The sequence below is a fragment of the Leptosomus discolor genome, chromosome 5 (assembly GCF_034619465.1).
Source record: "Leptosomus discolor isolate bLepDis1 chromosome 5, bLepDis1.hap2, whole genome shotgun sequence".
Classification (NCBI taxonomy): Eukaryota; Metazoa; Chordata; class Aves; order Leptosomiformes; family Leptosomidae; genus Leptosomus; species Leptosomus discolor.
The window spans coordinates 20,125,744-20,269,922 of record NC_141395.1 but is presented as its reverse complement, the minus strand read 5'-3'; the positions used below and the strand labels follow the sequence as shown (position 1 = coordinate 20,269,922).

At 38.4% G+C, this 144,179-nt stretch overlaps 1 protein-coding gene across 2 annotated transcripts; it reads left to right on the top strand.

Annotated features, from left to right (window-relative positions):
• The first annotated feature begins 42,620 nt into the window (after positions 1-42,620).
• Positions 42,621-139,854, top strand: FIGN (fidgetin, microtubule severing factor). 2 transcript variants are annotated; one of them, XM_086465740.1, is made up of 3 exons: positions 42,621-42,815; positions 99,861-99,915; positions 137,606-139,854. In XM_086465740.1, the coding sequence occupies exons 1-3, from the start codon at positions 42,621-42,623 to the stop codon at positions 139,852-139,854; spliced, it is 2,499 nt and encodes an 832-aa protein (XP_086321866.1). The 2 variants fall into 2 exon arrangements, with proteins under 2 accessions (XP_086321866.1, XP_009955086.2); XM_009956784.2 differs by lacking the exons at positions 42,621-42,815; positions 99,861-99,915 and adding an exon at positions 137,061-137,163.
• The last annotated feature ends 4,325 nt before the right edge of the window (positions 139,855-144,179 follow it).

Genomic DNA, 144,179 nt, shown 5'->3' with positions numbered 1-144,179 from the left:
TGTGGATGTTCTGTCTTACTGATTATTTGTCCCAGTTAAGAGACGGAGTCTTAAAAATAGTTCAAAAAGCTCTACAATGACAAAATACTCTGCTCCACAAGAACAAAAAAAAAACAAAGAAAAAGCCAGGATATTTACAGCATTTCAACTTGTATTTTTCCCCTCTAATCTTTATCTGGCACTTCACTATTAAAATTAAAAAAGAGGAGTCTAGAATTTTATAACTATTTAACACTTGGTTAAACACTATTTAAGTATTTGTCACCAGGCAAATGTTTCCCTATTAAGTGAAATTTATGCTAAAATGGTTCTGATTAAGCAGTAGTCATTGCCATTTACAGTTGGTAGACTAAACAGTTTCCCTGGAAGATATCTCAATTAAGTGGCTGTCCAAATGAAACGTGTCACTATTAAATGGTGTTTGCTACACTATTATACTTTAGTCTCCTGAATGATGGGATTTAAAATACAACTCACTTACTAAACAGTAAGAAATGCTTCACATATATAGCTTTCATTCTTAGAAAAGACATGAACCAATTGTATATACCACCCGGTTTAAAATAAAATTCAGGGTTTAGCATTAATCAGTAACAACTGAATATGCATGATTATTGGCAGAGCAAGTTTGTAAAATTGGCTTTGCTGAACTGGGATGAGAGACACAGAGGTGACAGTGCGCATAAAGTAAGGAGTGAGCAGTTTCATGTAAATAAGCTTTCTGTGTCCAACCTAGAATCTGCAACCATGGAAAAATTGGATTGTGCAAACCCATGAGTTCTTGCTGAATCAGTGGGCAGAGCTTCAGAGATCCATATCCTCTCTGCAGTGCCTCTTCCTCTGGGCAGAATCCTAAAATGATTATACAAGAATTCATTGCAACTCAAAATCCTCACACCTTTGCTGTAACTTTATTAGCTTTTAAAGCACCTGCGATATAGCTAAGAAACATGCTATAAGAGTTACCAGAACTTTGATAGATATAATAAGCAATTATTATGGGCCTGACATTCTAAATGGGAAAAAAGACCTCTGTCCCTTTTAAAGAAATGTAGAATACTTACCTTACAGGAGTATAACTGTGCTTCACAGTCTAATATGTGAATTTGACCTAAGCTTTTGATTCTCTCAGCAGCTACTAATGGCAGTTCAGATCAACTGGTATTAAATCACAAGTATAAAAAAGCATGGGGAAAATAGCCACCAATTGAATTTCTTAACTAGTTACTCCTGATTGACCTCACATTCTCCTGCTTGAACTGCTGTTTCTCAGGTATGCAAATCTCTCCTTGATTGTATACTTATGGATAGGCTACTTCCTAAATCCTTAGGGGAGTAAAAATCCTTTTTCACAAATGTTCAAGCTAATCAAACACTACCTTCTCCCATGTCTTATTTCTTGTTACTCTGACACAGCAAGGGAAGTTCAAGGCAACAATAATTGCCCTTATAATGCTTTTGGAACAATTCAACGCATGTAGGTCAGGCAATGAGAAGTGGACGGTTTCAGAAATGAAAAATCATACTTAATTGCTTTTTTAAAAAGGATCGAAAATTACTTTGTTAAAATCAAGTCATACTGTGCTGCTAGAAGATGTTTCCTTTCGATGACATTACTTTATTTGATAGCCTTGCGGTTCAGTCAATAAAAACTTACAAAATATAATCAGTATACGTTATGAGTAAGTGCACCAAAATACCCCCGCAAAATTACAGAATGAGATCACCCCCTTCCCAGTGACTGCTCTCTTCCATGTTGAGCAAACTATAAACAGAAAAATGTCTGTTCACTTTGCATGAGCACTGTTGCCTCTGTTTCAAAAACTGAGGGCCCTCCCCTACACAGACCTTAGGAAAATAAACATGGTGGCGTATACAAGTAATGAAATGGATTTCTAAAACACCCAAATAAATAAAATTCTCAATAGTTCTGATGGCAGGAAAATCTGAAATAACACAAGAGTGCAGATTTGATCCATTCTTTCTATTAAAAGCAAAACATTCTGCAGAGGAAGGGTAAGTCCATACAATCCTTCACCTTTGTTCTCAGTAATTGTAGAGGCAGTTGAGGCAGAATCAAGAATACAGAATTGAGTTTGCTCTAAGTTAAGGCTATGCACCTCCGATATTTACTTTTACAGTTCTTAAGTATCAATACCTGTGTCATATTAAATACCCTGGTTTGCTTGTAGTAACTCAGCTGTAAAACTACATGAAAGCAGCATATAGAATACAAGAACTACTCTGCTCCTTGTCAGGTCTATGTTTATACAATCTCACAATAATGTTTTATCTATATGCATTGAGAATCATGTCCACCATCCAGTGAAGTATTTACATGAGACAGATGGCACAATTTGAATTTTCGCATGTTTTATATTAGTATCAGGTAAAAAGACTCTCTCATACTGCCTTTCATCCAGCTTTTTCTAGATGTAGTATTACTTCGGTTTGGGTTTTTTTCGCTCTTTCCAACTGAAAATAAAAGAACTGATCTGAACCTTTACTACAAGCAAAATACTCCCCTACCTTGCTGAATCAGAGCATATTATTTATATATTGCATTTTAACCAGATACATCGGAATATAAAATAAATGACCAAATATTTTAACCCTTATTGGGGCTTCTTCTAGTAATGCTGTGCTCCTTTTCTAAGTAGCTTTGTGGCATTTGTGCACGTTTAACATTATGTCCAATTTACACAGCATGTTAACGAATGATCCTGCACTAGGCCTAGGAACTCTGTACTTCTGCAGTTAGGAAACCAAGGCTCCACTTCAGCCATGGCTCCTGTACCTATGCATAGAAGACATTAATTACACTGATTAGGCTTTTAAACCCCAGCATAACCAAATGGCGAGCAGAAGTTGCACGAGCACCTGCACGTTTAGGCACTCTGTTGTTAAGATGTGTTGTCTGTCAACAATTTATCAGTAGTAGGCATTTAACTTACACTCACTTGAGCAGAATTAAGAGTGTTTACTTTCCTCATAAGAGGGCAGTCAGATATGTACCAATTTTGTTTTAACTGTGGAGAGCTGGGAGCTGGGAGCAGAGCAGGGAAGGGATCCAGGAAGGCCTAATCAATCACTGACAGATTACAGCTAAAGCCACTTCCATACCCATTAAAGCAGGACAAATGCAGAATTGCAACTGAACAACTTCTAGTTTTAAGCCAACAGTGGGACTTCCTAGTTATTTATCAAAGTCATTGCTGGTAAGCAGCATGCCTCACTGCTCGATTGTACTTCACAGCAGACAGAGCTGACTGAAGCTTCAGCCATGAAAGAAGTGTTTATGCCCTCAGCTGTGGTGCTGTCAGCCCTCTGGAATTTACTGTAAATCACACAGCTTTTATTGCAAGATTTAGTAGCTGATCCTCTGTGGGCTCTATTCACTGCAAGCTTGTTACTATTTGGATGTTAGCCTCAGTCCATAAAGGGACTTGCTACACATCATCAAACAGCAGCGGAAAACCAAAGGTTTCATTTTTCAATTTTCTAAACCCTAAACTCCTCAACAGTCATTGAATTTCATTGCAGAAAGTGGAAGTCTACTTTATTATGGTACTCAATTTCCCCAATGGAGTTATACACTTATAACATTACTTTTATTTCCAATGACAGGATCTGGCCATCTGTCCTGGCTGTAATTTCATAACACACTCACTAGTTTTTATTTTAAGGGAATTTTTAGATATTACATTGAGCTTGTGACAAAATTGTAATGTAGATATAAAGGCCACAATAATGATAACTACATTCAGTGCTGCCTAACATCTTAACAAAGTAATTTATTTTTTTTTTCTATTCCAAGTATAGAGGCATCTGGATAAGCTTCTAACACAATTGAACTGACAAATAGGAAAAAAAAGTTTTGAAAAGCTGGAAAACACAAAAGGATAAGGACTTTCAAGAGTGGGCCTCGGCCCGGACAGCATTATTCCACAGGCAGTATGTATTTTATCAAAAATGGTGCCGTGCATCAGTTTTATCAGAGTCATTCCTACGAAGATCAAACGAGAGAATAAAGGGGAATGCTGAAACGTTTCTTTGTAATCAGCACCATTATTCCCTGCAAGGCAGAGGGACCTGACAAGGCATTTAATTGTGTTTGTCGTGCGTTTTGCAGGGGAGGCCAGGCCTCCGCCTTCCACCCTGTGCCCGGGGAAGCACAGCCCAAACCTCTTTCAGGGCCTCACCGTCGCCTCGCGGCAGAGGAGTCCAAGCACCAGGGCCGGACAGCTACATGACCCTCCGTGGTTTTTGCCCTTCACATCACTATGAATACAGGGTGGCTGCCTTTTGCTTACCACATGAGCGTCCTGCTGTCCCAGGGCAGTTTCCTCCTGGGGCCTGCGGAGCGGGTGCAAGGCCTCCCCGTCCTGTGGTGCAGTGCAGAGGGCTGCCTTCTCCTGGGTGCCGAGGTAAAGCCAGGGCGTGATAAGGGGACTGAAGGCAACTCACGTGCTGTTATTTCTCTCTGGGCTGAACAAAATAATTCAAAGATCAGCTTCTCAGGGAAGTGTTTCAGTGAGGTCCAGCTCGCCTAAAGTCAAAGTAAGTTTTGTTACTGGCTTCAGGTAAACAATGTTTCTTGCACTCCGCTCACTTTCAAAATTGCACAGTTTGTGCTTAATTTCAGCAAAGTTAAAGGGAGTTATTATTTTAACCATCGGTTAAACCTGCTCTGGTTCCTGTGTTAAGAAAAACATCACAGTGGCCTTGCTCAGAGGAATACAGCAAGAGATCTATATCTGCCCTTGCTTTCTTCAAAACTCTCTCAGAAAGACAGCTGGATTCACTTTCAGATTTAGGACCACTATTTTGATAAAGACAATAAATAGCAAAGGCAGGTATTAAAAACATCATTCTATTTTTTCCCAGCTTCGTAGTAATTTTTGCTTCATTATTACTTTGGTTTCATAAAGGAAAAATATTTGTATACCTTTTTAATCTTAATCCCAGTGAATGCGACAAAACAGAGGGTTTATTTCTGTTTGATGTATTATGTATCAGGTGATTTAAGCAGATGTTATCCTCCTTTTATAAGCAAAGATCAAGCCTCAGTGTCATTATCAGAAACCTAACAAAGGCCACAAAAAGACCTATATGGTTGTATATACTAGGTGTATGCTGTCCTCTACATACATTTAGAGATTAAGTTTTAGTCTTAAAGCAAAAATTATTTTGCCAAATATTAATTTTCTTGCATTCCAAGGCCACTATCTCTGCTTCTTCTGCAAGATCAAGAGTAGTGAAGCAGCTACTTGGCTTCTCCTTCAGCGAAATACCATGTTTTTTTAATTCTCGGCACTTCTAGCCACCTCTCCTGTTACAAGACATCCTCCCGCTGTTCTTTTTTTTTTTTTCAGGATATATTTCTTTTGTGATTGCTGAACTTTTGCAGTTAACGCAGTATTCTTTACTACCAAATTCGTTCAAGTGTTATGTTGGCGCATTTTAGTAAAAATTTCAGCCAAAGCTGCTGGCAGAAGAAAGCATGCCAGGTAAGTCAGTCCCAGGTGTGGAAATAGATGCAAGTGCATTTCCTACCTGATTGTATGCAGCTGCAGTGTTAAGGCAGAGTAAGAAATGTTCTCAGTTAGTACGTACATGGGACTCAGGATATATATACTGCTAGGTGACTACCTCTCAGATATTGTCTTTGGTGCCATGGTGTGCTGGAGCAAACTGAAGAGCTCTTTTGACCAGAGCTGTGAGTGGGCTGTTGTGGTAGAAAACTTGACCTAGAGACGCACAAGCCTCTCCATAATAGTGGCACCTCTACCTGAAATGGTAAATCCTTTTCAGGATACTCTGAAAGTATAAAATAATCTTTACTGAAGTCATTCTGTCTGTTTAATCTAAATCCTCCCCAATACAGAGAAATGATCTCTCATACGTTGCACAAGCACCAAGTTGATTTGCTTCCAACATATTTAGGTCCTGAAGCTGAGTTGTTTCACAGAGGAAGGACTCACTAACCTGCACACAAGATGCATATGGGGAGCAGCTGCACGGTCAAGAGCCTTTCTGTTTTTAAAATTAATTATATCCTCTTCAAGGATGCGAAGGGTCTTTTTTATTACTTATATTACAAAGTTAGTTTTTTCTTACACTGACCTATCTTTTCCTCCTTGCCATCCCTTCTTTTTATTTATTTTCATCCCTCTTTTACCCCTCCTGTGTTCATGAGTCTGTTTTACAGTTTTGATAACTGCTTTCTCTTTGCTACCATTTCTAGATACTACAGAGGATGTTCCATAGACCTGGTATCTCCTCTGCAGAAGGGTGGAAAGATTGGTCAGGCTGGAGAAAACAGTGAGTATGGTGCAGGAAAGCTGTTAATAACAGATTTGTCCAGTCTTTACTGCGTATTTAGGGCCACATTACCTTTTCTGTGAAGGTTATTCCTAGAAACTTGGTGATCATGTATCAATATAGCAAATTGTGACTAGGCTCCACTGGAAGGATGTGGGTGTTTAGTGCTTGCACGAGTTTGGTGGGTGAAGCATAGATCAGAGGACCATGGTGACTATCAGGTGTTCCAGTGCACAGGGGCTTGCATTGTGAAGGTGGCCACTAAGAGCCCTAGCAAATCCAGAAACACTTAAGCCAAGAAGAATAAGCAGCTTGTGATAGGCCAGTAGGAGAACTTGTCCTCTCAGTGGCACCATCCTGTTAGTACAATTCTGATTTCTTTCCAATAGTATAATGACACTGGTTTCAAAGAAAATGCTACTGATCTACAGAGAAGAAAGAATACAATCAAGTTTGTATATGGGCTGTGTGTATTATGACTTGGAAATTTTTCACATCCCAGTAATATTACTTCAAGTTCCTTTCCTTATGACCTCCATCGTATGACCATCAATTCTTTCCTCTTAAATCTAACTAGCTAATTCTCCTTACGATAATAATTACCTAATAGGTTTCTAAAAGAAATGGCTTAGTAGTTTGTTCCAAAATTGTGAAAGACACTAAATAAATGAAAATTATCGTGTCCTAAATTATCAAGCTAGGAGTCCACAATAGAAGAATAATTTACGAATGTTGAAAGAATAGCCAATTTACTTTGACAACTTATTCCAAGCAATTTGGATGCGTGGGGAGCAAGAACGGATACATAGTAATTACTGTGTATGAAATTTAGAAAAAGATTTTCTCATCATTTTTTTGTTTCTCTGAAAAAAATCACTGGCATTTTAAAGTGAGTTTTTCTTGGCAGACTCAATTTATCAGTGCTTGAAACTCACATTTCCATAGATTAGACAGACAGCTTTAACTCTTCTCAGTGTTTAGGAATTCTATGTGGGAGATCCCTTGGGATTTACTCATGCTGTAAAGCACATTGTGATCACATTTTGTGAGTTCTCTGTTCACTAAAGCCCCTCCAGCCTGTTCGCTGCTTTGCTGTGCCTTGGTCCTAAGGGATGTAAACTCAAATAAAGGGTAGTCTTGAAATATAAAGGTATTTTTAGCTTAGAGGAGAAATAAAACTGTATATGTAAGGACCAAATTCACTGTTGTTGTAAGTAGATCCACAGTCATTTAGTTCAGTGGATTTGTGCCTGCTTCTGCAAGTAGGCTCTAGATGTATAAAATAAATAATGAAAAGCATTTTAGAATAATGCTTGTATGAAACTAGATATACAGGGGGGCTCTAACTCACACTCTCTCACTTCCACGGGGTTTTATACAATTCCCATAACTATGGATTTTCTCAGTGCAACAAATGCTCTGTTTCCCAGGAGATTTACCTTTCCTAAGTACATATAGTAATAAACACTTCAACCAGTGAAGTTTCAGAAAAAGTACTCTAAACTTCACCTTATTTAACCTTTAAAATGCCAAGTATACCATCAATTCAGGTAATTTTTCCAAGTAAACCTGGACAAATACGCTAATATAAAGAAATCAGGATATTTGCCTTAGAAATGGGTACAATGCCTGATTGTAATTGAAAAGCTTAATATACATAATTAGGTACAGAATAAAGAATGTCTATGTGACTGTGTAGATAAGAGTACAAATAATGTAGAGAAGAAGGTACCATACAGCAGACCCGAATTAAGCAAAGAAATGCAATGCAAGAATCTCCTTTTCTTAAATTAAATTTTTCTGAAATCCTTCTTACTCTTATGACAGGAAAGCAGGTTACTCTTCTGGTCAGGAATATCTACACTGATCTCAATGTAATCGCTTCCGATTTCGATTTAGCCTTAGATTTCTTCTTTCTTGGCTTCAGGGCAATAATCATTAGTCTTATAACAATTAAAATGACATTTTTTAGAAATATGAAGTGGTTGATGTCCTTTTTGTGTGCTATATGTGATTACATTTTGATCCTTCTGGAAGAGGACGGCTGTGCAGCAGCGAGGAAGCTACCACCTCTGTCCTGTCCTGGCTGCGGCAGGGGGCAGGGGATTTCCTGGCAGAGGAGCGGATGTACCTCCCTGGAGGGCAGCTGGCTTTTCCTGGGGAAAGAGACTTTTCTAATGAGGGGATAAGCTGGGAGGAAAACCCAGCAAGCAGGATTTGATCAACAGGGGAGACTGCTGAGTGAACATCCGAGCAGTCCTTGGAGACTGACAAAAAGGAGACCTTTCCTGCCCAAAGGGGGACTCTGTACAGAGTTTGCGGCTGAAAAGTTCCTGTCCTGAGCCCAAGCCTGGAGGAGAGGCCGCATGTCACAAGGCTATGGCATACACATGATGATACTCCCTCTGTGGGGAGGAGGTTGCTTTTAGTCTCTCTTAGCCAGCAAGGTTGACTCTTGGCCTTCTCATATCCTAGGCTGCGGAACCCGCCCCTTCCAGGGGTCTTGTCATCCTCCTGGTGCTTTTTGGGGTGTTGACTTCAGTAACGATCTGAGGCAAGTCTGCCTCAAAACTCTGCCTCAAGTTGATTCAAGGTCTCATCACAGAGGGTAGCAAAGGTGTTCACTGTGTTGTGAGTGCAGAGTTGATCAAATTCTTCAGGTGTGAGTAAACTACTTCCTGGTTATCAAGTGTTTGTAAAATGACTTTCATTTGTAAATTGGAAGGATTTTTCAACCAGCTTATACAACTATTTTGTATTGATCTGCCATAAACCCCTTGGTTCAGCTGTGAACTATTCTCTGTGACCATAAACTGTCTCTAAATCTGTTAGCACGGCATGATAGCTTATTTAATTCATGTTAGGAGTTTTCCTTTCTATTTTTCTTAAAATGTGAGAATGAATTGGTCTGTGTCCAGATTCTTGTGCATACAGGTGCTGGCCCAATAAATGTCCTTTAATCATTCAGCCAACTATTATCAGACTTCTTCACATTTACGTGTGTTTTAAGATCCTTTGACACTGGGCTTACATTTGCTTAAATGAAGATGTGGCCACAGGCACCTGTGCACATACCATAAAGAAAAGGAGGCACAAAGTTTAAATCAAACACCTGAAAATTTGCATGCGCTTTGCTGAATTGAGCTTTCCCAGATTTGACCAGATTTTGACTCTGTGTAAGTGCAAAAGCATGTTCACATGGCTGCCATGAGGCCAGTTTGCCTATTGCACCACTGGTGAATGGCATTTGCTTTAGCATTTCATATCAGTAAAATTGGCAAGCTATTTGCAATCAATGCTAAGCAATCTGACACAGCTTTTAATTGAGCAGCCTACTAGCTGCAGTATAGAAAAAAAGATTTTTAGATTTATTCTTGTAATGATACTCCCTGTATTTCCCTATCGTGTTATTTTATCCTCTCCGATATAATAATTACTTGTGACTATGTAAAGACTTTTGTCCAAAGTCAGTGGGAATGCACCACAGAGGACATAAGTGAAAAAGTCAATACAATATCAATGGATGAGATATAGACAGTATATCCACCCTGAATGCTCAGAATGTTCTGTAAATAAATAAATGTAATTTAATAAATTTGCTTACAAAAACCAGAACAGTAGTACTTTTTCCAGAAACATGGTTTTGAATGTTATTTTCAATCCATGGCTTTCTGTATTCTTTAACAGTTGCTGACATGTCTTGAGACCTACCAAGTACAGTATGTCTCTCTTCTTTCTCCTCCTTAGTCAGTCTCAGGTCATTACTTCTCTGGAGTAGAATCGCTTAATCCATCAGCTCTCAAGTTGGGCCCTATGTTGCAGTCCCATGAGTACCAACCAGTGACTACTCTTGCAGGTCCAGGCATGGGCCCTCCTTTATCCTTTGAAGCCTGAACAGTAGCCCTCATTAAAATGGCCCCCAAGCAACTTTTCAGCACACCAAAGTAAAAAGCAGGGGGTCTACACCCACATCCACATTTCCCTGTTTATCCACAGTATTCCCTGTTTATGCTGACAGTTCAGTCAGCATCACCTTGTTCTTCACATTTGAGCCAGGATGAACAACTCACTTTGCTTTACAAGCTGTTCTGACTGCTTCTGAATTTTCCAGGCTGACAGCTTTTTCTACTTCACCCCAAAACCTTTTCCTGTCTGTAGGACAGGATCTTTTAACAGATCAGTGTTTTCTGATCTTCCTCTTCTCAGGCTTAGAGACATAAGGAGTCCCTCTTTCTATCTATAAACCCCACGCCAGTGTTTTGAGGGATGTTCCTTATCTGGGCCATTCTTTCATCTTTCCTGCCCAGTTCTTTAACAACCCTTTGCAGCTTCCTTTGATTGAACTCAGTTCATTCAGGTAAAGCAGAAATAGAAAACTGAACAGGAAAAAGCCACATTTAATATTCGTAGGAGGTTACAAGTATATTGTTCTAATTTGTCACCCATTTCCTTCAAAAGTGGACAACTTGCTACTTGTTGATGCAACAGGCATGTGCTTATTTGCTTTATACTCTGTTTCAGATATGTTGTCATACATCATGCATAAAACAGTGATAATCCAGGCATACTTATTATGTGTTTTGATTACATGAGGCCCCAAGTTCAGCAGGAAAGCTGTACCTATTCCTCAGAAATGTACACTCTAAAGGTATGGATACACAGATGCGCACATGCAGAGCAGGATGCTGGGATAGTTCAGGACTATCAATTGAATAGCTGGTTATTGTCAAGATATCAGGAAACTGTATGAAATTCACCAAAAAAAAAGAAAATTGTATCAAGTCTTAAACATAATACAAAAAAGTAGTAAAAATGTGCATATACAAATTAGGAATTATAAGATGCTCCTTCTAGCTTGATTTTGCACTGTTGCTGTCATGTAAGTCTATTTATGTATACTGCTGATGCTAATCTTCTTTCCCTTTTGTATAAACTGCTAATGTTGCCATTTTCAAACACATTTGACTGCCTCCTTTGCCTGGTCCATGCTTCTTCATAGTGTTTGGTTGGCACCCATGAAGCAGCTGTACCTTGAAGGTTAAGAAATCCCTATGTATAGCTCAATTCACATATTCCCACTGCTGACCCAGTACCACGCTGCATGAGAGTCTGTGGCATGGCCACAACATTGCTGTACTCTGTCTCTCTTTGAAAGCTGAGTAACTTCCATTGCAGAACTAGCTGGGGTGATTTGTACCGTTACAGGTGGTACTACTAAGACTACTGCTGAGGCCAGCTCATACTTGGTCTTGGGAATTACGAAGCCAGGATAAGGTTTTGTGTGACTGGGCACAGCAGACTCCATGAAAGAATGTTGACCTAGAGAAGGCACAGTGTCACCTCTGGCCCTTGCGTGAATGGAAGAAGGCTCCAAGCAAACAGGACTGCAGCTGGCAGAGGTGTCCATGCTCGCATTGGAGGTATTTGTCCGCTTTAGACTAAGTGGATTTTTGGTAGTACTAAGTATTAATATATTGCTCAAAATGCTAAGTCTTAATGTGTGTGAGACAGCCTGTTTCAAATGGCTTGAAAGTTACAAGTTGGGGTTTTTTTTTGACGCTTTCTTGAAAGGAAAGTGGAGGAGGTGATTTAAAAATAAAATCTCCTTTAATTTACTTTGATTACTAGACTTGGACTGTCACGCTGACTTCACTGTGATAGTTTCTCTTTCCTTTTTCCCCGTTACAATAGCTTGGCAACTGCAGTGAAATGAACCTAAAGTGACAGCTTGAGACAAGGAGGAAAACTAATATACACTGTGGAGCGTGGGGACCGGCCAAGCGGGTGACGTCACTCAGAGGGGCACCAGCTGAGTGTCAGAGCTGTCACGATTCATTCCCCACATATCAAATCTGTTCTGCTTTTGTGTGGAGCAGGAGCTTGTTACCTTAGGTACTCGAATCAAATATCCCTTTCATTTGCTTGTATTTACTCAAGTGTGTTTTGAGGAGACTGAAACTAACTATGTCTGTAGCCACCAGTCATCAACTAGGTTGTGTGTGTGGACTGTGTGACCCAGCAATATGAGTGGCTGTCAAATGTTTGATCTTCTAATATGCATTTTTTTTGCCTCTTCTGAACTGCTAGTCTGTGAACGTCCACTCTACTTGTCATCTGAAATAAGGGTACAAAGCCTGTGCCGTGTATACAACAGTCTTTGGTAGTCAGCCACTTCTTCAGGCCATTGTCTTTTCAGCCTGACTGAAGCTTCCTGCTACCACGCACACAAGCAGGAGAAACCCTGCTTCTTTCTTTTTTCTCTTCTGCCTATTTTCCTCTTTTGTTGAGTTCACAGAGAACTCAGTGTCAGATGAGTGATAACATGTAGTGAAACGCTGTTAAATATATGGGATTCCAAACATTAAAATAACTCTCCTTCCTTGAATTATCTTTCATCACAGGTTGTCTGAAAGCCCAGAGAATTTAGCAATACAATGTCTGGGCAGGATACTTCTGTGCACTGAGATATAATAAGAACTCATTAGGGATGAGCCACCAAAAGGACAAGGTGGGGGCTGTGGCATCACAACTATGTTAAAAGCTAGATCCACTCATATACGGAGTATTGCAAAGTATCAGAGAGGAAATTTCACAGCTACCACTCTCACTGTTTGATTGCTGTCACTTTGAGCTGATGCAGGTGTCCGCACTCAACTATGCTGCACAGCTATGTTGGTGTCCTCAAAATTACCAGATATAGTGTAGCCTGGTGGACCTGTGTTTCATGTCTTTTCCTGTTTCCCTTTTTCTAATAGCTTTGTATGATCTTTTCTGTGGTTATGAGCAATCCAGAGTCAGTGATTAGTCATGAGGCCCCCCAGTGAGGGGGGAAAGGGGACCTCCTTGCTCTAACAGTTAATCTAAAGAAGGCTCTGCTTCCTCTTCTGAGCCAGTTCCTTGTCTGCCTACGTGAAGACATGAAAGCCCAGATGTTGTTGTAGGCTGGACCTTTTAGACAGGAGAGGGCACTAATTATTACTGTACCTTAAAGCCTCTCATTCTGAAAAAAAAAATTGTCTGTAGTGCAGATACACTTTTAAGTGATCTGGTACCAGCTAAGGGTGGGCCAGTGTATCCTTTTACACTACATGCAGCCATATGTTTATTGGGACAGAGTTTTGATGTATAAAGGGAACAGCCTGCCTTCTTATGTGGGGCTCCGGTACTTTATCTCCTTCTTGTAGCTGTTTTAGGCCATGGCTACTTGCTCGTTAGCAAGGAACAACTCTATCATATAATCAGGTATCACACAACTATAATGGTTTTTTTACAATATTCATGTATTTCTTTGCCAGATTTACTCAAGGGTATCCTATTCCCTGCTCATATATGAGAGACATTCATGCTTTTCACAGTTATGTAAATTTCCATGTAAACTGGGAAATGTATTTGTGAGAATAATAAGATATCAACAAAGAACCAGAATTACACCCAAGCCTCTCCTGGCTTCCACAGTGCAGTGAAGGCTCCTGTAGCAGCAGCTCTAGGCAAGAGCTCAAAAAGTACCACAACTGCCCTGCCTTTGGGATTCAGCCAAGGGAAGAGGGAGGAAAGGAAGAGGAGAGAAGAGGAGCACTGACCAATACAAGTGAGCGTTGCTGATGGGGTAAAGGAAGGTTTCATTCATTCATCTTCACTGCCAAGAGTCCTTCACTGCTGGGCAGTGCTGAAAGCACGCTGATGCAGATTTTCCTAAGAAGTACCCACCCCAAAGCTCATTTTTTCACCAACCCTTTTCTAATTTCTCAATCAGTTTCAGTTCAGTCAAATCCAAATACACTAGAATAAGCTTTTTTTAAACTTCATTAACATGAAATGTGTTGACATTTTAAATTCAACCCTACTGTCATATTTAAGGAACATATGGAAAACAGTCTGTACAGATTAATCTAAGGAGCATTTCAGTGTGGCTGTCCCTGAGTGAGCTGGTTAAATCATGGTTAGATGTCCTAACTTGAGAAGTGTTGAAACTGCAGGCAAGTGCTTTCAGATAACTTGATGTCAAATAGCAGAATGTAATCATATATTGTGGATCATGACCAGAAAGGGGAATGTGACACTGTGACACAGTGCCTAACTACTCTCTTATATACTTCTATGCTTGAGCTGTTTATACTTATAGCAACATATATAGTGGCACAATCCAGATCATTTGTATACATGACCCAGAAGAGCTGACAAGATTTCACAGAAACATTTAGCAGAAGAAAAGGAAGAGTTTAAAGGGAGAAGGCAAATGAAGGAATTGAGACGTTTGCAGAGACGGGCATCCCAATTCTAAAGAGGAATCATTCAGGAAAAAAAGTGAAGTGACTGCTTCATCTCAGTTCATCTGATATTTCTACACTGTTGCTAGTGAAAACCATGGCAGTACCTCTTTATAAAGCTCTTAGGAGGATCCACTTCTTGTTCCTGATTAAGAAAGAATGAAAAGAGGATCACCTAAAAATCGATGTTGGTGTTTGCATTAATACTAGAACAGACTGGGATGAGAATTTAAAAGTCATCTTTAAAGTTGTTGGGCCACGCAGGCAGTGTGGCTATGTTTTCTGTAAAGCCATGGCTCTGTTGCCTGCCTTAATTCAGTCTCTCTACAGATTAAATTAAAAAGCTTGCTGTTACCAGGAACACTGTATGCTTTATGCCTTTGGATAAGTAAAGCATGCCAACACTAGAAGAATGAACAAATTAACAGACAGCCTGGAGCAACAAGTAACTCGAACTGTCTTGACAATAAAAAACGCTGTGAAGGGAAGTTAAAGTGCAATTCTTATCTATTGACTAAGCCTGGAAAGATAATAAATTCATAAATTCTTAAATTCTAGGTGGAACTCTTAGAAAAACAGATAAGGAGGACACACAGTATACAAATCCTGGGAATCCCAGAGGGGGAGGAAGGTAAGAAGCTACCATATATCCTACATTACGCTACAAAGAACAACTCACTGTATATTGAGAGCTTATGTTGCTGTGAAAAGGGCACCATAGGAGACCAGCAGCTGCAGAACTGCTCTCCTAAAGTTAATGGACTTGGGGGGTCAAGGGGAGAGTATTTTTTGTCTGCACAAAGCATCAAGGACATTTAGTTTAATAAGTGGCAAATTTTGATTATTTTTTTTTCCCCAAAGCTGGGCCCTGCACTCAGCGAAATTGTGCTCTTCAGTGCCCAGAAAACACGCTTTCCAAGAAAATAAGTGCTATCAGTGTAGTCTGGCTAAGTTGTGAGTCAAATAGTCCTGGAAAATGTACTTATTCTAGGCGCAGTTGAAGGCAAAATGTATGTGTATGCGAAAGAGAAAGAGAAAATTCTTCAGCTGAAGGCTGCATAGCTGTATACAAACTATGATTTCAATGGGCTTTGTTGTAGTTTGATCATGATTTTACATTTCAGCTGGTCTCATGTTATAAATAGTAACTGAATTCCGTAAGTAAATGGCCATCCTGAAGCAGACTAAAATGGCAAAGTGAAGGGGATGGACCTCTTTTTAGGATGCTAGAAAATCTATTTCAAGTTCTATTATTAGTTGAGTTTATCTTCCTGCCTCTCATTTTTAATAATATATTTAATACCAGCAGCTTTTTAGCTGGAGCTGAATATTTACCTGAGGTTTTGAAGGGGTTTTATTTGCAAGTGTACGTTTACATTGGAAAGTATGTTTCAGGCTGGGTGATATGATGATGTTCCATTTATAAAAATTATGTGGCACTCTATTTTTGTTTCTTTGTTTCTGGGTACCTGAGCCTGCTCTGTTTAGCTAGGTAGAGTTCATTTTGGGGTTTTGCTGATGGATTCAGTGGCACTGTACAGCAAACACTTTGAATTTAAGTATAAGGGGTTTACTATAGTTTAATAGTGGTTGAGAAACATGAATCACAATTTATTTGATAACAAACAATTTATTTAATAATAAATGTAGACAATAACAATTGAAATAATAACACTATTGATCTAACCTATACTCCCAATTGTATGTGGACCATTTTTTGGTTCTTTCTTATTCCTTTGCTAATCTACACTACTCTACTTGCCACTTTCTAATCACGTCTGCCTGTTTGATTCTGTATTGTCAAAAATTCCCCAATACTCAGCTTCCAATCTCTACTTGATATGTTTTCAAATATACCGTTACCCTGTCCCATGTTATAGGAAGAAAACCCCATGCACATTTGCAAAGCTGATTTTAAGACTTTAAAAATCTGCTTTAAAACTTCCCTTTGAAAGAAGCCTGCAAAAAGTAGGTCTTCGGGTCACAAAATCAACTGATATCAGTGATACTGCTGACGAACATTGTCGTGTCATAATTCTCCTTAAGTCCTTACCCTTCCATCACCTTTTGTTTAGTCCTTAGGCTGAAGGGCATTAAATCAGGGATCACCTTTTTGTTCTGTGTTTGTGCAGCCCCTATCACAACGAAATCCTGTGCTGTGACTAACACTTCTAGGTTATATGGTAATAAAAATAAACTAATAATTGTAAGCAAAGTCTTACTGTGGGGCAAACTGACAGTTATTACATTATTACATCTAATTCATTTATGACGTGATCAATAAAACACAAGGCTGTTCTGAATTTTGTTTGATGAAGAATAGAAAGACGCCAGTCATAGTCTGCAGCATATGTCTGCCAAGTCACCAGTTTTCTGCTACGGTTTTTCTCCCTTATAGTTAAAAGTCCAAATCAGTGCCAGATATTCCTAAATAGGGACAGCTGTAATGGGCTTCTTGTCCTTTACATGCCTCCTGCCCAGATTCCATCATCACTCTTCCTCTTTCTGTGTTTTTAAATGATTGCTTTTCTCATATTAGGCAAATCCTGTCCCTTACCTGGATGATGTCATTAATCTTCTTTTACACCATGATATATTACTAAGTGACATACTGCATTGTGTACGTATTGTTACTCCACTCACATGCTTAGTGAAGACATTGCTGGCATGTGGAATGCAAACGTCAAGTCAGCTGTGAAAAAGTTCTTTTTAAAAATCATGGAAAGTATGTGCGCCAGCAGGACAGACTGCCCTTTTTGCTGCAGATTAAGACACAAATGATGAATTTTAAGAGAACCAGGAACACTTGCCAGGGCTATGCTGATCAAATTGCTTGTGTATGATGCTTTATATTCCAGCCTGAGAAATTACTACAGGAGGAATGTGACCTTTTTGGCTCATTTTCAAATACTAATTGTAAAATTGCAAGTTTATTGGTTGCAAAGAGTTAATTCTTTGTCTCTCTTGGTATTAAATTGATACTTCTAAAAGACTTGGTCTTATTTATTGTTTTGGAAGCATAAAAGTATCTTGACAGGCTCTAAGTGTAGTGAAACTTCTTTTTGTAACCAACAGAAGAGTAAAAGCAAAAATAACAGCCATAAGTTTGAGGACTAACTGGTATAAAGCACAAGGGAAATGAAAAAATATTCAGTTCAGTTGAATTTTTCTTGTTGCCAGCAAGATGCTACTAACTCCTGAACGAGCCATGCCATTTCGTTCAAAAAAATAGGGACCAGCACTCACTTTTTGGCATTCAGATGGCAAAGAATTTCATAAATTGAAATGCTGTTCGCAAGGGTGCAAACTGACATCCTAGCATTGGATTGAACCGCTATGTCCACCCAGCACAAATGAAGTGTAATGTAACCATCAATTCTCTTTCCAGTGATGTCTTACAACGCCTCTGGCCTCTCTGTCATGCTACATTTTTGCTTAGGATTAAGGTATCCCTGAACCATTAGGGGAACATCCATCCCACACCCATCCTCTCTTGGAGACTGTAATTTGAGAACTAGTAAGATGCTAATTAAGGGATTGAAGCATATAAATATTTTGTGGAGAAGATCACAATGTGGACAGAAAACTTTTAGTCTTATCATTAGTTGTCTCTACTGGATCATGTTTTCATAAACTTTTAGCCCACAACCGACTCAGTTTTTAAACCGTTGTTTATGTTTGATCTTCATTAGAGCCAAATACTGCATTAAAAAACTCGGTGACGAGTGAGATGGAAAGCTGCTGCTCTGGAGGCTTTTTTTATTTGAGTTTGAGGGAGAGGAAAACAACTCAGTGCTGTTTAATGATGTTCTGCTGGATAGAAAGTGAAAATATTTTCATTGCTTTGAAGAACAATAGAGTTGGCCTAATTCAAAATACTGCTTTCATGTACTGAAATTCCATTTCATTTGTTAAAGTTCTAAATGCACCTTTGATTACTTTCTTATTACTTATTGACATTGTAAAAATAAATTTATTATGTATTGTTTATTTTCATGAATATTTAAGCATATCCCCACATTTTAACATGAAAATATTTTTACATAATTTCTGAATAATAAATTACAAACTACGATCCTCACTGTCTATAGCAAATGTTAAATATTGTACTGTTGGCAGACATTAAGCCATCAGTGTTATTTGAGATGTTGCAAAATCATGACCCCTTTAGAAAAAAGACAGCACTAAAGCATTCCTTCCGTAACAACTATATTCGTAGCAGCAACATACCACAGTCAGTCAAACTAAACAAACCTTCAGGAGTTCCACACTGCCAATAGGTTGTTGGGATTTCTATTGTCAGATTTTATCTGAAGTCAAAATACAGATAAATGGAGTGTAACTTTTTCAGTAGTGCGAGGCATCTGGTCAATACTACAGTTCAGTTTCTGTAAGGAGGGACCTTAGTGTAAGTAGTGGTGCCAAATTTTGCTTTAAAATGCTGCCATGGAAGTCAGATTTTTTTTCAACAGAAATGACAAGGGGCAGGGTTTTTTTTTCTGATTTCTTCCTTGCCTCAACTACATACTGTCAGTTAGGAACCTCACAGCTCTGTATTGAGGTGTGTGATTCCCAGTTTGTCTTCTGTGCTGGGATCAAACTGGAATGCATAGCATGTCAGCACAGCAGTGCGGCTGATGGCATCATGCGTGTCAGAGAAGGTTTGCTTCCCATGTAAGCATTCTCTGAAGTGGGGAACTCAAAACACAAAACCTTATTCATTTCTAAAATGTAATTTTTAATGTGTTTTGATAAATATTACTAGAGATTTGTATTTTAAGCTCATAGAAAGCTCTGAAAGAAAAAAATATTCAAAACAGCTCATGAGAAAACCTTTTTCTTTATTTCTTTGAGGCATTTTTAGAAGAAACAGAACTCCCAAGGAGTGGCAGGAAAATAGAACATAAACACTTCAAATTAAAAATTCAGTTTTGTTTCCCTTCTAGTATTTTTAAGGGAGGAAAGAAAACCTCTAAATTTTCATTTTCAAACTATTAGTCTGTTGCTACATAGCAAGGAGGGAAAAGGTTTTGTTTACTCATAATCATGAGTAAATGAGCTTTTTAATCTCATTTAATACAGCATATAATTCAAGTAACTGACTTTAACTTAGATACCACTGGTTTTAAGGTGCCACTGAGGACATGGGTACATGAATAAAGTTACTGTGAGATAAGCCAGGGTGCACATGCGCTTTGTCCTAGTGTGCATAACGTTGCTTGTCTGTGTGCTCCCACTTCATTCTAACTGTGTGGTACTTTACTTCTAACAAGTGGCAAGATTTTCTGCTTCCTTTTATATAAACATCTTAACATCATAGGTATGTGCTTCCCTCACCCGTTTCTTCTCATATTTGAAGTAACTTACACAACCTTGCGTCTGGCTAGCTACTCACATCTTAAGCAGTACCTAGTGATGTACTTGGAACTAGTGAGATTAGCATGATATATTTTAGAAAATAATAAGTTCTATGACAACTGTTGCTAGCTGATGCAGAAATTACCTCATTTTGCAGAAGGAAGAGAATAGGGGAACAGAGGAATTTATACCATCTCCTGCTTTGGTAGGTCCACAAAATCTATATCTTTTTAGTAAACAGATGCCTCTAAAGACTTATAAATCTTTATGTTAATTAATTACCTTTCCTCTTTAATTCAAGCCTTACTAGCTGCTATTCTCAGGTAGGTAACTGGTAACAGACTGAAACACACTAAATGAAAGCTGCAAGTTATAGAGTTATGAATTAATGCAACCAAAGATGAGGAAAAAGTGGTCCTGATACTGTCACACCGGCCTTGCATTGCGTAAGTTTGAGGTGACAGTGAATGCAAATTGGACAATAAAACTCAAATGCAGTAGGCCCAACAGACATGGTCTATAATAGGGGAGTATGGGAATTTCATCTCCACCTAGAGCTTAATGCAATAAAATCCCTGGTATTATACACTGGTGACTTAGTGTTATAGATGAGGCATTTTCTTTGAAGACATAAAATGGTCATGATTTTGGTTTGGTCTGTGACCCTAAGGATGAATGCCTGTTACTGCTAGTGAGTTTGTTTTCTTACTTGTTTGTTTGTTGTTATTTTGCGCATCACTCTAGAGAAGTAGAGACTTCACAAGAAGAATTAAACTGTCTTGCTTAATTTTTTACTTCCATCATGTTGCTATCGTAATTCCATAGAGTTTTATTACCTTCTCATGCAGAAGCACATCGTATCTTTTAGTATTCATTGTTTCAGAGGAACGGTTATATTAAAAAAATAATAATTCTGATTCCTGCTAAGATTAAGGAAAGTTGTGGAACTTCTCATTAGATTCTGTGTAAAATGTAAAGGTTTACCCTTCAGCATAGAGAGAAAGGGGTATCACCAGAACATCCTTCTCCTGCTTTCACTCAAGGGAAAGAAAAACTTCTTTTTTCGTATTTTAGGATAGTCCTATTTTAAGAACTAGTCCATGCAGTAATAGTTTAATGTCATTGCTTCAACTGCAACGCACAGGGAAATTGGAACATGAAAACAAGCACAAGCAAAGAAATAATGTTCTGGCAGTGAAGCATTTTGGAGTTCATTTTCAACAAGGAAAAAATAATCTTGCTCCCATCACAAAATCTTGTTCAAAACTAGCTAGCACCCAGAAAAATAAGCAATAACTCTGATGAGGACACACACACAGAGAGCAGCTCCTGCTTTACTAGGGCCTGCTCCAGGGCCTAGTTATTGAAAAAACAAAACTCCCACTAAAGTGAACCTCAGAAGCAGTACAACAGAGCAGCACTGTAGCCTGGTGTCCAACATGACCAGCCTTCTCCCCAACTCCTCTTGCAAGTCAGGAGTGAACAACCAAAGGCAGTATCTACTCACAGAGCTCTTTTCCAGGGACTGACTGCAAGATTTCAAGTCATTTATTTACAGACTTGATTGTGGATGTAAGGTACAGCTTTCTGGCTGCAAACATTGAGTCTTGTGAAGGACTCTAGTGTTGCCCTAGAAGCAGAGAGAGTACTGCTCTTCTGGAAGGGGCTCTGAAGCGAAAAAGAAAGTAGGAAACGGCACCACTTTACAACCTACATATCCCTCTTAGAAATATTGGAATAAACACTAAATATGCCTACTTCTCACTTTCCTTCCTTGTGGAGGATTTGGTAATTTTTTTCTGTCTGTGCAGCAAGTAAGTTACTGTTATTCCTGACGCTATCAGTCTGGAACTATTCACAAACAGCTCTCTCCGTTCATTTGAAGACTCCAAATGTATATTTTTAAAAAGTTATATCCATCAGCAATGCAGTGAGACAAGTATGTGTCAGTGACCCCAGAAACAAACTGAACTATCGTCATTTTGTTTTGCCACCGATACCTGCACAATTCACATTATCTAAATATAGGCAAATATCACATATTGTACACCAAAACAAGCTCTTTGATTTTTTGTAATAAAAGGGTACAAGTTGATTTAAAAAAAAATAAATGTGTGCAATACAGATTTATGCCCACCTGACATAATTTCCCCAAATATATATAATATTCTTTGGAGAGTAGAAAATAAATTCCTGAAAAGAGGTAAAAAGCCTCTCCAGAGCAAACAATGAAGCCTCTTAATTTCAGAGACCATTTATATTCCCAAAGGCAGTAGGGATTTGATGGACCTGGCAGACTTAATTCCCAAGCCAAATTCCTCTTACAGACAAAACCCTGCTGGCTAAGCCATTCTTTCATACTCAACGAGCTTCAGTACAGCCTCTGATCCAAAGCTGGCATTTTGACACAGGAAGAGAAGTGATTTCTCAGGTGAATATGTTGCAAACCATGTCTCATCTCTAAGCCTCTAGATCTTTTTCACACACTAAGCAAGAAGAGTAACATCAGTCCCTGTGGTATCTTCTCTGTGCAGGGGAGCAATGACTCATCATTATCTTCTGAGTTCTCACAGAAGAGAAGGAATGGAGCCACTCAAGAGGTATTCTCTGTTGCTGGTAACTACAGATATCTCAACAAAATATCGGAATTGGATGTCTCAAAGGACAGTGGTTAACCAAAAATAATTTGCATTGTAGTTTCTTTTTGATCCATAGACTGGGCTGCTGCAGACCCTGGCTTATAACGCAACTGGTCAGGCTGACAGAAATGTAAACCCTTAAGTAGTTGGAGTGTCTTGTCATGTTTTTTAGTGAATTTGCTGGGGAAAAAATCAGTTTATTAGTTCACAGCAATCAAGAAAATCAGCACATAAAGCTATTTTTGCTCTTCAATTCATTGTTTATCTGCACTGATAGAGAGATGTTATATTCATGAGCAGCAACGGACCTCGCCAGCTTTTACTAAGGATATGACGGTACTCTGCTGATTTTAAACTAAAACCTGATCCTATAGAAGGTTGTCATGACAGACCAGCTGAAATTCAGGCAAAACTACATTTCCCTTATGAGACAGTATTTGTTTCTATAAGAATTCACGGCTTTGAGATGACGTCTGAGCAATTTGATTAGAAACTTCCTCACAGCAATCACAAACAAATTCAACTTTCAAATGAGTGGAGCCAAGTAGGATACATGAAGTCATCAGTTTTCACAAACTCTACTGCCATTGGGATTTTTCAGACATTAACATAGTGTTCCTTTGACACACAACTCATCCTTGGATGGATTCTGGGCATTCTCTGACAATTGATGGCCTGTCCTATCCACACATGGGCCTGCAGCACAGGGTGCCTGGACTTCTGCAGTGAGAGGGTCCATGACTCCATCCCTTCTCTACAATCAGCATTGGTCAGTGTTTTAACAAGTTCCAAATATGGCTTAGTAATTCCTCATTATCACCTTTTCCTTTCTGAATGCCTTTCTCAGCTTGGAGTTTCCCTCTAACATCTTTCTTTGTGATTTGGTCTCTTTATGGCTATGTGCTTTATATAAATCCACAATAACATCCCTTTTGCTTTCTTCTTTTCATTAGCCAGTAAGAGAATATTTTCTAGTGCTTCTAGGTTTTCTCACAGACTTCTTCCTTTCCTTGTCTTAGTAAAATTAAGGCTTAATTCCCTTTACCTATTCTAGTCTTCCTAAAGCAGCTTTCTTGTGCCTCTGTATTGCATCTGATTGGCCATCACAGTTTTTACTTCTCATAAAGTCACCTCAAATTCAAATTATGAGGTTATGATTTGATGAGATATTCCAGGGAAATGGAGATATTGAATCTGTGTTTGTCCACCATGTATTTATAAGGACAAAGTCAATCACAGTTTTTTAATTGTCATTTGATGCTTTCTGGGTGTCGTGGTTTGAGCCTACCCAGCTGGCAATAAAAGCACTCCTCAGCCGCTCACTCACCCCTCGGGGGATGGGGAGGAGAAAATACGACCAAAAAGGCTTGAGGGTCGAGACAAAAGACAGGGAGAGCTCACTCACTCGTTATGGTCACAGGCAAAAGACAGACTCAACTTGGGGATAACATCATAAATTTAATACAAAAAACCACCACCATCAAGGATAATGAGTGCTACAACCAGGTCTTAAATACAACACACCTTAGCCCCCACCCCTCCAGTCTTCCCGGGATCAGCTCTGCTCCCTCTACCAGCAGCGCAGGAGACAGGGAATGGGGGTCACAGTCCGTCCGGCATAAGGTGTCTCTGCTGCTCCTTCCCCCTCAGGAGAGGGGCCCTCGCAGCCCTCCCCTGCCCCACCGCGGGGTCCCTCTCCCGGCAGACATTCCTCCTCCCACTGCTCCAACGCGAGTCCTTCCCGCGGGGCCGCAGCTCCCCAGAACTCCCCAGCCGGGTCCCTCCCGGGTCTGCCGCCCTCCCACCCACGGGCGGCTCCAGCGCGGCCGCAGTCGCGCTCTGCTCCGGACCCGGTCCCTGCTCCTCCGGCCCGGGGCCCTCCGCGGGCTGCAGGGCGACCTCGGGGCCACCGCTGGGCTCCAGGGGCTGCAGGGGCTCAGCCGCCACCCCCCCGCGGGCCGCAGGGGAACCCCTGCACCGGCACAGCTCCCCCTCTCCTGCCTCACTGACCCGGGTGTCCGCAGGGCTGTTTCTCTCCCAACCCTCTTCTCTCACGCGCTCACCGACACAAACAGACAAAACAAAGAGACGCAATCAGCTGCTTCTTTCACTCTTAAAAAGTTATTTGCAGAGGCGCCATTGGCCTGGCCTTGGCCAGAGGCGAGTCTGAAGTTGGAGCCGGGGGAGCTTCTTGAAGCCTCCTACAAAAGCCACATCTGTAGCCCCTCCCCCGCTACCAAAACCCCGCCAGACACCAAAGCACCACACCGGGTTTATACTTGAAGTTGTTTTGGTTTTGTGTGTGTGTGTGTATATGTAAAAATAGAGCTACTGAATACAACCAGAGGTTTTAAACCAAAGACAAATGGAAATAAAAACTTGTCACAAAACGTCAGTTAAGAAATTGGACAACTCGATCCCTTATGCTGGTAGTTTGCCTGAGAACTGAGTAAAGACTTTCAGATTTAGCCCAGCCTGATGAATTAACTTCTTACTTCGATAAACTAGTAATTGGCTTCCTGAATTACCAGCAGTAATTACCAAGGACTGGCAAGCAGCGAGTTAATAAGTATCTGTTGTTCAAAGCCTTGTTTCTGAGCAAATATGATGCTCAAAAAGCAAGGGCCAAATACCATTGACTTGAAAAAAGGCATAATGCAGGCAGATGCAGGTTTTCCACACATCTCTGCCAATGAATCTCAGTCCTGACCTCAGTACCCCATGCTATTCCAGTTTGGTGAGCACAGTCTGTTAACCATGCTGTGCTGACTGCTTTGGTTTTCTGATGGGAAGGAATAGGGACTAGGTGGAAACCACAAAAATCACATTCCTTGAGATTAAGAAAAATGTGTCTTGAGATATTCATTAAAATTATGGATTGGGTTGTATTTTATGGGTATGTTATACCATGCGTATTTAAAAGCAACTCTTAAACAAAAAATCCTTTATAGAAAGCCACGTCTACCAAGAAACTATATTTTGGTTTGTTTTTTTGATATGTTGTAGGTATCTTTTAATCTTTTACAGCCATAAATTGAATCAAGAGGTTTAAACTGGACACAAGGAGAAAATTTCACCGTGAGGAAAACCAGGTACTGGAACACGGTGCCAGAGAGGCCGTGCAGTCTCCATTGTTGGGGTTTTCAAGACCAGACTGACAAACACCCTGAGCAATCTGGTCTGATCTAAATGCTGACCCTGATTTGGGCAAGGGATTGAACTAGAGACTTCCTGAGGTCCCCTCACATCTGAATTGTCCTATGATCATTTTGTGACTTTGTTGATGGAGATATCTGAAGTAATCGTTGATGGAGCTGTCTGTAATGCCTGGAATGGATTTGCTGGCCCATGTGCTGTTGCAATTGTTAAAAGATACCACAGTGCTCATGGGGGAACTTTAAGGGGTGTTTTATTACAACTAACCCGCTCATGCCACCACATTTCTGCATAGTTCCATTTCTCATTATCAGTATAAGAAGAACTTATCAAGTCACAGAGTTTACTGAGAATTTCTGGTAAAACTTTTTTGTAGCAGAATATGGAAGAGTGTCACTTTCAGTTACATTTTTATTGAGCTGTTACAGTACGACAGTTATCTAGAGTTAGAAAATAATTTTCTCTCCTAATCATGATTTTCCCAACAAGGTATTAGTTTCATTCTGTAGAAGTACAAAAGCAAATGAGGAACCATTTTAAATTTTAATGAAGAGAAATGCCCTTCTTCCTAGGCTTTCATCTGCTTCTATACCTGATGTCTCAGCTAAGTGGCCAGAGTTTCATCCTGTATTACACCACTGTCATCATCAGAAAGTTCATAGACTTCAGCTGGTCCCAGTCAGCACAGGCAGTTACACCTGTAAGTTTCTCAAGGAATTTTCTGCACTTGAGCTACAAGGGTAGTTACTATTAGTTTCTGTGGATGGCCTGTGGTTTCCTACAGTGACAACTTGCACTTGATAAAATTACACTCCATGCACTTTCTTGCAGACTGATAGATATAAAACTCACACAAAGAACACCTATGACTACGGGATCTTGTACCTGGTGTTATGTGGTTATGATCTTTGCCACGTTATGTGTATATCTGTTCTGGAGTGCTGGTCCATTAACAATGACTTCACAGTGAAATGATGCTTTTTTTTGGTCAATGTTGTGTGCATTGTTCTTAGGCTGAAAATATGAAAGATAGTATAGTGAATAGCATCTGAGACCAATAGTGTGTATCACTAAGGCCTTTTGAAGTATGTGCAGGGCGTAATTAATCTTACACTTTTTGACAGCATCTGTTTACTGTGTCACAGAAATAAGTTACTTGCCCATAATGAGCAACTCATGAGTTACTAAAATTTAGATATGTCTCACAAGCACATGTCTGATACCATAAAAGTCAAAGTCAACACTGTGCAACTGAATTGGGCACCTCTACATCTCTTTTCTTGTTATGATTTCCTGAGGGAATACTTAGTGGTAAAAAGACAACTAATATGTCAAACTAGACAGTAAATTGATTTGTCATGTCAAGCTCATTTAAACCAACTTTTCTAATACAATATTAATGCAATTTTGTGCAGTTTTTTTTATATCTAAATCATAATAATGCCAAATTTACAGGGATATTGGCTAGCCATGCATCAGGTTACATACTCATCAAAGCTGAGGGCCCTGTTCCATGGAATTCAACACAAGCAGAATTCAAACCTAAGAATTTACTTAAACCTCTTCCAAAACCTAAAAAGTCAAGAGTGTTTTGAAGGTCCATAGAATCGGCTACTTACATGATGGAAACTAGTACCAACTAGGTTTTGTCCAGATAGAGCAGGTTAGTTGCTTCTGCAATTTAAGCATAACATTTAGGCAAACATTAAATTTTCTTCATGTACATATTCCATCCTCCTGCCCACTCACAAATTATTGGAAAAAATATATGTGTTGTGTTTCAAAGCAGAGTTGTATCTATAACATGATTTTATCCATAGTTGCACCCTAACAAAAATAACTATTTTGATTTCATACCCCCAGGCAAATGCATTTAACTGCAGTGTACTGGCTGAGAGCTCCGATACACTTTCTGTACTGGGATGTAAGGTTTTTAAGAATACACAAAGTGTTCACTTGTGGATTCAATCATGGCAGTGTGCCTGGGAGCAGCGTTGCAGCCTCTCCAGAGCAAACTTAAATGATTTAGTAAAAAATTTAGACTATAGCACAAATGAAAACTAGGAGAAAAATGTCAATAAAATTGCAAGGGAGAAGTAAAGACCCTTATAGCACTTTGAAATATTAGCAATCTTATTCAGAAGAAATTGCAGTATATGCACACTTCCGCAGCATAAAAGGTCATGAATCTGCCTTCCACACTCAGCTGAGCTATTACATTAAATAAGAAAATTCACCCTGTCTCCAGTCGTACTTGTGTACATCCCTGTGTGCTTCCCCAAGGGAATATTGGGAGAGTGGATGGCTGTGATACATTCTCCCTCACTTATACTAGTACCCTTCCTAATGACAGCCCTTATTTGTCAAGAAAAATGAACCAAAGTTGTATTCTTCAGTAACATCAGAAGTATTTTAGGAATGTCAAAAGTAATGCCAAATGGAGATGAAGTTGCAACTGCGTACTCCGTTCAACCAGGATTCAAATTTATAGGCATTCTTACCTGGATAGGTGCCTGGCCCTAATACTCAAACTGAATGCACGTGCTAGTTCTCTGGCATGCCTACGCTGATGCCCATCTGCTTGAGTGGCATTGTGCCACTTGCAAGGTAATAGCACAATTTCAACTAGAGATAGTTGCCAAGCACAAACAGGTTTGTAAGTTGAGCCTTCAAAACACAGTACTGTGAAAGATCTTTCATTGTAAGATCCCCTTGGGAAAACACGCACCATATTATGCCTATATACATGTGTTTGAGAACTCAACATCATGTCTTTTGACATCAAGTACAGGGTACACATGACGGAATGCTATTGTTATTCCAAAACATGCAATTGGTGAGACTGAAGAGACAAACTGTAGAATCTCAGCAGCAATTAAGATGACAGTAATGATAATAATACAGAAATAATAATTAGTGGTAGTAGAATTACAACTGCATTGCTATCTGCTCTTGAATACAGAGAAAGTTACATTACATGTCAAGGAGTTAAAAAAAATGGATATTTATTACCCATTCTCAACCAATCTTCTATCTATTGAATTTTTACTGTAACACATCTTAAATTGTAATAAGGGAAAATTCGGTAATTTCTGGACAAACTTACGGACTGGCTGAGGTTGGAAGGCACCTCTGGAGGTTATTGAGTCCAACCCCTTTTCTCAAAGGATGGCCAGCTAGAGCTGGTTGCTAAGGGCCATGTCAAGCTGGCTTTTGAGTATCTCAAAGGATGAAGACTCTGCAGCCTCTCTGTGTAACCTGCTTCAGTGCTTGACTACTCTCAGAGTACAAAAGCGAGGGTTTATATTTAAATGAAATTTTCTGTGTTTCAGTTTGTGCCCATTGCCTCTTGTCGTTCCACCAGATACCACTGGCTCTATCTTCTTTTTGCTCTCGCTTAAGATGTTTATACAGCCTGATAAGACCCCCCTTTTCTCCAGGCTGAACATCCCCAGATCTCTCAGCCTCTCCTCATATGAAAAATGCTCCAGTGCCTTAATCACCTGCCGGGCCCTTTGCTGGGTTAGCTTCAGTAAGTCCCTATCTTTCATGGACTGGGAAGACCAGGAATTGACCCAGCGTGCCAGATGTTTCTCACCAGGGCTGAGTAGAGGTGAAGGATCATCTCTCTCAACATGCTGGCAACACTCTTCCTGATGCAGTCTGAGGTGCTGTTGGTGTTATTTGCCATGAGGGCACATTGCTGGCTCATGTTCAACTTGTTGTCCACGAGGGATCCCCAAGTCCTTTTCTGCAGAGCTGGTTTCCAGCTGGTTGGCCCCTAGCATGTACTGGTGCATGGAATTATACCTCCCCAGATGCTTGAACCTCATGGAGTACCAGTTGGTCCATTTCTCAAGCCTGTTGAGGTCCATCTGAATGGCAGTGCAACCATCTGGTGTATCAGCAGTTCCTCCCAGCTTTTTATTCTCTGCAAAATTGCTGAGGGTGCAGTCTGTTCCATTGTCTTAAAACCAAAAAAACATGTATTGCTCTTCTGTCATCCACTGAATCATTTCATCATAGAACACTATCAGGTTTGTCAGTCATGATATCTCCTTTGCAAATATGTTCTGTTTACTCAAAATCACCTTGTTCTTAATGTGTCTGGAAATAGTTTTTGGATACATTCTGTTTACTCTGAATCGCCACCTTGTTCTTAATATGTCTGGAAATGGTTTCTGGGATTATTTCCTCCATCATTTTCCTAGGGACTGAGGTGAGGCTGACTGCCCCATTGTTCCCCAAATCCTCCTTCTTGTAGGTATGTGACATTTGCTGTCTTCTAATCCTCAGGAAGCTCCCTTGATCACCGTGACCTTTCTAAGCTAGTTGAGAATGGCCTCACAATGACATCAGCCAGGTCCTTCAGCACTCATGGGACCATCCCATCAGGTCATATGGACTTATGTGTGTCCAATTTGTTTAAATGTTCCCTAACATGATCCTGAAGACAGGGTAAATCTCATTTTTCAAGATGTTCCCACTGGTTCTAGTCTTACCTGGAGGAAGCATATTTTTCTAGGTTGCATCAGACACCATCATTCCTGGGTTGGAGCTTGCAGAGGGTAGTTCAACTTACTGAAAATACGATGAGTGATGAAATAGTAAAATAATTTCACATTTCAAAAACAGTATCAAGCACAAGATTATGAGAGAGACCTCACTCACACCTCCAGTTTTAGAGTGTAGCATTTTTCTCAGAATTTATTTTAGAATACAATCCAGCAGGTGTCTTTTAAAGCACATTACATTGCAAAAATTACTGTAAATGTTGGCAAGATTATATAAAATGTTTATAAAGTATAAATTCATATTATAATATATTATTATAAATACAAATGTGCTAAAAGTTATGAAAATGGAAGTGAGTGACTTAACTACTAGATAACCAGCTAGTTATCTAGCTAGCTGACTTTTAGATATAGTCACACAGCACTTTCTTGCGCTTGCTCTTGTGGTTAATTGTGCCTCCTGTAAAGCTGAAGGTAAAAAGCAGGGGGAAAAAAGAGAAGCAGAAGTGGATTCTCTCTAGTGCTGAATGTATAACAACTGATAAAGACAATGAGAACAAAGGAATTCCATCTTTTTCAGGATCAGGTCCTGTCTGCCACAATCTGATCTTTCTCAATTATCCTAATCGCTCATAGTTGTGATATTCTTTTGTCCTATATAAACTTCAGACTTTCAAAACAAACTCAGTGAGGCACAGGAGGCTGTGCTGAAATGAGCTATGCTATTGATAAAAAGATTAGTTGAGAGAATAAACATTCTTGTCTACTCGTTTGGGATCTACTCCAGTAGTTTTAAGTTTGTGAATGTTATCCTGTCAATAAGTCTTCTCCAAACCTAGTTTTTGCAAGCTGACACAGCACTTAAAAATCTCTATTTTACTTAATTTATTTGAAAATTAAAGACAAATGTGTGTTTAAACCTTGGTGGCCATGCAACATGAAAGGGCATTATAAATTTTTACTTGTATGAGTCTCTCTCACTAAAATTCAAGCCACAGACCATTTAGTAACATTGCATCCTTGACTTTTTTCTTTATGAAGATATTTTATGTTTTGAGAGAAGACACAGGCTATGCCTATCTTCCTTGTATAACCTTTAATGAGGTTTTTAACCAGCCAGGTTCTTTCAGATACTGGCAAGCAAAAGCAGAATTCAAGACTTTTCTACAGTTTTGGTCAAGAAAATTTCGTTGTTCATGGCTTCATCACAGAAAAATTGGAAAAAACCCCCACATATTTTAAGGGAAAAAAAAACAATCTGGGAAGGAGGAAAGAGTTACACTGGCCTAAACTAAAGGCTGAGCAGGGCTTGGGAGCAGGAGCCACTCAACATATATAATAACTGGCTCTGCAGAGCTGGAGAAGGCAAGACCTCTGCATTCTTTGTGGGGGACTGGATACAGACCCTTGATCCAGCGATTATGAAAGGAGCCTATTGAACACATTTTTGATAGTGGCAACTTCAGATCATTGTGAAGCAAGTGAAAAAAAAATGTTTTCAAATAAGAAGTACAGAAAAATAACAAATGAATTTATTTCTGCATGTAAAATTTTGTGAAATTCCAAGATTTTCTTCCATATTAAATTTATTTAAATGAAGAAAAGAAGATAAGTTTGAAGTCAATGATACACAAAGGATGAGTTTTGCCCAACTTGGATCTGTAGACCTGGTCTAACGCAGATGATACCACATATTGCTTTGTCTAACTGGGGTAAAAAGGTATTATTTGTATATTCTGCAATCTATCTAGAAGAAAAATTAGAAAAAGAATTGTGAAGAATTGTGATTAATTCAAACTGCCATGTCAAATCATTAAAGAGTGGCTAGTTTGGAAAGGGTCCAAAACAAGGAATTCTGCAAAGTTCTTACTAGTACTTAAAATGGAAGAAAGGCATTAACAGAGAGAGTAAATTAGTCTGGGATAAAAAGAAAGGGGGAGGGGGGCTGGAATGATGGAAAGGTTAAAAGAAAGGGAAAAATGTGATGGAAAATTATTTTGTTTAAAAGCTGGCATTTGGTATTTTCAAAGGGCAAAATGTATTTTTTGTTTTATGACAAATGAATGTAAAAATGTGCATGCCTTGTGGCCTAGAGGACAAAACAGTAGGATCAATGTTCTTTTTGTACTCTGTGAAGCTTGAGATTAAAGTCCCCACTGATAAACTGAACATTCTTTAAAAGTGACCAGAAGCAAACAGTGTCTGTTTGCTGCTACTTTATTAGAAAGATACCACTGAGAATAGCTAAGAATACTATTTGATCTTAAACAGGTTGACCAAATTATTGCAGTTGGCTCCAGTACATGAGATGCTTTCTGCAAATTATTGTTTCTGGTTATAAACCTTTATAATATCTCAGAATGAATTATGTATGTATTTCATGTTTTCTTTTCTTTTATCAGCCTTGATGTTCTCATTTCAAGTTTCACCCTAGCCTCCTAATAATGCAATATTGAGGCCATTCAGACACTAATTATGCCTCCATGGCTTTCTTGAAATGACTAAATCAGCATCAGTTCTATAATTATCATTAGCAAGTTTGTATCTGTGCCTCACATCACATGAAAAGCACAACTTTAAATGATTTATGAATATATGCATCTATAACATTGAATGTGCACTTTCTAATAAGTATACGTACAAGAAGCATAGAGATACTTCAGACATATGCATACCTGTATATATGTTCTCATCTTATCTTCACTGAACTCTGCTGTGTATCATACGCAAACACAGACTGATTGTATACAAGCTAATACAATAGTATTTTCTTAATAGAAAGATGTATGTATAAGATACATAGAAAGATGTATGTCTATTTAAGCATCCTGAACATTTAAGTAGTACCAAATGTGTTCATCAAGACTAGCTTTCAGATTTGATGATTTTCTAATTTGCTTTATGTTTACAAAAGAATGACTGACAGGACAGAAAGAAGTACACAAATGCAATTCCTCTATATTTTCATTGTTTCTACCTTTGAATTATTGATATTGCCGGTAGTCATTTGTCAAGAAAACAAATCAAGATACATATGCTATAGTGTTGCACTTCTGTATGTTTGTAAATTGTATGCTTATATATCAAGCAAAAGCAAAAAATAGAATAGTATAAAATAATAAGTTTCCTAATTTTTTAGTAATAAAGACATAAAGAAAAATGAACATCCAACATGAAAATAGTACAGAAAGAGAGCTTGTAGACATCTTTGAGTCAATTATACCCTACAGTATCATTTGCACACTTCGGAGCTGAGAAACATAAGTAGACATATGCAACACAGCGTCTTGTGAGGTGGTACAGTATCTCACAGCCCAGTTTGGTCTCTGATAACAACCAATTTCTGAATTTCTCTCCTCCCTCCTCTCCTCCCTCCCAATACAGATTCTTTGTTTTGTATGAAAAGTTGTGCTGATCACTGGTATTTTATGACCTACATTATTACCCTCTAGGTAGCAGAATGATAGTGCCAAACTAATTATTGCATTGTCTAATTTTAAATCCAGGTCTAGCGAGATTAACAACTTGCACATTAATTCTGAGCATCAACAGTGCACCTAACATAATGCAATTTTAAATGAAAGAAGTCTGCTCTGAAAACTTTTATATACTTTCATCTGGATCATCAGCTAATGTAAATTACTACAGCTCCATTGACTTCAATGGAATTATGCCAGTCTTCCCAACTGGATGGTTTGGCCTCTTTTTTTTTAATTCAGGAAAAGTTTCTGGATTGAGTCATGTCAATGTCAGAGGGGAAAACACCAATTTCACTTATAAATGTAAGATCCCATCTATGTAAGCCCAGAACATGTCTGTTAAACTCAACGGATTAATTCCAGATTTTCATCCCTGTAAATGAGATCAGAATTGGCTTGGAATTTGCTTTTGGTTCCTTGACATCCCCCTCCCCCAATACAAACAGTCTCAGTATAGAGAAGGATTTTTCAGTTCTTCCTAATTAAAATAATAATAGAAAAAAGTAGAGAAAGAAAGACATTCACAGTCATGGAAACTGTGAAAACTACTTTGTAGATAGGTAGAAAACCAGACTTGGCAATGTGTCCTTGCTTGCTGTTTCACCCTGCTAATTTTTGGGAAGAAACTTATGTGTTGGAAAAACATAGAAGCTCCCTATATCTGAATACTGTCAACACTCAGGCAAATTTATATCTAAAATGAAGCTTCTGATCCTAAAAAAATATTAATTTCATATTAATGAAGGAGAAACGGGTTCTGGAGAAATGCTGAACCATGTCCATTTAGCCAGAAAATTAAATAATGAAGTGTGTAGCACAGTGGATATCGAGTTTCATTTTAGATTGAAAAGCTGTGACTGAATTTAAAAGATTCTTGGACAATTTTTCTATCCTTTCAGTTGCATGGAAAGAAGAAATTTCATCAATAATCCCTCTCCCCGCATAACTGGCAGAAAACATTTAATAAAAAACATTTAATTAGATCCCCAGAATCAGAATCCTAGATACCCAAGGTTGTGGTACTAATGGCATCCTCTGTGTGGCCGCTGAAGGGCTATGTTGACCCCCATGATAATATTGTATGGTACTTTGACTCATGTTTAATTCTGATTAAGTTGTGCAATTGTATCAATTTAAGGTCAAGGTCTTGAATAAATTATTTTCTGAGAACTGTTAGCAGGTCTTTTAAAATTAAAAACACCCATGTGTCTAATGGTCTTATGAGAATAGAATTACAAACGGCAATCTTTAAAATAAATTGTAATTTTATGGACACTTATTAAGAGAATTTATTGTATTGGTGATTTGCTATATCGTAAGTACTCCTGCCAGTTTAGTGACTTGTAACAGAAGAAAAGAATGCAGCAGGTACTTATTACCGTATTTTTGTCCTTGCCTTTGGTACTGTTGATTTGAAGTGGGGACAGGATATTTGAGGTTTGTGATCTCTTACTGTGCAGTAAGGATGACCTGCAAGTTGTCATGTTTGGGCCCTGATCCAGCAAAGCACTTAAGTGTGTGCTTAACTATGAGCATTCAAGTTCCATTTACTGTAATGTGATTACTCACTTGCACAAAATTAAGCACATACTTAAGTGCCTTGTTGATTGCAGCCAATGCTGTGCATTTAGCAAATTTGAGCTTTCTAAGGAAGTCAGAAGAAGAAAGTACAAGTTAGCAAGGTTTAATTATTACATTACAGGCAGTGGGGACAGATGCTTTCATTAATAGCACCAAACCCAACTGTGTTAATTTACTCTATTAACTTCTTTGTTTCCTAAATGAGACTATATTTCTTGCAATAGAAGAATGTCATATGTAGAACAGCCATGTTGCCCAGATTATCTGAATAGAGATGTTTGAAGTCTGAATAGTTTTTTCTTCTTCAAAAACGTAAGGTATACTTGTCTGATATGTTGGCACTTTTGCATGTTGTAAAGGTATTTTATTTTCAGTACTTAAGGCTCATAAACATGGCATTCCTAAAGATGAATCCCTAGCAATAGTAGTTAAAAATGTTTCACTTGTTTGAAAAGCTTTAGAGAATGAAAAGCTTTAGTGATGACTGCATAGATAGATCAATAATGTTGTTTCACAACTTAAATACACCCACATCAACACTAAAGGCAATGTTTAAAACAATGAAAGTCATAAACATTGTCTTAATTTTACTGTAAAAAGAACTTTATCCTGTGAAGGTAAATAATATGGTGTAGGAGTGTTACTTAGAGCAAGATATTTGTCTAAGAGTAAAGGAATTTTGACTCATCAAAAGAGAAAAAGCAGGTAAAAGTCTGCTCCTAAAGCTACAGCAAATAAAGCTGACGTGCAGATCCTATAGCATATAATCTATTAGGTAAACTTTTTTCTGTGCATATGTGAGATCTTGAGCAATTCCAGTGTTCTGCTAAATGTTTGTCTTTCCTTTGATTCCAAAGTTAATTCCATTCACTTGTACGGTAAATGAGAGATTTTATAATGTGCATTTGGAGATGAGATACAAAACGTTTCTGAAAAGATCATATAAAATGCTTGGAAAAAGCACTTGGGAAAAAATTGCAACTTTGCAAGCATGCTATTGTTTAATTTTCATCATTCCACTCCCCCTCCAAAAAAATACTGATTTTTTTCTTTCAGGGCACTGACTAAATTAAGTCAATAAGTATTAAGCATTAAGTAAAATACATTTTTGTTATTGGTAATCATTAATTGTGGGCCTTTACAGTGGGATACTTAGAGTCAAGGTTTCATTGTAAGAACCTTTTTCCAGTTGCTTGTAACTTTGTCAAACATAAACAAATCACTGGGCGGCAATTTTATTGCCAAATATCTGCCTTGGGCTATTTTTACAAAACTTTGAGCAAATATGATCAGCTATTTCTCAGAAAGCGCTGAGAGAAAAATCTGGTTTGCTCATTTTAAGAAATTTTTTTAATATTTTGTTGACGACTTGCTTGTAGTGGGACTCAGAGCTTTGGAAGGGATATTTCTCTTTCACCAGCCTATGAAGGTCTTTCTCAATCTGGAGAAATCTGATCTTCTGTAAAATTGTTTGCATATTTCATTTACCAGCTTCTTCAAAGATTCTGTCTGCAGTGGATGTATTCTTTCCTGGGGCCTGCAGATCTGAGCAGGACTTGCTCTCAGATTTCTCTTTTCAATTGCCAGTGGTGTTAAATACAAAAAGAATAAAGGCGTCTATCAGATGTTCTCGGCCTTCTTCTTGCAATTCACCAGACAACATGGAATAAGAAGCAGCTTGACCAGAATGCAGAAAAGGGACACCATCAAGGAAGGGGGGGGGGGGGGGGGGGAAGGAAAATTAGTTCAGGCACAGGAAAAAGGCAAAAGGCAAAAGTCATAAAACATGACGATGATTTAGGACAAGGACTTATGAGTGATACTGGTACTAAATAGGGGGGCAAATGGGAAAGATTGCGATTGCAATATAGAATCAGAGAGAGAATAAGAAAGATGCTGGCACCGCAGCAAAGATAATACTTGCAAGGGAAAAAAGGAGTGAGAGACAGGAAAAAAGAAAAAGAATATGTTTGTAACTGTCTTTGTATGCCTTGGTGTTCCATTGTCACTGTCTGATGTCTCTGAATCTTACTGGCCTCATATGGGCACATCATTCTACTCTAGTTCAAGTGAGGAGAGGCTATTTTAAATGATGAGAACAAGCTATTAATGTATTTGGTAAGGCAAATGATGGGGATTAGTGTGGTTCTTACCCAGTTAATGAACACCACAATGAAAAATAAAAGAAGACAGAGAACAAAAACACTAAAAACATTCAAGTCCTTCCCACAGTTCCCCAAGAGGAACTTTCTGTATTAAAGTTTGTTTTTTTAAAAAATAGAGAAATCATATTAAAAATGCATTTGATACAAAAGTAAAAATATTAAGCACTCAAAATTCAAGACGTGCCAGAAGGCATAGGTCTTGTCAGATGTTTATGTGACAAACATCTATGTATTGTTCTGTTATACAAGTCACTTACTAAATGAATTTTTTTGTTGGATATTGTGAACAGTTTCTCCTCTAGGACTAAAGTGGAAAATGGAAGTGGACTTCAGAGACCAATGGTTTTGTGATGCCAAAAGCCTCGAATATTCAGCAGGATTGTAGAGAACGACCAATAAAGGGTTTGGCTAGAAAGCTCACTGAAATCAAGGCGACCCAGTCCCCATTCCCCAGAAGTGGAAATGAACAAACAAGAGAACAAAACTATCGGAAACACTATCTTTTCAAAACCCCAGAATCTAACCCAAAGAGGTTACAAGTCATAAAAGTTACCAGTTTTTATGTCAGCAGAACAAAGATGAAAAAAGTGCCTCTATGGACAGACATACTCTCTATATAAAGTTTTTCTTTCTGACACGGTCATGAATTAGATTAAATATGGCCTATGGTCAAGTGATGCTTTGTGATATTAGGTACTGCCCAGTACCTAAGCCATCATGCTGTGTGCTAAAGGAGTCCAGGAAGACATGTGTTCCTGGCTTAGTCACTGACCTAGGGCTTGGACATGTTTGAAGCTTTAGTCAAACTGTGCAGAATAGCAGTATAGCTAGAAGGGAGGATTTAATCCCTTGCAATCTCCTGGGAAGAACTTGGAGAATGTAATATTAATATTTGAAATACATTTTCCCTCTGTGTTTGACCATTGTCCCATTGTTTGCTATGGGGCTTGTTTAGGACATTAATTTAACTAAATGTTAGTTGCCTGTATGCAAGGAAGAGACAATTACTTCTCATCTGTATCAATACCTTAAGGCCCACAAGGGTGTCATTGCCTCTTGGAGTCAGCTCCAGCAAACTGAGGCAACCATTGCACTCATGCTAACACACAAAAAGATGGCCCTAAAAGGCAGTAAGTGAACCCTTAACTAAAGAGACTGAGGTTTCTGTGACTGACCGCTTTAGTCAGAGACAGGAGAGGTAGCATTTCCCACCTGATAATGGAGGCCTGTGAAGGTCTGTCCTGCCAAACCCATTTTGGAAATGTCCCAGCATGGGATCTGGAGCCAGCTCAGCTGCTCAGTATCTGGAGCCAGCTCAGCTGCTCAGTGGGGATCTGGGTGGTATTAATATTGGATTTGATTTGCCTGAGCTCTTAAACTGGGTATGCTCCTAACCAAGGAAGAAAATAGTCTACGTATTCACCAACGACCACAACTCCAAAAAAGAGCACTTCCAGGCTGTTTATTGTGGCACATCCTAGTAGGCAATTATAGCTGCGGTTGCCCCACGTGAGGTCTGAGAGCAGGAGACTGAAGGGATTCCCTAGCACAGAGGGAGGAAGGCAGGCAGGAGGCGCTGCCCTGGAGGTCTGCACTGCCAACACACAAGGGAAGCACAGGTGCTGCCAAACTGTCAACATTAAAAGAACTCTGGCATTATCTGCCACTTTGATAACTTGCTCTCATTTACCAATGAAATCCACGTAATTAACGTGAAGGCACTAAAGACTATTTCACAGGACACTGTTGTTTTTATTACAGCTCTTAAAAACCCTTACCAGATATACTCAGTAGTAACTGCAAAGTCTGCATGTATCACATCAGCATCCCTAGAAGAACTGATGCAGTAGCATAGTTAGATGTTCTTGTTCTTTGCTTTCTGAGATTTTTGTTTCTTTTGTTTTGTTTTGTCTCCACAATTCAAGTGGTTTAAATGTTATTAGTCTAAATTTGCTGAAAAGGTCTGTGAACCTTTCAAGGAGCCTGGTCTGAGTTTGGAGTTTGTAACAAAAAACCGAAACCAGGCAAGTTTCATGTGGTTTTGAATTTCATCGTGAACGTTTCACCTAGATGTTGAAATAGGCTCAAAGTAACATTCCCAGTTTGAAAGTCTGTGAGAATTTCCCATTCAAAAGGATCAGGACTGTTTGGTGGCATTTTAAACAAAGAGTGGAATTCATCCATGTACAGATGAGCTGAACAAGGCCTTCACTTCAGCCTAATTCAGACCTCAAAATAAGGTCTTGATATGATACATAAGCCTTATGCTGACCTTCTGCACAGAGATGAATGTCGACCCATACAAACATATACTGCATGGCTACTGTTTCAACTCAGCTATTTTAATGCAGCATGAGAAGCCTGAAGGTAAGAAAACTATAGGTATATAAAATGAAAATACTGAGGTTAATGCAACATTAAGATGAATAAATATATTCTTCATTGGTCAGAAAATTTCAAAAGCGCTAGTGCTCATCTAAAAATGCCTTATGACAGTTGCTATGATTTTCCTACAACTACAATTCATGGAGCTCTGTAATTGTGCAAGAAACTCATCTTTCTCTTGAGAGAAAAAGTGCATAGCGCCATGGTTTTGGAAAAAAATGGGAAAAGGAATTCAGATGTATAAAATAGCAAAGATAGCAAAGACAAAAAGAATAATTTTTATGTTTAACAATATTAGTTTTAGACCAACCTCATGACCTTGGGACCATGACTTCTTATTTTCAGTGCTTGGTGCTGGCAGCACTAGCAGAGGCAATATACTGTGTTGCAGATTTCAGCATCAGCAACTAGTAAGTGTAATATGTATAGTTTGGTCAAATTAGTGGCCACCGGAGGCTACTGACATGTTACCTGTGTTTGGAAGAGTTGTCAGCTTGCACTAACGCCAAAGCTGGCACTTAATAAGCATGAGGTCTTGTAGAAGGGCCGATGGGTGGCTATCTGCACAGGCAATGGGCTGATCCAAGCTATGGGCCGATCCAAGCTATGGGCCCATTGCTCGTAGCTACCCGATGCTGAAGGCAGGGAAAAGGTGTCAGAAGAACATGCTGCAGACTGGGCCACTGTGGGATTTCTTGTTGGCTGGCTGATCTGGACAGCTGTCTAAAAAAAAATTTCTGTAGAGTTCTGTTACTATAGCTATGTTGCAAGTTCTAAAAATAGCTCCCTATATCCCACCATTCCGATAAACTGTGTTTTCAAATGTATGTTCTGTTTCAGTTGGGACAGAATGGGAAGCAAGAGCAGTTTTGCTAGTATAAGCTGTACCTGCTCTAGAAGCAGCTTCCTGCTTCAGGACACCTTGTTATTCCACTAGCAGCGCTGTCCTGATGTAGCAGTGCCAGCGTTATCCCTAGCTATCCAGGTGACATAGAGACACCCTCCATATCCTTAACAAGCAGGTTTGTCTAGCTCTGTCCTTTTATTTCCAATCTCTAGGCACAGCTTTGTCACCTGGGGGGCTCAGGCCTCCCAAAAGAGTCTTCAGCTAGTGAAAATCATTCTGGGTTGACCGAATCAATTCATGGACCACATCAATCAGACAGGCCTTCTGGTCCTCTCTTTTCGCCTTCCATTACCCAGTAGGATAGGGACTGGCTGACAGCTCCCAGCAGCTTCTGCTGGCAACTACTTTTGAGTTTTATTTAGGCCTACTATATTACTGAAAAGGAAAACAGCCAGGAAACCAGTGCATTCCTACTCCTCCAGATGCTAATCCCCTGGGACTGGTCTCCTCTGCCTCCTCCAGAGCCCATTCTCCCACTGCATCTTCCTTTTTTACTAAGAAAATGTAATACGTCTCTTCCACATCCAAGACAGAAAAACAACCCTCCCAAGCCATCCTTAACTCCTCAGCAGGACCAGGAAGAGAGGAAGTGAAATCGCTCCAGGAGGACCCTAAGCCAGAGCCCAGGAACGGCATCCGGGCAGCGTGGCTTCTTCCCCGTCCGAACAGAAGGTAAAAATGCTCCGACAGTCCCATCAGGTGTAAACCAGGAGCGTAGATCCGTCTCGCGGGAAGCTCTCGCTCCCCTTTCCACAGCGGCGGTAACGGGGGGAGGGCGCGCAGACGTGCGCAGAGGTGGTGCGGAGGCAGCTGAGTGCCCGTGAGCACCGGGCACGGCGGGCCGGCCGGCCGGCCGGCCGGCCACGCCGGAGAAAAACCCGTTTGCGAGAGACAGCATAACCGGCGTACGGGAGGGAGGAAGGGCCCGGTTTATGCTGTGTGGCCACTTTATGCCTTCCCTGCCAGCGTAAAGAGGCTGTAAAGCCCGTCTAACAGCCCCCCGGGGAATCCCTCTTATGCAAGGGGAGTCCCCGGCAGCTGTGGGCCGGGGTAGCTGGCTCCCTGCCATCCCCCGCCGAGCCGGGGCTGGGGAAGTGCGGGCAGAGGGAGGTGTGGCTGCCGGGGCCCCTCAGCCATTGCCGGCTACCGGGAATGCCTCGCCGCGGCTGCTAGCAGCCGGGCTCCGGCGGGCAGCTGCTGGGTCTCCCCGGGAGCGGCGCGGGGACGGGGCACCTCTGCGCGGCGCTGGCCGCCGCCCGGGCCGGGACGAGCCCGCCGGCGCGCGGGGCACTTCCACCCCGGCCATTTTCCTCAGGCGGGAGGCGGCGGCGGCCACTGAGCCCCGGCACCGGCCGCCCGGGGACGCGGCGCAGAAGCCGGACGGCGAGGGTAGCCGCGCAGGCCGCCACTGGCCGAGCCGGGACGCCCCCCCCGGCCCCAGGAGGGGAGGCGCGGGCCGGCCGCGGCGGAGCGGAGGCGGCCGCGGCCCGGGGGACCTCTGCCGCCGGCTCCCTACCCGCCTGCCCCGCGGGCGCGGGCCGCCGCTAGGCCCCAGCCCTCCCCCCCGCCACCCCGCGGAGCGCCGCCGCGCCCGGGGGGAGCCCCGCCGCCGCCGCCGCGGAAGGAGCCCGCTGCCCCCGTCCCGCCGCCCCGGGAAGCGGGAGCGGGGCCGCGGCGCGGGCGCCCCGCCGCCCCCCGCGGGAAGCGGCGGCCCTGGCGCGCAGGGCCGCGGAGCGCCCCCGCCCCCCGCGCCGCTCCCCCTTTGAAAACTGATCTTTGGCTCTTCGCGTGAAAGTGATTTGAATTTGGCTCGGCGGCGCTCTGCGCAGGCGTCCAGCTGCTGGCATGCTGGCTCCTTGCAAAGCAGCTGTTTTGGGTTTGAAATTCCAACATGGCAGAGGCTGCAGTCAGTCTTCCCTTCAAAAACTTGGAATGATTTCAAATCATAGGCACCTTCACTTAACCCGAGTCCCCATTCATCAGCAAACACATCGGATCGATGCTACTCTAACCTATCGGGTTCTTCTACCAAATCTCCAGGTAAGAGAATTTTTTTTTTCCCCTAGTCTTCTTACCATCGTTTTAAATTTTTATCTAATCTTAAAGCTCTCCGAGACAGCCGCGTATTTTTTTAATCGCCTGCTCATGCCCTAAATATTTTGCCTAATTTGCAGTCGTTTTCTGATACTAAACACTCCGGTCTGCTTTCCTGTTCGTAGTCTGGAAAGTACAGATATACAATCGCAGTGCATGGTTTTTCCTCCTTGATCATTGCCAACAATAGTAGGCAGATTAAGAGTTCGCGATTGCAAGCTCCCTCCCCACCTCCTCCTCCTCCTAATTGGATTTATTTTTAAGTTGCATTGAAAATAATAAACTGCAGGTAACGCGGGGCTGGACTTTGAGGCAACTAACTTCTGAGCAAATAAGTGCAAATAAGAATCTCACAAAACAAAAGTTAGGTTTAAATTGCTGTGTCTTGGCTGGGGGGGGCACGAATATGTCAGAGGAGCTGTTGCAGTAAAATGTAAGCACATCATCTTGGAGGGGGTACAGCGTGGTGGGCGTATTGTTGGCTCGGAAGGGAGAGAAAGATGTATAATTTAATGGTATATACAATCCACTGATCCTATTACTATCCTCCCTGGAGCTCTTGTTAGTTTCAATGGGAGTGAGTGAAATTGACATGGACTTGCATTCCTGGTCATGTGCTTTTTTTTCCCCTTTCTTTCTTCTCTTGTGATCTGAGATCCCCTTTTTGTTGATGTTGCTTTCCCACTTAATTATATGCATGTAGGTTAAATGAATACCTGACGAAAGGGCCCACGTTTCAAGGCAGTGACATTTGATAGCTGAGAGGAAAAGTGGCTTTAATGAAAAGCAACCTTTGGAATTCCTGCTTGTGAAAAATCCAATTCAGCTTTTTGTGCTGCCAGCAAGAAATGATCAGTAGCACCAGTGTTTATGGTATGTCCGTTTTGGGATCTACTTCCTTTGCATCTAAATAGCAAAGACAAATTTAAATAGCATGATAACCGACTGAGGGCTCTGCATGCAAATATTTTGTAATAAATACCTAATGTTTAATAGTATATTTTCACTTGTGTGTATATAAGCATTTTTTTTCTCTTGCTATCATTTGTTTATCATTTCTGCTTTGATTATAGCATTAGTTTCGTCCATTGTATTGATCTCAGTTGTAAAACCTAAAGTTGCATGTTACTAGCAGTGCACTATATACACCACAGAACTCCAATGGTATGTAAATTAGTAAAACTCAGTGACTGGAGAAGGGGAAAATGTGTAGCAATGAATATATCCACCTCTATGTCTACGTACTCATACTTACATGCCTGAAATGCATATTTTCCTTTTGGAAACTAATAATTTTTGAGTATTTATTTGAACTCCAGCTGCTTTTCCCTCTCTTACTTTCAACGTAATCGTCTGCTAGAGGTTTCAGCTGATGTGGAGTGGGGGGAATGTTTTGCATGTAAACAACAAAATTAGTGTTGTGGCCAAATGTTTAATACTGTTTAATAAGTGGTATTTTATGCTCAGTTTACAAGTGTCTGGTTCCCACTGCTCTGTTCTCAGTGTGTAACAGAATGAAATAATCAGGTGCTGAAACTGGCTTCATTTTAACGGTCACTCTCCAGCCCCCCATGCCACCCCCTCCTCCAAAAAAGTCAGATAAAATGGAGCATGGGGAATTTCAATAGATCTCCTTGTGGTGCAGTAGATGCACCTCTAGGTATGCAATTAAGGCTAAGGAACTAACAACAGAAGTGACCATTAGTCTGTTTTGTGCAACCGAAGAGGGGGTACGTTCACTTTTAATTGCATGTGGTAGCAACAAATAAGGATGGAGAGAGACCCTAGGAGAGAGAGCGAGAGTGTGTGTGTGTGTGTGTGTGTGTGTGTTTGGGATAAGGGGGAGGTCTGGTGTGTGTGGCTGATGATCTCTCGTAATAACGTATCTGAATGCAAGAAAGAAATTGAGAGAGCAGTTGCACAATGTACACTCCTATTTTGGTGCTGTAGGTGACTATATTGCTAAACATATCCTGTGTGCTATATGATGGGAACGATCTGATTGCATTTTGCATTTAGAACTTGTTGACTTTGAAGCGATCAATAAGGCGACTGTTTATTTTAGATGCACATAATTTGCCCTGAGAAATGTTTTAAGGAGGAGAGCGAGCAAGCGAGAGCGGAACATTTTTTTTCTTTTTTTTTCTTTTCTTTTTTTTTTTTTTTTTCCTAGAGCTGTTGGAGCGAATGTGATTGCCAGATGGGAGATTTCCCTCTGTGATGTTAAAGCTGTAATATATATTCAGAGCAGATTGGACTGCTGCTTGTGATGAGGAGGATATTACATTTATAAATTTTAAATCGGGAATCGGACAGTATGCTGAGAGCTGAAATTGGATGGTGTGGACTGTTTGGACTGTTAAATGTGATTCCCAGATAATAATAATAATTATAGTAGCAGTAATATATATATATGTATAATAAACATGATACTGTTAGGTAGCTTTATATATTCTATGGTACTTAAGTATATATTTCCAAATATGATTTCTCCTCTCTTCCCCCCGTCCCCTAAAATGTTACGGATTGGAGGTCGATGGGATGGGGGCTTAAAAGCCCACTGTTAGGAGAAATCAAATGTAAACAGGTTCCTGTTTGAAGAAAAGTTTTGCTACAATTCCTGTTGCGGATGCACCTCTTTCTGAGTTTTTGTTTTGCCCATGTATGTGACCTGACAGTGCCACAATCCTGAAAGGCTGGAAAGTGGGAACTAGTCACACTCGAGCAGCTCTGCTGTTGCAAATTAAAAGTGTGTTGTGGTCAGGAAATGAAAGCTACAATGTCTCTTTTGAACAAGTCGTTTATCAAGAGAAACATCTATCAAGCAGTGACTTGTCACATTGATCCTCTAAAAGTTAGGTCCGAAGTGGAAGCTGCTTTGATGTTTTTGATCACAAATTTATAAAATTGAAAAAGATGGAGAGAGTAGCACCGATTTGCACTTAAAAATGTCTCTGCTCTGGGCATGAAAAAATCGTCAAGTATCTGTGATACAGAGCTGGTAAACCAAGAAAGTATTGGATCTTCTGCCTAATTTTTATTTTCATGTTGAAACTTTAGCTTTGCCACACAGCCATCTCTTTGCATACTTTTAAAGACCCTCTCTGTATGCCTGTGCATTATTTCATTGGGGACATTTTCTTGCTTAGGAGTACATCTGTTGCTTCCAAATTGAACATTTTCTGTTGTTTTTGTGATGGTATTTATAGAGTTCAGCCTGAGGAGGCAATTTCAGATTTTTGCTCTCATCTCAGCCTTGCTTCTTCTTCTTTATTTGTAATCTCAGTTTCCACCTCTCCTCCCCGTGAAGTAAAGTTTCTTTTACTGACAAAGTAGTGTTTGCACAGCTTAAAACATGTTAAGATCCCTGTTAAGTGTGTCTTCCCCTTCTCATCCTCTTTTCGTTTCCATTTTTGATATATGAGCCACACTTTTATTCTCAACAGAAGCAGTGTATTTCAAATAGAATAAAAAGTTGAGGATTCAAGTAAAAAAAAGCAACAAAAAGACCAAAACAGAGTCTAAACTGTTCTTTTATCTCAACTTATTTTCAATCATTTGAATTGTATAGCAACTTTTCTAAAAAGTTTTTCATTTTGTATGAAGTTTATATTTGGATTATCAAGGAATCCCTTCGAAGAAAGAGTGTTTTGGTGTTTGTTTGTTGTTGGGTTTTTGTTTCCTTTCTTTTCTTTTGTTTTCTTTTCTTTTTGGCTAAGGTATGAATGAAATCTTCCTTAAAGCGGGATGCCTTGACTTCTTTTCTTCGGTGTCATAAATGAGACTAATACTGCTTATGGATACTTGATAGAGACCCATTTGCAAATAGGCAGCAAACAGCAGCGTGGTGGGAGTTTTGGTGAGTGTTATACTTGCTAATTAATCATGTTCGAAATGAAGGAATCATAGCATGGTGAAAAAGGCTCGTTGTTGTTTGATGTTTGTAACAGGATGTGAGTCCTACACTAATCTGGTGGGTTTGGGGTTTTTGTCATTATTCCCCCCCCTTCATAATAAAATACCTTCAGTACTCAGTCAAATTGTTTTTATTTATTGCAACATCTGTGAAAGCACAGGAATGTTTGCTTCTCTTATTCTAGCAGTATTTTAGAAATATGAAGATTGTATTGTTATTGATATCTTCATCATACAGTTCATGGGAAAAAGGGATAGTCTTATGTCATTAACTGTTCTTTAAGACTTTTTTTGTTTAAGCAGAGACAAAAATTCTTTTTTTTTTCCTTGATATAAAAAGCTTGCTACTCTTTTTCTTATAATAGATAAAATGTCACTTCATGAACTTTTGTGCCCTACTTGGTTACGCGTATGTAGTAAGGGATAGCAACTGAAAACGTATTGCAGAGTAGTTTGTATACTAGACCTTTAAAAATTAAACTGTAGAATACTTGGATGGTGTTTTTGTTTCCTTGCTTTGGTTTTTAATATGGCTCTTATCAGATGTGTCATCTTTAGGCTTTATTGTTCACCTTTCAATTAATAACTACTATATGCAATGGAGAGAGATGTCGTAATCTCTTTCAGACTGCAAAGCTTTAGCTTCAAAAATTAATTAATTAATTAAGTCTATTTTATGCTGCATGGACAAGGTTTGAAATCTGCTTTTGTTTAGATGCTCTCCTTTTTAAAAACATAATTCCTAGAGGAAAATGATTCTGTACAGTTCCTGTCAGTATGTTTGTTCAATGAATGCATACAAGCAGCACTGAATATAATGACTGATCTTCCTGTAGTCTTAATCATCAATTAATAGGCTTATCTGCTTGTTAGGAGTGGGTTTAATGATACAGAATCAGCATGAGATCTATATATATGAAGCATTTGTATGTTGTTTATAACAGACTGAGTTTTGATCTAGTATTCCCAGATCTAATAATAGAAATATTTGGCTCTTTGCCCTCAATCAGTATATCCCTTAAGAGAACAAACTTCACATAATAGTTTCATGAAGTGCCAGATGTATTGATACTGGGTTGATAAATTTAATTACTGGAGTTTTACATTGATTCATTGATCTTCTGATTGGAGTAAATTGTTCTGTAGACATTTCTGAAGTATTGAGGAATATTGTTTGTCAATAAAGCTTGATTAATTGATCAGTCTCCACTTTTTTCTCCTCCTGAGCCATTGATAAGAGAAGGCATAGAAAAAACTGTAAAAAGAATTTGGGATACAGTAATTAGAAATTCTCATGTGTCATTAACAGAGCAGATGAGAAGCAAAGCACTATGCAGGTGGAAAAAAATCAACTTTGAAGTGGAATTGTGCATATTGGGCCCAATCCTTAGGTGGTGTAAAATAGTTTAGCTTTAAAGAGCTACAGTCATCTGCAGCTTCCAGAATCTGGCCCACTGTGGCTTTTGTTTTGTTTTGTTTTGTTTTGTCTTTCCTTTAGTACTGTTCTTTGGCTTATTGGAAGCTGTTTTAAATCAGATATTATGGCTACCAAAATATATGGAATTTTAGATAAGCATCTGATCCAAAATGAACAGTATAGCTATAAAAGTAATTTGAAGAGCTGTAAATTCAGGATTGTGTATCCCTGATATTGTTGCAGAGTATTAAACTCTTGCTGCTAGAGATGCTATCCTCTAAGTGAAAACTTATCTTACTTACAGGAAAGATCACTTCAGGGAACTCTAGGTTGGGAAAAGGCCTGGAGGTTTTTTTGTTGCTAAAATAATAATAAAAAATTTCCAATACATAGAATTAGTTATAGGGATATTTTCCAGGTGAAAAACCTTGCTGGAGTACTTGGCTCCATTTCTGTGAGGCATGCGACCTTTTCACCCTGTGTCAATGATATTTTTATAGAGTGTGTGAAAAATGTGAGGATAAAGAAAATTCCTTAAGATCGTTCAATTTTCCTTTTTCTCTTTAAAAAAACTAAACAAAAACCAAAAAAACCCCACAAAAATCTCCAAATCTCAAAGCCACATATACGTCTCCCTTAGTGAAACTGTATTCCTTTAAAGAATGATAGCTAATACAGAAGGACAGAGAAAATACGCTTGCAATATGTTACCATAGGTTCGACGAATACAATCTTATTCTTCAAGGACTAGAGAGTCCTAGACTGTAATGGAGGTCAAAGGAAATCTGAGGCTTTCAGTCTTTTAATAATTGTACCTGCCACCCCCCTGATCAGCATGTTAAAGACAATGCGTGTATATGTATTATGTTTCTTAGAAGATAATTTGTATTTTCAGAAACCTACTAAATACAAGTGGACTTCACTACTATTGCTTCTAAATACCTGTTGATGTTGGTCTCGCTGTGTGACAAGTGGGGGTGAAATGGAAAGAGAAATAGTTGGTTAGTCTTGGTTACCAAAGTCTTGAGAAACTGGGGGGGAGATTGGGCTTTCACAGGCCTGTTTGAGAATGGGAAGAATACTGGAAAGTGTAATCTGCAGAAAGCACCACTGACTAAGAGCATACAGAGACGCTTGCAGTGATGAAAACGTTCTTCCCTTTTGCTGAGTTATATGGCTGTGAGGTATCGGCACACACAGTATGGTAATAACAATATTGTGTGTCTGTTCCTATAGTGCTAGTAACGGTATCTGTCAAACATATCATAACACTGAACTATCTGTTTAATCATATAAGCAACACTCCTTACTACAATGGGTATTGTATTTGTACAATAGCAAGAATGGCCGTGCATTATTATATTTAAATAATGGAGTAAAACTTTGTTCTTTAAACTGTTTTTCTGCATATGGAAAGAAGTTTCATCTGTCTCGGATATAATTAAAAATAATGCAACTACAGATGACTGTCATGTCCCTGGTTGATTTTTTAAATTATTTTTTTATAATAGTCTATTAAGCATGTAGTCCGATGTGCCACGAAACACTGAAATAGCAATTATCAATCATATTATTTACTGAGAAACTATTTTCTCAGTTCTTTTGAAGTATAGTGCAGCTACTGCTAGTATGTTGTTAGTCAAATTTCAAATATCCTGAAAGTGATGTGGACAAAAATACTGAGATTGTTTTGACGTGATAGTAAACTTTGGTGATGCAAGTCCATTTTTGTTCCGTGTATTGCTTGGGCTTTTTTAATCTGTTTTTAACCCTTTCATATTCTACTTCTAATGTGTCACATACTCTTTGTTAAAGCATATGGTTCATTTTCTGTATATGAATTTCTCAGTGCATGAAGATATATGCCATAATTTATTTTGTGTGATATTTTTGAACATGTGCATGTGTCAAGCTGGTTATAGATTGGTGATGATAAATTGGTTTCAGTAATCTGTATGTTGTTTGCATTAATACTCTAGTAGTAGGAGCATACTGTGGTCAGACTTCATGATCTAAGATAGCTGTCTCACATCTAATTAAGCAGGGTCTGAATGAATGATTCTCTGGTATGGGTCATAATTAAACTTTTTGTTTCTCGTCTTCAGTGTGATAAAATACTTAAGGGACACATTAATGCATGTTTGTGTAACTCCTGCTAATCTGAATGGAATTCTAAAATGAATATTGAAAGGAGATGGGAGAAGGGTCTGGACCTGATGGGTTATGAGGGTTTGTAGCAGGAGTGTATCTTCACGCTCTCGTTCAAGGGTCTTTTTTTGCCTGATTTAGAACAACTGTTTGCCTTTTTAATACATTGGAAATAACATCCTTATTTTCCTCTGAGAGGTTTTTCTCCTTCTGTCACCTCCATTCTAGCATATAAGCAAATCATTAATAAAAAACCATTTACACAGTGAGCTTGAATTATCACTTAATAAAACTATGGAAACTGTACTGCTGCAAAGATATTCCTAGACAGTACAACAGATGTTACCGTGTGTCCATTTCTTCTGGAGATATGGTGAGAGGAAGCACCAACAATTACTTTATATTACTGAGTGAAAACAGAGGGTGGATGGGAATGATAAAGGTATATGCAGAAATTATTAATCCCTGACAATAGTGTCAATATTGACATTAAAAATATCATGAACTGATAGCCCTGCTATACAAACTTCTGTAGTAGCTGTGCTTTTAGGTGAAAAGTAGCTATTTATATACCTTATTGCTCAGTGCGGTCATGTATGGACTTACTCATCACAGATTCTGAGAAAGTGCGGGTTAACGTCCTTTGTCTTCTTTAGACCTATCTGATTACTTCAGCCTCCTGTGTTGACACAGAGAAAGAAACAGCTAGATTCCATGCTGGAAGAATAAGGTTTGCAAGCACTGATTGATATAAGGTATCCCATTGTGATACCTAAACCAAATTTTAAAAAATCAAGCATCCTTTTCAAGTGAAACTTGAGAAACATAGAAAGGAACAGCAAAGACGTATCTGAACACACTTGAAGGTGCACCATTTACTTTCAAAAGGGATCTTTCCCATCACTCGTGGATAGCTCCACCATGAAGAGCGATATCAAAAGATCTCAGAAAAGTGACTATTCTTTTATGTCTTTGGGAACTCAGGTGCTTACAAGATTGTTTCTGAGAAGGAAAAGAATTGATCCTATTTTCAGTGCCTTGTTGTTGGCATTTATGGACCACATCACTATATACAGTATTGTAGAAATACATTCTTGGTATATGAACACAATTCTGTTTTCTCTTGCAGTTCTAAAATAGTACAATGTTGCTGTATGCAAACTCAGTTTGGACAATATGTTTTTATGAATACTTTCTTGCTCTCTATAAAATTGTTTTATTTAAAATACATATGGAGTTTGCTGAAGATCTTTAAACTTAATTGATAGGTCATCTGCATGATTAAAATAGGGAAATTAAAATTTAAAATAGCCTGTATTGTTTTTTATGAAAGTGATATAGGCTTAAAGTCACCTGTGATAATTTGTGAACTGGATATCCCCATTCAGTCAGAAAATTGCTCGGTTTAAACTAGCAAGATTTGGGGTTTTTTTAATATAGAAGGAGACTAAATTTGCTAACTCTTCAGCTGAACAATAACTTAATTTACAAAATTAAGTGGGTTTATGTTTATTAGTGTTAGATCTGCAGCTTTGTATTAACTAAATATCTATGCGGGTGCTATATTGAACATACTATAAATAGGCAGATATTCTATTTTAAAGGTAGTAATTTTTTATGTCTTTATAGAATTTCTGATAATACTTGATTTCTTACTCTTTGTCTTTTATAAAAGCTGAAATAAATGTATTTTGGAAACAGTTCATGCAACAATTAACCTTTTTTAAGCATTGATTTTCATTTTGTTCTTTGACTTTCATTCATTGTGCTTCATACTCCTGTCCTGTGTAGGCATTCTTTATGCTACAACACTGGTGTATTTTTCTGCTTTCGGTTTAAAAACTTTAGTGGTAACATTAATTTAGCTGATAACGTGGTAGTCCTATCCAGAAATTTAACCTATTATTCGGATTAATGTTAGTGTTGGTAGAGAGCTGAAGCTGAAAGTCAGCAAATCCTATGTAATGAGGGGTATGAAGCACTTCTCGTTATTTGGCCCTTAGCATTTGTCAATGCAACAATCATATCAAAATCACACCTTAATATGCGGAGAACATCTTTGTTGGGACACATAGTTAAGTAAGTTTGAGAAGCCTTTGTTTCAAGGTTTTTGTTTTATTATTTTAAAGTTAGATGTAGGTAAAATATATCTCATCATGTGCTTAGAGACTGTGAATCACCAGTGCCTTAATGAATGACATTTTAAAAGTTTTCACTGGTTGGAAACGTTCAGGGTTATAATCTGCTCGTTGATGGAAGAAATATCACATTATCCATATCATATGAATAATAGACAAACTGACACTACTGCTCATTTGGAGTAATAATTTTCACCACTAATTAAGGAAAAATGTTTTGTTATTGAGTAATTAGCAAATACACTTTTCCCACACACAACTCGCGCCGCCCCCCCCCCAAGATGTCAGCTACTTAGAGATAGTAAAAGTCAGTGCTTTCATTCATGACAAGCAAGTCAGTTTTGGCTAAAGTTTCTGTTTCAGAGCTGCTACAACAGCTGCAGTTTGAGCTTGAAGGCTGAGTGACTGAGATAACATCACAAATAGTATTGCATCTCAGCAAGTGCAATTCAGGTTTCCACTTTTGGGTGCTTGGTTATCAGAGGTGCCAAGTCCCTGCCATTTGTATTGACTTTGGTTATGCAGGTGTGCAACAAATAGAAGCCAGGTGATGGGTGTTATAAGAAAGTTCCCCAGAAAATGGTAGGCATTAGCTTTATTTGTACTTCTTAAATGCTACAATCTCCCTCTTGAGGTATTAATGCTGTATGATAGAGTATATAGGGCTTTTGATTTTTTTTTTCCTGGTGGTTTTAAGAACACATTTTAAATTCATTGGGACAAAAATATGTGTGTTACATAAAGGTATAAGGAATGATTCATTTGTGATTTTGGATGGAGGAAACTTTAAACTCTCTTTGTTACTGTGTAAAAGTTCCAAGGAGAAAAATACAGAGTAGATGATGCTGTTCTAATTGCAAAATCTCCCTTAGTTACCTTCTCCCTCCTCCTGATCCTTTTCTTCCACATCCCCCCCCCCCCCCCCCCCCCCCGGCTTTTTTAAACAATTATGGACATTGTGCTCCTTAATGGTGCATAGTTACTGTAAAGATAGATGTCCTCAAATAATGAGTTTCTAATAATAATCAGAGGGAGTTAGATTAAACTGGTTTTCTACAGATATCTTACAGTGTGAAAAAGTACACCTAAAATCCTGAGATATATTTACAGGAGCTAAAGCTATTTACAGAGGACTAACCCAATTTTGTATCAATTTTGTATCTGTGCATGTGTGTGGAGAGGGGGGAGTAGAAGAGTATGTTTGTATGTGCTTATGTTTTTGTCCACCTGTTTTAAAGACTTCAGAAGAAGATTTTTTTTTTTTTTAGTACAGATTTCTATTTTGCTTCTTGATAACAGAATATGTTTTAAAATCGCAACATACTAATTAGCTTCTGTGTTTACACTGGAAAGCTTGCATCACTTCAAGTGCTCTTTCTCTCTTTTGCTTTTCCCTACCCCCCCATCCTTTTTTTTTTTTTTTCCCCTCTGAGATTTATTATGTTAGATTTGCTGCTTTCTTCCTTCTTCAAAAGTTCTGAAGGGAAGTAAATGAAAGCGCTAAGTATAGTTACAGATAATTGTTACTTTAAAGAGTTCTCCCTATATAAGCTAGGAAAAATATTTTCCTAACAACTACTGGATCAGCAAGGCCATACAATAAACAGAACAAAATAGTTTCACTTATGGTGTAGAAATACACATGCCATTTAAATGGAAACAAACCCCCAAATCTCCCACATACCTTTTGGGGTTTGGTGAACAAAAGCTCGCTTGTACACTCCAAATTCCCCTGGGCCTCAATTTGCAATACCATTATTTAAGCCTGGCTGATATAAACCCATAGCAGAGAAATAGAAGCTCTCCTCCCTGACTTTTCAAAGCCGTTCCATGCCCCCCTCTCTCTGTCTATCCGCGTCCCCCAGCCCCCTGCCCTGTTCTCAGCCTCTCGGTCTTACCCTGCCACTGTGAAACTCTTTTGTATTTGAAATATAGTAAATGTAGGAATACTGTGCTTCTAAAACAGACAAGTGACATCCTGCATGGTCTTACTGACATCTCTACCAACACTCATGTAATTCTATCTTCTGACTAAGATCAAGGCTATAATCACTTTAATATCTGTTGTGTCCTCTACCAGGTGACCTGCAGTCTTTCATTGTAAAGATAAGAGACTCTGATATAATAAGTTATTTCTTCTCTAAGTCTGATTTTATAGAAAATACTAACCATAAACTGAGGAGAAACTTGTGCCCACTTAATATGCTTCTGGGGTGCCAGGCTCTGTGTGTATCTGCTCGTGGGCACAGTACTGGCATTGTCAGATGCTCAGCTGGAAGCTGTTCTGGAGCAGAGCTGGGTTTGGGTGTAATCCCTAGCAGCTAACAGTAAATATGGCAATCACTGTAGCTTGATGCAGCATTGAGTACTACAACTGTATTTATTTTGCTGCTAATAAAATGGCAGTCTAGATTGTCATTAAGAAGCTTGTCTTCTTGAAATAGCAATTGAGGTGCAGTTCTAAGCTTTTGAGTTAGTTAGTACCTGTTAGTGGGAAGAGCTAAGAAATAGATGAGCTGCATTCCCAAATGTGGGCGGAAGGATGGTGAGTAATACATGCCTTGGCATGGCATCTGCCAGAAGCGTTTTTTTTCCTTTTTTATTTTCCTCTTGCTCTAGTTTTGAAAGGTGTAAGGTATTCTGATAAGCAGAGGGGAAAAAACAAAAGGGAAAAATACTTCCAAGCAAATTGTTATAGCGTATCTCAATGACTGTGCTCCACACTTAGATTTAATTAGAAGACAACTGCACTGGAAAACTGATCATTTTAGTCATCGTTAACAACTGGTTCTCTCCTACCCCCAATCAGAACCGATTATATGCTGTGTTGTATAATGTAATTTCTACAAGAAAATTAAGTATCAATAGGCGTAATAGTATTGTGCAGTTGCAATAATGAGGTTTTCATTAATGATGTTAATTTATCATTTAAGTATCATTTTAGATGTGAAAATAACTATTTTCCTTGTGGTGTTTCCTTTTACTATATATACCAACAGTATCAAATCAGAGTATTTTGTAAATATTTTAAGCAAAAGACTGTGACTGGATAGCTATTAATATGTTCATTATGTGGTAGAAAGGCCTTGAAAGAAGTGAAACCTTCTATATCCATGTTTCTTATAGGATAACTACTTTCAGGAGGGATTTCTTTTTTGCTGTAATATAGTTTACTAGTGTACAGTTGCTAAAGTGTCAAGGGTAGCTCAATGCTGGATTTCAGGCAAGCAAGTCTGTTTCCTAGTTAGCTGTAATAAGACTGACTTGCTGTCAGTAGTAAGATAATAAGGATAAAATCATGTACAGTTTAAGAAAAAAAAATCTATCCATTTGCATTTGTGCACCAAATTCCACTTGGTGATATGCTTGTTGGGCTGAGCTATTAAGTGCTCTGTGGGCCGTATTTCAACTAGTGTATGATTGACTAGATATATTAGAGCTTTTTACCTACTGCCAATGCAAAATCTGACCCTGGTTTTACCCTGAGATGTTTTTGCCTTTAAAAAGATCCACACTTTATGAGTACACAGGTGGGTGGTAAGAAAATTTGTCATTGTTATTCATAGGGTGTGGCTCCATGTTAGAGTAAGTGTAACCTGAATCTGAACTGATGCTGAATAGATTTTTTTTTTTTTTAATTTTGATTCCAAAGCCCAGCTGTGGGAATTGATATATCATCTTAAAATTTCAAATCTACATTTTATGCACTGTGCCAAAGCACCCATGAGCTCATTAAGCAAAGACTTTTTCAATTATATCGTGTGTTTATGCATGTATTTATACTTGACAGGAATCCTTTAGGGGTTTGGTTTGCTGTATTAATACTTACAGTGTCTTGGAGTACATAAAATATGCTTAAAAAAAAAAAAAGTAAGCACTGCTTACAGGTTTAGTTCTGGTAGCTTCCTCTGTATTTTAGTAACTGCTGAAAAGTTCCTTGGCCAGACATCCAGCCTGTAGAGGGCATGCCGACAGCTGCCTCTGCCAGACCTTCACCCGCCTCACCATCTGCAGAAAGTTTTAGCGCTGGCACACAGAAAGGATCCCATTTATGTTGCATAATAAAATCTCTTGTTTGTTGTATTGTTTTTCTTTTTTCCTCTAGTGATGATCTTTATGAAAGTAAAGACTCAAATCTGCTATGGCGTAATCATGTGGCTTACTTACAGTTATTTCTTCATCTGGTAGAAATCTTTCTTTAGGTATGTACTGCTCTCTACTGTAGTAAAGACTACAGAAGGCAGTGCACAGTATTTGAGACTTGCAAAAATAAGTACTAAAATTTATTATGTACTACAACCTAGATAATAAATAATTCAGGTGGGATTAAACCCAGTTACTGTACTCCAGTCACCTAGGTTCAATTGCTCGACCCTTTTCTCTCATGAAATGCCGTATTATAGTTTTTCATTCTCCTGTGGACAATTGTTACTAATGTTGATATTTATGTGGAGTCATACTTGTTCTCCAGTTCAAATGTTTGACTATGGTTTTCTACTGCAGTATATCACCACTAGAAATCGGAAGGTTTCCAATAATTAAAATGAGTCTGATAGTCTGCCTCAAATTTTCCTTAGATCTACTGACGTAGAAAAAAAGAGCAAATATTCTTGGATTTGGTACCATAAATTGAGAAATTCCCCAATCCATAGTTTAGTTTTGGTCTAAGAATGTGAGTATGTTTAGGGAGAAATATATATTTAAGAAAATTTTGTCACACAGAGTGTTGTTAACCAAGTAAACAACTTTTCCTAAAAGTGTTCTGGGTTAACTTGGGTACTTTCTGCTTGAGCAATTTTAAGTATTATTTTGCCAGTTCAAATGGAAATGTGGTTGGAACACGTACACTTTAGAAGGAGGAAAAGTATCTCCTGCTGATGACTCCATTAAGTCCTCTGTATAGTTGAACAGATAGGCCTTTTACTCTGGGCAAACTTTGCTTTTTAATTGCATGAATACAGCATTTAGTGTTGAGCCATGAAGCTTAATTGCGTTGTTGAGTTTCTATGTTTCTGTACAACATAAGGAACAATTGAGAAAGAAAATTAAAGGGATTGGTTTGGTTTATTTTGTAGGTCATGTGGCCTATAATCAGGAGATCTATGTTCAGTTCCCATTTAGCTTTCCAACCTTTTCTTTAAAAATAATTAAAAAAAAATTTAAAAAGCTATTTGGTATATGAAGTGTGTGATATCTGCTTTATGGGTGATACTGGACAATTTTATTGGGAGAGTTTGACAATAACCTATGAACAGTTTGGAAAATTTATTTAGCATGTTCCTAGGTTGATGCAACTCCATATGCAAAGTTTTGCATTGCCTCAAAATGTCAGAGTTTTTGTCTGTCTAAGGATAATTGCAGTTTGTGGAGATGCAGGGGAAAAAAAATTCCAAGACAGAGCACATTCTGTGAAAGTGCTAGGTCATAATTTTTATGTCTTGTTCACCTACAGCCAATGGATAGTTAACTTACTGGAGAAATAATGGTGACATTATTTTGTGATTCATCTAATCCACTTTTTCCCAAGGGGCTGAGACAGTCACTAGTGTGTCACTTCAACCTTGGCGTACACCCAGGTTGCAAACTTGTTCCTTCGTTTGGTGCTGCATGTTGGAGCTGTGCAGCAAACTGCCCAACATACAGAAAACCTCAATAAAAAAGGATACGTAACACCTGGAGTGTGGCGTGGTTAACCCCTTTACAAACCTAATCTCTGCAGGGTTAGGAGTACTCTCAGAATAAGCTTTAACTGTCATGGAAAAGGGTTGGAAATATATTTAGGGTATCTGGTTAGTCTTAAATAACCATGTTTTTTGATGACAGAGTTGTTTACAGTCAGAGACTGTCCCCACTGTTCTGCCTGGAAGAGAGTAAATTTTTTTTTTCCTAACGGCCAGTGAGAGGATTGGTATCATCCAAGCATATCCCTTGTTGTTGTCTTGTTGTCCTTCAAACCCCGATATCCTGGGCTTTTCTCTTCTGCCCTGTCAAATGGGTGGCGCTTACAGCTTGTTCTGAAAGTCAAAAAGATCAGGCTGTGTTGAAGTGAGTGAGGGAAGCAAGCTCTAGAGCCAGAAACATCCCTGTGAGGGACATGGTGCCCATGGTCCCTCATGACTGCCAGTGGGGTGCCCGCTGCGGGGCCTCTGCCCACATCACCCACGGCATTGTGGTGGCAGCCAGAGCTAACTGACTCTCGGATGGATCAAAATAGCAGTGAACAAGTGAATATGCTGTGAATATATTGATACAGTTTATAAGATTTTTTGTTGTTGTTGTTTAAAAAGTAGTTATGTGGTAAAAATAAATCAAAACTAATTTTGACAGAGATATTAAAGAACTGAGCAACTCAAATGTACCCTGATTGGGTAGTCTCTGATTTTTGTTGCTGGAAGAGTGTGTGTTGTGTCTTTGGTCTGAATTCAGAAAAGTATGAATTTTTCCTGGTGGTAGAACATTGTACCTCTTAAACATAGGAGAGGGGAGAAATACAGCAAAGGATTTTTTTTTTTTTTTTTTTTCTCCTGAGCAAAAGAAAGCAAGAACTAAGCCATCTTCACTTTAGAATTCAGGCTCCAAATTTCTCTTTTAATAGAAACAGTAAGTTATAAATCATCTAAGCAATTACCTGAACACAGAAGGAGTGGGGCCCAGCCTGGGCTTCAGCCCCAGATGTTTCTGGACTACAATAATGGCCCAGCCCAGATATTTACAGCTTAATTTCTGTTCATGTGCACTTGTCCATAAATGGTTCCTTTTCCATTTCCAGTTCAACAACTGAACCACTTATAGTAGAGAGTGATTTAAACTTGAATGATGGCAAAATATGAATAGAGACAATTTGCCTTTGGAAACTTTAAAGTCCATTTCCAATATTTAAAATGTAAGGTAACTATTGAACAGAGAATGATTGATCAGTAAGTGCCCCCTTTTAAATGTCATATTCGTTATTTTTTTTAATCTAGATATGTGTATAAAATCCCTTCTTTTTTTTTTTTTTTTTTTTTTCCCGCTTAGCATTTCTGCGGTTTGGAGCAGAGACTTTTTTTTTTTTTTTTCTCTCCTTTTGATGCTATGCCATCTAGCACTGCTTGAATTGCAAGCCAGTGTATCTAACCTTGCTCCTCTCCCCATTCCTGTCCTCACTGCTCCTCCCAACCAGCCCCATTGCTTGAAACTAAACAAATTGAAAATAATGATTGGTAACCATCTGCTGTGCTGAAATTCCACGTACAGCGGTTAACTCCATTTTACAAAACAACTTCAATCTAGTGAATTACAGTGCAGTTCTTGGTGGCAGCAGATAGCAACAAGCAGTTTCGAGTTCCTCTAGACAAAGCAGTTCACGTATGGAGCATTATGCAGAGTCACTTGGTGGGGGGGGGATACTTTCACCATCAGACAGTTCAGTGTAATGCATTTGAAACTAGAGAGAGTCTAACCACGGCCTAATTGTTTCAGCTGATTAAAAACGAGGCCGGTCCATAAAACTGTGCGGACAGGCGATCTTGCAAACGTGTGCCCTTCAGTTTGGTTTTTTTTGTTTCTGCAGCTGCAGCGCAATGCGATGAGTAGCATGTTTGGCTTTCAGTCACTTTCATGTGACTTTGGAGTGCCCAGTGAAAACCTCAACCAAAAATTAGATTGCATAGCTGGTCAAAGTAATTATTCATAGAGTCTCTATTGAAGAAACTCTTTTATTGATGCAGAACTGTAACAAGAAGCACTTTAACTAGTGACGGACTGCCAAACAGCAGATATTCAAATAGCAAGAGGATGATGTAATATTAAAATAGGTAACATTATCATTTATGTTTTTAACTCAATTTCAGTTATCTGAGCTTAGGGTTTGATCATGTATAAAGAAAGTTGCTCAAAATGGGCAGTATATTGACTTCAAAGGACCCATACAGTTCATAAATTCTCTGGTGTCTACTGGATTTTTCATCAGGGAGACTTCCAATAAAAATGATCTATTTTAGAAATAATATTGTTTAGTAGGTTGAAATGTAGTGTAATAAAATTAGACCTTCAGTCTTCTAAAGTTACTACTTAGATGGCACCCTTGGGATGGTAAAATGGCTGTATAAGCAGATGAATCAGACAGTTTCACTGATGGATACATTTGTCAGTCTCTGTTACAGATATAATATATTCTTATATCTGTAATCCTGACACTGTTACATCCAAATGAAATCAACATGAGGTTGTCATCTTTAAGCAAATATGTTAAGTGTTGTCTTTTGTGCTTTGGATTTGAAAGAAAGGGGCCCAAGGGAGCCAGCATCATGCAAATGGAACAAATCCCATTTCTTCTGAGCTGTGCTGTTTCCCCCTTCATGGCAGCTGGCTGTGTTATCTTTGTGTGTTTCTCTGAGTGCTGACAATTCTTTCAGTGATCTAAGTTAGGGCACATTAGAAAGTGGAAGCAGCTGTCTGTCGTTATACTGAGAGACGTGTTTGCTCTACTGCAAAGATGAAGGACCATGAATCCTTGACACACTCTCTCCCCCCTCCCCCTTTACTTTCCAACATGATCAACATTCAGACGCACAGATTGTCTGCTTGGACAGTTTTTTGTTCTGACTGACAGCATCTGGCATAGACAAATTTAAAAATACATAGCATGCCATGCTTGGAATTGGAACATCCCTTCTTTATTAATCTTCTCATTTAAACCATTCATTTACATTTCAAGAAAGGTTACAGCTTGATATGGTTGAAACATTTATTTTAAATGAATAACCTTCTAATGAAATACCTTGAATGAGCACCAAACAGTCAGTGTTCATTAAAAATTACACCTGATTAGTATGGCCTTGGAACTGTTGAGAAGACGTAAGATTTCCCCATTGTCTCAATCCGTTATTAAAAAAAAAAAAAAAAAAAGGAAAAAAAAAGAAAATTTTTAGCATGTTTGTGCAATTTTTTTTTCCACAGAGCTAAATGAGAATGGTGTTTTCACTTGCAATACCCCCATCATTTTTCCAGAGTAACATGTTATAAACCAGTAGCCTTTAAAATGCTATTTGTCTAATTAAATCTGGGTTTACTGCAACAATACATTTGAAGGAAACGCCTAAATAGTGTTTTGTTTTGTTTTCTTCTGCTAAGGCATTTATGATTTGAAAGACAAGATGCTTTATGGTTTGATGTAATCTGAAATCCTATATATATTTCTACTAAGTATTCACATGTTTCTATACAGTACTTTACTAGTAAAATAAAACTGAAATGGTGGACCACCCACTAAAATGTTTATGCACGCACACATGCACATATGCACATGTACATTCTGTGCACTCTCATCTTCATGATCCAGGTTAGCAATGCAGACATGCTTGTCTAGCATTTATGTAAAAATAGTATGAATATTGGCTGTACCAGTCAGAATATGGATTTTGAGTCCAGGAAGGGAGGAAGAAAACCCTCTTCTTGCACTAGGCATTTTAGATGCTTTATATCACTGTGGATTGCAGCTTTAACTACTCGCAGTACAGAAAAAAAAAAAAAAAGATCTTCCAGAAGGGGGAGGGAACCCCCAGTATATAATAAAATAGAGGACTGTTCAAGTGCTTGGTAGTAAATATGTAAAACAAGTATCCTGGCTTATTTGGAGAGGAAAGAGACGCTCTAGCAGACAGGCTCAATTAACATTTGCAAGCAAAAGAGGACTTGTATTCCTTCGGTGAATGTAGGAGAGGTCATTTGCTTTAGGATAAATTCTGACAAATTTCAGATACAGACATAAAAGCTGGAATAAATACGACAAAAGATTTTCAGTTGCACATCATCAGTTTGTATTTGCAATGGCCATTTGCATTTTTTGTTGGTGAATAGATTTCTTTTTTGTTAATGTTTTCCTGAATAATATATTTTTAAATTAATTGACTGTGAAACAAGCATTTTGGGACAATAGGAATTTTAATACAGGCTTGAAATATCTTTTATGTTTTTTAAAAAAATTCTCTTAGTGATGCCTAATCTATTTTTCTTTTTTTTTGGAGGAACCACTAAGACGATAAGTTTTCAGCATAGGTTTTACTATGCTAGTTTATGTGTAATCACAAAAGTGAAATCAATTTTTTTTTAAAATGAAATCACATTTTTTCCCCCCACAAACTGTTCCATTTATGTGATAAACTTCTATTTTGATTTTTTTTTTTTTTTACTGACTAGTTATAAAGGCTTGTACAGATATGCATCTGTAAGCAAACTGGGAATAGGTTAGAGAACACAATTCCCTGGTGTAAAAAGCAAGGTTTAGCAGTAATGCTTTTAATCTGGACTTGTAGAGGATTCGGGAGCATCCATAGATCTGCTTCAGTAATTACCATACCCCAAGTGGCACTGGAAGAGACATTTGCCTAAAAACTTGATGTCTTCATTACACTGTTTACATTTTAATTAGAAACATGAAAATTAGTGATTCATACGGACAACTATAGTTTAAGTGGGTTTGCTCACCATCCGATAAATCATAGAGGGGGGGAAAAAAAAAGGGGTGGGGGAAGGCAACCCGACAACCTGCGTCTGCAAGCACCGAACCCTCTCAAATCTTACAGTTGTGATGAATAGTTTACTAGGAATCATTCATGGGAATAACGTGTTGGTATTAGAAGCTGTTGAAGATCTGTTTTTTATTTTATCAGAGATGAAATTTCCGTGTAAATTAGCAAATGTAGTGTTAAAGATAAATCTACTTGTATGCAGCGCTACATGTATGTGAATGGTGTGTGTATAGGATACATATATGTAGCCTCTGTGTGTCATATATAGAAAATTGTGGCTGTATTACGCAGAAGAATTGGTGTAGGAATATTTTGGCAGCACCAAGCACTACGTATGGCTGCAGCGAAGCCAGTTTAGCCTGTTTCAGTACGTCTCCGTAAGTAGGTGTAAACATTTGCATAGCTGCACATGGAGATGTATACATGCCCATGCACGTGTGCGCGCACAGGGACAAGTACGGGTGTCCTGATGATGCCCCCTGAATTTTGCAGGGACCAGCACCAGCGGCCTAAACCCGCTCCGTCCAGGGGCGGCGGGGCGAGGCAGCGGTGCCTGTCGGTGTCCCTGCCCGAGGCAGCAGCGTGTTCAGCGCCGGCGGCGGCCGCCCGCCCGGCCCGGCCCGGCCCGGCCCTCCCCTCCCCTCCCGTCCCCGCGGCCGCCGGCCGCCCCCGCGCCGCGGCGTGACCCCGCTGCCTGCCCCGCTCCGCGCCCCGCGCCGCGCCGCAGCGCTGTGCCCGTTCAAACCCCTACTCCTAAAGGCAGGGCTGGGATTCCAGCTAATGACTCGGAGAGGCAGCGGGTCAAGGCGCTGGTGGTCTGGAGTACTGAGCCACCGCGCCAGCTTAGCTGTACTTCCCCCCATAACGCACTGGCTTACCCTCCGCACTCCCACCCCAGTTCCCTTATGATAAAAGTGATGGTATGCAAAATTGCATTTCTTCTTCCAAGAATACTTTATGGGTTGTATTCCTTCGGATTTCAGTTTGATCTGCTCGATTTAAAAAAAAAAAAATGTTTTGCTTGGGGGGGCATGAGGGAATTGTTTTCTGCGCTATTAACTTCATGTGACGTTAGTTCTATCCAAGCTGTTGTGGGCATTATGCAAATAATACATGGAGAACCAATTTCTTTGAATGGGAGGGGGAGCCTCGGTAGCAATAAGTAAAAACTTGTTGGTTTAATATTAATGTCTTCCTCTTTAACCAAAAATGAGGAAGTTTCCTTCTCCTTTGCTTTTTTTTTGGATTTCTTTTTGTTGGAATCATTAAGATTTGTAGGATAATCTCTTTAAAGAATTCTTATTCTGCATTGTGTTATTTTCTTTATATATATATATACACACCAATTTACGTATATATTTATAGTTCCTCCTGTGTCCCTCACACATTTAGACAGTACATGATATACATCAGAATAAGTATTTTATAAAGATGTTTCACATTCACAAATACGAAGTGTATTTTTGTTCTTTTATCATTCAAGTGGTATTTCTAAGCCAGAGTATAAGTAAACCCAGGTATATCTTGTGGCTATTTTAATGCTTTATGTAAGCATTTCACATGCCAAAAATAGACAATAGTGTCTCTTTTTTTGCATTTGTTTTAATGTTAAAATAATGTTTCCATTTATGCCAAACATTTTGATGTAACCTGGTCATTTGTTTTCTTTTTTCTTAACTTAAGGTTTTTATCAAAAGTTATTAGTATTGTCTCTAAATCCTGGTAAATTGGCAGCACTGCAATGAAGTAACTTGGGCTCACACTTTGTAGTGCGATTGACTTCGTGACAGTACTCTGTCTTCATTTGTTCTGCTTTTTCTTTTTTCTGTTTCTTTTTTGTTTGTTTTAAACCCGTCTTTTTGGCTCTAGGCATGTTATAAATGTGACTAAACAGAACTGTCTACATCTGCAAAGACAGAAACATGCTGCTTGCTTGTACGTACTGCAAAATTCTAATAGTTTTGTGCTATCTGTTAAATTCAGTGTGCTTTTTGCATTGTGGCACGTAACAGTTGTGCTGTGAGGGAAGCTGGCTGCCTGCCAGCCATCGACTATGAAATCCTGGGTACCTGAGAGCTTATCAGTTCTTTTGCTTTGTAAAAGAAAAAGTGATGAAAATGTTGGTAAACTGCCATGAAGGTTTAAGGCTGCTGGAATAAGGAGCCGTGTAATCAGATTGGAAAATGGAGCTTGAGATTCTCTGCATGGGAAGCAGTCGCCTGTGGACCTACCGAGATGCTGTGCAAGTGCCCGAGCTGACCACTTTGTTAGCAAATCAGCTTGTTTGCTGCAGCAGCAGGGTGGAATAGGCTAGTCCTTGTGATGGTATGTAACACGAGTAATATCTCTTGCTTTGCACAATGTAATCAGCTTGCAATTAGCTCACTCTACATTAACCTTCTTGATATTTTTCTCTTTTGTAAGACTGTGCACTTTAAACAATTAACTATAGAAAGTAATCCTTCAAGCAAATCAAAGCAATCCTTTAATTTTATCACCCTGCTGAAAAAGTATCAGGTGGTCAACTGGTCTTCATCAGCTGCTGGAAATTCTCAGGCTCACTGTAGCGTGGAGAGGTTCTTTAACCCATTCACATTTAGAAAAATGTCAAGATTTTGTATTTCTCACATAATATAATGCTGCATCATGAAGCTGCAATTGGAATTGTTTTAATGAAAAGCCTTGGGAGAGCCCTTTCCTATACAGAGAGCTTTTACGCTTCTGTTTGTTTAGGCATTTCCATATACTACCTCTCAGAAGGCTTTGATGACACAGCCACTTGTACTGATAATTCCACTGCTTCACCTCCAGTGAACTTGATTCGCTAAGGTTGTAGAGAACAAGGCTATCATTGCTGATCTTGTGCGTTGCTTTTTAATCCTCTGAAATAAAAGCCAGATAACAGGAAAATTTGTGTGGTAGGCAAACTTCCTTTTAAGTAGGAGAGCAAAAGTTTTAATGCCATTTGTGGAAATGTGGAAGCTTGAAGTTTAGCCAAGGAAAATAAAATTTAATTCAAATTAAGAGTGCAGAATGGGATCTGCCTTGCTGCTATTTGAATGGCTTACCCACCCAAAAGTTCCTATGTCTGATAGTTTTGGGGTTTATTACAGGCTTGAATTTTCCAGAGTTTTCCTGTAAAACATGTGATTATTTATACCCTGGTGATATAGTATGATAGGAATATGCCTTGTATTTCATGTAAAAGTTTGCTTCTATTTAAATAATTGTTTGACATGCCTTGCTGATTTCTAAACCTAAATCACTCAACACTTACGCTTATATGACTAAGAGCAGTGAAATTAATGGCAAAAATATTTATGAATAATAATGCTGTGCATGAGCCTTATTCATATTACATTCATTATTTGAAAATAAATATTGTGGGTTATTTAAGGCTGTAATGAACAAAGTGATCTGAAATTCCTGTCCAGATGTTTTGTTTAGAAGACGTTGGAAATGGTCAGCAGCTGCTTTGCCACCCCCTATGAAAAGTCATTTTGCTCCTTTCATTGAATTCCAGTAGATCAGAGCAATAAACTGAATTTATAATATGTGATCTGCTTTTACCAATCATATCTGTGAAAGCAGTATTGACTGGCTGTGTTAAAGTCATCTTTTATCTCTCTTTGTAGAATGTGAGCATGTTTTGAAAATACAAAGCCAGATCTTACTAATCATACTACATTTATCATATTTTAATGGTGGCTTTCACTTAGTTTAAAAATGTATAAAATTCTGGAATTTATATGCACATCTGCTTTCTGTGTGCCCCAATTTAAAAAAAAAAAATGCAAAAAAATAAATAAAAAAATAACCTGCATACATCTTATGCTGCAAAGATCTACTTTATATTCTTTTAGAGGACAAACTCCATTAGATATGCACTTACTGTACATTGGATTGTAAATCTTACAATTTAATGGTAATTCAGTGAGCAGTTATTGCTTCTGTGGCCTTTTTTCTTTCTTTTTTGTCCCATCTCACTTGTGAAATAGGGTTACCCTTTACAAGTGTCACATCCATAGATTCATCTTTTGTACTCTATAGTTGTTCCTAGTGCATCATTCTAAGTGAAAAGAAAAATAGGAAGCCAAAGCTACAGGAGGGGCATTGGGGGAGGGGGTCTATACATAGAAATACAGCATATAGCAGCAGAAAGACCAAGGCAGTTTAGCATCAATCTAACAGATTAAAATTTTGCTGTAAAGGTACATTTTCTTTAACCTCATTCTCATTCGTTTTTCCATACCACTGTAGCTGGTGTTTGAATTCCCAGGAAGCAGAAATGTGTCTTAATGATACGAGCCTTTTTGTCTTGCTTACACTGTTAATACTCTTATCCCTTTTCTGATATGAAATACTTTTTGTAGAAACAATATACACATTTGTAAAGAAATTATAAAAGGATTCTCCTTTTGAAGATAATGAGTTCTCTTCAGGAACTGCAGGTTACGTGGAACACAAATGAGCTCTAAGTGGAGGGATTTAAAGTCCTGCTACAGCATTTAATTTCTTGAGGAAAGGAGTTCAGTTCAAGGTTAGCCTGTTATTGTGGCACTGGCAACTACTTCTCTCATTCCTGTTCTTCTGCCAGCAGTACCGCACAAAAGGCAGTCATTTTTATTTAATACGTAGGGAGGTATTAATCACTGCAGTGTTTTCTCGCAAAAATTTGTCTTACCAAATTCATTGTTTCACTACTCATGACAATAATAGGTGTTTAATTACTCAATAAGAGCAGTTTATAGATTCCATTTTTCCTGTTTGCTGGACAAATGGTATTGATTTTGTACTTTGATGCAACATGAAACTGTATTAAACACAATTAGAATTCTAAGGCTGGCAATGTGTATCAGTTATGGTAACTGAGCTCCTTGGTAAAGGAACTGCATCTTCCAAATTTTCACTACATTTAAATTCCCAGGAGTAGAAAAGACCTTTAAGGATACTCCTTTTATTACATGAGTTCTTGGTGGTTTTTTTCTTGGTTTTCATTAGCATTTATGATTCCTACAAATTTTATATATTCAAGACAAATAGTTTATGTAATATTTTTTCAGGTAATAATCCCTTTACAGTGTTAATAAGTTGTGCACATTCCAACCTCCTCAACAATTTTACCATTGTCTCATCCTGCCTTCATGCCATACTTATGAACGAGATTTCTTGTGTGAAAAATAAAACTGATGTTGTAGCCCAAGCTTGAGTTTCAACAGTAAAAATTTATGAGACGAGGGAAGACAACACACTTCTTTTTCTATTTTTCGTAGAGCTTTCAGTTTTCTTCAAGTAGTGACTATTAAGCCACATGTGGCTTCACGTGGGGTTTTCTTTCTTTTTTTTCCTTCCTTTTTAAAAAATTATTTTTAGGGATGGTTGTTATTCTACTGTTGTTCATGGCATGTTATTGGTATATCAATATCTGCATAGGCTTGAGCCCTTTCTTCAGGTAGGATTTTAGCTGATTTGCGAAAGTTGCACTGCCAAAACTATTGTTCAACGCTTCCTTTGTGTATCAGTACATTTTTAATTACAATTCTTTTCTAATACTGGTGCTTTTGTAACAATTTCCAATTGGAAGTGTTTAATGTTCTCTATTTTGTGTTTGGTTTTGTTTCCAAAGAGTCAGAATTAAAAAGCATGAACTGAAGGTGAGCATACTCAAGTATCTGTATCTGATTCAAGAAAAGAAGAATGATTCCTGTCAATGTGCATTCCACTGTACAAACTTATTTAAGTAACCAACCCTTTATGATATTTTGATGCTTGTTGGGTTCAAGCTTCTAGATTAAAAATTAGATAAAATCCTTAGTGTACAATTCCTACTTTTTCTTCCTGTTAATTTTATTTCTAGGTTCTGCTTGGAGCCTATATTTTTCCTCATTTACTCAGTTTGGGTATTTCTTGAAAATACAGACAGAATTTATGAAAGATGTACCTTGATTGAACAATATTTTCAAAGAAAAGGTATCACAGAGATATCTGTGTTAATTTTTCCTGCATCTAAATGCTTTCAAAGTACGATTGAAATAGAGAAATAAAATGCAGGTATTTAAAATATCCTTTGAATTGCATGTGTAGGTGTGGTGTGTGCTTGTTGGGTAGCATGGTTAGTATCAAGAAACATCCATCATTTAATCACCTCTTTTTAAAGGAAGCAGTATTTTTGCTCCCTTCTTTGGCAACCTGTTCATATTACATAATTTCAGAACATGCATATTAACATACTTAAGTTCAAATTTTTGTTACAATTTTTTCAAATCTTTTACAGTGTTCCCCAAACTCTGAAAAGCTCTGATTCTTTATTTAATCTTACTTTAAGAACTTCAGTGGCATTACTCATGCTTAAATTTAAGGGCATGCTTAAGTGCTTTGCTGGGTCAAACTTTATACTGGGTGGACCTTCTTGTTTCTCCTTTCAGACAAATGATTTATTTCCTATGTGTTCTGAATAACTTGAGCGCCAATGGCTCATTCCATTGTTTGTGTTTTAGCAGTGGGTTAGGTGTTCTTTGCTTTATGAAACTCAATACAAATTTCAATTACACGAACAGCAGGTAAGACATTAAAATTAAAAGGATGTAGGATGCACATTCTAATCTGTGGTGATGTCTCAGCTATCCAGATGTTATGGGAAAATTGAATAAATGTAAGTGGGATTCTGAATAATTGAATATATTGTTCTTATTTATTTGGATTACTGTAGCACTTAGAGGTCTCACCAAGATGGTGACCTTGTTGTGCTAGTATTGTAAAAACATGTAGTGAGAGACTGTTCTGCGTCAGAGAGGTTACATTCTAAATAGCTGAAACGCACAAAGGTTAATAGGGACACAAAGAGGCGCTGAAATGTGAAGAGACTTACCCAAGGTCATATAGCAGGTCAGTAGCAGAGCCACGAGTTAAGCCTACATCTCCGGACTCCTATTGCAGTGTTCTATACACTAGATTGCCTCCCCAATGATTAAACTATCTGCCTTTAATAGCTATTGAGGGAAGTAATTGTCTTTGATTTAGCAGGGAATTTTGGAGACTGACATTTGGCTGTGTTTCTACTTGGTTCTTGCATGTTGTAGAAAATATAGAGATAGAATTCGATAATATGGGAAAGAACATTAAACCATGACTCTTATTTTGCCCCGTTTATTGCAAATTTAGTAAATACTTTCTGAGAGGTAGACTCTGTTTCATAGAGTGTTAGCTACAGCTGCTGGTGTTTCTTGCTGTTTTACGCACGCATTTTTGCTTTTCAGGTGTAGCATACAAAATCAGAGTTAGGGCTAACCACCTTGATTGGCTCTTAGGGAATAATGTTTTAATTACTTTGGCCAAGCCATCCTGAAGCCTGTATCCTCCTTATGACAGTTCACTTCAGAAGCTACACTGCTTCATTTCAGTAACTTTATTACCATTTGGCTCAGAGATTGCTATTTCGCCTTGGCCACAGATTTCATCAGTTGCCCGGTTCACCTTTGTCCACACTATACTTGTGAAATGACCTGCTCCTTTAGTGCTTGTCAATAGTAAATTGCTGCATCCTCAGTGTCCAGGCTGAAGCACAGCAAAGAACACAACTCTTTATTAAATTACCGGATTTTACACTTAATTTTTTTGGATTAAACCTGAATGTGAAAAGTCTTAATTACCATTTAGTACCAAGTAATTAAAGCACTGGCCAGGGTCAACTATATAAAGCGCATCAGTTTGAACTGCCACCTGATTAATAGGCTTGGTGATATAAAAAGTTCAGCACAAAAGCATGCTCTGCCAGGGTCACTGCTTTAATAGCTGTGGAAAGTGCAGTTTTTGCTGTAATTCTGTTCTAACAATTGGATCAAAATAATAATTTGTGAGGTGTTCATGGTTGGCTTCTCCAGCGTGACGTCAGGTGAATTGTTTAAATTTGACGTCAGTTAAATTGGTTTTGTGGGATATATTGACGAGCAAACCAGTTTGGCTCAGATCTTTTATTTCATTTACATTCTTCAAAATGAACCATCAAGTATATATTTTATTTTTTTTTTTCCCAGCCTTCTCATCCAGATGAGAGCTAAGTTTAGGGAAGGACAGAAGATATAATGTGCATCAGTTGTGTGTCTATCTATTTACATACATACAATCATTGATTTATTGTAGCTCAGGTGCTGTGTGCACTTAGATGTGCGTTTGCCTGGGAGTGTGTGTTTGGGAGTGTGTGTATACAGAGTTATACTGAATAGTTGGCTTAATAGCTGTGGCTTTGTATCCATTCCCCCCCCCCCCCCCCCCCCCCCCCATTGTGTTCTGTTATGAATGACTTTACTGCGCCATGCTTAGCCCCAGAGGCTCTGGTCTGCAGGACCATTTGAAAATTGTGCTGTGTTCGCATTTAATATAGTGGGGTTTTGTTTCGTTTTTTAAACTCTCAACAGTTTATTGATAGGGCCTGAGCAAACTGACGCACTTTCAGAGGACTCGATTAGCTTTTGCCAGGCTCGGTGTGCTTGTAGCAGGCAGCCTATGCATTAGCAATTGCAGGATGGGAGCCATAATGATTTTTGCCTGCTGACAGCTCCATGAGCGTTGATTTTAACAACGCCCTACAAAATAGGTAAGCGTGGTTATCCCCACTTTATTACTGCTGCCTCAAGAGGAAGGATTAAAGCCCCGATCCCACTGATAAGTGTGCATGTGCTTAGCTCTAAACATGTAGGTAGACCTTGTATTTGAGTGGGAGAGCCTTTTTCAGCTAAGTTAAGGACATATGTTTTGAGCACATTTATTAAGTGAGCAGAAGATTTACATGCCACAGCTAAATTTTTGGTCTGGAATACTTGGTTCTGGCTTTGTTCTTCATATTTCAGCACCACTTTCAAATCAAAAAGTGAATTCACTTCAGTTTTGATGTCAATGTGGATCAGGTGTTTTACTTTGCTTTTTCATTATTGTTTCTGAATACAAATTTTGCTTCCACCTATGCTCTGTATAGTTATAGCACACAGGGTCCTTACCTGAGATTCGTGTCTCTCTGTACTGGATGCCCCATTCAGAGCATGTGTGAAGAGGATGTGGTTAAAGGCAACAGAGATGAAGAAAAAAGAGTTCTCTTGACTTTTATTACAACCTTGTTTGAAAACCATGGCTGCAACAGCTGGCCCAGCCATGAAGGAGGCCAATATGCTTTTCTTCCAGCCTAGCTGGAGGTGAAACCCACACCCCTCTAGGCAAGCCAAAATTTCCTTGAGGGCACTTCTTGACAGAGCAGCCCTTGGACTCCCTCACTGCCTCTTCTGGGCACTGGCTGCTGGCTCTGGGGACTGCAGGAGGGTTTTAGGGGGAGCCTGAGATTCATTTCATCCCCTCTTCTGTCCTGAGCCACAGGAGTTGGTTTGCATCCAGCTCTACAAATGGAGCACTGCATGGGTAGCGCAGGACCATATTGCAAATGGTGCCATGTGGGGCTGGCACAGTTGCGACTAAGCCCCCGTTCCTTCCTCTCCGGATGCTCGTAAAGCTCTCCTTTAATTTGATGATTGCAGAGTGCACATTTTGAATAATAAATGGGAAATCCAACTTCCACTCTGGGTTTTTTTGGCATTTGCTCATGATCTGCTTCTGTTAAGGATGAATATCTCCTGCTAGATGGGAATGAACATGCTGATGTATGTTCACAGACTCTGAGATAGTGTTCAAAGCAGTTACAGGTTGTTTTATCAACCATATGCCTTTCGGTTTTACTCTTAAAACAGGGCCAGCACAGCAATAAATTGAAACTTCAATTGTCAGAGTATTTTACGTTCTGATAAATAGACACAGTAAGCCTAGCTATTTTTTAATATTCCTACTATGATGAAATAAGTTTAGCTGAATGATAGCAGAGAGTTGAACAATTTCAGCACACTGAGCAAGGAAAAGGGAACCTTGCCATGCTAAGTAAGTGATTCACTGATTAAACTCTAGAAATTATGCCTCAGGCTGTGCTGTAGTTGGACTTTCCTATAAAACTGTGTTCTTTTCATAATATAGCTGATAGACACAAGGCAATATCAAAATGTCAGTCACTCAGATTTAAGCATTCATAAACACATTTCCGAAACTGTTGCCTTATTTTGCAGGTAGCAAAATAGAGGCTGAGAAAAGTTGCTTGAGAAGCACTGTGATCTAGAAGACAGTGACTCTTGTGGCAGTAAGATGGGATTACTGAAGCTCCAAGGTTAACTTGTAAAAGGGTTAGATTTTGAAAAGGTAGTGGGGCCGAAAAAGAAAGGATTTATTAAGGATTTTGAAATTGTTTTCAGTTCAGTCAGTAGCAGATTGATGACAATTAGCACCAGCTTTCTTTTTTAAACTGGATCTAGTCTTCTAAGGAATTTTCATATCCTCTAGTAGAATCTGTTGGAAATCTGTCCACAGGGCTCCAGATCATCACGGCTGAAAAATCTGGACCTCAAAAATCAGTGTGATGAGAAAAAGAACCCATTGTTTTCCGAGTCCCTTATTCCAAGACTTAGTTTGACAAGTTTAAAACAGCCCTTATGTGAATACATGACAGAACTCTGAAAAATTAGAGCTCAAGTTCTATGTCTTTAAACATGCTGGTTCTTTATTCTCAGAGATTTAAAAAACTAGCCACTGGCTTAGGATTTCTCACTAACCTGTAGAGAACACTTTTGATAGGACCATATGCGTAAAAATGCTCTGTAGAGCCTCCCCTGATCCATACAAATTCAACTTAATAAACAGCAGCAGGATGGGTTTTGTTTTTGTTTTTTTCTTACATTCTGGAAAACTCTCCCATGGACAGAATAACTACATGACGTTCTAGCCTATTCTGAGGAGGTGAAGGTTGGTAAATGGAAGGAAAAAAAAAAGATAATTATAATAAAGGTTGGTACCCAATCTAAATAAATATTTGAATGTTCTTTAACAATTACAGCCTGTCGAAATTTTCGATGTACAAACTTATTCCATACAAAGGAAGGTGCTGAGTGCAGACATATTTCCATTGAGTAAAGTGGGTACATCTCGATTCTGTTACCTGCTTGACACAGTTTAAAAAAAAAAAAAAAGAAAAGAAAATTGATGAACAAAACATAGAATTGTTCTGTTCTATCAAGAAATGTCACCATTTATCTAAGTAAAACTATTAAGCCATAACCTGTATCTTTTCTTTCACCTTGGTGTATGTCTAGGGTAAAGGTTCAAACCAATTCTTTTCATGTACATAATCATGGGCTGCAATTAATTACAATCTAGTTCTTTTTGAAAGAATCCATTAAGAAACCATACCAGATGAACAACCACTAAAGTAGAAAATCTGATGCATTAAGAGTTACAGGCTTGCCATGTAAACTTTATGTAGTATTTAACAACACTTAGAAGAACGTTAAGAGTAACTTATGTGTTATGGCAGCATTCGCAGAAATGAAAATTAGAGGAAAAAAATAATTTACAACTAAACCAAGCCTGTGTCCTTCTAAGTAGACGAGAACATTGATTGTCACTGTGCAGCAAGGAAGGCTTTACATGAACTTATGACAAAATGGAGGATGTTAAAGTAATGGTTTACTAACTAGAAAGTAACTGCACAATACTGCAAACCAGTTGTTAATGTGGAAAAATGTTTGTCTTCCATTAAAAGAATACAAAATAAACAGAAAAAAAAAGGTCATTTGCTGTCCTGGATGGAGATAGACTGGGTCTAAATAAGTTATCTGAGTTCTTGTGTAGCATTGCAACTGCCACAAAGCAGCCCTGGTAAACTGCTTACTAAAGCATTGGGAAGTTGAGGCACATTGGCCATTTCAGGTACCTAAACAGTGGGTGCACCAATGAGGAATCTCATGTCTGGAGGACCTAAGAGAGGTAGGAACATATATCTGAAACAAAAAAACATGTTTGCAAGCCTGATGACCATAACGAGAACCAAGCAAGCTTAGATTGAAGACCTGCCTAATAATCTGTCTCTTGGCAGAGGTCAATAATGGATGGTAGAGAATAGTGGAGCTAGCAAGAGGTGCAGGCATTGCGGCAGGAGTGAGCACCCCCACCACCATAGGCACTGTGGGACTGGACCACAATGCTCAGCAGGGTGTTTAGTTTCCAAAGGGATGTAACTCTTTTTGCACTGTGTAAAGCTATTGAATGAGAAATAAAATTTTAACTGATTGCCATAATGTTGAGCCATTGAAGCAGATTCAGGGAGGGCTTTTTTTATTCAGCGGACAATTGTTAGTTATTAGCTGGAAATATGCTAATGAATCCAATAGGAATAAAATAAGAAAGGATTCCATAGAAATTGCTCAAACTATCACACTTAATAGGCAGTGATAATCCTTCTGTAGTTTTTTTAATCACTCTATCAACTTCTAGAGAAGTAATATTTTTACCCTGTCGAATTTCATAGATTGGAAATGTCTTAAAATTGTAATTTCCAGTACATTTATGTAGAGTTTTTCATAGGAATACATATGCTGCTGCGAGTACTGAATTAGAAAGTTTTTAAAAGGAAATAATTATAAAAGTAGAACCTTCCAAGGCACAATCTTCATGGAATCAGTCAGGGGGAAGAGTCTTACTTGTGGTACCTCTAAAGTTCTGTCAGAAGGAAATATGATATTTAAGACAGATATAACAAAATGGTAGACTTTATTGTCTGAAAAAAATGTATTTTTTTTTGGACAGGCTCACAAAGTACAACTGGTGTGGTGGAAGGAGAGCGAGCTGCTGTATCCTAGCAATATTTAATGACAGTTAGGAAGGGCTGAGGAATGTAGACAAAGGTTTTGCAATGGTTGTCCTTGATCTGAAAGGCCCTGTGGGCCTGCATGTGGGGCACTTGACAGGGGACAGGGAGCCAGATCCTGGGGTTATTTTTCTGGAGCTGCAGGAGAGTGACTGTGGGAGGCTGTGGTTGTCTGTATCTTCTGGAAGCTCACCTCTGCGTCGCCATCACTCTGTCATCAGACTTCTCTACGCCTTTTACTATGTAATGGTGGTGGTGTTTGTGGTCATCCTCTGGAGGCAGAGGGGTGTCAAATGCATTTTTATTATGTTTATAAGAGCTGTACCTCTGCTAAGTCAATAATAATTGGAGAGAGAACTGGAAAAAAAAGAAAGTCTGTGAGAAACTACTATGCGTTTAAGTTGCTTTTGCATCACTTAAGTAGCTTTTGCATTGTTTCTAGGATAGCTTTTCAGTAGCAATCTTTGTGTTGCTTATATACTGAAAGCCTCATTCAGAAAAAAAAAAAAAAACATATTTAGGTATGGTTTTAATTAAGTACATAAATATGTTTCAACTGCTTTTGATTGAGATGCTCCCTGAGATGGAGTCTAGCTATGTTAATAATTCCTTTTTAACATCTCTGGTTTACAGTACTTTGGAAAGGCTTTTTAGGGGAAAACCTCTCTCCCTCTCTCTCCCTCTCTCTCCCTCTCTCCCCCTCTCTCCTCCTCTCTCCCCCTCTCTCTCTCCCCCTCTCTCTCTCCCCCTCTCTCTCTCCCCCTCTCTCTCTCCCCCTCTCTCTCTCCCCCTCTCTCTCTCCCCCTCTCTCTCTCCCCCTCTCTCCCTCTCTCTCCCTCTATTTTTTTTTTTCTCTTTTTTTTAAAAAAAACTTGTTAGACCAGGTCATGTAGTCAGGAAATAGACAATTTTTCAGGACTGTGAGCCTTCCTTTAGGGAAATATGTCAAGTTATTTGAAATCTTTCTTCTTAAAATGAAAGTATTTGTGTCACATTTGAAGTCCATCTTTGAAAGTCATCAGCATATGAAATAAACTTGTATGTAAAACTGCTAATGAGAAGCAAAACATTTTCAATAGCACTTAAATATGTTATGGAAATGTCAAAGTGTGTTCCCTAATATCATGTTGCTGTGCCTTGTGTTTCCAGGTACAGTGCAATCATTAAATCCAAAGAATTGGCTCCAAATACATCAGAATTAGGAACCCCTTTGCACAACTTTCATGTTCAACTCTTCTTACAAGTTGCTAATTAGAGTGTTTAACCTTATTCTCCCTCTGTTCATTAGAAAATGCTATTTTTTAATAATTAGAAAAATACTAAAGCAGATCAAGGAGTTATTTTGACAAACAGCTTGAAACATTCTTGCCTAAATTCCACAAATAAAAAAGCCCAACTACATAATCACCCCAAGCAGATTTTCACAGGGACTCAGTCAACCTTTATACAGGATAATTGCACTGGTGTTTTAACATGGGGCAAAGGAAATGATAAAATTAGGGCATAAGAGACACTATTCCCATTTTGAGAAGGTAGTAGAATAAGTGGTAAGGGATTTTTATTGCTGTTTTATTATACAGAGGGATTTTTTTACTTTCACATGGTTGGATTTTTTTTTTTTCAGGCTCTTAAGCCTTGTGTTTAGTGTCATGAAACTGAGCAGACTGCATTCAATTAGATCCACCTTTGTATTAATAGTACATTTTTGAAGTTGTGGATATTTGTGTGTGTTTTAACTCTGCAGCTTCTGTCACCTTCCTCCTCACTATCTCTCTCTCACTGTGCCTTGTGTTTGGTAGATGAAGAATATCCATTTAAATGCTGCGAGCACTTTACCAGTTACTACACGAAAGTAAGGACTGTGAACCATTGGCTAGGGTAGGTCCGTTGCTAGCTGATGCCTTTTGGGGCACGGGAGTGAAATACTTGGTTACAGGGCTCTTCTGGTGTACCCAGATCAGAATCAGCCCATGAATCACATGGGCTAAATTGTCTACACAAAGTATTTTGCCACATGACATCTACATAATGTTGTGCAGTAGAAGTAAAAGTACATTTGGCATTTTATCCTTTCTTCTTCTTTTATACGTTTATAAATGCAGGGCAAAACTTAATTTTTCAGTTTTGTAATGCCTTAATTTGACTGTTTCTGTTGAGTAAAATTCCACAGTTGAAACAGCAATGCTTACAGTCCTGAACTTCTTTCCCGGCATTGCTGTAATACTCGTGTTCTGTACTGCACCATCATTTCATGAGGTCTAAAGACTGGGTTGCAGCAGCAAGGGCAAGCGTCACTACAGCTGCTACCTAACTGGCATTTTATAACAAAGTAACAACTGTTCATTACGTTTTGCTACATTTATTTGGCAGTTTTAATCTTTTCAACAGATTTTTTTTTTTTTTTTTTTTTTTTTAATTTGATTGCTTTCAATGGGTTTTGTTTTCTTGGCTTTCTTGTACTTTTTTGCAAACAGAGGTGAAGAAGGAGCTCTTCTAGATTCAGTGTTTGTCCTAGTAATAACACAAACCTATGTGTTTCACTGTTAGGGAATAACTGTGTAAACAATAAATCTGCAAGTAAAGGAGTAACTCTCTGGGACATTTAGCTATTGCCTTATCTTTCTTGCCAAAGGACATTTAAAAAATAAAAATTAGAAAAGGAAAGTTTTCATTTAATCTTGCTTGCACTTCTGCAGGCCCACTGTCATTACTTTAAAACACTTAGAAATTATTTTGAAAGGAGTCGTTCTGTGCAAAACACAGGCATGAATTCATAGTTTTGTTTTGGGTTTTTTTCAGGATTCGTTTGACAGGATTTCACCTAACGCTCTACCCAAACCAACAAGCTTCACTTAGTTTCAGCCCTGAATTACATCATTCGACCCCAGTAGAAGTTTCCTCCATTTCAACAAATCGAGCCCAACTTTGTGTGACAGTGGATAGATGAGGTGAGCTGATGAGGGTCTGGGAGGCATTGCAGTCAGTGGCAGGTGAGGCAGCTCTCGGGGAATGGATTTGAAGCACCAAATGTGAAGGTTTAGAAACGGAGGAATTGCCATAGTGGATTACAGGCAAAGTCCATCGTGAAAATATCCCAAATTTGTCAGTAGCTATCAGGAAGCACATTAGAGAAAGGTGTGTAGTAACAATAGAAAACAAGCTGAGTGAGAATTGTATCAATTAAGTCTAGATCTGTTTTCAAAATCTGTTCTTCCTAAAGTTTTCTTTTGGTAATCTTAACCCAAGGCAGTTTATCTTGGTATAATTGAATTGCACATACGTCATCAGACTGGTATGAGTTTTCTTTTCACCCCCCCAACTCTCCTCTCCCCCAGCTGTGGTTTAATACAGTTAGACAATGCGTTCCCTGTGAACTATGTGTTATTAGCCAGTAGATACTGAGACTAAGCTGAAGAGCAAGGACTATTTTTATTGTAATCAAACAGCTTAATTGAGTTTGGGACATTTGTTTTGGGTTAGATATAGTGGCAGGATAAAATTATAGTGAAAGCTGAACCTGCCTGTACTAAAATTTGCTGTCAGTATGGGTGCTCTTACAAGGACTGGATAGCTGCAAAGGTCTCACATGTTACAAATATACATGATTCATTTCAACTGGTCTTTTAAGGGTTTAAAATTATTATTTGTCCTCTTGCTGCACTGTTTTTGCCAGTGTAAAGATCATAGGTTTTATTTGATTATATTTTGGTAATCTGTTAAATGAGACTGGGTCATGTTGCACCATGCAACATTTCACTGCTAAAACTTAATGCCATCTTTTCATCTTTCACTAAGTGGATGTCAGAGGATGTAACATTAATATAAGACAGGCATCTCTAATATATCGTGAATGGCCTTTTAAAAAAAACTCAAAAAACAAGCCTAGGAATTAAAAATTGGCACTAGGCTAGTGAATTTAGTCACCTTTCTCAAATGTTGGCTGGTTTTCCCTTTGTTAATCTTATCTATTACAAGACCTATTCTTCATCAGGCAAGGGTATTGAAAAGAACAGGTGGCTTTCTGAGATTGAATATATTGTTTTTCTCTTGGGGTGGGGCAATGGAGAACTTGCCATGAAAAAGTGGTCAAGAACTAACATCATACCCCAAAATAAGTCTAGTAGCTTTTCAGTGGGTTAGAGTTCACTATTAAAAACTAGGAGGCCTGGGATTTTGTGCTTCTTTGTAATTTTTTGTTTAGCACATTTTCTGTGCCTTAAAAATTAGTCAGTACTTTCCAGTTCTGTAGGGATGTCAGGTGGGTTAAATCAAGATCTTATAAAGTGTTCTAAAAAAGTGCTTATTAGTAGTAAATTATGGGACCTTTGCCTCCATTTTTTTATATACTACATTTATCAAATGTACTATTCCAAAATCGTGTGGCAATGTATACAGATGTGGATAGCTATGTGTACATTTATATTTTTTTTTTATGTCATATGTCTACAAATTTATTTAGTGATATCAGAATGCTGGGTTTGATACAGCATTTTGTAGCAATATCCCTGCATGCTTATTTTTATATATGGTAGAAGATACATAATGCTTACTGCTAAAACATGTGAGGATGTATTTTTTGCATTCTCTGATTCTTAAGGATAGGAGAACTCTGACTAAACTTCTGAACATTAGAAATTTCAATGTCTAATCCTTTGTTGGACTAAATATGCCATTAGATTAAAGCATAAGAGAGAGAAGAATGGCTATGGTGGCATGCAGAACTTATCCATGAGCTAAAATAATCATGAAATAGTCTGGATGATGTAGTGAGAAAATGTTTCAACTCTGAATATTCATGTCCAAAACTGGATTAAGCTACTGGTGAAACTTGGTATCTAAATTATGTGTAGTAGTTCTGAAAAACAAGAGCGGAAGAGACCTCTAAGACCATCAGTCCAGTCATCTGTTATTGCAAATACCATGTCATATAATCTCTTCCCTAAATTTGTTGAGTTCCATAAATTTATGGAGCTCCATGCTTAACATTGATTATCTCCACAAAATTGGTATTTTATTTGGCAGAAATCAGTGTTAATAAGTTCACCTATATTAGCATAGTAGAATTTTAGAAATTGCTTGCTAGACATACTAACCAGATAAACAGTTTGGTAGAGTTAATTCATTCCTAGTTTCTAAAATAAGTGTGCAAAGAACTGTCAGCAGTCTCTTCCATCCCTGCATTTCTGCTGTCTTTTAAGTGCAGAACAAATGCAGATCTGCCCTCAGTGTTGGCATCCCCCCTGGAATTCGGTGGTTTTAACAGACTCTCGATTTCTTTATAAAATGTTGGCAAAGATAGGTGGCTTTCCAGACAGATTTTGTGAACTGATAATGACCTTTACCACAACCAAATGACACTGTTAAATTTCCTCAGCGCTTTAGTCTCAATAACTGTGTTTTGGTTATTAATGTGGGTTCTTTTTAATTCACATGTGTAAATGTAAAAATCTATCACTATATGACAATATGTAGATTTGTGGCAGTCCCAAGAGGACCTTGGGCCCATAAACCAGTGTCTTTATTATGTAATGCTGCATAAATGCTGTATTTTCATCTGTGACAGATATAATCTTGAACGTGTATTTTTCATGTTTCTTAACTGTTTCAGAACATCATGTGTGAGAGAACACATCAAAATGGAAATTGCTTCTACAGAGGCAGCAATAAATATTGGTTTGGTATATTACATTGTTGGGCTCCATGTGTTTTAGGATATTCTCAATTCTCCTGCCCTAATCAACACTGTAAATACATGCTGAATTTCCTGGTCATCCATTTGTTGGATTAACAATTTGGACCTTGCAGTTTCTACCGTACACTTTGATTCTTTACTAGTCATGTTATTTAAGAGCACCCCCTAACAAAATTACTTTTAAACCTCCTGTCTTTTCCAGCTATTCAAAGAAAGGCAAATTATGCAAATTCTATGCATTATATGTGGGGTTAACTAGTAGTTATTTGAATATTAGCTAGTTAAGAAGCTGATACAAATCTTTACATTCATTCAAAAGTCTGTATCCCTGTGACACATAGAAATTTGCCATCTTCTTATTTAAACATCTTCCTATGTTTTGTTTTTTGTTTTTAAAAAAAGCTACTTACCAAATAACCTTCAGCAGAGGTTAAAATAGTTTACAGTACATCATTGAAATACATCATTATTTGCAGGGATATATGACGTAAAAAAAAAATAAATTAAAAAACCAAAGGACAAATATGTCTGATTCTGACAATTTTGTGCAGGAAGTTTAACACAAAGTTGTTGGCATATTGCTTCTATTGAATATTACCTTAAAGGATTTTGCTTAAGTCATTTCTCCTTTAAAGTCTTTATAAACATGTAGTTCATGTCCCATTTTTTATCTACTCTCTGCTTTATGCCAATGATTTAGAACAAAATCAATCATAGTTCCTCACCTTGTCTTTCAAGTCAGCATAGTACTGTGATGGCCACATACCTTATTTAGTTTTAGGGCCCTTTATTGTGTCAGGGATACCACTGTGTTTCCTGTGGAGCCTGAGTACTCTTATGAATGACTTTCCAGCACCAGACCTAGTACCAATTTTCTATTGTATATTTTCCTCTGTGGATCAGTGTGGATTTTAATTAACATCCTGACAAAATTATAGTTATGCTCAAAGATCTCTCTCCCCTTGTATCTTGCCAGGAACTTGGTCTTGAGCAAGTTTCTATCATACTAGACATTGTCAAGAACAGACATAACTGAAATACCTTTTCATTTATCCCAAGGCAGAAACACTTTTCTGCCTTTCCTCTTCAGTAGTTATGCACAGACGTTTGCTAACTGGGGGGATGGACCTGCAAGCCTACTATAAACATCAAAGGTGACTTGATACAGAGATTCTTGGAAGAAGTTTCCACCATACTTGGAGTGTTGTGACAGTTTCATTCAACTGCTTTTCCACATTGTGTTACATTAATAACCTCCTTGCAGGTTTCTTGGCAGATGAGGGGAAATGGAGGCCTTCAGTAAAATGTTGGATGATGATTTTGAATGAATGAGGATGAAGATGAACTATTAGCCTTAAAGCTTGTAGGAGGTAGGCAGAACACGAAGAGCCGTGAAGTAGGTCAGTACTTTTGTCTTCTTTTAACATCAGTTCTTCTGCAGAACTGCATTTACAAATGTTTAGCTTATATTCACACATAGCACCAATATTTCTGTCTCCTCCTTGACTGTACACTATCTCAGACTATTTTCTGTTGTTTTATCCCTTCTGTCTTGTAGCTTTTGAAATCTCTTGCGCTAATAAGCATCTGATAGATCTCACCAGGAGTCTTGGCTTCATCTTTAGTCTTCCTTCATTCTAACAATTCTGCCTACAGCACATACTGTTCACAGGGTAGATGTCGCATATTGCTGTTCAGCTGCCAGGCTGTCAAGTAATAAACCCTATATTTCGTTTCTGAATTAGTGTAAATTATGATTTTAAGAGTGTTCTTCCCCTGACAGAAGACAGAGTCCAATGCCACATCTTGACCATGGCTGAAGAGTGCACGGCATTCTGGGAAATGAGTTTGTCACTGGTCACTTGGTTTCTTAGGATGATTGCAAAAAATACACTTTATCTGACAGTTTCTTCTTGAAGTGGAAAAGCTTTTTTTATAGTGCTTTCTCATTCTTTTGTATGGGATTTAGAAACTTGGCCATTTAGTCCACAATGCCATTCTTTTCCAAGGTTCTGTAACAGTACTGCTAAAAAAACAAGTTAGCATTCAACAAAATTTCAAATTGTATGCAACCAGCCTAATAGTGAATTTTATTATTTAATGCAGTTAGACTTTGAGATGTTTTGCACTGTTACTTAGACTTAAGTAGTTGAATCCAGTATTACTCAAAGCCAGAAAGCCCATTTTCTCTGACTGGGTTGTCTTTCAACGTTCAGTTGTCTGAATATTGCATTATTGTCACTTGCCCAAGGTTTCTTTAGGCAGAAAGGTGAATTTGATGCCTCTTACGCTCTTCCTTCCTGAAACTGAAATAGGGTGCCCTATTCCTCCCATGTTATAGTACCCAGCAATCCCAGGATGTTCACTTGCATCCTTTAAGGCTTGCAACTAATGTTTCCCTCTGTGAACACACAGATAACACTATATGCAGTATGAGTGGAGAGGAACCCCAAATGTTATTAATATCATATGTATATTATCTATTAATTTCTTTCTATGTATGTTCTCTGGTAGCACTTTAAAAATCACCACCACTTGCCCACATTGGTTAAAGAAAGTGGTGATACTGCTGTGTTACAACATGGATTGGAATCTAACTAGGCACCTGCAGGTATCTGCATTATTATTGTCCATTAAATCCATTAGACTTGAGGATAAAACATTTAGATCACTCTATTACTTAGAACAGTTTATACTTTTGCTTAATAAGTTGTCCTATATCAGATATTACTGTCAGCTGTGATGTATCTAGTACAAATACTGCATATACACCATCACCATCTTAGATGTCATTTTATTAGGAGCTGCTGTCTCAGAAAAATGAGAATATTAATCTAAAAGAAGTGTGGGTTTTTTTTTCCAAGAAATGTAAACAAATCTATCCTATTTAGAGTTGCAGTGTCAATATTTTGTGCTGCCTGTGTTGACTTATTCATTGTGGGTTTTTGTGGGACAACTCTGAAGAATCCATTTCTGGCCTTTCATTTTAGGCCAGTTCAGAGTATTTCTGGCCCTTATCTCAGACAGTGTTTCAGCCTCTGAATAATTTCCATATATACTCAAATTTACATTCTGAAGGACCTTAGAAAATCCTGTATATTTAAACATAGCCCCATGTTGCACTGAAAATTCACTCCTTGGTGATATAGGGAGTGGGTACTCCAGTAAGTTTGTTTCCTTCTGAACAAAAGCTTTAGTAATTAATGTTTATCTCCTGTCTTAGAGAGTGTCTACAACTGCTGACACTTTTTGAGCTTTGCCCTCGGCTTGCAGATCATCCACTGGTGGCTGAAGAATTAAAAAAAAAAAAAAAAACAACAAACAACAAAAAACCTTGCCTACCTGGGAAGGAAGGAAAGTTTGCTGAGCATTTTTAGCAAAGGGCAGAGATAGCTTAAGACTCATTTTAATCAGTGCTAGTTCCTTTCAATACCAAAATATCATAAAGACTTTTTCAATGGGTACTTTTTAGCTTTATTAGTGCTCAGGATATTTGTATGTTTAAGTGATACTGTTGCAGGATTGTTATGCCTGTAATAGTCTCAGTCACACACCTGTAGAAAATGTAAAGGGTTTCTGATGCAAATCCTAACAAAGAGATGAAACATGTTGAAGATTTTCATTAGAAACACTTTGATCAGGTGTAAATCAGCAACTGGTTTAGAGGTAATGTTCTTTACATATGTTCCTCATTCCAAAGCATCATTATACCTTTCGTTTGTCTGGTAGAGCCGGTCAATGACAGCCTCACCATGAAATCAGCTTTTTCAGTTAACTTCTTGCCTAGATTTGTTGCTTCCACTCTCTAGAGCATACATGTTTGCTTAGCTTTAGCCTGCAAAATGTCTGGTTCTTGCTCAGAACTTTCTGGCCATGCTCTCTTGCTTTTCACCCCGCTTTAGTTCAAAACAGTATTAACCAAGTAAAAATCTTTGTATCTTTTATGTCATCAAATTTGTCTCGTTGAAGAAAGTACCAAAAAAAAATAAATTACTCTTTTACAAAGGTGTTCACTGCTTCTGTGAATAATTCTTCTCTGCTAGTGGTACCTACTTCATTTCTTTGTCCCTGACATACACGCTCTGTGGGCTCTTGCTGATTGTCTCAAAATGATGCAATTGTTGCCTTTTTTTTTCACTGTATGTTAACTTGTATATTTCCACATGATAGTTGCCAAAGCAGGTACAACTCCAAGAGGTATTTTTGTTAAATTCTGGCTTGAAATCTGTATACTGTTCTGGCCAATCCTTCTCGTAACATTTGTTGTGATATTTTGAATTCATTCTAATGTTGAAATGTTGTTGGCTTCTGTAAGTATCCATCCTTTCCATCAGACAATTCTTACCTTCAATAGTGTCCACTAAACTGCATGTTGCCTCTTTCAATCCAAGATCAATTGTAAATCCACTTCTGTCTAGTTTCAGTCTGACCAGTTATGTCACTTGTTTTCCTTTATCACATGAATGTAGAGAACAGCATTCTTCAAACTCTGGAATAACTTCATAGCTGCCTTCATGTGAATTTATTGAAAGCTGATATGTGTATCCTGTGCTTCAGAGACAGTTATCTAAAGCACCTGACTACCTTTCTCTTTTGCTTGCACTTTTGTCCTGCAGATACAGAATTTCAGTCTCTTATTGACTGTTCTGGGAAGTGAAAGTTGGTTGGGCACCATGTTTGCTTTTTGGGGATGTTTTACTTATCTTCCTCTCACTCCTATATGACAAAGTGTGCAGTGAGACTTCATCACCTGACAGGCACATGAGATCTTTCTCCAAAATGAGAGCTCCCTAGCACTCCTGCAGATAACCGGTTTGAAGGGACATATTAAAGACACAAGGAAGGACAGCACCAAGATGAATACTGTGTTATCACCATTTGTCTCTAGTCTTATCACTTCTTGAAAGTCTATTATCATTGTCTCTGTAGTCCAGTGGCAATCATGGCATGTGAGGGAAAGTTTCCACTAGTTTCTGTCTTTCCCTAATGGTATCCCGCCACAGTAGCAGGAAAAGTTATTTTGCTGACTTAGCTTCACCCAAAGGTCTTTGCTTTAATTAGATCACCCACTTGTCACTGGTTCTGTAGGCCTTAAGCCAAAATTATCTGGCAAAATGTGGGCACGAAGGATGCCTGGGTTTAGGTCCAAGCATGTTGATTATTATTCTGTACAATCCTGCTGTTAGTTGATATGGTCCCAACACTAGTGCTTGTGTGGCTAGGTACGAGATCTCGCTTGAAAACAAAGTATTAAAGTGGATCCTGAGTAATGAGGTTACGTTGCTGATACTTTGTTAATCAAAATCCCTCAGTTTATGGAGAAATCATCTGCAAAATTTCAGATGTGAACTAAATTAGTGCTTGTAATACTAAAGAATCCTTCTTGTATATATCTCTTTAATTGTTTTGGTTACAAATCCTAAAGTGCACATGCTAGATTTAATACAAATTACTTCAGAGATGGTTTTTAGCAGGTTTTTCTCAAAAGATCTCCCCTCTGTCCTAATCACAATTCTTGATACCCATTTTCCTTGCCGGCCTGAAGTGAATTGGGAGGCTTTGTGTGGTGCACAAATGGCTGAAGTTCTCTTGGCCCAGTAAGGAAAGTGGTTCGGAATGGGACATCCGTTACTAATAAATAGCAGAAAAAGGAGTTATATATCAAGGTTTCCCATGTAAGTCACTCCTCCAAATCTACTTCACTGCAAACAGACTGAGAACTCTTTTTTTTTTTTTTTTTTTTTTAAGGCTCCCAGTTATGACCTGAGAATTACGTTTTGGGTTGTTTTTTTTTTTGTTTTTTTTGGTTTTTTTTTTTGCAAATACCTTAGTGAATAGGGAAACAAGTATGGGGGTTTCCCAAAGAAGATACTAATGCTTAAGAAATTCTATGTCACGATGGAGGGACACAGTATTTATGGAGGGAGAGCAGCTGAATCTCACAATGCAGTAGTTGTAGCAGCTGATTCCTGAAACGTCTGTGTCTGGTTTGGCTGGGACAGAATCACAGCCCAGCCATGCTAGCCAGGCCATTAGCAGTTTCAAGTCAGCCAGGGCAGCTGCCGTGAGTCATCTCCAGGTGTAGCTCATACCATAATAGGGGAACAAAGCTGGTAAAGGGCCTGGAGAACAGGTCTGATGAGGAGCAGCTGAGGGGACCGTGTTTGTTTAATCTGGAGAAGAGGAGGCTGAGGGGAGACTTTATCACTCTCTACAACTACCTGAAAGGAGGTTGCAGAGAGGTGGGTGTTGGTCTCTTCTCCCAAGTAACAAGTGGTAGAAAAAGAGGAAATGGCCACAAGTTGCGTCAGGGAAAGTTTAGATTGGACATTAGGAAAAATTTCTTCACTGAAAGGGTTGTCAAACATTGGAACAGGCTGCCTAGGGAAGTGGTGGAGTCACCATCCCTGGAGGCGTTCAAAAAATGTGTAGATGTAGCACTTCAGGACATGGTTTAGTGGGCATGGTGATATTAGGTCAATGGTTGGACTTGATCTCAGAGGTCTATTCCAACATAATGATTCTATAATGTCATGCCTATTATAAAGCGGGAAGGTTTACTGAGGAGAGAGAGTTCCTGTGGGGTTCCTCTTGAGGTTCCTCCTGCTCCTCTGGATTCTCCCAAGGACTGCTGTCCTGTTGATTGTGATGACTGGATATTCATTTGGCTGAGTATAACTCTGTATATCTGTGTTGATATTGGTGGTGTTTCATTAAACCTGTTTTGCTTCTACCTACAGGTCTGCTCTCCTTTTCCTGATTCCCCTCCCTGACTGATGAGGGGTTGTTGGGTGACAGAGTGACTGTTATATTTTAGCCCTGAGTACAGGCTAAATGTAGACACTCTGAAAATGGAGAGCAGAGAGTGTTGAAGAAAGTAAGTCTGGGTAGCTCTCTAGTATAATTCTAAGATACTCTAGAATTTTAGAATAATTTTTAGGAACACTTATTTATCAGGTTAATAGAAAGGCAGAAAGAAAACCTAAAATATCACACAAATCTGTGATTACCTTGATAATTAGCATTTGTACATCCAAGTGCAAAGCAGCCAGCTCTAAAATGAGCCCCACTAAGGCAGACTCCTCACAGAATTAATTTTAGTTCTTGAATTTTCTGTATTTTGTACTGTTTGCTTTAAATGATGACATAAATTGGAAACATTTTTGTTATTCCGTAGCCAGGCATGTTCTCCTTTTCAGAAGAAATAGAAATGGTAATTGAATGTTTACCAGGACAGTTATGAAAATGAAATTATTAATATAGTTGTCTTTGGGGCAATGGGGATTAAAAGGACAAACATTCTTGTTCATGAAATAAATTAAACTTAAGACTCTGTGATATGTATCATTTATGAAAATACATACTCATATATTTGTGTAGTTCATACAACTAAAACGCCTTATAAATGGTAATGAAATAACAAAAACTCTGTAGCAGTTGTTTCCATTCACCAAAATACTACCAATGAAAGAGACTGAGGCAAGCTTAAATGTAACTGCCCTGCCCTCTCAAATCTAATGTCTAACATGCCCTTCTCTTGGTGTGATTGTTAGGTGGCTTTTTGTGGTGCCCTTTTCTAGGAATTCTGGAGCTGACCTCGCTCTTTAGTACAAATATTTAAGAAAAAAATACTTAGCCTGTGATTAAAGAAAAAAAAAATCTCATATGGACTGTAGAGAAGATGTGAAATGTTAGAGCTATAGAGAGTTTAAACATTCTTTGTCCATACTAGAATTAAAGCACATTAGTTGAAAGGTTTACAGAGCTTGATTTTATAAATGCAGCTTTTTTTTCTTGCAAAAGTCCAGTTTCTCTTGTGGATCAAGTTGGAGCCATCAAGGAGGATCCTGCCTTCAACCACTAGTTATTTCTCTCAATTAGAAGTTGAAGAAAAGTACAACAGCTGAAGTAAAAGAAATTTTAACCTGAGGTGTTTTGCTTTGTACTGAAGCAAACCAAAATTGCTCATATCTCAGGTGGGAAATGTTGTCTCCAATGAATGGACAGGTACTAGGAGTGGAGTGTAGTAAATGTTTGAAACTGTTGGCTCTGTCTCTCACTGCTGCTCTGCTCATGTCCCTAGTTTTAAATGAGCTCTCTTAGTAAGGCTGTATATTTTTTACGAAGTGAGAATGCAGTAGGAGTTCATAATTTACAAAAGTTAGTTATCGTGGTGTTACTGATGCGAAGTTATCATAAATCACAGATTGGGACCTACGCTCTTAGTGGTTTGTTTCACTGTCAACATACACAATATATGTAAATAATGGTTATATGTCTTCGGTAAGATGTTATTGCATCTTATCTAGCACATAAGAGTAAGTTTTATTTCATAGTGGTGACTTTCTGCTGTATTTTTTGTTTGTTGTTTAGTCAGAACAGAGAAAATTAACAGCAATGACTTGCATGTATGTGTGTGTCTGTGTATATGTATCTGTATATGCACACATATATAGACACGTATTTACATACATGTATGCACATATCTACATGCATGCATGTATGTGTACGCATTTGTGTATGTATGTGTCAAAGCATTAAAAGTATAACTAAAAATCCATATAGTAGGGTATGCATTAAAATTGTAAATTATAATATATTGCTGATTTTAAAAAAGCTTTTCTAGTGTTAAAAACGAAAACTATCTACTATCAACGTCAGTACTGCTAGTCCTTCCCCTGCCCCATGAATTTAGTGCTTAATGTGATTCTTTGGGCTTTAAAATTGAAGAATTTTATTAGTTGCTAAAGCTATTCAGTAAGAGGGTATTTCAAAAAGAAACGTAAATTGTAAAATTCAGCTGGGACACTTACTGAACTGTTGGTATTGTTTTGTCAAAAACTGATTTAAAATGAACTAGAAAATTGCCGAACCATCAAAGTATGGGATGTGGGAAAGTTAATATATTAAAGAAACACTATCATGAGAAGAAGAAGTGCCATTTTAAAAATGATATTTTAAGAAATTCACTTATATAGAGAATAGGGCAAAATCATAATCTTTTATGAGCCCAATAAAGACTGCCTAGCTACTGCCACTTGATGCAATACCTTTCTTATTGAACTTGGAAAAAAAAAATCTACTACAGAGGGCTTTTTTTTGTGCAATATAGGTTTGGTTGGCTTTTTAACTTAAAATGGAACAATGGAGATACTGTGATAAACATGCCTTGGACTGGCCAGGCTGGTGCACAACACCCTGGACCAGCACATGCATGCGGTAGTGTACGTACGAGCAGGGCTGGTGGCCAGTTGCCAGGGTGCTTTGGTTTGACGTGCCATTATTGCACTGGCTATGCTGGTAATCTTTATGGATTGGTAGTGGACTTATAGTAGTGCCTGTCTTAAAGACAGAAATACACTTTTCTCTCTTCAGCAAGAATTGGGGATGTTATTTTCGCTTTAGAGACAGGCTGTGCAAGTAGCTGAACAGGAAGTAAATCCTTATTTTATTTGATGTGGCTTCTTGTGACTGGCCCACTCTATAGAATGTTCATGTGGCATTTTGGAAGATCAAAAAAAAAAAAGATGTCATTTCACTTTAGCTCACTTGTTAATGTTTGTTTAAATAGCTAACTCAGGCACACAGAGTACAGACAAAGGATAAGAACAATTAGTATTTGTACTCTGCTTTGTGTTTGTGTAGCTGGTGGTTTCTCTGAAAACTACCTGGCGATAGTAACACAGGGTAAAATATTTGTGTTTCCTAGTCCTTTTACTGTATGACTCCTTTCTACTTCAATCTCTTCTTACATGTCCTTATTTATGGTGTGTAAGTCACTGCAGGGGTGTGGGCTGTTTAATTCCTGGTAACCTACCAAGCCGTAAAAAACTTATTATGGTGTGTTGGAAATATGGATTTTCATACAAAGTTCAAATGCGAGTGAATACTGCTCTTGTTTTGTAAGGGAACCTTCTCTGAAAGGGAAAACCAAGTCAAAAAGACTTCCACCTGAAGCTGTAATCTTAGTGATTTTTGAGCACCACCTAGGATTATTGCATAATGATCGGCTTTTTGGAGTCGGTTGGCTTTGTGTATTTGAAATTATTTAAGAGAAAATCCAGCTCCTGTAGGTGTTGGTAACAAAATTCCCATTGACTTCAGTGGACTCTGAGTTTAACTCCTATTAAACTGCTGTCAGTTCTCTGTGGCTGCTCAGTGGTGCTTCCTTTCCCGTGTACTGCCATGGTGTCTCTGGCTTTCCACTTCTCATGAGGGAGTTTGCATGCAAATCCCATGCAGCACAGAAGGGCATTTGCTGGAAACTCCTGCACTGAGACTGAGCTGGCCTCAGAGAGGTGCATGCAGATCTAGAAGGAGTGGAAAGACCAGAAGATGTTTGATAGTATCCACTACACATTACAGTATTGGAAGAGCATCTCTTAAACTATTTTAAGCTGAAATTATTACATTTCAAAATATATAGCTTACATTTTTAATTGAATTTTGCCTATCCCATCGTCTTTAGCAAGTGTTAAATAACTTGAAAAATCTTGCAGTCTGCACTCATTTATAATATAGTGGCTGTAGTTAGAAATTAATTACAGTATTGTTCCTAAAGCACATCCTGCCTCCCCATCAAGAAAGCCCTTTTCCTTATAAAGAGTCTCTTTGCTGCTATAACACTTTTTAAAACATATCCCTATGAGCCGCTTAAGAATCAGCAAAGGGTTCAGATGTGTTTTCTTCCTTGGGAGCCTGAGTCTACCTTTCACCCGCCTCTGCACCTCGCCCTCTTCTCCCCACCCTTTGCAGAAGGATGTCTGAAACCAGTTGTCTTACTGTATCCTCCCACCTGCTCTGCTCCTCTGTACACAAGTGCTCCCCACAAGTGGTAGAAGGCTTCTCTGGGGAAGGTGAGTCCAGGTGTTTTGGCAGCCTGCTGCTTTAGCAGCTGAGACCCAGCTCTCTCCTTTGGCACAGACAAAGCAGTCTTAATGCCGCTCATCAAAATACGTTCACTGTGGTAAGCATGGGAAAATAAGCCAATGGGAATGCGGTATGAATAACTTGAAAAACCTCAATTATGATTAATGCTTCAAGTGCTATTTACTTTGACATTTGACCAAGATAATGCTGCTAATTTCTTTTAGCTCAATGTGAAATTTAGAGTCTGATTGTTCTAATTGGCAGAAAAGGGGAAGCTGCCAAAAATACACACTGATTTACCTCCCCGTTGATTTTGTTGACATCACTGAAGTTGCACATGATACTAATTGTTAAAGAAAGTTACTTTTTGGCTTCTTTCTGAAAACATCTGTCTCTGATCTATAAGCTCAGAATATAAGATCCTCCAAGTTAATGCTACGAAGCAGACAAAAAAACCCAAAAAAACATTAGCTCGTCTTTTGCAGCTCTGCAGTCTCCTGCGGCTTTGGGGATAGTGGCTTAAATGATCTTTACAAATTAAAACCACCAATAAGCCAAACACTAGAAAACAGCAGTAATGGCCAAAGGAAAAGACATCTGCGAATTTGAAATGGACCATTTAAGTATCATAGCCTATAGAAATAACATATAAAGCATTTGGAGAAGTAGTTCAACTCTACCACTGAACATCTTCAGGCTCAGCCACTTATGAAGATTATATACTGACATGAGAGTGGACTGGTCTAATCTAAAATCCATTAGGCTACCAGATCTATCATTAAATCAGTAAAATCCACCTCTTTGGACCGTAGACTGGTGTGATGCATGGATGTCAGAGTGATGTGGGGGAACCTCTCACTGCCATGAAGATATTTATCATTGTAATAGAGAACAAACTGAAGGCCCTCATGTAACATGCAGCAGAGACAACAGCCTTGATGTTCTTGTCCCCTAAATCTTTTCCAAGAAAAGGAAATTGCAAGTACTCTTGGAAGCAGGAGCAAGAGGAATAGCTTTTTTCCCCCGTTGTCCCTCCCAAGAATATACCAACCTCTTTGCAAAGATTTTTATTAAGTCTCCTTTCAATGAAAACTTTGGAGTCTTCAGTTTGCAAAATTCCTCTCTATTTCAAACAGTACTTCTGTAAGAAGTGGTATAGGCTATACATGGCCTGTTTTATCCCTTTGCCACGTATGCGGCTCTAAAGGTATTTGCATTTGTCATACTTTCTTTCTACATCTTTTCCTGAGTAAGCATTAAAAAAAGAGTGAACTTTTAGAAAGAAAAAAAAACCCTCCTGATGTTAGAAAGGGTGTGAAAATACTTGGAAAACATTTGTGGTGAACCCCCCCCCCCCCAATAAAGAATGAAACATACATGCATCCTATGCACACTCTATTAGAAAAGGTTTTCACAGTATCTCATGAACAATCAGCTGACTGAAAGTGTATTCTAGTGCAGACTGTTTAATTATGTGTGTAAGCAGCAGGATCACAAGATCCAGGAAAATATTTAATAGCCTCTCAAATAGCAGCAGAGTTTGAGCCAGGCAGCTTCCTAATGTCAGTATTTTGTATATCTAAATCTGATGCAGTGGTGCTGGTTAGTGACCCTGGGGTTATGGGCTGCTGCCTGCAGGCAAGGGGACAGAAGTAATGGTAAGAGAGTGTGTACTTTCTGTCAATTAAAGCCTAGCTGCATTTTTCAAATGCTTATAAAGAAAAAGAATTTTTGGTACGGGTTTGGCCAATGTGGAGATCAAGACCTCTTAAAACTGGTGAATCTGGAGTTACCCAGCTGCCTGTTGACATTATTTCCTTCACGCTATCAGAAATAATACAGTATTGGACAGCTAAAGCTATGAAAAGTTTGATGATTGTTTATGCCGTATGTTTGCTTAACACTTTGCTCAGTTTTTATATGATCTCTGTTCAATAAGGTTGAACTGTAGTGAGTCCTTATTCGCACGTGCGTACATACTTTTTTACGTTATTAAGTATCAAAATTTCAGCATAATTTTCCCTTTTAGATTTATAACAAGTGTCACATCTGAAATCTTTATGGCTTATGCATCTGCTAAGGAATGGTATCTACTGTGTACTATTTTAGCCCAATGGGCACGTGAAGTAATATGGCTTAGTCCTTTTTCATTTCAATTTATGTTGTCTTGTTTAGACTCTGGGTGAAGAGGGGACTCTGGGTGAAGAGGGGACATGTGGACGATGATACTGGCTTAACTCATTAAACCGAGGTAATTTGACTGACTGGCTGAGTCTTACCAAGGCCAATCAGTGCAATAGTTTTAGAGAGAAGATGTATCAAAAGACAAACATCCTTGAAGTAACTTTCCAGTATTCTCCAAGTTCCCCCCCACCTGCCTTTTTTTCCTTTTTTTTAATATTTTGTTTTGTCTTATTTTTGCACATTTTAGGTCTTGCATGCAACACTTGATAGATCAGGGATCTATCTTTTGGGGAAAATGAAGGAAGAGGGTAGCGGATGCCTCTCCTTTCCCTGGGCTCCTTCTTCTGTGTTGGTCTCCAACCTTTTTTGCCTCCCTCCAGTGTTTTTGTCACCCCATACAGAACCCAGTGCTGGTGCTACCAAATACTGCCTAGCAGAAAGGGCTTGTTTTATTCCTGCTTAGCGCTGTGGATTCACACCTACAGGACTTCTAGTTGAAATCCGGCCTTGGAGAGCTGGCCTTCTCAGCTGGGGTGGCAGGGAAGGCTAACCGTTTCCTTGGCTGGAAGGCGTCAAATTGGATAAACAGAAAACGGGGGCCTGGAGAGTGGAAAAGCTCTTGATGGTGATTAGTTGTCATCCTGCTTGTCAGAACAGATGAAGAAGAGGAGCACAATGTTTGCACTGTTTGAATAAGCCTCAGAGAACAAATTAGATTGTAAATGTGATCATAATTTGCCTGCCTTTCTTGAAACTCCCATGGTGCTATTAGTGTTTTTCTTTTTTCAGGTAAAAAAGCTTTAACAAATACGCACTTCTCTGGAAACTGAAGTGCACTGAGGTTGTTTACAGACAGGGTGTGCAAAGATTTCTGTAGTTTAAGTGATAGTGCATATTGTATCTATGTACTGCAGGCTGGTGCAAGGTATGTAATGCCATTGGAAAAGATAACATATTTCAATATTGCACATGATGTGGGAAAAAAGATATTGCTAGTTATCTATACAAGTATATGTTTAAATATATAAAGTAAGCTTGTTCCTGAGCTTTATATTGCACTTGGTTGAGTACTGTTGATAAGCCAATTTTGCTGTTTTCTGGAAAGGTACCTGGAACGCAAATTCTTCTGTCCTATTATCCTGTGATAATGTGCAGTGGCAGGCTGTGCCCCTTGCTGAACTTCTGGGACACCTAAGGTGACTACAACTGTTACTAAAAAAGAAAATCAGCACTTCGATGTTTTGTGTATATAGAAACGTGGAGTAACCCGTAGCATTTAGATAATGAGTTTGGGATGGAGATGGAGAAACGCTACTTACAGTTTATTTTACACATGAAAGTATTTCACACATAGCAGAAATCGTTAGTGTAAACAAGTATCAATTAAGAGAACAAGTATGAGCATTGTTGGAGAACAAGGTAAAAACTGTGATGTGAAAGGCTTTCTTGGGGAAAGACAGATGACTGACGGTGAAAAGATTTAAAGTATTTCGATTGCCTTGCAATGAAATCTAAACCTGTGGAAACTAACAAAAATTGACTAGGCTTAATTAGAGACATATAGGAAGCAAAAATCCCTTGTTTAAAAACCAAGTGCTTGGACCGTCATATCTCTTGATTTGCAGTTACCCGGCCAGATAGAAGAACATCAGGCTGCTTCCCAAGTCAGAAATTTCCACAATATATTGTAAAAAATAAATAATATAAAATAAATAGTAACAATAGTTGTGGTTTCACTATGTCACAGTGACGTAAAGCATAATGACAGGAGAATGTAAAGAGCATATTTATTTTTATCTCTTTATAAAATCATTTTAGTATACCAGGCAGCTGAAACTGGTCTTGCTGCTCTCTATCAAATTACATTTGCCTATGCATCTCTCTTTATGTTTTATCCATCTTGGTAGGGACCCACTGGTAAAGTACCCTGCAGAAGAGCCAAGGCCAGAGTGTCAATATTACCCTACACGAAAAAAAGAAATTATGTGCTAAAGCAGAGAAGCGCGGTTCTTGTGTGCTGGCTCTGTCTGGCTGTGGTGCACAGAGCTTTAGGAATTATGGTGCCTCTTGGAGTTTCCTTTAGAAATGCACCTTGTTCCGCATCATCTCCAGAAAAGCTTTGTGATGGACATAGATATTCTCTATCGATCTACTGGGCCTACTTCAGACAGAAACATGTACAGTTTTTTGTTCCTGTGTATTTTGGATGAGCTCAGAGCAGAGCAGTAGAATGAATGAAAAGTGTTCTGCTTCAGTCAGTCACTAAACAGTGCCAGATGTTGTCTTGTGCAAATACAAGCTGGTAAGTATATACTTTGGTGGCTGATGCAGTTTTTACCACTATTAAAATATACTGAAGTTCCAGTGAATCAAATTATGTATATAATACAGCTGGCAACTTGCTAGGTTATTCCGTATTAGTAATGCACAATAACAAGCAATTACATTTCATTTTTCTTTATTGACTATTTGAGGCTTTAAAATATCTATTTTGGCAAGTTTGTGTCTCCTTTTTGTTATTTTTAAAGATATGAATCTAATGATTTTTAAGCTGTAATAGAAAGCACATAGGATATAAACAGTGATGTGAAATAGATTAATTAGAATCAATGTTATTTCAATGAATACTGATTGAATTATTAATGCTTGGATCAGGGTTTTTCCCCATTTTGTGATTATTCAGCTTGTTGGTTGATGTATGCATTTCTGTTGATGAAAGCCATTTCTCCGTCTTCCTTGGTTGTGGTGTTGGTTTTTTTTCTTCTCTCCTCCCCTCATTAAAGGAATCTGTTATTGATATTGAATAGGAGATAGGGAACTGCTCATAGCAAATTTACTTTTTTCAGTGCTGTCTCCATTGTCTTTTCCAATCTTGAGTACAATAGCACACCGTCTGTTGCAGAAGTAGCCTAAAAGCTCTTCAAATGCACTATGATCAAAAGCGGGGTCAACTGGCATCAGGAGGGGTGAGCTCAGAGACTGCCAAGCCCTGATGCCCAATGCTACCTCTGTAAGCCCGCTGCTGCTGGGCTTCCCGCTGCTGCTGGGCTTCCCACCCCACTGTCCCTATGTGCTCAGGTGGATGGTGGACAAGAGCTGTGGAGAACCTGCTGCCTGTCTCTCAGCTGAGGAAGATTGTTCTCTTCTCCTCGTTGCCCTGACTGCTATTAATATCCCTTCCCCCAGGCTATGGGATCATATGATTTCAGCTGAAATAGATTAAAAGTTCCTCTGTTTTGATGCCAACAATAATGTGATAAATTTGTTTGCCATTTCTCTGGGGTTTTTGGTTTTGTAACTTGAAGGGATAAGCTCAGGGTCCAAGGGAAAGTAGAGTAAATTCCTCCACCCCCCACTATTTTAACAATTATATTATTAGAACATATTCTAATAAGAAATATGTAATTCACCTCTTAAGTATTTACTGCGAACAAAATGGTTTTGTGTGTGTGTATGTTTGCTCAAATCAGAGGAGACAGCGTCCCTTGGTTTTTTTGGTCTGTTTTACAGAGTTGCAGAATCGCCAAATCATTTCTTTTCAGGAAGTCCAGTGTGGTAACTGTCGAAGATAGCTGTTTCCACGACATTAGTGTGGGTAAAATAAAACGTCCTTCTTTTCCTCATAATTAACAAGTGTTGTCCAGAAAGCACAAAACTGTGTGAAAGAATTCCTGGAGGATTCTTGACAGGGCCTTGGCAAATGAGCAGCAATTTTTGGGATGGCTATGGAAGAGCTGCAGTTCGTACTACTGAGACCTTTGGGGAAAACATCTATGGCATGAGCTTCCAATATGCTATAAAGTACAACCACTGTTACAATACCTCTTGCACGTAAACAGGGAAGGACAACGACTTGGTATATTGCGGATCTTCAGAGAAGCTAATGCTTCAACAACATTTGTTTAAATATTATTTGTTGGATTACCGTACATTATTGTGGATTCTTAAGACACAACTGAGCTGTAATTCTACTCTTTTCTAGCCAGGTAGGATTTGGTCTTCAGTCAAAGGCATTGTCCATCTCAATAGTAAAGTTTAATGTTCCTGTCTTCAGCAGTATCTGTAGTTCTGTCAGCCAGGTGCAGCAGGGCTTTTTCCCTTCACTGTGAATCAGCAGTACATATTATTTCAATTATTTATTATGACTGCTCCTTATAGAAACTGCATTAACCAGTAGTATGATTTGCATTTCTGTAATGCTTTCTATAGCACTTTGAAACTTTATAGATTTGTTATAAAACATGGCTTAGATTGGAAAACATTTTGGGCAGTAACCAAGAAAATTAAATGATTGAAAGGCAGATGTGTTGCCATCACAGATTCTGAGCAGAGAAATCCTGAGACTGTCTTTTGTCCAGTGCCTGTGTCATAGCACTTCCAGCCCTCCTAACAATGGACAAAAAATATGTTTCACATCTATTTCTTCACATGCCCTTTCTCTTAATTGTCATCTCTACCTGATGTGACACTTAAAATACTCTGGACATGCTTAATGCTCTGCTGAAAAGCAAGAAAGGGTTCATGAACATGCTTTATTCATGTATTTCTCTCTTTCTCTTTTTTTCTTTTTTCTTTTCCCTTATTTTCTGCCCCTATTATCCATATCTCTGTCACTTGATCTGAGTAAGATTTCTGATATGTTGTGTAACCAGATTTTAGTGATATCTAGCCATTCACCTGTTTTTCAGCACTCATAGCAATTGAAGGAGGAAGGAATGTAACTTTTCTTCACATCAAAGCAAATATTCTTACTTTGTTTGGCAATAGCACTAGGAACAGCTTGGTACACTTATAAAGTATCTTACAACTTGCTGCTACTGTACTGAAATGGCATTAATCAGTCATCCAGAGGAAAGAATGGAATAACTAACACATAGGACTTGGCATAATACAGTGTCTAAGTCCCAAATCTTTCCTGATATAAACCTCAGTTTCCCACAGACCTTCCGTGTAATTTCTCTGTAGATATTAGCTAAATACTGTCATTCTAGAATTTCATCCAGCTCTAGGGATCCCAAAGAACTTGTTGTTTAAATGGGTTGTCCATATTTGAATACGACCATTGTACAAATATTTAGGCAAGGAGTATGAGTTGCTACAAGAGATTTACCCCACTGCTTCTCAGTTAGATAAGACAAGTAGTTTAGGCATATCAAAGGTTCAAAATTCCTTTGTTTGAGTCTCTGATCTACAACATTCCTCAGATTATGTTCTGATAAAAGTGAGAGAGAAGTTGTTTGGATTTGACTTCTTGACCAGCTGCTGTAAAACTTTCAGCTCAACCTCAAACCATTTTCACTCTTCCCTTGAATTCTCTTGCTGAAAGAAATGTTTTATAATGGGTGAGAGTAACTTGTTGTATCCATCTAACTATGGATTCTTCTTCCAAGCTTCATCTTAAGAAGGATGGAATTGAGGAACAGAGACTAAGGGATTCATCTTGGGGTAAGGGAACTGATTTTTTTCCTCCATCAGAGCTATTTGTTTCAACCTAGAAGCTACTGTTCACATTCTTACATATGAGATTCTCATGATTTGAATTTGATGTGTTTAATAGAATTTTAGAAGCAAGGAAGCAGGCAGCATCCTAGATCTTCGTTTGAAATTAGCAATAGGCAGGAACCATTTCATGTGAAACATCTGGCTTATATTTCAGGACATAGCTTTATGATATTATTTTTGCTCTTTATGCCAAAGGAAGATTTTCTTTTCATTATCCTTTACATTTGAGGTGATAACTGTTTCAGGCAGTACTTTCTGGCCTCTTCAGTGTCTTGTGGTGAGCCTCTGCAAAAAGGCAACCCTTTGAAACTTGTTGGTTCATAGGTAGAATAATTCACAATTCTGGTCTACGGATTGTCCAGTAAACGGGACTTGTGACTTATTCCATCAGGTACATCCTTTCTTCATAGAGATACGAACGTAGAGTGATTGAACAGTACACAGCAAAGTAATTCTCAGTGCATTCTTTTTCTAGGCTCTGCATGACAAAAGCTTTGAGATCCATCAACATGCTATTTGGATTGCTTGTTTTACTGGTCTCCTGTAACTAAAGTAATTTCTGTTTAAAGTATTTTACTAAATATTCTGTCTCTGATGATGATTCCTTTCCCTCTCATCTTTGTTGGAAATACTTGTTACTGTTTTTACATCTTCCTGTCTGTATTGAGTTGACAGGACGCAGGGTAGGCATGCAAGGGAAGATGGAACTGATTTCTTTACTTGTATTTTTGTCATTTCCAGGCTTGGGAATTGTCTCCATCAGAATTCATCTTGTGTTTATCTGCAGGATTCTTTATGCCTTATAAGTTTGTAAAGTTAAGAAAATAATATTTTTTTATTACTAATGAGAGGCTAAATAAATGGGAAAACACTTCAGGTTTTGGGATAGTTGCTGATGGGGAAAAAAATAATGGAGAGAGGAGACTTAAAAATTCTTCTTAGACTTTTTCTGAGAAATAGTTTTTCTAGAGTAACTTTTGGTCTTTTATGTCTCCTCAGCTATGGCAGAATGCCTGAGCTTTAAATTGCCTATGGTAATGAAAGGTGTCATCAGGTGAAACCAGAACTCAGCAGTGGGACTAACGGGATATTTCACGGGAGTCTGGTGTCTGTATACAGACACCAGAATGAGTAAAAAACAAGTCTGTTATGAAAAATTAAGAGAATGGCATGTGTCATCTGAAAGTTATAGGTAAAGAAAGTAAATTTTGTTTCATAGAAGGATATTAAAGGGCTGCCTGTTATTGTTTTGCAGAGGGGAACATGTTGTAAAGCATGACCTGATCATACTCCAAAAGGCCTGTTTGGACTTTATCGTTGTTTTATTTTCTTTACTTTTTGTCTTGCCAGCATGATGTGGCTACTATAGAGACTTGATGAAAGAAGTTAAAGGTGTTTAGTCATACACTGGAGTGAATGAATGAATGAAAGTAATAATATAGTTTTATGGTTTAGTTACTGATTATAACTCAACGATATCTTTCACAGCGTTGAATCAATACTCTAGGTCAGAGACTGCAAAATGATTGACTCCCAGTATGATTCCAGAACTGCGATGGCCAACAGAGGAGTGGAAAAGTGTCAGGCACAGAGGAAAAATAGGAAGTAATTGAGTAAAAGAAAAGATGCTCAGTAGATGCTTCCTTCGGTCACCTGGTTTCCTTTTAGAAACGGTCTACTCATATGCAGCTGCCAAGGGGAGACTAGCTGATTAAGTTAGGACAGGTTTCTGTTTAGTTCAGTAGGAAATACTGTCTTTTTAAAAGGTGACAGAAATTACATGAGCATTTCCAACATCAGGAATCTGGACAGAAGAACTTATGGCCCCTGATGATTCAGCATTGGCAGTTTTCTGAACTCTAAGTCACTGGGATCATTTTGTCTTTTCTTGGAATAATTTGATGTGTTAAATTTTTGTTCCAGTTTCTCTATTTCAGGTTGGTTTGGGTTTTTTTGGTTTTTTTTTTTTTTTGTAATGATATACTGTCTATTGCCTTTCTCTCATATTTTATCTGTGAAATTCTTAATTATAGATTGTTGTTGACAATAACTGGCATTTGTCTTAGTTTTTGCCCACGAGTGTCAGTCCAAATGCTTGTAGAAGTTTACTGATACCATAAACATTTCTGCTCAATACCAAAATGCTTACTGGAGGTTGGCAGATAATACTGTCTCTGCCATCATGCTTTCTCCAGTACCTTAGTTTCAGATAGCTTTAATAAGTTCTGGTTTAGGGACCAGATGATGAGATAAACATGTTTTTTCCTGTTTGAAAGGGAAGGACAGGGAATCTTCTCTGAAATCTTGTGCAATCTCACTCCCTCCCCAGACTTAGCAGCTCCCAACATTCAGATACCCAGCAGAAGCCAAAAATTTTAAGGTGTACTAATGTAACACACCTGCTTTAACATGGCAAAAAGCTTACAGTAGCTGTACGGTCAGTTATGATCATATTTACTATGTAGCTTTTCTCCTCTGGTTGTCAAAAAACCTCTGAGGTTTCCGTGGCAGGCAGGCATCTTCTGACAGACCTTATTACCAGAATATGTTTTATTCTTACATCAGGATTGCCTTCTATGATAGCTCTAGTATTGTATCGTTGCTAACTATTCCTTTCAAGTGCTTCAATCCCTACTTAATATTGCCAAAGGCACTATGGTTCTGGTGAAAGCATTGCAAAATTTTCGGCAAAGGTAGCGTCTAGTGGGTCTGGAGAAGTATCCAGCTGCTTTCAACCAGTTCCTATCAGGGCAAACGTGAAGCACTGGTGTAGCCAGCAAGCTTTCCTATACAGACCTATATACTTCTGGAGCAGGAGACAGAAGAATGACACCAGGTTCACTTACCAACTCATCACATTGCCCTTGAGGAACTATTACAGCTCAACAGATTAATCAGATAGATTAATGCTCCTGCTCTCTGGTGATTACCAGAGATCTGTTTGATGGCTCTCATTCTGGCACTTTTCCCACTGAAACCCTTTTCCATGTTAAAGTGGAACTAATTAATTCTAGGGCAATACTGAATGGTTTCTTTCAGGTTAACAGTTCAGCCAGTTTATGTCTGGATGCTCTAAGTCACACTGAGATATCCTAAACCAGTTCTCCAGACAGTGTAGTAAGGTTACCTCGCTACTGGATATACAAGCTTTTGAATAAGTGATATAATAAGTAGTTATAGTCTAAACATTTATAGTTTTGAGTTGCATGCTTTGGGTTTTTTCTGTTATGAAGATGCCATGTTTGTCCTTTACTGAAGATCACCTGTATTTCTTCAGTACTACTTTTGGATAGACATTATTCTTCTGCACAGGGATCATAATCTGCCATGTGTTAATAGCACATGTCACACTACTCCAGAAGTGGCTGTGTAGTAGTGACCGCCTTTAAGACAGAGTATCTATCAGATGATTGCAGCTGAGAGGCATGACAGTTGACATACAACAATGAAGACGATACTATGGGAATTACGTGCAATCTTTAGTCAGACACTCTCAGCAGAGGCAATAATGTATATTACATTTGTAGCAAAATAAAAAATAAACCTGCCTGCTTCTGAGATTATCAAATAATCAAAACCTGTGATTGTCAGATAATAAAAATAATCACTGCATCCTCAACCATAAAATTTCAATTTTTTTTTTTTTTTTTTTTCTTCCTGAGTGGATAAGATTTAAGAGTTGAATGACATATGTTTCCTTTCTAAATAATTTTTATTTTAAAACTGAATTCCTTGTCTAGACATATTCAAAGATTTTAAACAATGGTAGAAGAAATCTGAATACTGGCCTCCTTTTGAGAGCTTATAATCTGCTCATTTTTTGGTATATTTTCAGCTTGTGTTAAAAGTACTTTCCAGCATTATATTATTCTGACAGCCTAGCCTAAAGTTAAAAATTAATTGTATCTCTACAATGTTTGAAAATCAGCTTTTTGGAACATGATTATGAAAAATGTTATCCTTTAATTAGTTCCAGAGGAAATGTAATTGTGGAAGACTTTACCAATGTGAATCTTCTCTGAGGAAAAGCATTTTAAAAGATCCAGTTTGGCAAGTTACTGTCTTGATTGCTAAACACCAATTCAAGAAATTCCAATCTGACTTTAGGGTACGCACGTTCCTACTGGAAAACACACAAGGTTTTGCAGTGATTTATACACTTGTTTTGTCAATTTAGTGCTGTGATGCTCAATATCTTGAAGAATGAACTCTCTAGAATTAGGCACTTGGTAGCCTTGAGCACCTCTTTGTTCTCTCAGGTTTTGTACTTAATTGATTTGCTACTTATTTTTTAGTGGGTTTTTGATTTTTATTGTGCTTCCATTAATAGCTTTATTTCTTATTCTTTTTATTTTTATTGGAGCATACTACATTTGACTTGAAGCTCTTAGCATATTTATTCTGTATTAGATGCTAGGCTGGCGAAAGCCAACCCCAAAGGGACTCTGCCATTTCCAGTTGTGTCTAAAATACGCTCTGTACTGCTGTGAGCAGGGACTGTCCCCAAAAGCACTGAGTTGATCCTTATGTCAAGGAAACAGTATTACAGTGGTTTGATGATTTGCCATAACTGAGTAGCAAAAAGGACTGGAAGGTCTTGAAGAAGAAGTATATGATCCTTCAATTCAGTCTGCAGAAATAAGGGTATTCCTGAGAAAATCTAGTAGAGTACTGAAAATTCAGCCACTTCTAATCTCCACTAGATTGACAGCAGTATTTCTAGGTTATGTATTGACTGTCTGAGACAAGGCAGGCTCTATTTTTGCCCTCAGTGTTGGGAGGGAGCAGAATATACATACCTAATCCTTTTTCAAAAACAACTGAAACCAGTATTCCAACCTAATCCCTTCTCAAAAGCAGCTGAAACCTGTATTCCAGAAAGAGCTGGGATCATTTGGCAAAGGTGATGACACTGTACTTGGCTTTGCCAACTGTTAACCTTCTGAAATTATCCAAAACAATGGATAGTTCCGTAGTTTACCCCATTGCAGGTGATATGGCTGCTTCACTGATGATTGTCTTAATATATTCCCTTGAGGTTCTCTTCCCGTTCCAGTGTGATCCATCCATCTTCTCTGTTCTCACAATTTGTAAAAATGGCTACAGTCCAAGAGAAGCTGAATAATCTCCTACATCTCATAGCAATACTGCTGGGAGAAGAGGTCGAGTCCTTGTACTTCTTGTATCTGCTATCAAACTGTAAGGGAATCGAGCACACAACTGATTTGAGGTACTACGCTGTGTTTCTGGAACGATCAAAATTTCTGAAGTGATTCACAGAGAGCAAGTTGGATCTAGCCCAACTTTTTGCTCAGAGCAGGGCTAATTCAAAATTAGATCAGATCAGTGAGGGCCTTGTCCTCTTGAGGTTTGACAGTCCCCAGGAATGGAGATTCCCCAGCCTCCCTGGGCAGCCTGTCCCAGGTATCAGCCGTTTTGAGAGTGGTACGTGTACTATGCCCTTCCCTTCAGCACGGCTACCGAAACACACACTGCTTTTTTGATTGATAGATTTGCAACATGATGCATTTCACCTTTTACTGTCACCTTAGAGAGGAACAGTAGGCAACTGCTAAATATGGTTTGCAATGTACAATTTTCAAGAGTACATTTTTGATGAAGGGTGGGGAAGCACATGTATGTAACTAGCATAGCACACAGTAGTGAAAATCAGACACTCTGCCTCTAGCTCTAAGAGGATCACTTTGATGATGGTGGAGAAAAACTGATGCTTAACCACTAGTTAGTTTCTGAAGGGAAATGACAGTAGTGAAACGTATTTAGTATAGTGAAGAGATTGCCATTTTTTATTTGAGGTTCTTGAAAGATACAGACACCAAGGAAGAAGAGAAATTCTTCAGAGGGGCACACGGGAGTGTAACTAATGGATTGGAAGAATTAATGGGATAATAAAATAATTAAGAAAGGAGAAATTTCACCTGAGGCTGTCAAATTTGACATAACTGATAGGAGATGGAATTTCCTGGGTTATACTTGAAGAATTAATTCAAAAAGTGTCAATTGGCCAATAAATCATTTCAGTTGGAATTGCAGAAGAGGTTTGTAGCTTCCAAAAGAAAATTGTGTTTGTTTTTGTATGTGAAAAGATCACGATATAGTATGCAAAACTCAGTATAAATGTTGGCAGCCGAGACTCTGTGAACAAAGAATGTTCTATCACTTTAAGCATAGGCATCTTGTGGATTACTGTGCAGTGATAGTTTTATTTATTTGTATTTCAGTTTTTTTCTCTCTCATTTTAAAATGAGTTTTCCAAATGTTCTGTTTCTCTTCTTTAATTTGTATTTTGTTTCCTGAACTTCATTTTTCACAAGCTAAAAATCAGCAATAATGCAAATAATTTGGTAAGAGCATTGCGTGGGTCTCTTATTTCTGGGCACCTTTACTGCTCTGCCTTGTATTTAATCTTTCCTCCCTTCCCCTTCCCTGTTCTATTTCCGTCAGCCAAAAAAAGAGAGTTAAATTATATGGGATACGGGGTGGCTCTTGTCCTCTAATTTTTTTAGATGTTTTCTCTGTTCAGAAGGATTGCAGATCATTTCATTTTCTTTCTGCTTTTTCAGATGAGAAACTACCACAGAATATATCTGCAAGAGTGATCACTGGGGTTTTGTGGTGTGTGTGATATTCTGCAGCACAGATAATGCTATAAGTACATGATTTTTGTCATTTTAGCTTCTTGTGTGCATAGTTTTTTTGCAGCTTCTGTTATGATCCCAGACTTGTAACAAGGGAAAAGCTCAGTTGGCCACTGAAGTGGATAAAATAATTTATTTGGTTAGAAGGAAAGGTAATTTCCAGGCTGGTTTTACTTGCTATTTTTACTTATATCAATTTGTAGCAACCCAAAGAGCCTGCTGGATTTTGTGGAGACTGCTTTATTTACAGTCAGTGTTGGGGTTACCAGTAAGTAGCCAACAAGCCCACTACCAAATAAGAGTGACATTATCAGTCATCTTTTCTCCTGTCTAGACTTGCAAGCAAGGGAAGTACATTCACTTGTCTGAGCTAGTGTAGGAGGTGTATGTGTACATAGATAAGAAATTACCTTTATTTATGGGAAGAAATCATTCTTGCATTTTGAACTGGAAGGCTGAGTGAAATGGTTACAGTTCTTCTTTAAATAAATGTCACCTTGATGCCAGTCTTGCCTCAAAAAGAGCTTAAAACAGTTATTGCAAGACAAGGCAATTTCTGTTCCACTAGCTAGTTGGCCCTCTTGGATATGGCTTCAGCTGTTCCTTTGAAAAGCTCATTGAAAATTTTTGAGATTAACATGAGCCAGCATTTTAAAAATATTGATTTTTGCAATTGCCCATTGTATTGGTAAGGTAGGGTGAGTATTGGTTAAGTGTGTCATAGCAATAGTTTACTTTTCATTTCCTTGCTGTGCAGTACGATCTGTGCTCTTCTGTGGCATTCTCTTCCACTTGAAAAGCTTGACACTAAGTGGATATATATTTTTAAATATAGACAGGAAAGCTATTATTTTTTATTTAGCTTTTACAGTGTAATGGAATTTGTGACAAGGTTATTTGCTTCAATATAATTTTGTGTACTGATTAGTGTTCTTTGGAAAGGGCCTTGAGGCGTGTTGCACGAAAGACACTATATAAGTAGGGAATGGAAGGGTAAACGACCTTCATTTAAATGCAGTCAAGTAATCATTATCAAAGTTTTAAGCAATTTGAACTGCCTAACAGTAGGTATGATGACAATAATTGCTAATGTCCTTAAAGGACAGCTGTACCCATTTGATCACTGCCACATGCTTAAAGTTCATAAAAGGAAAACCACTTTTCACAATCTCTAAGCAGTATCTGAAGATATCAATTTAAAAAAAAAAAACCACCACACAACAAAACCAAATAAATGACAAAAAAACCCACAACCCAACAGAAGAACACATATTACAAAATGGATATTTTGGAGGTCTCTGCGTGCAGCCTAACAGAATTTTATCATACGGCAGTGTAGGTGCCAATACCAGAGGGTACGAGTGAATTATTATTAGTTAAAATAATTAAAAAAAAAAAAGTGCATTGGTATTTAAATAGGAATGAACCAGACAGCATGTATCTAAAGAGAAATAGTTTTGCCAAGTGAGTAGAAGGAATGCTGGGCACTGCAATGCTGTTCTGAGCTTAACCTTTATATAACTGGGGACAATGAAGTGAGTTATGCTGCAAAACTGAGAAGAAATGTGTTGTTATTTCTATTTACTCCTTTCTCTACCCAAAATCATCTTGAAATATACCCGCATATAGACATACACAAGCAGAAGTGGACTTCGCCTGTTCTCTGAGGTGCAGATAGAGGAGCTGGCCCCAGTATGGAAGCAATAGTTCATTCCTTAATGTGGCTCTGTGCCAAGTTAATATTTCCTTGTCTTCCTCTTAATGTTCTTATCATTGCCCTAGTCCCACCAGTTTTCCACAGGCTAAGAGCAGCTATGTAACCCTTCTGAGATGGGTATATAAAATACAAAAGGGCCTAGGGAATCTCAAAGTCCAGTCCCCTACTGTCACTATATATTATAATATAAAATGATAAAGCTGTGTCTTAACATGAGCTAATTATTTTTGTCCTTCAGGACTCTGGTTGGCTGTTCAATAATCTTACTGCCCTGGGAGTTACAAATCTTCTAATTTGCAGCATAAATTTATTTATGGCTGGTTTATACTTATTTGTTCTTGTGCCAATGTTGTCTTTTTGACTTAAATAGTTCATATCCAGTGTATATGCTTTGCTGATTATATTTTTACACAGGAATCCTATTCCTATTCAGTCTTGGCAGGGAAGAGCAAGCCAACGTCTTCATTCCCAGTGTCATCCCTAAAGCTCTTCCCTGTTGTTCTTCCAGTTTAAGTTAATTTTCCCTGAAGAAAATCAGAATTACTGTTCTGGTGAGGTTTCACTGTGTAATAACATTAATACTTTCTGGGGAAAATAAGTTGCCTGTTTATATTTTACAACTGCATAGCTTGTTTCCGTATTTATATTGAATTAGTTGGTGAATGTCCATCTACCAATCATCTTATACATCTCACTTTTTTTCCTTTCCCTTTTCTTTGTGATTAAGTTTCAACTTGTAGCAATTTTTTTCACTGTTAACTCATACTTCATACTACTACTCTCTCTGTTATTACCTGTGTTTACATGGAACAAGACATTTTAAATGTATGATATTTTGATTTTTTTCTTTCTGCTGGTAGTGCCTCCTAATTTTGTGTAATCTGCAACTGTGTGTTCCTATTCTTATGTCATATTCGTATTCGGTAAGGAATTTAAGCGAGTTTTGCAAACTGATCTCTGAGGCGCTTTGTTACCAAGCTTCCTCCAGTTCAGCAGATGCTCTTTCAATTCTATGTGTCATTATACTCCTTTCAGTATTTCCTTAACTAATCTACAGTCCTTTTACTAATCCCTGTCTTTCCAGCTGTTAATGCATGTGTGATAGGTAACCTATCATACATATGCAGATGTGCAGTTAGAGGGTTCAGTAATTTCCTTTGCTTAAAATCATCCATATTATCAAAGAAATTAACTTGGCATTAAATATCTTTGATAAACCCATTGTGAACTGCATCCAATTTTTCTGCAATATATATATGTGTTTAAACCTTGAACTAATAGAACTACTGTCTGGATCAATTCACCTCTTCTGTCTGTTTAAATATTGGTGCCTCCCCACAGTTCCCTCCAAGTCCAGATATAATCTGTGAGGTTTAAAGCATAATTTCTAGGATGGCTCCGGCACACTTATTTTCTTTTTTTTTTCTATGTCTATTATTTTGATGTAACCAGAATGTTTTGTCTAACATATCCCTTTTTATGTCTTCACAGTCTATAATATCATCAGACACTCTTTTCTGTCTTTTTTATTTTTTCCTAGAGAACACATGCATTTCGGTATCTGTGTTCCAGCCCTGACTGCTGTTTCAATGTATTTTCCTTTCCTGCAATAGCTCCTTCTATATCCTGCAGCACTTCAAACTTTTCCGTTTTGTTTGAGAACACAAGGACTCAGAGCAACAGACCTTAAAAGTATTTCTTACTGATTGGATCCAGTTCCCTAATTAATCTATTCATGAACCATGCTATCTAATTGATGATTGTTTGCATCAAAATTAGTATTTTCTTCTAGATGTCCATTGTATTTCCTGCTCTGTTCTTTAAGCCATTATTGTATCCCTGTTTTCTTGATTTTGCCCTTCCTATGAATCAAATCCAGATGTGGAAAATATGTGCCTCTTCCAACAATCTTCCTTTCTCTTTTAGTTTACAGCTAATATATGTGTAGATGTGCACTCATGAATGAAGGAAGAAGAGACATCTCAATAGAAATTTAGGGAAACAGCGAGTAGATGCAAATTCTATTGCAAAAATAAAACTCAAGATTTGCCTTTCTGAAAGGGAAATATCCTCTGGTTTTTTGATAGACTTTTCTTTCCCTGTTTTGGATATAATTTTTTTAAACTATAAAAAGTCCCAGTGAAGACTTCTGGAAAACTTAGAATATGTCTCACTGTGTTTTTCACTGACCTACCATGTATCTTGTGCACAAAAAAAAAAGTCTAGTAAATAGGAAGTTGGCATAGATTTTTCACTGTCATTACTAAGTAACTGTCATTACTAAATAACAATGTCAGTGACATTCTGATGTTCCTCTGGAGTCTCCCAGGCTACATCATATAAACTAAATGGAGCCAGAACGTACACTGAAATGTGGACTCAAGACCACTAACCTCCATACTGTGCCATTTGTCCTGAAGGCTGGAGAATGGGACCTGGCCCACTTTATTTGTTAGTATAATAAGTGATTTCTGGAGAGAAATAATATTTGCCAAGCAAGTTCCCATCTGTACATCTCACAGGAAGTATTTTTCCCCCACAGCAAGAAATGAGAAATGTTTGTTTTCTTCTTAATTAATAAGAATGACTGATAGTAATCATGGCAGGTGGGAAGGGCCTGGGAATGAAGATTTATGCCTGAGCTGTTAAATTTCCCAGGCTTCAGCCGGCTTTGGAATTGATTGCTCTGAGTTACTGTGTAGAATGGGAAGGAGGAAGGAGGGTATTTTGCCTTTTTCTGAAGCAAACACTGTTCCACGCTCTGTGTGAGAAATGGGGTTCTTTAGAACTAGGAATGTCACTCCTGCATTCCTGATTAAAACTCACTGTCCGTTTCTTTGTTCTTTCGACATGCTTACAGTTATTGTCCACAAATGATTCATACCAAAGTCATCCTCTTTGTACCTTACAGTCTTTTCTATAAGGAAAAAGTGCTGCTGTCCTCTCTCCATCTTCAGGACGCTGTCTTCTCTATCCTCTCCAGGTGTAAAACCAGTCCATTCTAAATGAACAACTTCTGCATGGAGAGGAAGGGAAAAGGAGACTACTTTTCAGTAGAAAACAGTCGAAATTTTAGGATGCATCTTTGAACAGAACAGATTTTGCTTGAGCCTCCTGAGATTTTCTCGCCACTGTTACTCAGTGGAACTTTATTTAGAAGATTATTTTAGCATCAAAACGCAACTGTATTTAATTCCATTGGATTTCACTTTTGTTACTTTGAGCAGACGTTGATGTGTATATCAGCTCTGCAGATTTCTGAAAGAGATTTAAGAAACAAATATCATGAAACAAATATCATAAAGCAAACATGTCAAAATAAAAATGCAATTATAAGTCAAAATGTCTTGTGGTTTAGGTTGAAGGAAGAAAGGGAAAGCTAATAAAAGAAAATACGTATATTTTTAGCCACAAAAGGGGTTTATACATTTTTCTATGCCACAGTGCTACATTATCTCATAGAACAGGTAACGGAAGAAATACTGTGGAGGATACTTTTTATAAAGACATTTTTTGCATGTAACTAATTAACAAAGCAACGCTTACAGAGTTAACACGGGTATTTTGAATAAGAAAATTGCAGAAAATCACCAAATAACTAGAGTATAGATGAAAATCTTTGATTCCACTGGGTGTATCTTTTTCAAAAAGAAAACAGTCTAAACCAAAAGGTTGAAAATTGTAGAATGGAAAGCAAAATTTTAAAATAACAACCTATGCAATGCCATTACAAGTTTCTTTTTCTTTTGGGTTCCTGTATTTGAGGAGATTCATTTTGTATTGAGGAACTTTCTGCTGTGTTATTTACTAGTTTTGCATCTTCCGATATACTTAGCAACACTGCAGATAGAGATCAGATAAATAGAATTAGAATTTTTTCAGCATTCTCTATTATAGAATGTATAGTTACACCATGACTATTATCTTTGCTTCGCTGTACGCTTCCTATGAGAATGACCTTGCTCAAAGCGAAAACTGTACAATTTCAAGCTGAGTAACAGTCAATGTTTTTCAATGGGAAACTGGTGATGATCTTGAGGAGAATTGTTGACCACAACAGGATTTGCAATTGCTTGTTATTTCCTTAATTTTTATTTGCCCTGGGAAAGTACTTGCTGTGAAATATTTGTATTGTCACCCTTAGACTTGATGGCATTAGGCATAATTTTCGCTTTGTAGATGGCACCAAAAAGTGTTGAATAGATAAATAATCTTCATTTAAATCATAAGTTACTTTGTTGAAACTGAAACAGAGAGTATATCTGTGGTGTTCTCTTCCTGGCAGTACAGCTGTGTGATAAGAGTGAAAAGGAATCTGAGCCTTAATTTCCATATTGGCAAAATAAATTCAAAGACTCAGTTGTAGTGTGAATAAGGTAAGCGGTGCTTTAAATTGATGCGGTTTTCCTCACTAGCGAGGTGAAAGTTAAATTAAGCACGGTATTTTCCCTGTATAAATGTCTCATAATGCTACAGTTATAAGCTAGATGTCATGAATCAGCAGACAAATAAGTCTGTAGAGTTGCTATGCATGAAACAAGTTATCTTATTTAGCCACATGTTGAGACCAACTCCATTTCTTCTTTGCATGTGATATTTTAGCTAAGCAGTAACTTAATTTGAATACACGAAGTAGTAAACTGCTATCCCTTGGAATCAATTTTACAGAGACATTTAGTCGATGCTGTTTGGAAAGAGTAAGTTCAATATATGCTGTCATACATTAATAACATCTAAGTTATTTTCGGGGCCAAATATGTTGAAGCGTTAGTGTATGCTTCTTTTTCTGAAATATGTGTGAACGTTTTCCTTTAGACTATATCTGATCATTTTTGTGATAGGCTGTGTAGTGCCTGAAGATACCCTTTATGTGTGTGTGGGTACATTTTATATTACTTGGAATAAACAGGTTACATCTTAATAATGCTTTAATTGGAATTTCATTGATTATGTGTCACTCCTGTTAGTTATATGAGTTTCTATTAAGCATTTGCCTGGGTGCATTTTCTGTGATTATGGCAAGATTTCAGTGGTTGCGTGTCATTCATTGGCTGTATTTAGCATTATCTCCTTTTTTATTTTCATTCATCCATAAGATTCTGTGATATTTCTCATGGAAGTTTGGAATGGTGGTGGGAATACTGCATAAAAAAAAATCAGAGGAAATTTGTGCCCTGTTACAGGTTGTAGTAATACATATGCCTGCCTGTTTATTTGAGAGAATATTAATTTTTTTCTTGGGCATCCATAGTCATCTCAAACTACAGCATGCAGTGCAGTAACTCAATCAGATACTGTATGTAATGTGTTCACATAAGCCTCTCAAGGCATAAATCTTCAATGCATGGGAGTTGTTTTATATTCCAGGCTTTCTAAACACTCTACTAACTATATAGACTGTATCAAGGTGATAGTTTGGGACCAGAATTCTAGAACATAGAAGTGCAGGGCTGTGTGAAAGGTGAGATCTCTGTATTTGAATTTTACTTGAATTGATCCATAAAGTTATTTTTAGAAGTTGCATTCGCATAACATCTACATAACCTGTTTTACTCTAATCTGATTTTTCCAAGCTTTTTAAGCAGTGCTGAAAATTACTTTAGGGAATAGATTTGCTTTCAAACTGAGTTTTCAGAATAAAGTTCGGGTCATTGTGTTCCTTAAGAGATTGGCTGGCTGCCACTTATAGTATGTTGTGACTGTTTTTAAATCTGACAGTTGGCTACAATACACTTGAGTAACTTCCAGCTTTATTGTCAAGCCAAGGTGTGGTTTCAGTAGAGATGCTATCTGGCATCCACAGAAGATATTATCATCAGTTAAAAGTAAGATGCACTTCATTTTTTGCAGGCTTACTCATTATGTTGTGCCCTGCATTTGAATTAAGTTTGCAAAAAAAATATTTTAAAATGTAAGATTGCAGTTTAGTAGCCTTTGAGGTTTGAAACGAATATCAGTAAATAAACAAAGCTTACAGAGCACATTTAGAAGGTGCTTAAAAATATGTTTTCGGATTAAAATAATTAAATTTCAGAATTCATTCATTGGTCTGAGAAAAGCAAGAATTGTAGATAATATTCTTTATTAGAGGAGTGGTTATAACTGGAATTGTTGAAGAAGCATTTGTTTAACTATTCCATCTGGTTTATGAAAAGAATACTCGTTATCATTACTTTTTGTGTAATATGGATGGAGTCAAAGTGAAATTCTGCACCAGTATGTTCCTGGTTACTGAGAAATGCTAAGCGAAGAACGCTACTAATAGGGAAAGTATAATTTCCAAATGTAAGTTTTTAAAACACCTCTAAAGGATCAAGAAGTCTTGGAGAACTCACCTTCTCAGGACATTCTGTTTCTGCCCAGAATTGTATTACCAGAACAATAATGAATGGCATGACTTTTTTTTTATGATGCATTACTTTTGAGATACTAACACTTGCTTAACGGTGGGCAGTTGATACTGTTTTTTTTTCCTCTGTTTTTTGGGTCTCAGTTAATTTGACATTCTAAATTACAAAGGTGAACATTCCTTAAAGAGTATACTTCTTTCTTTTTTTCCCTACAAATGTTAGTTATTATGGAGTAAAATGATAGGATGGTGGATCTACATGAATACTTAGGCACGTCAAACCAAATTCTCTCATGATGTGTCCATTCATTTAAAGGGAATTGTGGTGAAAGACAATTGGACTGACAGTTGAGTATAACAACAAACTACCATGCTCTACACTGTGGTTTTACTCTTGTGAATTTGAGCTGTACCATGTAGGTCTTCAAAAAATTAAGCATTTGTGAACCAATTTATTCAAGCTCATAAACATCAGAAATCAAGAAGACTTTTAAAGGTATTCATGCACCAAAAGATGCTGATTTAGATCCCTAGTGAGGTTTTGAAAATCACTAGTTTGTGTGTTAAGGTCACATGTCTGATCTTGAGTCTTCAGCAGCTGCGAGCCAGTCCTTGGATGGAGGTTGCACATATAGATATATATATATATCTATATATCTCAGACCTGACGATTTATTGAATGGGATCTTTTATTCTAAAGGGTAGCCAACCTCATAGTGCCTGCAGCTGAAGTGTAGAGAGAAGCAGAATGGTGGGGCTGGCCACCTCCCTGACTTGAGTTCGATTCTGCCCAGCTCGTGGTGTTGGCACATCTAGGACCTGAAGGACTGCAGACTGAGGGGGATGACCTCTGGGTGACAGGGCCAGCATGGCTGACTGAAGAATAATGTGAAATAATTTGCAAGTCTGACTTGCTGTTCTTGCAGAGTGGAAGTTGTTTGGATGCAGTTTCTGATGTGAAGTGAATTAACAGTAGAGATGGGGACATTTGTATGCAAATCCAGATATGGCTCTGCAAGCCCATCTCTGGCTGCCGTGTGCAGCAGCAATAGCAAAGATGGTCACACTTCCCATGTAACAGAAATATATTAAAATTTATAGCTTTTATTTGTAAACTCATAGATCATGTGCCACACTGTGTAAAGTGTGATTTTTTTTATTTTTATTTTATTTTCTTCTGGTTTAATGTTCAGAGTTGGTGTCATCCTAATTAGTTTCCACTGACAGAATAAATATTGTTCCATCTGTGCACTATTACAGTCAGCGACTGAAGGTTTGAAACACTTAAGCAGTGGATGTCAAGTAGTCTGGAAAGGGTCTGGAAAGCAACTCATTTTGGATTATTTTGCATATATCACCATTCACAAGGAGGTTATGGGAGCAATTCTCATCTGTACTGCTATCATCCCAAAATTGTGCCAAAATTTTGTTTCCTTTTTTTTCAACAGGATTTACTTGGTAATAATCATGAATACTTAAATGGAAGGATTTCATGCATTATAACAACATAAAAACATTAAACTCTTTTTTTTTTACCAGTTTGCAGATGTGTTTTAAAAGGGAAACATTTATTATCATATTGCTGAGAGTGGGCCAGATGAATTAATACCTTTATTTATTAGACAATCCTGAGACCAGAGGCAGAGCAATTTGTTGGGAATCTCCTTTCCTTTTTCAGTGTACATACCATGTAAAAGAAAGTACACATTTATAAAAGGTAACACTATCTAAGCCTTATTCCTGGAAATTTCTTGGGCTGTGGTTAAAGCAAATGAAATTAAAAAGCAAGTCAACACTGTATTTAGAGTTCATTTTGGTGTTTTTTTGGAGGGCTCTGAAAAACTAGTCAGGTAGGAGAGATAGGCACATAGAGTTCTCTGTAAGAAGTATAGTTAGTTTGTGGCTGCAGCTCTGTCTGACATTGAAAATATTTCTTGTGAGTAATAATCCTTTACTTAATGTGATGGAATTTTTCCAGTTCAACTTCTTGTCCTTCTTGTAGCTTGATTAAACAAATTAATTTTTACATAATTGGAAATCAGTGCAGCTCTTCATGAAAATGTTGCTCAGTATTTAAAAAATAGTCTTAAAAGAACACTCGCATCTCAACTATTTAAAAAGGGGCAAATCCTAGGCAGCATCCTTAGGAAATGCTGTAGACTATATAAATCCGATTACCCAAATTCTTTCTTAGTTGAAATAGGATCATATCTGATGGTATCTATGAAATGTACAGCTAATACCCCCGAGTATCCAAAAATATTCAGTATCTGCATATTACATTAATGACGGAAATTGTCCAATATACATCTCTTTAGATATCCATTAATTTTTTTTTAATTCTTAGCAACATTAAAGTGGGAGTAGATGTAAATATTTTGTTAGCAATTATATAATAAGAACCTTAATTTGCATAAAATTATTATGTTTAAAGAGCATGCATTCAGCTATAGAAAGCAGTTGACTGCCAACCTGATTTTCAAATGTATAGAAACCTGTGCAGAGTTGCTGGGGGTTTTGTTACGGTTTAGTTTTTGTTTTCCTACATGTTAAAGAAAACAGATGCACTTGCTCTTCTGTGTTTCTTAACATGTTGAGAAATAGTATGTTTCACTTTGAATGTATTGGGTTTGCTCTTAGGAAAAAAAAAAAACTATTGTAGACATAAGCGAGGAAAAGGCAGCACTTACTGGGAATTTAACAACGCAGCCTTCTTTACTGGAAACTTGTGTTATTCTTTTACATAATTTTGCTACAGAGATTAAATTATATGGTAATTTTAAGGAACTAAAACTCATAAAAGAAATGTCCATAGAGGAGTGTTATTCTACATCATGTTTAAATAATTAGACTTCTGTCATTGAAATATATGTTCTTTGGATTTAAAAAGAGATAAAAGCATGAATATTAGCATGATTAGGAAATTATATTGTGTCACGGTGAGATTGATTGATAGGTAGTTGAATGAAAATGAACTAAAAGGCTTGTAGAAGTAAATGTATGTTCTACTACTGCTTAGACAAACATTCTTGTGTTTACCTGAGTTACAGGAGAGTTATGCAGATGAGAAGAGACATCTTTCCTTTCAGTGTTTGGTTTGTGCATGTCATCATTTTTGCTGTGAAGTCAGTCATAAATGAAAGCATAAGCTTACATTGAAACAGAGAGTGCTTTAACAATTTCTCAACTGTTTTTACATCATCTTTACACCAGAAACAAACAAGTGAACAAATGGAAACCCATCAAAATTAAATATGTGCTGAAAGGGCACACTTGACTTTAATGTTGGCTACCTGGTAAGGACCCCTTATTTATTTAAGCTTTTTTTTTAACCATTTTCTGTAACCAGCTAGGCCAAAAAGATGCACATCTCTGAGAAAATTATCTAAGAAATAATTTAAAGGTTATAGTTAGAGAAATGCCTTTCTATTATTCTTAAATCATTTTATTGATTTCTCCCTCCACCTTCCCCCCCCCCCCCCCATTTATTATCTGTCCCCTAAAGGCCTCCTACACATTGAAGTCCACAGTGGAACTCACTAGTGGGGATGAAGCAGAGAAACCACTGCAGGATTCCCTATTTCAAAGCTGAACCAATATTCACCATTGACACATTCATTCATCTGTGCAGGGTCATTGGAAATCCTCTTTCTCTAGTTTTTCCTTCCCTTCAGGGAGCAATGCTTAAAAGAGCAAACCCCTGGTGTGAAGAGATAGAAGAATTCTCAGCGTGGCCAGTGGTGCCGGGAATTGAATTAAAGTTGTCCATTTGCAGATGACTGTATACTCAGCTCCCAGCATATTCAGCTATGGGGTTTGCTTCTGACGTTTTATTTGAAATGCTGTTGGTGGCACTTAGTTGTATTTAAAAAAAAAATAAGAGGGGGCAAGGGGCAAAAAGTCGTTTCTCAAAAATAACAAAAAATGCTGAATTTCAAAATGCATGTGGTTCCTGCTGTTCCTTTTAGGTCTGGAGGTTGTTAAGGATCATGTGCCAAAGAGGTAAATAATTACAGAATTTACTTCTTTGGGTAATTTAACACTTGTCACTTATTCTGCTATTGTTGACATCTCTGTTTTGGCATAAATCAGATTTTGACATTACTAAACCTACAATTTTGTTTTTCTTCACACACATTATCTCTTCCATTTGAAAGGCACTGGGAAGACATGGGCTGCCATGAAATCTGAAATGCCTGCAGTCAACACCATGAGCGCCTCTTTATTTCAATTTCATTTCCTGCTAATAGAGATGAACTTGGTGAATACATTGGGGCACATTTAGAAATTGTCAAACTGAGATCCTGTAAAAGGAGTTCTGAGAATTTAAAGAAGTCTCTGTCAGTTTGGAGGATGAAAGGATAAGCATAGTTAACCATTTCGTCACCTGCCCAAATTCCCATCCCAGCACCACAATCACACTCCCACCATGTGTGGGTGGCGGAGGGGTTGGTGCAGTATATCCCTTCCTTGCTGACTACTAGGAGGTTTAATTTTTGTCATTAACTTCAAAGAAATCTCAGCAAAGGGTATTTCTGTGAGTAACGGTGGCATGATCTGCCACCAACGTAAATCACAGTCTCTTCAGTGAGCAACGGGAAAGGGAAGTGAGAGAAAGAGTTGGAGGCTACGAATTATGCCACTACCTAGTTATGCAGCTTCATTCATTTGACTAGTGAGATATCTACATGCGTGTTGTGAACACAGGGGCCTAAATTATAGATATTAATAACAACTTGAAGAAGGGAGAAGGAGAACTGTTCAAACAATTTAAATTCTCTGTCATAGCAACTTGTGGGTAGATAGTGGTATCCCAGAAATATAGATTAAATTTTCAGCTAAATCACACAGGGGGTATCTGTATGCAGTGCATATAAAAGTTCATTGTTCATCCCGTAACCAGCACTTCTATACCCAAGTATGTGAGATGTTATAAAGAGGTAACATTACAGTGAGATATTTTAATCTAGTTGAATGACCTTACACAAGGGGAAGAATTTTTCCAAGAGGTGCAGCCCAGTAATGAGGGTGAGGTGTGTCCTAAAATGGCCCAGAGCTCATTCTAGCTTATCAACTACTGCTACAATTCCTAATTTGTGGGGCACTAGTGCTTTTTCCGAGCAGTCTATCATTTAAAGTGCTGTGAGAGACAGTTTAATCATTTTAAGAGTATGCTGTGTAACTGATCTTGGAAATGCCCAGTATTCACCAGAGATTTATTGAAAAAACATTTATATCATGACTGTCTTTCCTTTGAAAATAGTCAAAATATTAAAAAAAGCAGTCATGCTCAGCAGCAGTTTTCATTGATGCATTTAGGGCATTCCTCCTCTTTAGCAATCCAGACCTTTTGGAGAAATGTCATTTCTGGTTATCCTCAGTACAAAATGGCCCATCAAGGCTACCTTGGTGCAACCTTACCTCTTAAATATCAGCCTGTGCCCTCTAACCATTTGTTATCAAGTATCTTTTAGTTCAGTCATAGCAAACTCTCTGTTTAATACATAGAATGAACAAGACACGGATACAGCCCAAGGCATTTTTTCAGTAAATCAAATATAGAATATTTATTTAAAATGTTTTGGATATATTCTTGAAAGGTGGCACAAGTTCTTTGTATCATAACGTGCTGAAATTATATGCCTAATGAAAACAACATGAAGTTAAAAAAAAAAATCCAAACAACTAACAAAAACTTTAAGTAAGGCCGTGAACAAATTTAAGCCTTCCTTAACCTTAGAAACTACTCACTGAGTACTTGAGTTTAAAGGTTCTGCCTCGTTTTCCTGTCTTTTGTGGACTAAAGTTTCTAAAGTCCTCATAAATGTGATTCCCTTGTTCCTACTGTCTACTTTACTCTTTATTCTCTATACTTGATATATCTTCAGAACAGATAATCCCATATACTGGTATAGTGGGTTAGGTATTCACGTGCCACTCAGTGAGTGGGCTGACATAGATTGAGATGGGATCTCTGCACATGAATTTCACAAGCTGTTGGGGGTGAGCCTGTTGAAGGGCTGTGCTGTATCTGCAGAGTTAAATTCCTGAAGTGTGTGGCAGTCGCCCAACCTGGCCTTCAGTACATGAAGAAACCAGAAACATGCTTGATAGGTGGTAGGAACAGGATGCTGCTTTGTTAACTTCAAAAAACTTTGCTGTCCTATTTTTCTGACCACCCTTTAGCACTGCTGCTCTTCATTTGGCATAGCTTTAAGTTTGAGAGAGAGGACAGTGCAGAAATACATGTAAAGAACTGGGGGAGAGGAAAGGCAAGAAGGAGATCGTGTATGGCAGATACAGGGGGAAAGATGCATCTGAAAGATCTGTGTCTGTTGGAGATGTGGCTTGCTGCCAGTGAATAAACTGTTAACATTTATTGAATATAAAAAGCAATTAACTGAATGGATTTTACATTTTTTATGAATAAAACTGTCACGCACTAGGCAGAAATAATCTTGCAGTACACTGTGGTGCAGTGGGATGGTTGCTGAAAAAAGGGTCACTTAGAATTTCTCAAAAGCACATGTATTTGGAATCACAGTTCATCTAGTCTGTATTGGGATGGTCCAAACCATTTGTTTTCTGGTTGCGTGCTTTTTCTGTCTGCTAGATTTCAGACTAGACACTGTGCCATTGCTAGAGACAAACATCATCCCTGGTCTAGGAGGGGAAACAAATATATGTGTACAGTTATACACACGGAGAGATTCTCTGAACCAAAGCTTTATATTTTGTCTCTTTAAAAATCCATATAAAATACAAATACAGAATCTAAACTGTAATAGTGAGGAACATATTTCCCATCTCATGCTGCAGGGCATAAGCTAATCTGCTGCTGAGATCAGGCAGGAACCCCCTTCAACCCTGTGTTGTTTTTCATTACACAACTGGCTGTTTGCATTATGGTTTTTATTAGAACTTGATTGTTTAATGACAAAGATACAGAGTTATGCTAAAATAAATAAAGCTCTATAGTGGAAAAGCAGAAAATAGACACTATGAAAAATAAAGTAGAAGTCAAGGACTGCTAGATTCTGCTATGCTCACCCCAATCCGTCCAAAGCCAATGGATATTTTCCTCACTCATACATGCATTATCTTTATTAACCCCCATCCCCCAGACAAACCCACAACTGTATTATGTAGGACCTGGTGTTGTTCCTTTTGCCTCCTTCATTTTATAAGGAGTTATGTCCATAAGCAGTTTCAGTCAGGGAAGTTGTGTACGAGGCTCCTCTATATCTAAAGACCTACTAGGCAAGTCTGTGTGTTTAAACCGATCTGAAGTGCAGGGAATGTTGTCTGCCATAATACAAAGGGTTCCAGGTTTGTTGGACAAGTGTTCTTATCTGCTGCAACTCATCTATTATGTAGCTTTTGTAAATGTGTCATAATAGAGCAGTAACCTCACCAGTCTGCAGAGGTGGCTGGGGGCAGGGGGGAGGTGGGGGGGAGGTGTTTTTTTTAAAAAAGCCAACGAACAAACAATGCAGAACACCAAGTGGAACAGTTTTATACGGTATTTCACCCAAGCCACTCTGCTCCACAAAAAAAAAATCTGAATAAAATTGCCATAAACAAGAGAACAGAGAAATCTGAGGTATTTTGTACTCAAAGGCACCCTACAGATTGTTTATGGTACCTTTTTGCTGAAGAGCAAACTGTGATTGGTGCTGGGTTGTGACTGGAAGAAGTTGGGCTATGATATTGGAGTTTCACTGATGGAGAAGAAAACAATGTCTACATGCTGCTGTAGAAGGTACAATAAATTTCACATGGATTCCAGTTTCTGCTGTTGGTGCTGTCTTTTGGTCCTGAGGCAAGCCACTCCAAGACTCACCTTAGGTTTCAATAGCAGCAAACGTTAGCATTAGAGCTGTCTCCTCCTGCTTGACCATGCACCTGTGGAAAGTCCTCACCCTTTGACACCACAGAGGCGCTGGCTGATGGCAGCGCCTAAACTTCAATATCGGTCTTAAGGTTCTTCTCACTGTCCTTTTTTTAAGTTTCTATTGCTCCTTCTCACCAATTCACAGTGTTTTGGGGCAACTTCTGCCTTGAGTTTAACCTGCTCCTGTAGCATCACCTCCTTTTTTGAATTCCTACACTTTTGCAATTTCTTATGATAGTCTGTACTCCTATATATATGGCATTCCATTGCAGGGTAGCAGCCTCCAAGTAGTGTAAAATTTGGTAGGCCCTAGTTCTTCAGTGGAAACTTTTCTAAGAGTCTGATAAAGAAAGCTTTTATAATCAGGCTAAGGAGGTCCTAGAGATAACAGAAGGAAGAGTCTCAACTTTTGTTGAAAGTCAGGTATTGTTTGGGGTCAGCATCTTAGGTGAGCAGACTAGTGTTTTGTAGGCTTGATAAAATACTGATGGATCTGAGGATGAAAAGTTTTTTTGTTTCTTTGGTTGGTTGGTTTGTCGGTTGTTGGTTTTTTTGTGGCAGTCCTAGGATACAGAAGGGATACACTGAAGGTTCACCCTGCTTTAATTTTATGTTAGAAGTAAGAAAGGATGGTAACCATAGTTTTATAGTGATGCCTGAGATACCTCCTGTGGATGCTATGTTTCTGTCAACCTCAGTTTTAAACTACTAAAAATATCATAATGTATGATATTGAAGGACTTATTGATGAGCAATTGATGCTTCAGAGCATCTGCGCTTAGTAAAATCAACAGTACAAAATGCATATTATGTATCTTAGAGCATCGGGTTGTCACTCGCAAATGATGTGAAGTTTAATGCATTATTCAGAAGTACAAGAGGAGGCAGTCCAAAGCAGCTGTGGAGTGTCTGTTATTTTATTTTATGGGGTTTTATGTTATGTTATTTTACAAAGAGCAGAAGCTAAGTGTGTGACTTAAAGGTGCGGAGTTTGGAATTGCATGATAGAGTAAGGAGCAGCACTAAAAATGTTGGATCTGAGTATGAATTCAGTTCAGACTTGAGAAACTGGAAGGTATTTTGATCTGAAAGCTACAAAACCCCATCTGGGAATGAGTTCTGGGTGTGGGGTTGTGTGGTTTGGGTTTTTTTTTTCCTTTTCCACTTTGTAGTGCAAAGAAGTTCATACCACAAAATCAAATGAAACTGGCATTAATTTGGTAGTCTCAGTTCTCATAGTCCTATTGATTCAGAAAGCTGCAAACAGATATGGAGGCTTAGAGGCTGCTTTTAGGATTACTGAAGTTTGGGAGCTAGGGTATACAAAAGATGCAATGAGATCACTCATTCAGTAAAGGAACACATCTTAACATCTTAACATAGAATTCTGACATAGAAATATCGGTTTAAGAGAATTAGTCTTCACCATTTTGTTGGTGGTTTCATTATTGATTACTCATTTTTGTGTGCTTCTTTCCAAAGTCTTAGCTGCCGACAAACCTTCTCCAGCAGAATCTCTAGTAAGCAAAACAACATTTGCATCCCTATCTATTTCTTCTAGTGGGAGACAAAAAAGTAGTCTTGGTCATTTCTTATTGATAACTTTAAATATTATGTCAGGCCTAAATCAATCTGGTGAGAGAACGCTGGTTATTCCTTAAGATTCGCTCTGGGTATTTAATTAGCTAGGGCTTATACATGCAATTTATTTTCTTTTTTGCCTCTTTCAGCATTTGTAGTAGTAGTATTGATATGACTGGTGCAGCGAGGTGTACGTCTAGTTAAATTGAACTTTCTATCGATGAAAGCTTATCTCTTGCTGATGGCTGTGTTTTATGAATAACGTATGTTGCAGTGTTACATTTTCAGAGGTGTGGTGCTCTTTACATTAGGAAATTCAGGGGTTTTGTGCTACGTAGGTACTAGGGGTTGATGGTATGTGAGATGTAGGAAAAACAGCATTAGTTTTGTATGTGTTTGTGTGGGTGTGTATGTGTATATGTGTATGTGTAAATTTGTATGTATATTGTACATCCATAATTTTATTTTGAAAACCACTAATTTGCTCTATTTTTCCTCAAGCATTTTCAGCTGTTACTGTGGAAGGAGAACTGACAAGTGTTTCTTCAAGTATCTCTTTATTGGCCATTTTTGTTCATTATTATTCAGCTGGTGACAACAACATTTATTATCTGTATATTAATGACTGGAAATTGTTAAGTGGTGGAAGAGCAGTCAAACAAAGCTAGCTAGAATTAACTTTATGCATGCTTGGTAGATGATACCTGACTTACAGTACTCTGTGCATTCCCCAAATACTCTCTGCTTAAGTACCATTTACAGAACTAATCCAGTCTAGTACAGTCTTTTAAGCAGTTCTAAAATTTGCTCTGGAAATATTATTGAACCCGAAGTATTTTCAAATATATTTTCAGCGGAAAAAAAAAAAGTCTACATTGCAGTAAATCTATCATCACAGCTACCGATTCCTTGAGCTTAATTATGACACTACTAAATGTGAAAATCTATTCAGTGCTAGGAACACTTTTCACATTACATTCACGCTAAAGATTGGCTGTTAAGAGCTCATTACTGGTAGTTTTCTAAAGAGCGGTTTATTAAACACTGTTACCTAATAAGCATCTTTGGTGGTGCAAATTGCTGAAAACAGTAATGAGTCTGATTAGACTTCATTTCAATTACGACAGCTTGTCTAGCAAAAAAAAAAAAAAAAAAATCTCTCCTTGATGCTTTGGAATCTGACTACAAGGCATTAGATAGTTTAAAAGGAAAATGCCACCTCTGTGTTTCCTTTCCACAGTTCAGTAATGAATAGAGAGCTGTCCAAGTAGCCGTCCAATTTAACACATTGGAAAACTAGATGGGCAGCGTTGGAAGCACAATCCTGTTTGCTTAAAAATTCTACAATGGCTTTTCAGTTAATATATCTAAATAGGGTCATATTTAAGTTTCCTCTGCTTCCCTTGTGTAAGAGTATAAAGCCACAAGAAGAGAGAAAATTAAAATTATTCACTCCTACCTGCTTTGCAGAGGTTATGCATTCCTCTAGTGTAATGCACCTTTCAATTGTTATCTGTAAATCATTTACAGATCTGTAAGGTCTGTAAACCTTTAAGTTACAATCACAAAAAACTCTCACAGCTATCACAGTACCTCATAATTCAATCTGATGGGGTTTTTTTAAACTTCTAAAAAAAATTTCCAAAGTAAAAACAAAGCTTAATAAATTTATATTACTAGTATCAAAAACTTCAGTGAATATTTGTTAGTTTATTAACTTAATCTTTGATGCTAAGTGTGTTTAACTGTATGAATGATAAGCTTTAAGTCATTCCTGTATGTTACTTACACATTCTGGATGAAAAGAGAAGTGTTAATGGAAAAAGAATTTAAGCTGATAGGGTTTTATTAAATATTCAGCAACTAATGTTCCTGTTGATAGTATATAGCGTTTTTAATACTAAATTCATGTGGATGCACTTTTATAATATTATTTAACACAAAATTGGATGGAGAATGTTGTAAATAAAACCTTGTAGTAAATTATGCCTAAAGAAATGACAAAAGGGGGACACGTGCGGAAGATGTGGTGCTGCTAAAGGTGGTATGTTGGACTGAGGTCTCAGAGCGTGGCCGAAATCAGACTTCTGTCCAGTTAGTTTACAGCAAATTTTGGGAAGGTTCACATTCAATAAAGTTTGAAAGCCTTCTTATTAGACACAGAAAATAAATCAGAAACTGAGCTAGTGCAGCAAATATCCCTGTCTATATTTTAATGAAATGCTTTCTGTGATGAGTTTTTATTAAACACACGACACAAAAACCAAATGCTGGTGAACAAAACATCATTTGTGTAGTTAACTGCTGAATATTTGTTGCCTAAAAAGAAAATCGTAAAGTAAAAAGTGGGGCGTATTTATCTCCATTGCAATAAATTGTAAACTTCAGTGGTTTTTGTGACTTCAAACCAGAGAAGTGACAGGAGAATCAAGCCCATGAACCTCACAGTCTAGGTGTCTTGTATTGACACCAAAACCCCCTTTTGGTTCTTTTTGTGATGTTACCTTTCTACCTTGGCTTTGAAATTTTTGCAGTTAGCTGTGATATATTGTATATTTTGTGAGAGGACTTTCATCAGCATGCATCATCAAACATAAAATAAAATAGTGCTTTTTTTTTTTTTTTTTTGCTTTTCAGAACATCATACAAACACAAGTGCTATTATTCAGCTATACAAATGTGTGCCTGGAGTGTGCTTTGAGATGCTAATCAGTGGAGCTTGACTTCTGTACCCTGAAGCAAGTTTTAAAACTATTTCATCATTAGGTGACTACATACGCAATAATACAATGGACAAAATTACAGGAAAAATAACACAGTTTATTGTTATTTAAGCTATCAACAGTGCTCAGCTAGTTATTGATATGAACATCACATGGTTTAGATTTTTGTTGTCTCTTGAAGGCTGTTTACAGAAGAGGATGAATTTGTGAGAGCTGCAAAGGAATGTGACATTTCATCAGCTGGGCTCTATCATTTCTTTCTGTTTCTAAAGCCAGCACTCTATTCTATTCTTTGAAATGCCTGTGAACCCTCTCAATGACATACTGGGTATTTCAGGACATGGCTCAACTTTTCCTGTTGCAAGATGAACTCTGCTCTTTTTGAGAAAGGAGAACCAACATGTAACATGAAGAGTTAGTTTCTTTTCCTTCCCACTCCCTTCAGGAACATGGCAAAAATATAAGCATACACGGAGTTAAATTTCTCAGTTAAGACATTCTCTGGTGCTTGTGTGTAAAATATATAAATGTATATGCATATATAGAGAGAGATTTCTATATTTGTCTATAGAAAATTCCATGTTCCTCCTCCCCCATCCCCCAGATAATTTGTCAAGCTAACTGAACAATGTATGTAGTTCCTTTCAAACACCCAGGAAAAAAATACAGTAAGTCCTAAACCAAGAGCATGCAAAAAATTGGTTATATTCCATTTTTTCAGTAGTTAATGCAGATACATTTTATTGAAAGAGCAAGAAAGACTCTTTGGAATTTGCGGAATAATTGAAAGGTTTAAGTTGAAGAAAGGTTTAGCTCAGCTGAGTGTTTCTAGGATGTCAGTTCTTTGGTTATGCTTCTGCTTTTAATCTTGTTTCTCTGCTTTGGGGGGAGCAGGAAGGAAAGGAAGGGTCAGCTGCTTGTGCAGCAGAGCCTGGGAAGGAGCTGTGCCAGAGCTCTGTTTTCCCTAAAAGCGTGATTAGTGCAGTTCTGATGACTACTTTAAGGTGTTCCCTACCTTGGGGAGGAAATCTCAGGTTCCCTGTGATAACCTCATCCCTTCTTACAGCGTCATTTCTCATGTTGAAATATAGATGTTGTTGTTTGTTTGTTTGTCTGTTTGTTTGTTTGTTTAATGGAGAGACCAAATAAGTATATGTGTTGATAATAGAATCCTTTTACTTGGGATATTCTCTTTGGAAAGACAACGTGTGCCAGTGCTAGCCGCTCTGATGCTTATAGTAGAGAGAAATGTGTGCGGTGTGTGTCTGGTACGATGGGGAAAAGAGAGAGTGGATGAGCTCTGCTGAGAGCTCCCTGCTCTTAATCCCGGGCCACGTCAGGAGCATTCTAAAGCAGTTTATCTTCATATGTCGTCTTGTATATAAGAAACAACACTAAACCCACCAAAACTCGTTTCATATGTAGCTTTTTCACAGCCTTCAGATCAAAGTTATTTTCTTCAGGCTGGACTACATTATACGCAGGTCCCAGGAGTGAAGGACACTGAATTAATGTACTATGTCACCCAGTCCTGGCTATAGAATATTTTTATCGAAGTGTGAGACGCAACATCTCTTTACTATTTCATTAAAAATTAATGTGCAGATTGCCAAAAAGCAAGATGCATAAATAACATAAACAAATTTTGTGAAAGCTTTGTAGGCTGTGGAGTCATCTTAAGAAGGATTTTTTTTTTCTGGAGTATCAGATTACTTCTATATATACATTTAATCAGTGTTTGTTCTCATTTAGCTAATTAGAAGAGGTACTCTAATCTCAGTAAAGCAACTGTTCGTACCTTTCCTGTGTTGGTAAGTTTTGGAATAAGCACCTTAAAAGGAAAGCAATATTCCTGGTTACAGACTGGAGCATTGTGTTATTGGCCCATATAAATTTGTTCTTTCACTCTTGTTAGTTGAACGTAATGGGTCAAACCTGCCTACAGTTATTTGAAACTTACTGAAATTGATCTTTACCTTCGTATTTGTAGGGCAAATAGGGCTGGTAAGATAAATCTCTGGAATTAACCTTCTCTTGCTACACATAAAGCTATGAAATATTGGAGGTTTTTAAAGCATGATGACTGCAAAATATATAAAAACATCTAATGTAGTGGGATTTATACAGAGTGATGCTGCTGTTAATTGTTAATTGCTGCTGCTGTTAATGCTATGTAACTTTGTCTTGTGTTTTAGAGCAATATCATTTTCTAATGTTTTGGAACAGCATGGTATAAAAAAATAATTCAGCATCACTTAAATCTGTATTTATTGTGCACCCACTTTGTTCAGATAAAGTATGTCCCTTTATGGCAGTTTTAACCCTATTTATCCTCATGCACAAGTGCTCACCTGTTATTTACTCACATAAGAGAAGGCTGATACTGCAGAACAGGGGGAGTGCTGTGTTGTGACATAAAACATACATATTCATTAGCTCTCCTGTCCCTATGGACACGTGTGGTGTGTCCTGATGATCTTCATTTGGCAAAAAGAAGTGAACCTAAGAAGGAAATTGTCTTCATGGATTTAAGATACACTACAAAAAGATTTTAATTTTTTTTTTTTTTTTTGCATTGAGGAACCAAAGCAATAATTCTAAGTGTGAATGAAAAAAATTCCTGTATAAGGAGACAATTTATGGAGTCATGATTAGCAACAGAAATGGAAAAAATAATAGAATCCAATATTTGAAAATTATAGTTTTCAGATACCAATTTTTTTTTCCTGGGAGAATTTGGGTCAGGATCACAATGTTCCATATGAGGCTTCCTACTGCTGATAATTCATTCCTTTTGCCTCTTGCTTACTTACTGAAAAAATAAGTTCAGGGTTCTATGTTTCACCTGCTGCAGTTGATTATGTAAGAAACACAATAAAGCAGTGAGTGTATTTTATCTCCTCTGCTTTTAAGGATTTGTGTTATGCTTTTTCAAGGTAAATGTGCCTCAAACTCTTCTTCTATAAGGGGAACCAAGGAAAAGGCTGCTTCTGCTATTTTGTTGCCTAAAAAGAGAGTACGCATTTTGCTGCGCTTCTAAAAGCTTCAGTGGGATTTACTGGAAGCTTGAAGTAAGCACTTCAGTGGGAGCACAATCATGCTTGAGGTCTAAACTGTTTTGCGTTTGCAAATATGCATAAAGACTTGTGCTAAGTAGCCAAGCTCCATATTCATTTATTACTATATTTTACCATGTGAATATTTTAATTCTCAGAATCACTACAGTTGTCCTGCAGTAGTTATATCGATTTTTATGTTTATATAAGCATAAATTGCAAATTATGTGGTATATTAAATCTTTTAAAAATACATTCTAGCTATAAGTGTGTGTTCGATGGACTGAAAAATGTTGAATTTTTTTTATAGGTTATGCTCAGTTTTGTTTACAGTTACTTTTCTTCTGTGTATTCTCTCAGAAATTATTATGGTCTTATTTAATTTGGTATTGACAAAATATGCCCGGTCCTTTAAAGGCATGACACTGTTTTGAGGTACTTGACAGAAACAACTTAAAAATGTAAAGCCTGGGAAGAGGAAGCATCGTAATAGGTTAGAAGAAAACTCATTGCAATTCTTGTCTTTGTTAGTGTGTTTTCTGATTGGTTTAGAAGAGTGTTATGAATGAGTACAGAGAGGGCAGACTGATTTAGTAAAATATTTTAAAGATAAACTATAATTAATCACAAATATGACAAATTCTCTATATAGAAAGATTCTGACACTTGCACGCATAAATGGGTTTACTTCTGCTATGCCATGATAGAGTGTCAGTGTGATTACGCTGCAAGGATGGAGGCCTGAACTGAGAATGTTTTTGTGCTTAAGGACTGCTGCTTGCAGAGAAACATACCTCGGAGGTGGGCAGCGTCCTGGGAGGTCCCATGGAGTGCCGGAGTAAGAGCTACAGTCCCTGTCCTTCGTATCTGTGGGCTGCTGCTTGGCTGGCCTACGGATCCAGCCTGCTTCCGCTGCCAAATATGATAGTGTCGTCTCTGGGCCTATTTTCCCTTTGCTTGCTTGACTATTATTTCTCCTTGTTTCTGATTCTTAAGGCCTTTGAAGCTGATGGATCTGCTAAAGGCCGTTTAGCCAGCAATGTCTTTGTGACTGTCAAAGGCTCTGCTTTATGCAAATGGCAGGGAGGGGGCTTGGAGGGAGAGAACTCATTTGCTGTAAACGTATTGCAATTTGCTGTTATCAGGTGTGAAAGTGTGATTTAAAAGGAATAATCATCGACGGTATTTAAATTAGATAATTAGGATGTAGATTCCATGTCTGGAATTTCATTTTTAACCAGTCCAGGGTCTCCTAAAATATGTTGTGTTTTTTCTTACTGCTTTTATCTTAAAGTGTTGTTGACATATATGTGATCCTCAATATTACTTGTGATTTAAGTGTTTTGTTTTAAAGATTTAAATGTTTTCACTATCCCTGCTAGATGGAAATCATATTGTAAATACCCTGCCATCAGCTTGCTCCCACTGGTACACGTGGCATGCATAGGCTATATATAAGAGGAAGAACAGACTCCCACCAAGAAAATTCTGAGAGCACTTTCCAGGCCTGTTTTCATGAGTTTGTGGCTGCCACTTACTGAAAAAAGCTTCCAAAGTTGGGCCCGCGCAGCTGGGCAGCTCAGTTGGATGCTCATCCTACCACTGAGTCCTTTGACGTCAAAGGAGTTCCTCATGGACTGGAGCAGAGGTCTTCTCTGAGTAATTAGAAAATAAATGTGGGAATCATTTTCTTTCTTTTTTTTTTTTTTCCCTGCAAAACATAATTAGCTCAATCCACTCTTCAAAATCCCTCCTGTTTCCAATTAAGAGAGATCAGTTGCACTAGCTTCAAACAGCTGAAATTATGCTTATTAATAAAAACTGGAGTGTAAAAGAAATGTTTTATCTTGAGTTAATTTTTATTATTACGGGACATATGACAGTATACAGTCTTATAAAATATTATCAGATTTAGTACAAAACCAGGGAGTTGTGTGTCCTACATTTCGAACAGCGGTTACAGCGTGACTCATTTGTTCAGCTCTGTCCCATGCTTAAAAAGGATTTTAAAATGTGGATTTAGGGCCTGATCTTCAAGGCACTAACACCTTTGGCTCTCGAAGTATGAGGCTTGAAGAGTCCTAGCACGTTCCCAGTGAAGTGCCTATTTAAGTCAGTAGCTGTTTTGCCAGCTTGCGTGTCCACAAGAAACAATCCCTTGGCTAAAATCATTATGGTCAGTTGTGTAAATACTCAGTGTCCTGAATAATTGGAGATAGGGCTGAGACTAGCAGTTCAGTGGGCAGTGAGAGCTTTTGGAGTATTTGGCTAAATGTGTAAGCAATCCAAAGTGATGGAGTTCACATCCACTTGCAAGTCTAGAGGGAAGAGTCTTGGTGGTACTCAGAGCTATGGTTTTGGAGATGTTTCCTAACTTGTAACAGTGTGCTCCTACAAATCTGTTATGGACAGTTATCAGAAGCATCTCATTTGCTTGTTCCTCTGTGGTACAGTCTACCGCTTTTTAACAGCTCATCAGGCAGTTGCTCCCATCATATTTAACCGAACTCTTGAAGTTAAGAACCTGCTTGAGCTACTGATGTTTACAAAGGAACCTGCAGATCTGTGCTAGATGGGACCTAAGGCACTGCAGGGATGAATAGGGCAAGAATAGAGAGACCACAACAGGAGAATTATTTTCTTTTGCCTCAGGTATGTTGAAGGAACAATTGGAGGCCCCTGATCCAAACTGAAACTTTGGTAGCTGGTTGGGAAAGTTGGAGTGCTGCCCTGTTTCTAGTTTCTTCTGCACAGTAGCTCAGTGTCATTTAGATTTTGTTCCCCAGCGTCTTTGGAAGTGCAATGCAACCTCTGCCGGTATCTTCAGAAAATGACAGCTGCATATGTTTTAATTTTAGCTTGATTATCTTATTAGAGATGGGAATAGATGCAAGGTTTACTAAAGTCCCAGTGTCCTTTGAGTAAAGCAGATCACCTCTAACCAAGTTGGTTAGTTGAAAGGTGTTTGTCATCAGTTAGACTTGCTGACAGGACACTGTAAATCCCTTCTTGTGTATTCACCCAGTGTGGTCCTAGCTAGTATTTCTGGACTTTTCCTTACGTGTGTTCAACAGAAACCCTTCTATTTAAATTGAAAGCAAAGGCTAGTTATTTCTTTTTATCTTCTGTAAAAGATACAGTCCTGTAAGGGGCTGAGCATTTTGACCTGATACTGAGGGCACCAGCAGAGGAGTGTTCTTTGTATGCACAAACTCACTCAAGCTCCCAGCAGGATCGGGCCCTGCTGGACATCCAGGGTGTGTAGAACGTTGCTTGTTCCTTTTTGCATTCAGACCACAAATGTTATTTTTTCCTGACTCTGCCATTCTTTCTTTTTTATTATTTTGTTTATTTTAATTCATAAATCTGAATATGTAAGCAGATTTCTGTCATATGGAATTATTGTATGTGAAACTGATGAAATATTATGTACTAGCTTTTACATTTTCAGGGTAAGTGCACAAAATTAGAAGAAAAAAAAATGGCCAAACACTTAGCTCAAAGTAATTGAATAATGAAATTGTTGGCTATAATTACTTTAAAGGTAATTCAGATAGATCCAACTGGAAGAATTATGGAGGAGGGATGTATATCAGGGCTGTCAGGACAAGGAAAAATAGATACTGCTAAAAAAGCCTACACTGCCTCTCCTATATAATGTATTAAATTTATCTTAAAAGCAATTCTCTGATAAGTACATACCTGTACTTAAAGAACAGAATCCTTTCCTTTTTCCTTTTACAGCCCATACCAGCACAATTTACACAGTTCAAAAATGTTGATAGCTCAGAGAATTCCTAAGTTAGCAAAGATTTTTTTGAAAAATACATTCAGCCTTGCATAGCTTCTGGATTTTCAGTGAGTTATTAAGCAAATATACTATCTGCAGGACTGTGGTTTATGTCACAGTTTAAATTACCCTAAAAAAAAAAAAGAAAAAAAAAGCAACCTCTAAATATGCCTGTTTACCTCATTTTAGATGTTTATTTCAGCATTTCGATTCCTAACAAAAGAAATGTAGGAATGTGTATCAGCTCAAACAAAAAAGAATTAATAAAATACAATTTAACATATGGAGATGAAGTGGCCACAAACATTAAACAATTGGGGGGGAGGGGGCGGAGTGTTTGCATAAAAGAAACTAAAAGTTCTTTTTTTTTTTCCTCCTAAATCAGACATCTGACTTTTGACAAACAATTATTGAACTATTAACAAATGGAGTGAAACCTAGCACAAATTTGCTGCTTTTTCGATTAATATTAGATTGAGGAAATGGCTCTTTATGCCCCCCAGTCCAGATCATTCCAGTGGACTCCATGTAAATACAGATTTCTTCACTGCTTACTAATGCAAAAAATATGCTTATGGTTAACTATTAACCTATGCTTCCAAATAACACTAATGATTGCAATGTGCTGGAATAAATGCTCATGTTTCATGGGATGAGAACAGTCCTGTTCTCTTAAGCTTACCTAATCAAAGCCTAATCCTGCCTTTACAGCTTTTGTTAAATGCATTGGTATTTAATATGCATCAATAAATAAACTTTCAATTATTGTGCAGTGAGCATATCCAAAGATAAGCATGACAATGTGAAACTGCTGGTCTATCTAGCACTTATTTCAAATAAAGAATGCTGATGATGTGATTTTCCCCCTCCTCTTATAACAGATAATTCAGATTTTCTGACATTCTTTTGCAGATTCGTAATAAGGAAAATAAATTAATCTAGACAAATACAATTCAAAGAATTGAATTTTTACACCATCTAAATATATGTCCCTGCTGTGACTAGAAATTATTTTATTTTAAAAGCACATGATCCATTCTAAATAAAAAAGACCAATTGATTAAATTTGTAAAGTATTTGTGAAGGGTGTTTTGAAAAGCTTGCTAAGTGGGCAGTGTACGATACATGTTGTACTCTGACCTAGCGCATTCTTTTATCTTTAAATTGAATAGTCTTCCTTTTACAAGCCGTTTAAGACAATGTGCCAAAAGCGTATTCATTAACTACAGTACAAGTATCAGCCCAGCCAGATTCTCTGCTCGGTCTATGCCCATTTTACCTTCTTTTTCAAAAGTTTCACTGCTGCTTTAGTGTATTCTTTGCGAAGAGTCTTTCTCATGGCATCCATTCATTAGTATCTAGTGAAACATCAATCTACTCAAGTTCTTCTGCATCTCTGTAACAGAAGCTTTCAGTGTTTTGGTAACCTTATAAGCCCAGTATCATGGAACACGGGTAGGTTTTGGGGTTTTGTTTTGCCTTTTTTTTTTTTTTTTTTTTTTTTTTTAATAGAGGTAATAAACTTCTATGTCTGTTAGGCAGTTCTGTTACAGGAACATTAATATTATTTCCTTCTAAAAAAGCTTGAAATAAATCTCATGGCACTAGAAGAATTTTAGATACTGATTACTTGCAATTGGCTCTTGGTGATGTGCTCTTCAGATTTCTGTCTGAATTTAACAAAGTATGATTTCTGCAAAGCTTCTGATAGTTTCTCATTAAAATTGCATTTTTTTTTTCATATGAGCATGATTTCTGTAATTTCACCCAGTTTCATGATATATTTACCCCCTCTGAAAGGCAGTAGCTGAAAAATCAGAAACAATTAACATAAAAATTATATTAATGCTAAATGAAAGAAATAAATCAGCCAAAAATTCAGTCTCAAAGCTGCATTTGTCAAAAGCACTTCTCTGACTTAACTTTTATAGGATAACTGTATAATTGTTAACAGACATTTTTCTCAAGTTGTCAAAGTGTTTGAAAAATGAGAGAGAAAGACAATGCTCAGGAAAGAAAAAATCCACAAGTAATCAACGGCATGCTCACATGGACTGAGATTTGCAGTACTTGTACTAATAAAATATAAGGCTCAATTAGAGGTACTTTGCAGTTTTCAGGGTAAATTTCAATGATTTGGTGATTCTCAAATACATGAATCCAAAAATAAAAATAAAGAATCCAAATGCAAATGAGTGCAAGTGCAATAAAATATAATTGCAAATGAATCTGTTGCTTTATTCGTTTATTGTGTAATTACTGCAATCCTTCCCACCTTGTTTTCAGTATTTCTTAATCATTAAGTCGGAAGCATGACAGCAGTGCCAGCCCTGGCATGATTCTCTTTGACTAAAACCTTGTAAATTAACACAATTAGCACAGCATCATCCTGCTAATTAACTTCCAGTGTCTGGTGCAGTGGTTTTGCAAACAAGGAAGAGGGAGTCAGAAGGGAATAAACATGCCATTCTGTTACCAAACTGTGTGCTGTGTTAGGTTTAGCTCAGCGAGGCTAAGCTGGCCATGTCAGATGCCAGAGTCAGGCAATGAAGAGCTAAAGGGGTTGGGGAGAAAAACAGGAGGGGGTAGAAGCTGTCAAAATAGACTGCAGTAATTCAGAGGGGAGCTAGTGCCACAGATGCTTCGTTTCGACTAGGCCTCCTCCTTATCGGGAAATCTGTGCCAGAGGGCACAAGACTGTTTGCAAAAATCACTTTTGGTAATACGAGAGAGATTAAGGAGGTCTATTTGATACAGCTGTACAAAAATCAGCGATGTGTCTACCATGCATAGGTACGAGTTGGAGGGGGTTATCTTAACGCTTGTAAATTGCTCTTACTGTGCGCGGTGGATTACAAGGAGGGGGGATAATTCACATCACATTATTTACGAGATTAATTGCTTTAAAATGGCGTTTGTATTTAGGTTTTTTTTTCTTTTTATCGATAGGTTGTTTGGTTTGGGGTTTTTTATAGCCAGCTGAAGCCACAGAACTTTTAGGGACTCGGGTTCCTTTCTTTTCCCTTTTCTTTATATTTTTTTTCTTTTTTTTTTTTTTAACCCTCTTGCTTTGTACCCTGGAGGCTGTGAGGCGGGGAGCGGGGGGGGGGGAAGAGAGAGCAAGCAAGGAGACCGACAGACAAGTCATGCTTGTTTTTTTTTCCAGAGCCTCAACAACAGAACTGAGAGGCAGAAAGGAGCCAGTTGTAATTCATACCGAGTTGTAGGCTTTGTGTGATGAAAGCGACGGAGCGCTGCCTGGGAGATTGCTTTGCTGCACTCCACGAAGCAGATTTGAAACTGTCGTGGACCACTTTAGATGAGAGTTGGATTATGGAATGACCTGCTATGTCTGTGTCATATTGTTCTGCGCAGGGTGCATTATACTGTGCTAACTAGGTGTTCAGTACCAAATAAGAGAGGTGTCCTAGATGTGATCTGTCAGCTGTGTCTCATATTTTTATATTGGTTAAAATATAAAACTGAAACACTGATGAGAGAGGACAGAGCAGTTGGATGCCTTGTATGTTAACAATAAATCTACACTTAGCGTATTTAAAATGTACCGACTCTTATTTAATTACTTTGAGAAATCTGGCATTATCTGTATTTTTTTAAGCCAACAAATAACCCCCTACTGAATCGGCAAAAAATGTGTCTCAGTGTGTATGTGCCTACAATAAACCAAGCAGTTTATACTGCTTCGTAAGGGCATTGCATTTTCTGTCCTTAAGGATTCGTGGTGTTAAGTACAGTGTTTCAAAGAGCTGAAGAAGTTCACAGACAGTACATTTGAGAACCCATTTGAAAGCATCTGAAAAAGGCCGAGCTCGCTGTTAACTTTGTTTTTTCCTGCCGCCCTAGGCTTGAAGATGCAGTGGACGCCGGAGCATGCCCAGTGGCCAGAACAGCACTTTGATATCACTTCAACCACCCGGTCTCCTGCCCACAAGGTGGAAGCCTACCGGGGGCACCTGCAGCGCACCTACCAGTACGCCTGGGCCAATGATGACATCTCAGCTCTGACTGCCTCCAATCTTCTGAAAAAGTATGCAGAAAAATACTCCGGTATCTTGGAAGGCCCAGCCGAGCGGCCTATTCTCAGCAATTACTCCGAAGCTCCCTCGGGGCTGGTGAATGGTCGGAAGAATGAAAGTGAGCCCTGGCAGCCATCGCTGAACTCTGAGAGCGTGTATCCCATGAACTGTGTCCCAGATGTTATCACCGCCAGCAAAGCTGGGGTAAGTGCAGCCCTCCCTCCCACAGATGTCTCGGCCAGCATTGGGAGCTCTCCTGGGGTGGCCAGTAACCTGGCTGAACCCAGTTATTCCAGCAGCACCTGCGGAAGTCACACTGTTCCCAGTCTTCATTCAGGGCTCCCATCTCAGGAATACACCACAGGATACAATGGCTCATACTTGCATACCAGTTACAGCAGCCAGCCAGCACCTGCACTTCCATCCCCTCATCCATCCCCCCTGCATAGCTCGGGACTTTTACAGCCCCCGCCACCGCCACCACCACCAGCCCTTGTCCCCGGCTACAATGGGACCTCTAACCTCTCCAGTTACAGCTACCCTTCTGCCAGCTACCCTCCTCAAACCGCTGTTGGCCCTGGGTACAGCCCTGGGGGTGCCCCACCGCCCTCGGCGTACCTGCCTTCAGGAATCCCTGCTCCAACCCCTCTGCCTCCAACCACCGTCCCCAGCTACTCCTACCAGGGCCATGCTCTGACACCCATCGCACCGTCTGCCCTGACAAACAGTTCAGCCAGCTCTCTCAAAAGGAAAGCTTTCTATATGGCAGGGCAAGGAGAAATGGACTCCAGTTATGGAAATTACAGCTATGGCCAACAGAGATCTACACAGAGTCCCATGTATCGAATGCCCGACAACAGCATTTCAAATGCAAACAGGGGGAATGGTTTTGACAGAAGTGCTGAAACATCATCCTTAGCATTTAAGCCAACAAAGCAGCTAATGTCCTCTGAACAGCAAAGGAAATTCAGCAGCCAGTCCGGTAGGGCTCTAACACCCCCATCCTATAGTACTGCTAAAAACTCACTGGGTTCGAGATCAAGTGACTCGTTTGGGAAGTATACCTCCCCAGTAATGAATGAGCACGGTGACGAGCACAGGCAGCTCCTCCCTCACCCAATGCAAGGCCCGGGACTTCGTGCAGCTACCTCATCCAACCACTCTGTGGACGAGCAACTGAAGAACACTGACACACACCTCATTGACCTTGTTACCAATGAGATTATCAACCAAGGACCTCCTGTGGACTGGAGTGACATCGCTGGCCTAGATCTAGTAAAGGCCGTCATTAAGGAGGAGGTTTTATGGCCAGTATTGAGGTCAGATGCATTCAATGGACTGACTGCTCTACCTCGGAGCATCCTTTTATTTGGACCTCGGGGAACAGGCAAAACATTAATGGGGAGATGTATAGCTAGTCAGCTGGGGGCCACATTTTTCAAAATCACAGGCTCTGGCCTTGTCACAAAGTGGTTAGGGGAAGGAGAAAAAATTGTCCATGCCTCCTTCCTCGTGGCAAGGTGTCGCCAACCCTCAGTGATTTTTGTTAGTGACATTGATATGCTCCTTTCCTCTCAAGTGAGTGAAGAACACAGTCCAGTAAGTCGGATGAGAACCGAGTTCCTTATGCAGTTGGACACTGTACTGAGTTCTGCTGAGGACCAAATAGTAGTAATTTGCGCCACGAGTAAACCAGAAGAAATTGATGAATCTCTTCGAAGGTACTTCATGAAACGACTTTTAATCCCACTTCCTGACAGCACAGCAAGACACCAGATAATAGTACAACTGCTCTCACAGCACAATTACTGTCTCAATGACAAGGAGGTTGCACTGCTTGTCCAGCGCACAGAAGGCTTTTCTGGACTAGATGTGGCTCACTTGTGTCAGGAAGCCGTGGTGGGCCCACTCCATGCCATGCCAGCCACAGACCTTTCAGCCATTATGCCCAGCCAGTTGAGGCCAGTTACATATCAAGACTTTGAAAATGCTTTCTGCAAGATACAGCCTAGCATATCTCAAAAAGAGCTTGATACATATGTTGAATGGAACAAAATGTTTGGTTGCAGTCAGTGATACTACTTAAAAAAAAAAAAAAAAGTAATGAATGTTGGCACACACAGAACCTGCTACATAGGGTAGAGAACCCTTTTCAGTAGTGTTAAAATTGCAAAGGGTACTGGGAAGACTACAATTTACCTTGCCTCTAAAGAGCCAGGGTAGACTTGAAGGAAAAGTGCATCAAACAAGAGCTGCTGATCTGAAAAAGCCACACATGACAGAAAGCGCATGTTGATGCTCAGTTCTGTTCAAGCTAGACAATACTCACCAAGGAGCAAGGTGCAAGGGGGTTGATTTCAGAAGGACATGAACCCTGTGTGTTGATTCCATTCTGCTGTTCTTGAGATTTAGTTGCTGTCAAGTGCCTGAAGTGGTGCTTTATTTTTTGTTTGCCTCACAATTACATTGGTGGCATGTGCTAATATAAAGAGCTTTAACTTCAAACATTGTTGGACTAAAGAGATGAACGGTTGTGTTGCGACAGAGAACCAGATTTTTGCTATTCTAAGAGCAACAGTATTCCTCAATCCTGTCTGTTCTGCTGTGTTAAACTAAGAACAGGTAAAACAGGGTAATGGTAATCTGGACCTTAATTTCTGCAGTTCATTTCTTTTAATGTTCTGTCTGCAAAAACTCAGGAAAGTGATTGTGATTTGTACAGTACCTCAAAGGAATGTGTTGAAAGCACTATGTACTGCTGAGAGTTATAGGCTAGGCTTCAATGTTACTTTATATTAAATATGTATGTTTACCTCAACAATTGGAAAATGGCAAGGAAAATTACTTTGAATGTATCCAGGAAAAAACTAAAGTGTGATATGACTGAAGCTTTACAGTTTTTAAAAATAGAAACAGAAGGATTTCCCAGTGTTCAGAAATGGTTCTTTCACCAATTTGTCAGATCAAACCAGAGCAGAACGATTTTTCTTGTTGGTAAACTGTAAGAGTTTTCGGCATATTACTCCTTGATAATTACATGATACAGTCTTTAGAAGGTGCATAGATGAAAAAAGAGCCACTTGATTGGTTTATGCTAGCATCCGAAACAGTCAAACGTAAGATTTGGTAGGAGTCCGAGAGGCAAATTACCTTAAGCTGTGACTGCTGGCCTTTGTTGCGTGGCTTGAGTCATAGTTTTGAGGTTATTTTGGTGAAGCTGTAGGGAGTGGGATCAGTGTAGGTCTCTGGCAGAGCTATGGATTGCAGAACTGTTTATAGCAATGCAGTGGACTGTGACCAAACAAACAGTACAAATAACAAAGCAAAACTGAACCCTCAAAGTACATTTGTTTCCCTTCCCAAACTGTAAAGTTGAGTTTTTGTTGTGTACGTACGGCTCCATTGTCTTTAACGAAATCTTCATTTAGCATCCATTAGAAATCTTCCAGGATGGAGTGTGCCCACCATTATTTCTACCTCAGTTTTGTTACATTTCTCTTGGAAAGCGAAGTATGAAATAGAGCAAAAAACAACACAAAAGTCAGATGACATTAGGAATGCAAACCTGCTAAACAAGTTTCAGAAAGCTGCTGTTTTTTCCCCTGAAGTCAAGTTTTCAAGTTTTTCTCTGTGTTAGTGCTCTTTACTCCCCCTTTTTCCTCCCCCAAATATAGGTATTCTGGTGTCTTCCTTCTGGAAAGACTAGCTGGCATGTGTGGCATTTTGCTCAGTTCTTCCCCCCCCCCCCTTTCTTTTTATCCTTTAATGCTTTCTGTGCAACTCTTGGTGACAGCTGACTGATGTTGGGTAATGTCTCTGAGCAGGAACAGTGCATGTTGCAGCTGCCCAAAGCCTCTGCCATCACATGAACAAAACAGCCTTGCTTTTTTGAATGTATTTTTTGTTTGTTTACTTTAAAGAGACAGTAACAAAACTGTTGCAAAGCACTGGCATTTAATGTTTCTGTTAAGTAATGTACATTCAAAACCGTTAAATAAATGCACTGAAAAGCCCCAAGAAGAGAGATACCAATCTGTTACTAGGTCATGTTTGTCTTCTCAAAAATTGTACAGACCTTGTCCGTTTTGTAAAATCAGTTGAGACATTTAACGTTCAGAAAGCTAATGAGGGATTTTGTGATATTGCTGGAAACTTATGACTCTTGATTATTACTTTCCTTTATTTTTGTTTTAAGATATATATATATATATATATATTTAGATAGAATGTGCTAAAAACAGAGCAAATAAACCAAAATCTAATTTAAGATGGATTCCTGGCAAACATTTTGTCTATCTAAAACTTAATGTTTTAAGCATAAAAGTACCATTTAAAAACCAGTGCCTTTCATTAAGGGTATAGAAAGTAAGACTTAAGTACATCACCTGCTTTTCTTTTTCTTTTTCTTTTTTTGTTTTCTTTTAAACAGCAATTACAATTTATGATCCTTGTTATGACTCAGTCTTTCTGCTTCCCCAAACTTCCACAGGCTGCTTCTTCACCCTGGTCATTCCACCATCCTCATATTTGGGAGATCCTGATGTCCCCATTAGCTGTAGGTTCACGCTGATCACACTGGCAAGTATGCTATTGCAGATTGCTGACCCAATTTCTGTCTTGGACATTGCCTTTCATATCTGCCTTTGAGCTGTGCTCATTTGAAAGGCTCAGGCAAGTTTTGATAAGCCAATTCTTGTTAACGGTTTCTCCTAACCATACTCCTAACAGATTTTTTTGCAGCTGGTAAAATGAAAGTTACCCACTAGAATTGGTTTTTTCCCTTGGTTTATCCAGTAGAAAAACCAAAACCAAACAAAGTTGTAGATGGTCCTTTTGGCTTCCAGCTTTAAATCATTCTCTTTAAAAAGTCACTCTGGGAAATGGATTTTTCAAATGTTAACCAAAGCAAGAAGCAGGCAGAAACTGAGATGGTGGGAAAATGCAGGTTCCAAACGCACGCACACACATGCCCACTCTCATTCTTTCCAGGGCTTGATTCAGCTTTGGGGCAGCAGAAGCAGAAAATTTCACACCTATCACAACAGCTGTAAGGAGAGGAAAACAGAGCTAGTTGTTACCCAAATCTTTCCTTACCAGCAGCTGTCCTTGGCATCACTCTGGGAAGGTGCCTGTTGAATTTGGTGAGAGCTTGGCCAGGTAGTGTTAACAGAAGGCACCTCAGCTCTTCTCGGAGTGGTTTCTGGCCACTCCTTTGTTGGAATTTCCCCCTGCTCAGTGGGGCTGAGCTTACTGAACCCCCTGCCGTGTCCTGTCCTTCCTATTGCTTTCCTCTCTCCTCCCACATTCAGCCCCTGTTTTCTCCCTAGTGAGCAGGTTTTGGCACGCTGCTGGTCCTTCAGCCCTCTCAGCAGCCCTCTGGTCAAGGAGTGTCCAGGAAGGGCTGAAGCACAATCCTGAACTTGAGCAAATCCCAAAGGTTAGGTTTGTTTTTGAGAAGAGATAAAATGTGTTTTAATGGTATCTTCAGGATGAAATGTTTGCTGGTCTTTGACGTTTCAATGGTAAAAATCTGTTTGCTGTCTTTTACGACTGGGCAAAGATGGGAGCTGCTGCCACAAAAATGCCCCAGTGGTTGGCTGGGGCTTCCTGGCCTCTGGCACAACCCTGGATTTTAAGGAACCTGAAATGGCTAAACAGCATCTGCTATGTCAGCCTATCACCGTCCTATTTTTATGTGTAGATCCCATTCCGCATCAGCTCATTTTCTTCCTCATACCTTCAGTAGCAATTCCTACAGCAACAAAAGTAAAATAAATTGGAGGAATATTTCTGCAAACTGAAGGATCAATATCAATTCAAGGAGGAGTTCATAATGACCTTATGTGAGACAGAAATGAAAATACTCTATACTTCTGGCATGTTTCTCTCCAAAATATTTAGAACATTAGTGACAATATAGAAAAGTTTGCTGACTGAGCTGATCAGTGGAATGTGAAGGCAGTTTACTTTAAGGCTATTTACTTTCACACAGATTATTTATCTATTAGTCAGTTTGTATTCTACTCAAATGCAGATAGATGGGCAAAATGTTTTCTTGAACATTAGAAACCTACCAAGGGGAAAATCAACCATCTGACTAAAATACATAGGCCAAACACCATCTGGGTGTCTTTACTAGCTATTTGGAGGCTGTGCTCTGTAAAATGGTACAAGGTCATATTTAGGTGGATTTTCACGGGATGTTTCTTTAGGGGATCATCTAGTCAAAAAGATCCATGTTAATTCTTGCATGAATATGTTAATATATTGAAAGCAAATTTGGGGATCTGACCAGGATTTTCACTGTCTGCAAATATGTACGACTTCAAGTAAAGGGCTGTTCTTATAATCCCCCTGCATTTTTCTCTGAAGCACTCTGTCACAAGGGAGAGTGCATTACT

What these genes read in the sequence shown, in the direction of transcription:
- FIGN (XM_086465740.1), top strand. Translation starts at nt 42,621, where the DNA reads ATGCTGGCTCCTTGCAAAGCAGCTGTTTTGGGTTTGAAATTCCAACAT. An exon ending in TTCTTCTACCAAATCTCCAG is followed by an intron (nt 42,816 to 99,860) that starts GTAAGAGAATTT and finishes TCTTCTTCCAAG; the next exon opens with CTTCATCTTAAGAAGGATGG. An exon ending in ACTAAGGGATTCATCTTGGG is followed by an intron (nt 99,916 to 137,605) that starts GTAAGGGAACTG and finishes CTGCCGCCCTAG; the next exon opens with GCTTGAAGATGCAGTGGACG.